At 40.6% G+C, this 143,956-nt stretch overlaps 2 protein-coding genes, 1 long non-coding RNA gene, 1 other non-coding gene and 1 pseudogene across 11 annotated transcripts in view; all 5 read right to left on the bottom strand.

Annotated features, from left to right (window-relative positions):
• The window catches only part of TRAF1 (TNF receptor associated factor 1), a 21,584-nt gene extending 7,787 nt beyond the window's left edge, over positions 1-13,797 (bottom strand). For 2 of the 8 annotated variants that reach the window (XM_057720377.1, XM_057720383.1), the window contains exons 1-5: positions 13,208-13,345; positions 12,209-12,263; positions 10,618-11,381; positions 8,584-8,668; positions 13-78 (exon numbers count right to left, since the gene is read on the bottom strand). In XM_057720377.1, the coding sequence (XP_057576360.1) occupies positions 13-78; positions 8,584-8,668; positions 10,618-10,757 (291 nt within the window). In that variant the 5' untranslated portion in view covers positions 10,758-11,381; positions 12,209-12,263; positions 13,208-13,345. The other 6 variants (XM_057720378.1, XM_057720379.1, XM_057720384.1 and 3 more) reach the window with 6 other exon arrangements.
• A 20,424-nt stretch (positions 13,798-34,221) lies between these two features.
• On the bottom strand, positions 34,222-125,748 carry LOC130846158 (complement C5-like). The gene is made up of 41 exons (XM_057724211.1): positions 125,684-125,748; positions 121,451-121,643; positions 118,244-118,406; positions 113,931-114,001; positions 112,601-112,692; positions 110,239-110,321; positions 107,820-107,910; positions 105,958-106,072; positions 104,236-104,362; positions 102,027-102,142; positions 100,264-100,449; positions 98,827-99,030; positions 97,349-97,558; positions 97,079-97,228; positions 95,892-96,021; positions 94,848-94,910; positions 93,561-93,758; positions 91,293-91,383; positions 88,991-89,064; positions 87,942-88,081; positions 84,128-84,355; positions 81,749-81,809; positions 75,553-75,642; positions 68,915-69,127; positions 68,372-68,447; positions 65,205-65,364; positions 63,531-63,626; positions 62,023-62,194; positions 60,028-60,233; positions 58,483-58,635; positions 57,592-57,657; positions 56,259-56,340; positions 49,590-49,638; positions 45,437-45,539; positions 44,997-45,071; positions 44,775-44,880; positions 43,589-43,672; positions 42,300-42,389; positions 40,049-40,132; positions 35,289-35,427; positions 34,222-34,732 (listed from the first exon to the last, which is right to left on the bottom strand). Exons 1-41 carry the CDS (start codon positions 125,746-125,748, stop codon positions 34,594-34,596), a joined length of 5,034 nt encoding a protein of 1,677 aa, XP_057580194.1. The 3' UTR covers positions 34,222-34,593.
• LOC130847492 (U2 spliceosomal RNA) lies at positions 65,989-66,102 on the bottom strand (annotated as a pseudogene).
• LOC130847122 (U6 spliceosomal RNA) lies at positions 122,297-122,403 on the bottom strand. Its single transcript, XR_009051914.1, has one exon. It is a non-coding gene; the product is annotated as a U6 spliceosomal RNA (small nuclear RNA).
• A 10,650-nt stretch (positions 125,749-136,398) lies between the features above and the next one.
• On the bottom strand, positions 136,399-143,203 carry LOC130846695 (uncharacterized). The gene is made up of 4 exons (XR_009051608.1): positions 143,126-143,203; positions 141,084-141,157; positions 139,262-139,385; positions 136,399-136,659 (listed from the first exon to the last, which is right to left on the bottom strand). It is a non-coding gene; the product is annotated as an uncharacterized LOC130846695 (long non-coding RNA).
• Positions 143,204-143,956: the final 753 nt, after the last annotated feature.

The raw sequence follows: 143,956 nt of genomic DNA, 5'->3' as shown, positions 1-143,956 counted from the left end.
TCAGATACTTACCTTGAAGCAGCAGCCAACGCCTGCAAAGGGACACCCGACTCCAGCCTCAGCCACCTCGGGGTGATCCTGGAAATGAGAACCATGCCACTGGATGTTCTGGGGGGCCCAGCGGCACTGGGGCTCTCTGCAGAGCACCAGCGTCCACCAGGCATGAGCTGGGCTGGGCCACAAAACTTTGCACATGCTGTTCCTTCTGCCTGGCTGACCTCTTTCCACCCTTCGAGCTTCAGCCCTTCTGTGACCCTCCTTCAAAACAAGATGAGGGCCCCCCCCCGTGATTCTGGGAAGCGCTGCCACCTCTCCTGCTGAGACATGTTCCACTCAGTCCTGTAATGATCACTCACTCTTTGGTTGCCCCCACTGGTCTGGGGGGCTCTATGAGGGTCCCAAACAAGCAATTTGACAATACTGTTAACCTATACATAGGTCTGAGGAGTTTACAAAATGCTTTCATAGTCATCATTCTTCCTAGGGCCACTAACAATGCTTGGGGATGGCAGGGTTGGTTTTTTGTTCCCATCTGATTGATGAAGAAACTGAGGCTCACAGAGGGGAAGGGATTTGCTCAAGGAGGAACAGCTAGGAAGCTGCACAGCTCCAGGGCTCTTCCCACCCCATATTTCTCTCTCTTATCAAGAGTAAGCCCAGGGGAGACTTTACCAAAACATATGCCTGGAAAGGGCTAATATCCAGGCCACATAAAGAACTCTTACAATTCAATAATAAGACAAAAAACCTAATACAAAATGGGTAAAATACTGAACAGATACTTCACAAAAGGAGATCTACCAATGACAAGCCTAGGTAAAGATGTTCAACATCACCAGTCATCAGAGAAATGCAAACTGTAATGAAATGCCATTGTCCACTCACTAAATGGCTAACTTACGAAGAACGAAAATATTGAGTTTTGGTGAGGATGTGGAGGCACTGAAGCACTCATGCTAGTGGGAACACAAAATGGCACAGCTGCCTTGGGAAAAATCTATGGAAGTATCTCATAAAATTAAGTCATGCTTATAAAGTAACTTACTTATAGACAGTGCTTATCAAGGTATCAGACAACCCACACATTCCACTCCTAGGAATTTACCCAAGAGAGACTGAAAATATGTCTATGTGTATGTGACTGTTCACGGCAGCTTTACTCGTAACAGGCCCACGCTGGCAGCCATCCCGGTATCCATCAACTGTGGATGCAGGCACAAAGCCTGGTATTTCCACATGCTAGGACTCCACTCAGCAGTTAGAGGGACTACGTTACTAACAAGTGTATAACATGGAGGGACCTCGAAACGTGCTACATGAAAAGAGTCAAACACAAAAGACTACATACTAGGATTCTATTCTTATGAGATTCTAGAGAAGGCAAAACTATAGTTTTGACAGAAACTACAGACAGAAAATAGATCAGTGGCTTCCTGTGCTGCAGCTGGGGCTGACTAAGCAAGGGCACGAGCCTTTTCTGGTGCAGAAATATTTACCCTCTTGACGGCAGGTCACATGATTGTATACATTTACTGGCATTCATCAAACTGTCCACTTAAAATGAGTGGATTTTATTACACGTAAATAATATCTTGATTTTTCCAAGAGCTTTGTTGTTGCTTTTAAGAATAATCTTACAGGGTGACGTGAAGGGAGATTTGGATGAAAGGAGGAGAGGACAGAGGTCTTTGGGGCTGAGCAAATCCAAAGCCACACTAGTTATTATTCTCTAAAAGTAAAATAAGCAAGAACCGTGGGCTTAATGAGTACAGTTGGTTTGGGACACAGAGCACAGCCCAGCAAAGGCTCCCCCCCACCCCCCCACACACACTTTGCCCCACTGCCCTGGGCTTCAAGCACAAGCTGTTCCCAACAAAGAACAGAAAACAGATGTTTTACTTGGGGTGGGGCAGCCTTGGCAGGGGGACTGGGCTGGCTTTGGAAGGGCCCTGTGATGCAGCCTCTTCCAGCAGGTAGCTTCCCAACATGAGGGAAAGATGGAGGTCCTGAGGCTGGTGAGGACCTGGTGAATGCACGAGGGGTGATCTCTCAGGCCCTGAAACTCCCTACAAGCCCATGATTCAAATCCTCTGTGGTTCTAAGGGTATACGCTTGAAGTGAGAGTCGGAGGCAGGTAACAAGGTGAAAGTGATAAAACTAACCACGGGATTCCAGAATTGCCCACATGAGAGGGGCACGTGTTCCTTCGGCAGCTAAGCTGTGTGGTGGTGTGTCTGTGTGGTGAAAGCCGGCGCAGGCTGGAAAGTGCTACATGGGTGGAGCCGGCATCCTTATTACCACGTACTATGGGAGTAGGCTGGGACCAGCTTCTCATGGCTGGCAGAGCAGGGGCAGGGGTGACTTGGGAGGCCATTGGTGGCCAGCCAGGTGGCCCAGAGTCCCACCATCAGTCACTCAGTCTCTTATTCCTTGGGGTGCTTACAGGGGTTAAGGGGGTGGGCTCTGGAGTCAGCCTGTTGGGATGCAAAGCCCGTCTCTGTCACTTCACACCCTAGCTGTGTGGCCCTGGGAGAGTTATTAACTTTTTCATGTCTCAGTTTCCCAATCTGCAAAATGGGGATAATAAGAGAATAACCTTATAGAGTTATGGTAAGGATTAAATCCCATAATACATGTAAATTCTGCTATGAGTGACCTATTGTGCTATAACAAAATTCCACAGACTTAATGGCTTAAAACAACCCACGTTTATAATATTATCTTATAGTTCTGGAGATCAGAAGTCCTAACATCGAGGTGTCAGCACGGTTGTATTCCTTCTGGAGGCCCGAGGGGAACACCTGTTTTCTCGTCTTTTCCAGCTTCTAGAGGCTGCCCGCATTCCTTGGCTCGTGGTCCCTCCCTTCACATTCAAAGCCAGCAGCAGAGCATCTTCCAATCTCTCTCTGATTTTGATTCTCTTGTCTCCCTCTTTTGAGGACCCTTGAGGATGACAATGGGCTCACCAAATAAGCCAGGGTCATCTCCCCATCACAAGATCCTTAACTTAATCACCTATGCAAAGCCCCTTTTGCCATTGTTATGGGCTTAGTGTCTCCCACCCCAAATTCATATGTGGAAGTCCTAGCCCCCCTGAACATGACTGTATTTGGAGACAGGGTCTTTAAAGAGATAATTAAGTTAAAATGAGGTCATTAGGGTGAGCCCTATTCCCATATGACTGGCATCCTTATGAGAAGAGAAAATTAGGACACAGACATCCAGACAGAAGATGATGGGAAGATGCTGGGAGAAGAAGGCGTCTACAAGCCAAGGAGAGGGGCCTCAAACGAAACCCACCCTGCCTAGAGCTTCTTGCCTCCAGAACTGAGAAACTAAATTTCTGTCGTTCCCGCCACCCAGTCTGTGGTACTTTGTCATGGCAGCCCAAGCAGACTATTGCAGCCACGGAAGGTAATATTCACAGGTTGCGGGGATTAACACGCGGACATCTCTGGGGAGCATCATTCTGCCTGACGCAGCGCTCAATAAATGTCAGCCATGATTAGTAGTAGTAGTACTGCTATTAGCATAATTATTCCTATGGGTTAAGCGCTGCCCTTAGGACATCTTTTTCCTTTTGCTAATGGCTGCCACATACACGCATCTCATTTAATCCTCACATCTCAAACTCAATAACTGATTCTGTAAAACGCTATTTTCCCATTGCATTTCCTCGGGGGCGGGCAGAGGTGAGGAACGGCTCTAAATGCCTTTGTATTTATATAGGACCAAAGCATTTTTGCAAGTTACCTCATAGGATCCCTGCAACAATCCTTTGAGGCAGGTAGGGTGGGATTAGTTTCACCTTAACACAGGGTGGGAAACTGGGCGAGCAGCTTGCTCTGGGTCACATCGAGCTTGTACATGTGAGGAGCCAACCGAATCCGGGTCTTCTGTCCCCCAGTTATGAGCCCTTCAGGGCTTGCTGCTTTCTCTAGGCCTGTGTGAGCTCGGCCTCATCGGATCCCCCAGGGCCACGAGGAGGAAGGGGTCGGGGCTTTGAGTTTCTGCCTCTCCCGTGGAGGTGAGGAAGCTGAAGCTCAGGGATGGCTGGTGACTTGCAGGAGGCGATACAAGTTTGGGGCTAAGCTGTGGTAGAGGCCAGGGGCCTGGAATCCACATCCAGGGTCCTTCCTCCCCACCAGGAGTCCTCACCTTGACCAAAGAGTAGCCTCATCTGAAGGCTGGGGACTGAGGGGACCGGAGATGGAACAGGCTGGGGTCGCAGAGGAAGAACGGGGCATCTGTCCTGGGCCAAGCCTGTGTCTGTCTGGTGCCACAAGCGGCCCCTGTGTGAATGGCCTCACTGCTTGCAAACTGCTAAAAATAAAATTCACAGTGGAATTTCCTCTGAGGAGGAGACAGAGAAAACAAAATCTCAGCCCTGAGGGAACACTTGTCCTTCTGTCCACATCCGAGAAGTCCGGGGGTATGTGGTGTTCCCAGCTGCCCTGCTTACCCAGGCCCTTTGTGATGGGGGGAGCAGAGGGCTCATCCAAGGGCCCCCACTTGGGAAGCTGGGGGCCTCCAAGAATGGGAGTGTTAAGAGGGTGCTGGGAGCATGAGAGCTGCCTCCGTGAAACCACTGCACAGAACAGAGGATCTGCAACGTGCCAGCACTGCCCACGCTGCTGCGCTGGGCACAGAGGCTGGCCGAGGTCTTGGATGCCTGGAGGGGCCATTTTTGCTTGGGTCTCAGCTAGTGCTGAGGGAGAGGCACTCGAGGGTGAAGGGCGGACTTGGTCCGCCCGCCAGTTCCTACACTCCTCTGTACCTGAGTCAGTTTTCTTTCTGGCAACCTCTGCTTGGCTCAACTGCCACCTCCTCCAGGAAGTCCTGCCTGATTCTCCTAGTTGAAACTAGTCTTGCCCATTCCTGTTTCCACAGCATTTGGTGGATTCCAGCACTTAAGGCTGACTGTGTATTTAAACCTGTGTAAAACATTTGGGGGTGCTCCACCCTCTGGAGGCAGCAGAGAGAAAATGCCAAGCAGCCTGGGGGGCAGGAGTGGCAGCCTGGTTCTGCCCCCCTTTGCTGTATGACTGGTGCAGGCACACCTCTTCACTGAACCTCGATATATTACCCATTGGTGATATAGGGGTATCACCACCGTCCATGACACAGGATGTCACGGGATCAGTGAGGTTACAGATGCAATTGTCGAGCTCAGAAGTGTAAGGAGGTTCATTTCCAGGCATCGCATTTCAAAGGACACAGATATGCACAGAGGCTGAGGACAGACTCAAGGGGGACGTGGTCAGCATGCTTCCAGACTCAGACCGCCTCAGGGGACAGGAGGCTGACTGACTTGCCTTTTGTGCCCCAAGGGAGACAGACTTCTGCTCAGTACAAACAAAGGGGGAAATGGTACAGTAGTTAGTTCCCTATGGTGGAAGTGGTGGTTTCATGCAGTAATGAGCTCCCCGTCACTGGAAGCACACAAAGCCACTGGCAGGAATCCAGTACGGAACAGAAATTGGACTAGACAGCTTGATCTCCTATTGTTTTCTGATTCTAGAATAATTTAAGGCACTCTTGTAAGCCACTGGCAGCAGATGGTAGCTTGCTTTTGACCTTCCTGAGTGGCCTCAGAGGAAAGGGAGTGAAACAACTCCATTCACAGGATCTTGGGCAGACAGAACTGACTGCTATTTCCCAGCCACTGGGCTGTCCCCTACTGCATTATCACTTCTGTAGGAGGGTCATTCCAGGCAAGAACCAAGCCTCTAACCAGGTCAACAGTAATCCTTTAATATCTGCTTCTTATATGAGCCCATCGGTCTAGGGCTCTGAGCACTTCTTAGAGAGATTAATCTAATGAGTCAGAGGAGGAGGGCACACTGCTAGGCAGATGGCGTGGACGGTGTTGCCAGAATGGGCACCTCGGGGCTTAGCTCAGCTGGTCTCTGGCCCGGCCCTTCTACCCCACCTTCGCTTCCCAGGTTTCCCCAGATGCACACACTTCAGAATCACCACGTATGCAAAGTGTTGATTTATAATCAGCTGTTTTCCTTTGGTCAAAAGTCCCCCCAAAGTTCCCACTGGGTCAGGAGCTGTTGGAGTCCCTGGTCTTTCCACTTGTGGCTTTGTGCAGGTGTCAGGCCACTGGCTCACCCCGCCTCCCAGCCTTCCACTGGGCATGCACCCCCTCCCACTCTGTGGCCTGTTCCAGTGCCTGTAATTCCATCATGAGAGTCACTTTATTTGGTTTAAGGCAGCAAGTTTCAAACTGCGCTCTGCAGGGCCCTGGGAATCCCCAGAGTCTTTGAGGGGCTGGGACAGGAGAGAGAAGTGGGGTAACCAAAAGGACAGGGTTCCAGGCTCCCCTTCAATCAGAACACTTCTACTTTCATCTGATTTCACATTAACAGAGATGAAAAAAATTAAGACTACTGGATTAAGAGATATTAAAATATCTCTTCTTGGGACTTCCCTGGTGGTGCAGTGATTAAGAATCCACCTGCCAATGCAGGGGTCACGGGTTTGAGCCCTGGTCTGGGAAGATCCCACATGCCGCGGAGCAACTAAGCCTGTGTGCCACAACTACTGAGTCCCCGTGCTTAGAGCTTGAGCTTGGCCATAAGAGAAGCCATCATAATGAGAAGCAATGAAGAGTAGCCCCTGCTCGCCCCAGCTAGAGAAAGCCTGTGCGCAGCCACAAAGACCCAATGCAGCCAAAAAAATAAACCAGAAAAAAAACCCTCTTCTTTATGTTATCTAAAATGTGTACAGTAAATCTATATTTGTTAAGAGGCAAGAGTAAAACGAGTCAAAAACAACAGTTCTGATGCCTTCAGGCAGGCAGGTGCCTGGGAAAGCATCTAGCCCATCCCTCGCTTTCGAGGGTGGAGCACAGCAGTCCACAGAGCACACAAATGCCCGCATCTTAGGGAGACTTGGGAAGTTACTCGGTGGGTGTTACTCCTACTGGCTCTTACCACACTGTGGAGTATGAAGTTCTGGGGAAATGCGCTGGATCCTTACCATTATTCCCTTAAGGACCTGCAGGGGAGAGGGCTGCTGATGAGAAGACAGGAAAGCCCTCAAAACCAGCTCCGGGTAGGACAGAGGCCGACCCAGAGAATCTGCTTCTCTGCTCTGGCCTCCCGCTGTGGGAGAGGCCAGAGCAGAGAAGGGTGAAGGAGGCATGGAGACCTGCCTGTCTCTGGTTCCACAGCGGGAGGGAGAGCCACTGACTGGCAATGGGACATAGCAGGTGCTGGAAAGGCCCTGCACAGTCAACCCAGCATCTTCATTTTACAGGTGGAGACAAAGGAGTCATCTCAGCCACGCACTGAATTACAGAGCCATCCTCGGACACCAGGCTCCTGGCCCCTGGGCCACGGTTCAAAGGTGGAGCTTCGGCTGAAAGGAGCCAGGCGCCTCACAATGTGGACAGTGCGAGTGGCCGAGTTGGTAAGACCCTGGTCACTAGGGAGCTTTCCAATGAGACTCCCCAGTGGGGGTGTCGGGGCCCCACAGGTAAGAGGAGGGGGTTAGAGTTAGAGCAGGGATTCTTAAAGCTTTGGATTCATGGGCCAATGCCAGTTGGTTTGCTTTTTAAATTAGGAGATTAACATAAAAATTGTCATTTAAAAATTTTACCAAATAAAGGCTTTACCCCCAATTCTATCATCTATCACGATCATTTCCTTTATACAAAGACACGTATAGGAAAGGCATCATCTCAGAGTAAAGGTTGATTCTATAAATGGAAAGAATTTAGTTGAATAAGAAAAACTCATGACAATTTCCTTTTTTTTTTTTTTTAAATCATTTTTATCATGAACCGGTAGGAATGGACCAGTGCTAGTCAGCACATGGGAACCTCTGGGCTGGACAGATATAATCTGTGAGGGTCCTTCCAGCTCAGAAGGGCTGGAGTTCTAAACTGGTGCCTGAAGGTGTCTCTTTGGCCCCTCACACTTCCAAAGATGCATCTTATTCCTGGAAGCACGGCTTGACAGAGCCGAAGTGAGCTGAGGATGGCCTGTCCCTGTCTGAGAGTAAACAGGGCCAGAAAGAACTGTCTAGATCAAGAGTTGGCAAACTTTTTCTGTCAAGAACCAGACAGTGACTTTGTGGGGCTGTGAGGCCTCTGTGGCAACTGTTCACCTCTGCCGTCTGAGGGCAAAAGCAGCCACACACAAGACACGTACACAGTTGTGGCTATGAACCCATACGACTTCACTTAGGGACCTGGAAGCCTGAATTCCATATACTTTTCACGTGTCACAAAACCTCATTCTCCTTTTGATTTTTAGAAAACTTTTAAGCATAAAAACCATTCTTTGCTCTTGAATAGGTGGCAGCTCTGGTCTGGTGACAGGCTGTGGTGTGTGGACCCCTGTCTAGACGCTGCTCTCACCCTGAATCTGTCACGGGTTTGGCCAGGTGGCTTGGGGCAAGTTGTTTCCCCACCATGAACATCAGTCTCCTCACTGCGGACAAAACGAATTCAGTCTAGACACAGGACAAGGAAGGAGGCATCTGGCGGGGACGGGCGGGCAGATTACTTGGCCGCATCCCCGGCCAACGGAGACAACGGACAGTCAGTCTTTCCCCGTGGTGCCAACTTACCTGCTCCTGAGACAGAAGGCTTCCTGGGCTTTCAGACAAGGTGTTGTCCCCTTTGCATTTGGAACAGATTCGATCGTCACCATTCCTGGGGACACATGAGCAAACGCCACTGAGCGAGGCATTCACGACTCCATGACACCAACCTCCATCCCCAGAGCTCCAAAAGCCCAGGCCTTGCCCAGCGTGGCAGCAGATACCAATGAGCACACAGCTCCACAATCCCAGACCCACCATTCCCAAGCCAACGTCGTCCCGTAGTCTGCAGCGAGCGTCTCTGGCAGGCACACCTGAGCTGAAGCGACTAGAGGCTGTTACGGCCCCTACGCATCCCACTTAGTGTGCATATTTATGTTTGATGACAGAAATATTCATTGCTTGATTATAAGGTGCATCCCCGATCTCTGCTGGAAGAATAACACAGTAATGCGCTGACTTGCTTTTCTAAAAGCTGAAAAACTTCTGCATTCCAAAATACACCGGACCGCAGGGGTTCAGGTGAGGGATTGTAGATGTGTGGCTATCTTTGTTCTTCTCAGCTTCCTCTGTTTTATTGTGGTATCTTATTTTTAGTAATTACAGATGACCATGGCCTCTCAGAATAAAAAGGGGCCCCCGAGAACACCGAGGCTGAGGTTCTTACCCAGGAGTGGGTACCATACTCTGAATGGGGTGACACACGGGCCTACGCGCTTCAGCAAAGCTCCCAGGTGACCTGATCCCCAGTGAGAGCCACTGGTCAGGCCCATCTTACAAGGGAGGAGGAAGAGGCCTTGGAGGATGCACAGATCGACTAAGGCAGAGGAGGCAGGAGTGGGGGTGGGCAGAGCTCTTCAGGCCTCAGGCCTGGATCCCTTCCCCACCTCTGCCAGGTTTTGGAAGAACGAGGAAGGAAGCCAACAGACCCACTCCAAAAGCCTGAGATGAACCCAGGATGGTACAACCAGTCAAGCTTTGCTCTCCCCCCGCCACCTGCCCTTTCCATCGCCACCACCTCTCCCCTCCTTCTCTCAGCCTCCTCCTTTGCGAAAGCATTTGAACTTCTCAAGCTTGGCTGAGAAGTTTCCCATCTTCTTAAACTGTAAAGTCCCAAACAAAGGTCATGCTGGGGGTGCATGGCAGTTTATGAATATATTTTCCAGGAAACTGACCTGGGGCAAACTGACCTCATCTGTCCATTAGGCCTCACTGTCCTCATCTGTAAAATAGGGTAATAACAGTATCTACCTTTCCAAGGCTCTTCTGAAGACACAAGGAAAGAGTGCTTGGCACACAGTCGGTACACAATAGTTGCTTAAGGTGGGATACTGATGATCATATTGATGTCACACCTCTCTGAGTTATTTATATTTTACATATAAATATACACATTAATATACAATATATGATGTATACTATATATGTATATTTTATACATATGCAAAATGTGTATATTATATATAAAGATATTTATATACAAATATATACACATTTTATATATTATATATACATACATAAATATATAACACACGAATATATTACACATTTTTGTCCCCTTTAAAAGCATTCCCAGTAAACATCTGAGGTGATGGGTGATATTGTGGAAGAAGATATGTTTGTACAGCAGTTCATCATTGACCAGGGAGTTTATAGTCATTATTACAAGAGTCGTTTAGAATGTTATTGATAGAGCCTTGCAGCAATCCTGGGAGGTAGAAAATCACTTTACAGGCATTCTACAGAGAAGGAGGCCGAGGCTTCGAGACATCAAGCAATTTGCACAGGCCACACAGTAAGCAGCCCAGCTGGGCCCAGAGGCTCTCCCCCCACCCTGGACGGCCTTCTGCTAAGGAAGCTGACGTCTCTCTGTGGCTACTTCTCCTTCCACCAACAGTCAGACGGGGCAGTGTCGGGCACCACAAGGAACAGGTGTGGAAGCCGAGGCCAGAGAGGTGAAGCCACCTGCCCAAAGTCATGGTTCCTGTCACCCTTGCTTCCCATGAGGGGTCCCTCCCTGGCACCTCCTTCCCACCCACCCTTTCTCCTCCGACCCCTCACCTCATGTTCTCAGAGAGACAGATGGCGCAGCAGAGGGGCCTGGGCTCTGGTGGGTCCTGGCAGACGGTGGGGGGGCACCCGAAGGGGAACTCGTTCTCATCGGGGGCCGGGTGGGGGCTGCTGGCTGAGCCAGAGGCCATCCCGGGGTCCCAGGCTGGCTGGTGGGCGGGGACCTGTTCCGGCTCCTCTGGGGAGGGGACCAGCCCCGTGGAGTCTGTGCTGGGAGAAGAGGTAAGTTCTGGCCGGGACACCCTCTCTGATGAGCAGAGTCTGATGACTTTATCTTCTCGCTGGCTTGTGTGGTTCAACGTCACAGCTGAGTCACAGAAGGGATGAGACAGGAATTACCCTTTGTGGCGAAAAAAATCCCCTGGATGGTGACTGCAGGCTCTAGGAGTGTCCAGTCATTCTTTCAAGCGAGAGGGAGGAGGAGAGCAAGTCAGAGAGAAAAAAGAACCGTGTCACGAACTTTCAGCAACCACAGTTAGAGTTTCCCCTGTCGGAGGACCTCAGGCTGCCGCTGGCTTCCTCCACCTCCTCCCTGGGGGACGGGGCAGAGCCTGCCTCAGTTGGCAACTTGTCTGTGTTCCCTGGGACCTCTGAGCGGCCTCGGATTCTAGGTGGGGGTGTTCACCGCTCCAGTGGAAATCCCCAGGGTTCTGGAGGCAGGTCCAAAAATGCAAGTTCCATGCCTATTAGCTCTGCCCTGTCCAGAGTATCTTAGGTAAAAGTCACTTCCTCATAGCAGGTCTCGGTTACCCCATCTGTTAAAAAAAAAAAAAAAGAAAGAAAGAAAGAAATTGCAACAGGGTGTCTCCAAGCCTTCTCTGGGCTCTAAAATTCTAGGACCCCATGGCCAAGGCAACCAGAGGCAGCAGGGAGGCCTCTGATGGCCCAGCCCTAACTGTGGCATTCTTCATCAGTATGGTGACGACACCCGGCCCTCCCCTCCTTTGAAGTTCAAGGCCTCAGGACCATGGACTGCTCAGGGCCCTACCCCCATGGCCCCACTCAGGAAGTCATAAGTGGCCACAGACTTGGGATCAGGCGCCACCACTTCCTGGCCCTGAGGAAAACAAAGGTCTAAATAAATACAAGGTCACATGGAGTTGGTCTCAGCAGCCAAGTGGGATGCAGATCCACGGCTGTGTGGGCAGCTTGGCTCCTGGCCATCTACTGTGCCCCGGGCAACATTTTCCTTCCTGTTCCTTAGAGCAACCTGTTGGGAATTCTGCACGCCCATAAAGGCACAGAGGAGCAAGATGCCTGGTCCGAAGTAGCACAGCACCTGGTGGTAGAGCACACTGAGCACCAGGTCTGTGGGACTCCAAGCTCTGTGTTCTTCCTCACATTCAAGAGAGGTGAAAACAAGGCAGCATGGTGGAGCCTACAGAGCCCAGGATGGAGGTCAGAGCTACGAGCCTCTGTTTTCTCATCTATCAAATGGAAAAGATGATCCCTCCACATCTTTCTATTCTGTTGGGCTGTTTCTAGGGGTTTTGCAAACTTTCATAGTCGTTTCAAATCACAGGCTTTGAGGTCTGACTTTGAGGTCCCAGATTTGAGTTGGGATCCTGAGTCCATCACTTACTAGCTGTGTGTCCTGGGGCAAGGTCAGTAACTTCTCTGCACCTCAGTTTCTGCATCTGCAAAATGGGGTTAATATTAATACCTACTTCACCTGACTCTTGTAATAACTAAATGAGATCGTGGGTGGATGGCCCAAGTGAAGTGCTCAAAAGGCTCTGATATTGAAGATGGCCACAGCCCTTCCAGCTCCTCAAGATTAGGAAAAAAGATTTCTCTCTCCATCCATGTTCTTGGGTCCCTTTCTCTCTTCTCCTTTCTCTCCCCTCTGTCTTCAATGCCTCCCAGCTCCTTCCTATCAGCATCAAAGTACGTGAAGCTACTCTAATAATTAAAAGTGAAAAGTAACAGGTACTTTCAGTGCCGTGTTAAGTGCTTTTACAGGCACCATCTCATCTAATTTTCACCTGAACCCTATGAGGCAGATATTGTCATCCCCATTTTACAGATGAGGGAACTGAGGCACCAGGAGTGACTTGGCCAAGGACTCCCCCATAGTGAGTGGGGACTTCGTAAATGAGCCTGTGTTCTACCCACACATGGTGCTTTAAAACGGTCTTCGCCTTCTTTCCACATCCCTCTCCAGCATCTACACTTTCTCCTACAAAGCCCAGGAACTTTTAACAGAACTTCTAGAAAATACTGTCTACACTCCGCTTCCTCACTCCAATCTCCATGGAACCACCTCCCCAAGGTTCTCGATATTTAGGTTGCCAAATGCCCAGGTCTATCCAACCAGCCCGGAGGCCGGCACCTGACACACCGCTTGGCGCCTCCTTTCCAATCCCCTTCCTTGCTATGGCTTCCCGCACCCCTTCCGTGCCCCCTCCCGCCCCCCCGATTCTCTGGCTGCTCCTCCTCATCTCCTTGACTTCCTTCTCTTCCATTCTTAACCTCCATCAGCCCCATCTCCATGGCCCCACCCGTGGGGCCCAAAGACGCGGAGTCTCTGCGCTGCGCACCCTCCATCTCCCCAGCTTTCCACCTATCCTTTCGGGCGCACCTGGGCCAGACCCCACTTTCGCTGGGAGTCCCCGTGGGCCGCCCAGGTTGGGGCTGGGCTCCCAGCTCTGCGATCCCACTGCTTCCCGCAGCCGGAACACAGTCCACCCCCGCCCCTCCTCCCCAGCTCAGTGATGCGGGATGACCTGTCCGTGTCCCCCAGCCCCGTTCGTGCGCCCCCCGAGAGCAGGCGACTGCCGTCTCGCCACCGCCACATCTCCAGATGCGTGCGCAGCGCTGGGAGCGGAGCGGAGCCTGCGACTATTCAAGGACGAGCGACCGCACGGCTCCCGAAGGGCGGGGGCAGCGAGACCGGGGCTGGGGGCAGGACCGGGGGCAGGACCGGGGGCAGGGCTCTGCAGCCGGGATTCCAGGTCCCGGAGGCGCGCGGGGAGGCCCGCACTTGGGGAGCCCCCGCCCCAGAGCGCGGGAGCCGGGCCTGCCCCGGGCGGGGAGCGCGGGGGCGGGGGCCGGGAGCCTCCGCAGTCCGGGGGCGGGTGGGGGGGGCGGGGTGCAGTGCAACCAACCTCGGCGCTGCCGCCGCCTCCCAGCGGCCCGGCGGGAGCTTCCGGTGGCGCGCGGACTTGGCCCGGGCGGCGGAAGCCGGGGAGGGCAGGCCGGGGGCGGGTTCCTGCAGCCCGAGCGGCCTCGGGAGGAGGCCCCGGGGGCGGGGCGAGCACTTCCCTGATGGAGAAACTGAGGCCCGGGGCGGGATCCACGGCGTCGCAGGCTCTGTTCTCCCACCGAAGACTGACCTGCTCCCCTTCCTCTTCTCCCCTGGCGAGCTGCTGGCACACGCGTGAGACTCAGTACAGTGTTCGCCGAATAAATGAATACAGACCTGGGACTTGAACCCCCACCCGGTCCCCTGCCTGCCTGCAGTCCGGCGTGGGGTGGGGCAAGCAGCAGCAAAACCCGAGTCTTATCCCTCTTAGATTCCTACAAAGATCCTAGTACAGCGTCAGGCTCGTCCAAGCTTATTGGGTTGGAGCAATCAGCAAGGAGATGTACAACGCGGTTCCTGTTCCGAAGGCACCACACTTACACAAAACTGTTTTTTTTGTGTGTGTTTTCAGGAACCGTTTCTGATTTTGTCTACTAAACACACACACACACACACACACACACACACACAGCCACTTATTCCCAATGAGTTTTGTGTATATCAATCAAAATAGTTATGGTACTTAGCGCTGGAATACAATTTTTGTTTAAAAGACAACCTTTATTTTGCGAATATGATAAAGGCTGCTTCTGCATCAAGACCTATCATCTGCAGGACTGTTAGCTGAGGAAGGAGTGAGCCTGCCTGCTTTGTTTTGTTTTGTTTTGTTTTGTTTTGTTTTTGTTACTCAGAGGCACCCATTACATTCTCCACGTAGTATGATCCCCCCCACCTTTAAATATTTATTTATTTGGCTGCACTGGGTCTTACTTGTGGCACATGGGATCTTTAGTTGCAGCATATGGGATCTAGTTCCCTGACCAGGGATGGAACTCCAGGCCCCCTGCATTGGGAGCCCCTGGAGTCTTAGCCATTGGACCACCAGGGAAGTCCCGGGGTACCACTTTTTGTCTTGACACCCAGCTGGAGTTGAGAACTGTGTTTTACTTCTTTGCTTTTTATTTGTTTTTAACCTGGGATGTATTTAAGCCTCTCACTTACCAGGGGCAGAACTCCTAGCTTCTGCTGAGGAGCTGATGCTGCAGGACAGAGTCCTCCTGGAGAAAGGAGGGCCTCCGGTGCTACCCTCATGGGAGGTACCTGCCTGCAGATAAGTAGCAGGTCTCAGGGGCCTCCAAGACAGGCAATCTGTGGGACATTGCAAGAGGTGGCCTCTGTGGTCACTTTCAATTCTAAGAGAAAAGGATTTAGAGCTTTGAGTCTCTGATTTAAAAACTCTTTGATTCTCAGTGCAATCCGTGAAGGATTTGGGGCCTCTAAAAAGCCATTCTCTGGTCCCACCTCTCTCCCACCCACCCCTTCCTCTCTGCCCCGAGCCAGTGTAAGTGAGCAGGCAACCCGACCTTATTCTCTTCATGTGCCACATCCTGTTTTCAGATTAATGAGCTCATCTGGTGGAAATTTACCAAGGGAAATAGTTTAATTTTGGAAAGTACCAAAAATTTATCTGTAGTCACTCAACTTATTTTAGGGGGCTCTTGAAATAGAGGGGGCATCACCAGAGGACCTCTGAGTGCTCAGGGAGTGGCAAGGCTGCAGAAATTGAAAGCAGAGCCCAATGAGGCTGAACCTGACTCAGAAAGGAATTGAAACCCTTTGGAGACAACTCATCTCTACCCAGAAGAAAAAAATTTCTTTTCCAAAAATAAGTTTAAGAAGAAAAGTAGTCCATCTGGCTAAGGCCTAAGATCTGGTGGTATGAACCTGGGGCCATGATTGGGGAACAAGAAAGCACACACAGGGAAGTAGGGAATATTTGTGCCTCAGTGGTCCCTCTCACATCCATAATCTGCTCTGCTTGTTTTAAGAGGCACCGAAAGGTTTCCATTGTCCAGTATTGCCCCAGTCCTTCAGGGACAAAAGGATGTCAGGCTGTCAGGCTCTTGATGTTGAAGTCACCTCCTAGCCTTGTAGCCTTTTGAACTTGTGCCTCCTGCAAGGAGCTAAGGACTGAGCGGCTAGGAGGACTCTGGAAAATTAAAGTTTGGTGAGCCACTCTGCATTGAAGGTGGTAGAGCATTTGTGACAAGCCTCCTAAGTGTCTGACTGCCTCCTGGCCTGCCCTGTTTCCTAGAGGAGACATTTTTCATCCCTTCTAAGATGCAGAATAGAAAAATGGTGAAAACTGACAAGGTGCTGACAGTTGAGTACTGGAATGAAAGGAGTTGTGTCTTCCTTCACTCTGCCCCCATCTGAAATCTGTAGTGATGTTTTGGAGGATATATTCATATTTTGGAATGAGTACTGGACTAGGAGCCAGGATACTTGTGTTCTTTTTTTTCTCCCTGCCACTAAAGCAGTTGGGGGGTGGGGGGTAGATAAATAAATGAATGCTTAAGCAATAATTCAAGAAATAATAGTCCATAGTTTTTTTCATTTTTGATTTTTTTTGCTTTTAAGTTCAGTGGAAAATGACCTTAAAGATCATAGAATACATAAGGTTTTTTTCAAAATTTGTATTAGCTCTGGGACTGTGTCTTTGAATGCTTCTTCACATAGAGCCCAAACATACAAACCAGCTAGAAGCAGGAATTTTCTGTTAAGTGGAGCAGGCAGCTTGGAGCCTGTGCACTGGGCTTCTCTCCTTCCCATCCTGACCTCTAGGCTCTAGGGACATGGTTAAAAAATCGTGGACCTAATGAGATGCTCCCAGGTCCCAGAGGAGGAAACTGGAATTCTCTCCTAGGCTGGCTTGCCTCAACCATTCAACCTTTTCTCCAACAGCTGTGCCTTTCCATGTGTTATATTCCAGGTGGGCATCAGAGGAGGGAGAGGTCACATTGGCCTGGGTCATTAGCCCTGCAGGGGCAGTGGGGGCAGGACCAGATTGGAGCCTAAGCATCTAGAGGATTGAGGTTAGTGGTTGTGGTAAAAATAACAGTGACAGGGCTTCCTAGGTGGTGCAGTGGTTAAGAATCCACCTGCCAATGCAGGGAACATGGGTTCGAGCCCTGCTCCAGGAAGATCCCACATGCTGCGGAGCAACTAAGCCCGTGAGCCACAACTATTGAGGCCATGTGCTGCAACTACTGAAGCCCATGCGCCTAGAGCCTGTGCTCTGCAACAAGAGAAGCCACGGCAATGAGGAGCCCGTGCACCACAACGAAGAGTAGCCCCCAATCACCGCAACTAAAAGAAAGCCCACGCACAGCAAAAAAAAAAAAAAAAGACCCAACACAGCCAATAAAATAAATAAATTAAAAATAACAGTGACAATAATAGTGGCTACACTTCATTTAATATCAGCCACTGTGACACTGCTCTAATCTAAGCACATCTCATACCTTGTTCCATTTACTAAGATCACCAAGAAGTGAGAAAACGATTTTCTGCTTTCTGAAAGCCAGGCCCCGGATCATAGCAGTAAATGAGACAGACCAAGCTCCTGGTCTCATGACAGCTGCCTCCTAGGTGGGAATGCACCCATTGAGTGTATTTAGGCAGCCAATGCCAGCCATTTGGGCTGCTTCTGTTTGTCAATAATCCTTAAAACGTGGAGCCCAGAATGGGCTGCTACTTCCTCTACTCATAAATACCAGACGTTCCTCGTTTTGCCCCTATGTTCCTTCTTTTCATTGCCAGCTGCTGGTTTTGTCCCTGTCATACTCATGACTTGTGTTTAGTAAAAACAAATAGTGAACAGCTTTCCTGCTAGCATCACCTAAATCTCCTCTGAAAACGTCTGATCTCTGCACCAGGAAATTTAATTACATAGATGATTACAGGTTATCAGTCACCTCGTAGATTAGAAGACCATTTTGTCTTGGGTTCCTCAACCCAAATTCCACACAGCTGATAACCACAAAGGAACACACCAAGTGATCTTGTAAGAACTATGGCCTATAGTAAACATTCTCCACTTCGGCGTGATGCTTTATAGTGTCCTGAGTTTCCTTCTGTTAATCTCCATCTGGTTCTTACTATACTTATTATAACTGTCAATTTATGAAGTGTGCCTGTTTACAGCTTTTTTTTCCTGCCCCGCTAGGCTATGTGAATTACATGAATATGAGGAATTAAATGAATTGAAGGTGTTAAAGTACAGCTGGGTCTGATGTCTTCATTGTTCTCTCTCCTGACTTAGCACAGAGGAGGTGGCCAATAGACATTTGTTCAGTGAATGACTAATACTCAAGACACGATCTATAATCATTTTTACTTAAGGTAATGACCATTAATGATGATTTCACCATCATCACAAAATGCTTATTAAGTATCTTTGGTCTGGCCCTTTTCAGGGTGTCGTGAATGTAGAAATAGCATTCTAATGGAAATTTGAAAAGAAATCCGGGGTTCTTTTTTGAAGGGAGTTTCTATGTCTGGTGATTTTCCCCTATCTCAACAGATTTCCAGATTTTAAGGAAAGAAACAAAGCACCTCAGAGGTTCTCTGAATTGCAGACACTAGAGCTGTCCCTAGGGGTTTTCCAATTATTTGTGGGACTGGCTGCTTTGAAAGTGCCATGGGGATTTCACTTTGTGATGAGGGTACCAATGATACTCACAGGGATGGTAACGTGGTCCAGGCAGAGAGCTTGGCAGATGGATCCTTTGATAAAGAGAAACTCTTAAGAGGCCAATAATGAGGAAGGCAGACAACTTTGGGTCAATACTAGTCAACCTGCTGATTTTCTTTGCCATCTCTGGTCACTCCTGTGCCTTGTTCTAAAAGTTTGGTTTTGCTGCCAACTTTCACGAACTCTGGCAATAAAGACTCTTCTGAAGGTGTGTGCCTGGACCTCCAAGGCCTTTTGCGGGGCTACGGAATTATTGCTCTTCCTTCACACTTAGCTTTGTGATGTTGTTTTCCCGGGCTTTTTGCTGGAGCAGAACAAGAATAACTCAAAGTTCTAGCCCCAAAGCATTTGACATCTGCCTGAGGAGGAATGCAGCCTGGGGGTCTTCCTCTCACTCTGTCCTGAGGACTCAGCCTGAGAGAGAAAAATCAGTGAGTGAGCAGAGCTCTGACTCAAGAGTCAGGAGCTCTGCCTCTGACATTGACAGTCAGCACTGTGGGGAAAGTCCATCCCATCCTTGGGCCTCCTTTTTCCCATCTGTAAAGTGGGAGAATAACCTCAGAGCAATGCTTAGCGAAAATTCTTTAACCATTCAAACCCTGGTGCTGGGGAAAGGGTACAACTCTCCCACCTGTTGAGGGGCTGCTCTCCTCAGGTGGACCAGGAACCCCTATAATGGATGCTGGAAGCTTCCACTAGATGCCTGGTCTTTTTGGACTCCAGACATTTTTTTTTTTTCTTCAAAAGAAAGCAATGTGAAAAACCTCCTCTGATGGATTTCTTTCAGAGCCCAAGCCAGATGAATTCCCAGCACAAGCCAAGACTTGGAAGCAAGAATGTGAGGCAGGGAGTAAGAGGCTAAGAACCAGGGCTGTAGCCCTTGTTCCCTCAAAGAATACCCAAACTGGGGGCTGGGGTTGTGAATGTGAGGTTGGTGTTTACTCATGGCTTCTGAGCTTCTTGTCTAAAAAAGAGGAAACGGGGGCTCAGATTGGGGAAAGAGCTTGCATAGTAAGTCAGAGGTCCAGAGGCATCTTCCTCTACGTTCTGGTGACTTTCATCCCCAGATGTCTCAATAATACCCTTGCCCTTTTTTGTTCCTGCATTCATTTCTCCTTGGATATCTTTCCACAAGACTGAGTTTCCTGAGGGCCAGGGAGCAGGGTGTATTCATCTTTGTAGGCCCCTTGTGCCCAGCCTACATCTCGCATACTAGTAAATACCTATTAAGAGATACTGATTTACCATCTTAAGAGGATCCAGGAATATTAGGAAAATATTCATCCTACCTTTCACATCTGGTTCCCAAGATGTACTTAACAAATACATTTTTAGCTTCAACCGTGAGTCTATTTTCTCATTTTTAGAAGAACCATGGTGTAAACATGTAGCAACATTTTCTAGGGAAATCATTGCCTTAATCATTTTGGAGCTAGAATGCGGGAATTTTTAAAATGTGAAATCAAACACACAAGAAAAGCTAGTCTGTCTGGCTGCCATCCTTGGTTGCTATCTTCTGTAACCAGCATCCAGATACACAGTCGGAGAGCTTTGGGGGAGGGCCTACAGTGCTCTCCAGCCCCTCTGATTGCTGAAACCGGAGCTGCCTGGGGCGGCCAGGGCCCTGGCACTGGCTCCTGCCTGGTCCTGCTTCTTCGTTCACAGAGAACGTGTCTGCACATGAACCCTCCCAAGCCACCTTGGAGTCCCTCCAAGGACAGGCCTGGAGCCCGGCCAGGAGGGAGGGTACTCCTGAAAAGGACACATCTCTGGGAAGCAGAGACCATGGCATACAGGCACACACATGCAGTGCTTGCAGGATGGCCAGATCTTCCAGGGTTTCAAGAGAAACTGGAAATCTGGATTTTTATGTGTAATGTCTTGATTTTTAGAACGCTCCAAAAAAACAAACCCTGACCAAATAAGCGTCCCCACAAACCGTGCCTGAGGGCCATGATTTGCAACCTCTGGTAGAGCCTGGCATGTCACACACGTGACCTAAGCAGGTGAGCTAATGTCTTTCATGTAGCACACACCATATGTGCTTATCCAGCTGCAGACCTTGAGAGTACCCGATAGAGACCAGTCATCGAACATTTACACACACTTGCTTTCTCCTAGGATGTCCTTTTAATATTTTCACTTTCCAGCTAAGGAGACTGAGTGTCAGGGATCTCCAGGGTCATGTAGCTGGTGGGTGGCTGGACTCACATCCCAGGCTGCCTGGCCGCAAAGCCAGCATTTGCCCCGCACTCACCTCCAGGATGCCTGCACTCTGAACGGAAATGTCTGCTACTCTGTGTCTCTCAGTAAACTCAGCTCCATGAGTTCAGGGGCTGTGTTTTACTTGCTGTTGCATCCCCATCACCTAACAGAATATAGAAGGTGCTCAATAAATACCTGTGGGATTGCCCACAAGCACACAAACATGCGTAAAGTTGTAAACACACACAGTCACGTTAACTCCACCCCAAGAACTGCCCAGGAACACCCCAACACTCACACGCCCACAGGCACACGCCCACCCTCATCTCCCACCTCCCATGGCAACTCAAGCCAGGCCTCCCCAGCTCCCCCTGCCAGCCTTGCCCAAAGCCTTCACAAATTGTTTCCTGGAAATCTTGAGGCGACTGTGGTGTTCTTTTCCCCTAACTCAGGAGACAACTCAGCAGTTTTGTTTTTCAAAGTCTGGGACTCATAAACCTGGAATCCTTTCTTCGTTTTTTCCACTAGAATTTTCCTTGGCGGGATGCCTTTCCCCCCAGGCCGTGGCCAGAAGGTCACACTCGGAGCGCCCTCTGCTGGGCACTGTCCTCCGGACCCAGTAGGCAGTTGCAGAGGAGGCAGGTGGGGCCTGTTCAGATACAACTGCTCTCCAGATGGGGAGACAGAGTCAGGCGGTGGTACTGGGGAGGGGTTGGGGGTGTGGACTCACTCCAAGTATGTGCCAATGTGTGCGACTACTCAGTGGTTTTGTGATTTTTTTTTTTTCAATTGTTGAAGATAATAAAAGAAGAAATAGCTCCCAGAGCTCAGATGGCAGAGAAAGGCCCTCTGTTCTCCCCAGGGCCTCTGTGGGGGGCAGACGGTAGAGGTTTGGGAACTTTGTCAGATTCAACTTCATCCTTGAATCCCCACCACATTTAGTCAGCGAGGAAACTGAGACACAGAGAGAGGCTGGGGGAGTATTTACTGAGCATCTGCTGTGTGCCAGCTATGCTCACAAGCTCTCATTTAATCTTCACAGCAACCTTGTGAGATAGATGGTTTTGTTTCCGTTTTACAGATAAAGATATAGAAGCCGGGCGAGGTCTCAAGATCAGAAAAGAAGGGGAGAGCTGGGATTGAATCCAAACCTGCTGTTTTCTTGGCTTCGCTGCCTCCTGGATTTTTCCCATTTGGCTCCAATGGGCCCAGGGCGGGGTCTTTGTGGCTGGGCTCATCAAGGCAAGGTTTCCATGGTCCTCCTGCTCAGAGAGGGAAGCCCTTCTCCTCAGCCCCTTCCAGAGGGCAGTGTTGGAGACCCTGGGGAGATGGGTCGAATGGCCCCATCAGGCTTGAAGCTGAGGGTCCCAGTGTTTGGAGGAGGGTCCTGGCAGCTGTGCCAAGGCCCCCTAACAAACAGTAAAAACAGGATTGGATGTCTTTATAAACTGAACTTGTGAGAGGTTCCAAAGGGCAAGGGTTTTCTTGGAAAAGAAAGCAGGTCTTGGAAGGGTTTTGTTTTGTTTTTCTTCTTAATGGGGCCCTGGTTAATGACTCAAGGAAATGAAGAACACATTTCACTGAGAATTAGTCACTGCCCTCCTCAGTCCTCCATCCTGCTGCCCTTTCCAAAACTTCGCACTTCCTGCAGGAAAAAATTCACCCCCGCCCCCGGTTCTATTCATCTTTGGTCTGGCTTGGCCTTATCTTCTACGTGTCTCATTGAAATAAGCCCCCCAGGGTCTCTGTACACACCTCCCTCTTCCCATGCTGGCATTTGCTCTCATTATTCCCTCTCTCTGAAAAGACTCCACTTCAGCTTGTCCAGATCTTAGCCATTCTTCAAGACCCAGCTCAGAAGTTGCCGTCTCCACGGAGCCTTCTCCTCGGTGCCCAACAGGAACCATCCTGCCTTGTGCTAATAGATGCAGGTGCTTGTCTCCCTGATAGACTGAGACCCTTGAGAAACAGTGTAGGATTCACCTTGGATCCCCCAATACGGGCACACAAGCATGTGTGTGTATGCACACCTTTTATACCACCTGGCAGCAGGTTGCTATAGAAAGATCCCTGAGACCCTCTGCTCGATCATTAGGAGATTAGGATTGAATGAAGAATGGATGTGCTTCCCCCTTCTCAAGCCAAGAGAAAGAAACGTCATGGAGTCTACTTAGAGAGTGTAATATACGTCTACAGTGGTTTGAAATGGGGGGATGTGGAGGACTTTCATCTGATAGCCACCAGAGAAATCGAAAGGATGAGAGATGGGTGTTATCTTAGACAAATAAGGCAAGGAAGAGATGGCACTGCTTAGATCAGCCTGAACTCCTAAAGCTGGTTTGCGCAAAGGATGCTGTTCCCATGGACTTGAAGTGGGCCATGTACTGGAAGAATTGATGCGAAGTCCTCTTTGGTCTGTCCAACAAGTGGACAAACTGAAGGTACCACTGGATTCCTAGGGCTGCAGAAGGGGTGGCCAATGGGATACAAGGTAGTGTGATGCTTGTGTAAGGATGAGAGGTCCTCAGAGCTTGGGAGGAGTGTCTGAAAATTCCATGGATGTGCCCACACAAAAGTCAGCTTTAAAGCCATCTTATGACAGTGCTGTCAAGTAAGAGCTCTCCTGCTACCCTTTAGTCTCCTCTCCTCACTACCAACCCCTTAGCCCTGGACAGGTCAGAGGTCACAGCAAACTGGGGAGGGCAGTCTGGGGAAAGAGAGGCAGCTGTCCATGACCCCATTCCAAGGAATAGGGGTCCCACCTGCAGCAAGCCCTGATTGGGAGAAAGATTGAACTTCAAGTTTGGATTTTGCTTTTGTATGGGACTGATTTATTTCTTTTTTTCTCTCTTTTTTTCTACCCTCATGTCCTTTGTATGGGACTGATATATAAATAGAATTTATTTGGTGACTGAAGTGATCACAGGAGTTTTTATGTCCTGAGAATGATCAGAAAAGTCATAGGATGCTTGAGGTTTCATCAAAGGTCAGAAAAAGGGCTTCTCTCCCTTTTCTCTGAAGAAAATTTTAGAGGGGGTTGGGAGACAAAGTAAAGTTGATTGATGATTACATATTTCAAGTCTTATTTACTCAATGTATTGATTATATTTGCTGTTGTAAAATGGGTTGTCATCATCCATCCTATTTTCCTAATTGGTGGTGTTTTCTTCTATCACAATTAAGTGCCTGTGCTCCCCTCAGCTAAAGCCACTTCACCATCACCTGAACGTTCAGCTGTACTTCAGGCTTCAGATCCCTGCCTTGTGGGGATTTGAAGGAGCCTCACATCCACAGGTCGTGGGACTCAATATCCATGTGTCTTTACTGCTAATTCCTGTCTGTCAATCAAATTCTTCACTTGGCTGGCGTCCCTCAAGTGTCTGTGTTCTCCTCTCTGTGCGTCTTTGTCTCTGCATCCAAATTTCCCTCTTCTTATAAGGATACCAGTCACATTAGAGTAAGGACCCACCCTACTTCAGTTTGACCTCACCTTATGTTGACTAATTATACCTGCAACCACCCTATTTCCAAATAAGGTCACATTCTGAGATGCTGGGGATAGGAGTTCAACATATCTTTTAGGGGGAACACAGTTTAACTCTTAACATCTTCCTTTCTCATTTTCCTAAATTTGCATCTTCTCCTGCTTTCCCCAGCTGTACAAATGTCACCTGCAGCAGCTTGAGCCAAGAATCCATGAGTAAACCTTGAGCCCTCTGCCTTCATCACCCCATCCTAATTCCTCTAGCAAACTCTTTCAGCCCTACCTCCAAAAATACCCCAAATCCACCCAGTCTCTTCATCTCCATTTCTACCATTCTAGTTCAAGCTACTATCACTTCCTGCCAAGACAGCTGCAATAACTCCCCACTGGTCTCCCTGCCCCTTTCTCATCTGTAATGTGGTGTCACCTGCCTTGCTTAGCACTCTCGGTTGAATCAGATACAAACATCTCACCCATGCTTATGCAATCCTATTGGTCTGGCCCTTCCCACTCCTCTGACTGCATTTCCCATCACTTGCTTTCTTTGATCCAGCTGTATCAGTCTGCTTGCCGTCCCCTGGACCACTGACCTCGCTTCTGGAATGCTCTCCTCTGGGCCTTCGCAGGGCTGCCCCTTCTTGCCTGATCATCTCAGCTTAAATGTCGTCTAGTGACAGCAGTCACCCATTTAGTCTCAGCTGCAGATCTTTATTTTAATTCCCTGAAGAGAATTTAGTAAATATTTTTCTCATTTATGTAGATATTTATTGTTGTTCTCCCCAGAATCCCTAGGAGAGCAGGGACCTTGTTTATCGTGATTACACCATCTAGAACTGTGTCTGGCACATAGAAGGAACTCAATAAATATTTACTGAATAAATCATTAATCCTGCACAGAAGATCTTTGTGTATGAACTTCACCCCACACCCCCCACACCCCCACTCTTGGGAATTTATATAAATAATCCATCAGGAGGAGGATTACTGGATCGAGGGATATAAACTATTTTGGTTCTTGAAAGATATTGTCAAATAGGTTTGCAAAGATGTTAGGTCTGTTCTCACTTGGTAGCCAACCTTCTGAAGCCCCAGTGCCAAGGTGGTGATTTCTGGTATGTGGGGGAGGGAAGGAAGGTGGGGGGAGGGCATGTGCTAGAAATGGCAGGGGGGTGGGGGGCAAGTCAGAGCAGCTGCCTCTGATGAGTCAGGGTCTTCAGCAGCAGCAGCAGCAGTGATCAACCAATCAGCAGGGCCCTCAGCCAGCTTCTGTCTGGAGGGGCCACAGCCTGGCCTTGCAGGCCTGCCTGGGGCAGACAGGGCCTTCTGTTGCATGGACTTGGGTCTGGCTGTAGAAGCCAAGGTGGGCAGAAGCTTGCAGTGTCCCTGCTCTTCAGCACAGTGAGGCCATCCTGGAGGCAGGATTGGGAAGTGGTGAGGGGGTGGGAAGCTGAGGATACAGAGTGGAGCTTGGACCCAGTGCTGGAGGCCCCTTTGCGGAGGCTATTTCTGGACTGAAGCTTTCCTGCTTAGGACACGGAACACTGGGCGATAGAAGTACCTCTATACATAAACCAACAAGAACAGAGAACTGTCTCACGCACTTCCGCATGGAGCCAGACCCATGCAGCAGTGCCCTGCCCCCGTCTCGTAGAATCGCTGCAAGAGCTAAAGCAGCAGCTGTAGTAAGGTGTTCCAAATACAGCCCATGTTGGGCATCATCTTAGTCTGGGCTGTTATCAGTCCTCGCCCATATTCCTTGTGGGACTGTAAGCTTCCTGAGGGCAGAGGTCAAATTGGAGGCGGAATTAGTGCTAATGAGTCAGGCTGCCTGAGTTCTGGCTCCACCACTTACTGGCGGAGTGACTTGGGCAAGTCACTCAACCTCTCGTTCCTCAGTTTATTCCTCAGTACCAAACTCATGGGGTTGTTCTGTGGACTGATTGAGCTGATGAATGTAAAGAACATATCACAGTGCCTAACACATGGCCGTTGCTTGGTTAGTGAAAGGATTAATTGATGCCCAGACCTGCTTGGACCACATTCTACAAAGGCAATTTAGTTTGTCTGTTTGTTTTTAATTGGAGAAGAGTTGTTTTACAATGTTGTGTTAGTTTCTGCTGTACAGAGAAGTGAAATAAAGTTTCCTGTGCTATACAGAGGGTTCTCATTAGTTACCTATTTTATATATATTAGTGTATATATGTCAATCACAATCTCCCAATTCATCCCACTCCCCTTGGTGTCCACATGTTTGTTCTCTACATCTGTGTCTCTATTTCTGCCTTGCAAACCCATTCGTCTGTACCATTTTTCTAGATTCCACACATACAGGTTAATACACATTTGTTTTTCTCTTTCTGACTTATTTCATTCTGTATGGTAGTCTCTAGGTCCATCCGCGTCGCTACAAATAATTTAGTTTTCTTTTAGAACCTCCTACCTCCTCTTTTCTCTTAAGACCTCTTTCTCTTTGCTGCCCCATGTTTCTCTTGTCCCCAGAATTCCTCCGTCTTTTATGCAAACCATTTCTGAAAGGCCTTGTGCGCAATGACTCTCAACTAAAGTGTTGGCTATTAAAGGGTTGCTTCCCTTTAATATTTAATAATTCTTAACATGAGAATCCCTGACTTCATAGAACAATCTAGAGCCGTGTTATGTCCAAGAACCAGCATCATAGGCATCACCTGTGAGATGCAGAATCCCCAGCCACCCCAGAGCTACAGAATCAGAATCTGCATTTTCATAAGCTCTAAACCAAAACTTCTTAAATTTTAATATGCTTATGATTTTCCTGGAGATCTTTTTAGAGTATAGATTTCAGCACTCCAATTCTATAGTTTCTGATTCAGTAAGCCTGAGGTGGAGCCCGAGAATGTGCATTTCAGCACTCTGAGAAGCACTGCTCTAAGACTGCCAGCCTACAGAACCAAAAGAATGAAGCTCTAATAGAGAAATTTGAGGCCCTGGGAGAGATTGTTTTTTAAGATAGAGGACACTTTCCTAATCTTTTAAAAAAGCACACCAGGCAGTCTCTGCCTGTGGTATCTTAGCACAAAGATGCTTTTCATTATCAATGCCATTTCCATATTTGTTCAAATTCTACAGCTTAAAAGTTCTTTCACTTGTTTGATCTAATTTCATCCTGCAACAACCGTGTACAGTTGGGCCGGGAGAAATGACCACCTCGTTTCCAAACAGGGAGCTGTGGGAGTTAGAGATCACAGCCAGCTGGCCGCCGCGGACTGTGCTCCCTGAGTGGGCACATAGGTCTTGTTTCTAATCCTTATAACCCTTCAAGGCTGCTCATCCTACTGTCACTGGGTAGAGGGGCAAACCGAGAGTCTGGCAAGCTTCAGGAACTTTCCCAAGGTCCCTAATCCGGGCAGGTCTTACTTCTTCCCCTTGTCACTTTCCTATAGTAACCACTCTTTTCTCTGTGTCTGTCTCTTACACACACACACACACACACACAATGCAGTCAAAGCGAGAGGCCGTTGTAATTTCCACACGCAGCATTTCATCATTATTGAACAGGCCACAATTTGGCCTTTGCCTTGGAGGTGAGAGGAGGCAGCAAGAGGAGGATGAATGACTACCACTCCTGCCCCAAGGTCCCCGCAGACACAGGAAATCTCCTCTCTGCTTTCTCCTACCCTGGGCATATCTCCTTTCTCTTTCTCTGTTCTCAGAGAATTAGAGTTTAGTCCTGACTCTCATTTCCTAAAGATTCTTTATTCGGAAAAAATTTATTATGCCATATAATTCTTTCCTCAGCTCTGATTTCCTTGTCTTAGCTTCAAACTCCCTTTCCACCCACCCCTGACAATGCCAAAACATACACACACACACACACACGCACACACACACACACACGTGCACAACTCCAGCCAAACAAAAATCACTCTTTCCAGGACAGTTGTGATTTCTCTCATCTCATCTGCTAGCAATGTCATCCCTGGACCCCACCCCCGTGCTCTAGTCTCTACCCACCCACCCCTAGGCCCAGCTGGCAGGAGCAGAAACCAGGCACTAATATGGGGAAGAGGAGTTTGGCGCTCTGGTTCCAGCCCTGATTCCCACATGGGACCCTTGGAGAGTCCCTGCTCTTTCCTGGCCTGTTTCCTCATCTGTGAAATGGGGAGAGTTTGATTAGATGTTCTCTAGGGAATCTTTAACTTCAGTACTCTATGATTCCATGTAGGAGGCCCACAAAGGAAAAAACTCAACTGGCAAATTAGAGTCCTTTAAGGGAGGGAGGGAGGGAGGAGGACCTGTCAATTCAGAGTTGTACAAATTGTGTTGTATCCATGTGGGAGATGATTTCAGGACACATTTTGCAAATCTACGAAGTTTATCTCTGATGCCACCTTTCTTCACTTTTCTACGCCAATGCCAATGTTCCCACTGCCCCAGTACCCTGTCCCCAGAGCCCTCATCTGCCTCACTCTACCTCATCTGTGGTCCTAGCACAGGGACAACTTAGCATCCAATGAACACACTCATGGCTGAGGCCCAGGGAAGCAGAGACTTTGCCAGGATTACACAATGACCATGTTACTACCCTTCCCGTGTGTGAGAAGGTGGTCAGCTCAGAGGCTAGACGCATGGTCCCCGGAGCCCAAAGGATGCACATTTGAGTTGTGGCCCTACCACTTGTGAAGGTATGAGACCTGTGGCAAGTTACTCAGCCTCCTGGGGCCTCAGCTGCTTCCTTCCTAGAGTAAGGACGATGATAATTGGCACAGGAGGGACAGGGTACTCCACGAAATGCAAGCAGCGTGATGCCAGGCAAGGACTTTGTTGAGTTCATCACTTGCCATGTGCCAGGGCTGTATTACTAACAACTGCAGGTTACTTTCATCCTGCCAGGGCCTGTACTCATCACGCCACGTGCATCACCTGTGTTATCTCATTTGCATCTCAGAAATCCTCTGAAGTGGGAATTATTTTCAGATGTGAAAACGGAGGTGCGGAAGGAAAGCAGATGTTTTCCTCTCTATCAATGGCCTCTCCGAGTTGCAGGGACCCTGGACGTCATCAGGACCCACCTCCTACCTGGAGTGCTCCTGCGACATTCCTGGACGGTGGTGGTGATGGGGAACCTGGTCCCTCCTAGAGGGCCAGGTCTACCTTTGAATGGCTCTGGCTCTAAGGAAATGCTTCTTTGCAGGAAGCCCACGTCGATCTCCCTGTAACCTCCCCTCAACTGCGTGGTGGAAAGAACAGTGAGCTCAGAGTCAGAGGCCTTGGGCTTGTGTCCCAGCCCGTGCCCTGAGTAGCACTGTGACCACTGGAAGCCGCTCCTCTTGGCCTGTTTTCCCAGGTGAAAATGAAGGAATTGGATGAGGTAAGCTCTAGGTCCTGCCTGATTTGGACATTTTAGGATTATATAAGTCATGATGGTGTGCGTAATACACCACATATCTGATTATAATGATGGAAACAATGAAGGAGTGGACACCATGTTCCAAGGAACAGATCGATTTCTGCCAGCATGTCTGTCAGGGTGGGGACCCTGCCAGCTGAGAAGAATCCAGAAGGTTCTTAGAAGTGGAGTTCTCATCTTTAAACAAAATCTCGTCCCTCCCTCTCTCCCTCTTTCCCTCCCCTCTCCTCCTACCTCCTACCCGCTACCCTCTCTCCTTCATTTTTTCCTTTCTTCCTCCTAACTTCTTTTCTTTCTGATTCAGAGGCAGAAAGGGGTTTTGTAATCTCCAAAGTTAAAGAGTGTGCCCCGGGTGACATATTTCTCACACCACATTAAACCCAAAGAATCAGTCTGATTTCAGGGGCAGGGAAAAAATCTAGGATGCAGGTTTTCCTTTTTGTATCTCTGAGAACCTCTCAGATTTGGCTGTTAAATTCCCAGCTCTGAGAGGGAGGTTTTTAGTCTCCAGGTCAATGTGTGGACTTGCAAGGGGCCTCTGAAATAGTATGCAAATTTGTGCAGCGTCCACATGTGCTTTTTTTTTTTTTTTTTGTGGCACCTCATGGCATGCAGGATCTTAGTTCCCGGACCAGGGATTGAACCCACGCCTCCTGCAGTGGAAGCGCAGTCTTAACCACTGGGCTGGCAGGGAAGTCCCACGTATGCATTTTCTAGGAAGAAGGGTCTATGAAAGGGAAGAGCAGCCCTTGACAGCTGGGAGCTAGACTGGGAGCTGAGCCTTGGTGTCCCTTGGAGATGGTCTGATTCTCACAGCCAGGCTGTGGTGTTCTCCAGGTCTGATGTCACAGAACATCAGTATCAGACAAAATGGATCAAGACCAAAAAAAAAAAAAAAGCTCCACAATCATGTTTGAGCAGAGACTAAAATCAGAATATAATCTGAAATGCAAGAATGACCAAATATGGGAATGTAAATTGATATAGCCACTATGGAGGACAGTATGAAGCTTCCTTGAAAAACTAAAAATAGAGTTACCATATGACCTAGTAATCCCACTACTGGGCATATACCCAGAGAACACCATAATTCAAAAAGACACATGCACTCCAATGTTCATTGCAGCACTATTTACAATAGCCAGGACATGGAAGCAACCTAAATGTCCATCAACAGATGAATGGATAAAGAAGGTGTGGTACATATATACAATGGAATATTATTCAGCTGTAAAAAGGAATGAAATTGGGACATTTGTAGAGACATGGATGGACCTAGAGACTGTCATACAGAGTGAAGTGAGTCAGAAAGAGAAAAACAAATATATATTAGCACATATACACGGAATATAGAAAAATGGTACAAATTAACTGGTTTTCAAGGCAGAAATAGAGCCAGATGTAGAGAACATACACATGGACACCAAGTGGGGAAAGTGGCGGCGGGGGGGGGGGGGGCGGTTGGGGTGGGATGAATTGGGAGATTGGGATTGCCATATATACATTACTAATAAGAAAAAATATATCAAATTGTACACTTTAAATATATGCAGTTTATTGTATGTTGATTGTATCTTAATAAAAGTTCTTAGAGAGAGAAAAAAAAAGAATGACCAAATATCCCCCTTTTCTGGCTCATGTGAGTGATTGCTTCTTCTTTTCCTCCCAGTTAGATAAGAATTCATACACTCGATCACAGGATTACCCCTGCTTCCTGACAGCATCCATCCCAGAGCAAAGCCCATTTCCCTGAACCCTCCCCAAATAATCCATCACAAGCCCAAATCCTATAACAAGTTCTTTCTAACATCTTTTGACTGAGACGCTCCATAAACTCAGCTTTGTTTAAATACCTTCAGCTTATGTCGGCTTTACTGCAGTAACCTCTTAACCGGTCTATTTGTACCCTTGCCTCACTTGCAGTGGAGCAGTGGCATAACCCTTCTAACAGGTAAGACCGACCACGTCACTGCTCTGCTCCAAACCTTGCAACTGCTTCCCTTTCCCTCTGAGTGAAACCAGCACCCCTTTCATGACCTGCACAATCTTGTCCTTGTGACCACCTACTTCGCCTCTGCTCAGCCTGCACCTGCTGCACCAGCTGCCCTGCCCGTCCCAGAACACAGCAGGCATGCTCCTGCTTTCAGCTTGGGCACTAGGTGCTCCCCCTGCCTGGAACACTCATCCCCCGGGTCACCACATGGGTCACTTTCACTACCTTCAAATCTTTGCTCGAGTCTCACTTCTCCCTGAAGCTCACCCTGACCCGATCACTCTGTTAAGGTGTACCCCTTTCTCCACCACTCCCAATCTCCCTTATGCTGCTCTGCTTTTTCTTTTCCCCATAGCTCTCATCTCCTGCTAAGGCTCAAGGTCAGTCTCCCTAATTACTGACTTTACTGCATGCCTGCTCCTGCTGGAATCTAAGTTCCACAAGGGCAAGGATCTAGGTTCCAAGCTCCTAGAACTGGTCCTGACCTGCAATGACCAATCAGTACATATTTGCTGGATGTTGCTGAATAAATTAGCATCACAGGGGCTGGAAAGTAAAACCGAGCATGGCTTTGGCTTAGAATCCCTCAGTGAGAAATAAGGAGTCAGGCTGCCTGCTTTAAGCTTGGCTGGTTGTCAATTCCGCATATTTTCTTAAGACAGAGTTTCCTAAACGTCAAGTATGTACATGCCAACCTCATGATTTTTGCCCTAAGAACAACCTATAATTTTATTTACTTAAAAACTTTTCCCTAAGTAGACTTTTTAACAAATACATATATTTTCAAAGAAGATTTTATATCATGGCTTTGATGTGCTAGTTGTGTATATTTTCTAACACACGTTGAAATAAGCATATAGGTATTTACCACCTAAATTGTCTTGCTTACCCCCAGTGGAAACCTGCCTTATGCTTTTTCCTTCAACCAGAAAGACTCTCCTGCCCCTCTCTACCTACCTGAGTCCTCCAGGAAGCCTCTGGAAGTTCCTCCAACTCACGTACTCATTCACTTTTCTGAGCTCCCTTCACATTTACAGGAAGAAATACGTGCCTAACACTCAGATGTTTACATGCCATGGAGTCTTGTTTTCTGTTTCACAACATACATAAGATTATAAACTTTCTTCTTGGCGCTCTAGATGAAAGAGGTATTAGAGTGTTCAACCCCCTTGTATCACAGGCCATAAGATGAAGAGGCTTGTCCCAAATCCCTGCCAGGGGCAGAGCCACTCTAGAACCTGGGTCTTCTGATGCCCCACACTCAGTGGGGAATCCACAAACATTTGTTGAGTCCCTGGAAGGTGTCTGGCATTGTGCCAGGCACAGGAGACAGAGGTGAAGAGAGAGGACCCAGACCTTGCCCACACGGAGTGTCCATTAGAGCCAGCATGCTACACACCAAACAACTGTATGAGAGTAAGGAAATAATTGCAAATGCCTTGGAAGAGAAGTGCGGGGTTGAGGAGGGGCCCCAGCTGTGAGGAGGGTCATGAAACCCTCACTAAGGAAGTATATTTAAGTACTTAGGAGTTTGCTGAAGAGGAGCTGGTGGATTTCTCAGGGAGCCAGGCTCACTCACAAAGGCCTGCTTTGATGTTTGGAAGCTCAGCTTCATTGTGGGTTAATTAGGCAGCTGTGGCCGAGCTATTTGGAACAGTGCTCAGGGAGAAGGCAACCCCGTGGCTCAGAGATGCTGGTGCCTCGGGGATGCTGCCATGGTCCTACCCACCCTGCCTTCAGCAAGAAGGTGACAGGAGGCACTTCAGGCCTGCTCTGGAGGGGCCCTTCACCCCTCGCTGGCAGAGAGTTTGGGCATATTGGATACATTGCTCGTTTTTGCCAAGGGAGTGCCTGCAATGTGAGTTTTGACATTAACAAAAATAAATCCTTAGTTGCTGGAAATGGAAAATCTTAGTTTAACTTACAAGGCACACTGCAAGGCCTTGTGTAGTTTCGCCTAACTGGTAAGGTACAGATTTTTCAAAAAGGGAATGCATTTTGGTCACTGTTACCGTTTCATCCAGAGTTTATGCTTCCTTGTGATATTTTCAGTGGGGCTGGTTAAACTATATCTAAGAAACTCCACCTGCATCCTGCCTTGGTTTTAGGAAATTAAACCCGACAAGCAATGGGACAGGGCAGCGGCGAGGAACAGCGATATATTTAGCCTGCGCGTGAGCCTTGGGGTTTGGTCTCCCCCTCTGCCCCTTACTAGGCTGGGAAAATTGCTTCCCTTTTCTGAGCCTCAAAGTCCTCATCTGTAAATGAGGCTAATAATAATTCCTGTACCTCGTGAGATTCTGGAGACATTCAATGGGAACGTATGTGAGGACTCTTCCATAAGATCTAAAGTGCTGCAAAATGTCGCAAGTCCTCATTTATAAACCCCCAACAGGGGCTCAGAGACCTGGCTAGGGCTCCCGAACCCCACTAGGTTTCTCTTCACCAGGTTGCTGCGCTGGGGCCTGCCTTCCAGGAGAGCAAGTTCCAGGGGAAATGAGTATGTGCTGGTGGGGTGGGGAGGGGAGTAGAGGGACCCCCAGGAGGGTAAGGAGAGGCCAATGGGAGGGGAGGGGCAACGGTAAGTCTCCTACCTTCTCAGGTTGCTGAGGGCTCTGAGGTGAGGCCTTCTCAGGTCTCCCGGGCTGCTTTCTCCACCTCTCTCAATTTGCCTGTCTTTGTGTGGTTGAAGCTGACCTAGCATAAAATAACACGCTTTTTCGCACATTTTGAAAGTAAAGTCAGGCTTTAATGATCGGTTTTCTGTTCCTTGGTATTTTCTTTCAAGCAAAGGCCATGTTTTTGTAAGATACTACATTTCAATGGGGCTATTCTTTCGTCCCCAGCAAACATTCCTCAGTGGTAGGTTTTAGGAGGGCTCCAATTTATTGCTTCTGGTGTCCAATAACCTTGGAACGAGTGTCTGTCTCCATGCCCCCCAAGGCCATGTTATTTCAGAGAGTTACTGCTCTTAAAATCATTCTCTAATAAAAGCGAGTGTCCCTAATTCTAAGTAGAGTGAGCTTTCCAAATAAGACCAGCTGTGAATGTTGAAAAAAAAAGGAAGAAACTTCAATAAAAGGAGTCCATAGTGAATACTGGATGCAGCTGACCTTCTTTAGGAGTTTTCACAGCCGTTTAGAAAGATGTCTTCAGTAAACTCATCTAGATTTGCTAAAAATGCTTGGCATGACGGACACGTGGTGTCTGCAGGCCAGTATTCAATCCAGGTGGAGGAATCTAATGGGTAGATGTACCTGCCAAGAAATAATGCAAACGAAGCATTTGTGATGATGGCCACAGGTAGAGAAGAGCTGAGTTCAATTGAGCCCAGGCTGCTCAGGTGCCCAGGGGTCAGGGTGCCAGCCAAACGCTTCCGGACCGGCCTCTCCCTAGGAAGGCCCACAGAACCCTGGGGATCCTGAGCTGCATGGGGCTCCTGTGGTTAAAGGCAGGAACGGCACCTGTTTCAATGCCTGTTTTTAAAAAAACAAATAATAAAACGTGTATCCAAACACTGTCCTCTTTACAAACAGCACAGCCCGAGAGCTTATTGAGGGAGCAGATGTGATAAAGGGGAGCCCCCAGAATCATCATCAGATCCAGGCATTCAATTGGTTTATCCTCAGCGAGTCCTCAGATACCCTGGTGGTTTTGAAGAGTTCTTTGTTTTAAACTCACATTATTTCATTTATGTTACTAATGGTTTGTGGGTTAACAGCAGGGCATGGAAGAAACAGGTCATGTGTTTAAGAATAAATTGCACTCAGTTTTGGAGGGAAGATCAGAGACTCCAAAATATTGGTGACTTACTTGAAACGGAAATTGTATTTTATCTGCAGGGCCTCTTTACCCATAATTAAGTACTGTTTTCCTTTTTCCAGGTCAGCGTTAGCACAGGTTGTCTTCTTGATGAAGGTGATTTCAGAGTCTTTCTCAGCAGCAGCTTCTCCTAAGAGACACAGAAGTAAAGTTATCACATCCTTGCCACAATGTCACAATTATTTACTCTTTCGAGCATTCCAGTTCCTCATGGCTATTTATTATTCAGTGTCATTGTCTATCAATGGGCTAATGGCTATTGGAGAGCGGCAATGTCCGTGTGGTTAAGACTTCGGACTCTGGGCTCTCCAGACTAAACCCCAGCTCTGCCACTTTCTGGCTGTGTAAACCCAGACAAATGAGGCTCAGACCCCTTCATCCAAAAAACAGGCATCACAGAAAAACCTACCCTGCAGAACTATTGTGAGATTAAATGGGTTAATGTATGAAAAGTGCTGAGAACACAGTAAGCACTATATAAGTGCTTTTCATTATTACTCTTGTAGAACAAGGAATTAAAAGAACCTCTCTAGTAGCATAGACATATATATACTACCAACTGTAAAATAGATAGCCAGTGTGAAGTTGCTGTATAACAAAGGGAGATCAACTCAATGATGGGTGATGCCTCAGAGGGCGGGGATGGGGAGGGTGGGGGGGGTCGCGGGAGGGAGGGGATATGAGGATATGTGTATAAATACAGCTGATTGACTTTGGTGTACCTCATAAGCTGGTACAAGAGTGTAAAGCAATTATATTCCAATAAAGAGCTTAAAAAAATAAAAAATAAATAAAAGAACCTCTCTAGAGTTGAACAATATTAATCTCTGTATGTGATACAGGAAAATAAAAAAGGATTTGGTAGCTGGCAATGGGCAACTTTGTAGAAAAGTGCAAGACATGTGAAAGACTTGGAAATTTTAAGGAGGATAACTTGGGGATTCCCAAAGAACTCCTACGTAGCCAAGAAGCTGGCTCTCTGCCTGGAATGCATTCCTCCCCGTGTTGGCCTGTTGAATGTCTACTGGTCTTTAAATACACCTTCAATTCTCACAGTATCCAGTAAATATTCGCTGATGCTCTTTATCATAAGTAACTGTCTTTCCCTTATTCCCGTTATACTTGAATTTCTATCATAATGTTTCACTCCTCATGCCTGATTCCTCCACTAGGCTGGAAACTTCTTGAGGCCAGGATAGGGAATTCATTGCTATATATTCAGGACTGATATCCAGTTATTAAACTCTGGCAGAGTCATACTAATTATTAAATCCTGAAAAGCTTCTGAACCCGTTGCTAAGTAGCATATAAATAGTAACTGCATAAATGGTAAGCTTTTTAAAATTTTATTTATTTATTTATTTTTTTGCATAAATGGTAAACTTTAATAAGTAATATAAATTCTAGTGTACCCACCTTAGTTCAAGCTAACGCTCTTAGGCTTTCCCGGTGATTATTAATACATGACTTCCTGTTGTAGCAATATTTAAACAACTTTCCCAGCAAGTCAGTCCCTGTCATGGTAAGCAGTGTGGCTGTGGGGGCCTTATTATTTTTTAAAACCTTTGTTATGGGAAATTTCAGCATATTCAGAAGGGAGAATAATTAACTAACCTCAGTTTCAATAATCACTCATCTTTTTTTCATTTATATCCTCACCTACTCTAAGCATCCTGTGTTTTAGGAGAAACACCATAGTTGCCCTTGATTCTAAATAGTTTAGTTTTTATTTTGGTTTATTTTTAGTGAGCAGCAATTCTCGTGTAAGTGGTGTGTGGTATTTTGATATATCAGCTCAAAATCTACAAGGGTGAGTCAAAAATTATCTGCACTCCAGTTATATTAAAGCTTCTATAAATTCTGCAGCTAGAGTGCAGATAATTTTTGACTCACGTGTGTGTGTGTGTGTGTGTGTGTGTGTGTGTGTGTGTGTGTGTGTGTATTAAAAATGAACACCTGGAAGGAAGAGATAACAAAGTATGCAAAATTTTTTTAACATTTCCTTTTAACTATCATAAATATGAATCTTCTGAAGTGACAGGAGAACAAAGAAGAAATGATATTAATAAAGGACTGCAGTTTGGGAATCATCTGATGCTGCAGAAAATTCAGAACAGTCTGGAATGTCTTTTGATACTAGGCAAGAATTGATACAAAATAGGTAATTTGTATTTCTGGAATGAAAAGCACTTGATTATTTCAGTAAAAATAGGAATGGCTTATTGCTCATGATGTGAATGTTGGATGCAAAAAGTGCTTGAAAATTGGGTTGTGAAAAGATCAAAGTTCTAAATGCTTACCTATTTTGTCAGAATGGCAATTGTATTTCAAATAAAGAACACTTGCAATCATCAATGAGAAAAAAATAAAATAATATCACAAACAGCTTCATACAGTGAAACATTTGAAATAATAAAAATCAGAAAAAATGTGAGAGTGTTGATCAAGCAAAGAAAAATTTGGAAAGTATTATTAGAATTTTAAACTCTAATGTATGGTTAAAAACAAACAAACATTTTCAGATTTGAAACACTTGATAGCATTTCAAAAGAAAAAAGAAAACAATGTAAACATATTGCCACAATTTGGATTTATGGTCCTACTTATTGCAAAATTTGTATCTATTGAAATGAGAACACAGCTTTTTTGAAAAACACAAGGTCATAAAATAAAATTTCAATTATTATTGAGAAAATCAACTATTTAATATAAAATGTGTTTTGAATAACTTAAAATAAAAACAGAGACTTCGAAGATGGCTTAATGGGTTTTGTTGAACTCAAGGTACTGGAATGAACAATAGGACAACATATAAAATTGTTTGAGAAAAAAAGGTGTCAATGCGAAATATTTATATGGATCTTATTGGTGCAAAAGTAATACCAGGGAGAAGTCTGGGGCTTCAATAAAAATCTAGAAATTTCCAGCTATTTCAGTTTGGCACCAACTGAATCACCTATCAAGTGTCTCTGGATAATGCAATCAAAGACACATGCAAGCAAAAATCACTTTAAATATTGTTTTTGTAAATTTGATATTTACTACCACATATCTAATATACACTAGACAGAATTAAGTAATAGTGTGAAGACCTCAAAAAACCACAACAATAAAAATTGGAAAAATATTGGGATTTTGACAGGCAGCCAGTAGTGTTAGAACTGCAAAGGCAGTTTATAAATCATATCAAATCTGATAGGTTCACTCGGACAGATACAGAAGTAAACATTTAGAAAGTGAATGTATATACTTTTTAGTGATTTGCCTATGACATTCTAGCAATTATGTCAATACTATCTTTAGGTATTCAAGAAAAAAAATGTTTCAGCTTTAATAAGCTGACAGATGAATGATAAAACTGATCATATAAAAATAAGGAAAGGAAATACGAAAATGAAGCAAGAGCTGTTACAAAATGAAGAATGATATGCCATTTGATATAAAACAAAACAAAATATCAATTTAAGAGAATGGCTAATTGTATGAAAATGTTTTTGTTTTTAGTGACAGAAACAAAAAGTATAATGACCTTTTAAGTTTTGTAAAGCTTGTGAATTCTGAAACTTTGTCAATGATGTTTGTAAAACTCCGAGGGTTGAAGGGGAATAAAAATTAAGAAAATTATGAAAATTAAATATGATATTTCAGTAAATTTTTTTATAATGTAGCTGATAATAGAGATATATTAAATACATGAAAATGTTAGATGGTATCATAAAGACTAGAAACATCTGAATGTGATTACTGCTGGTTCAGCAGAAACTGAGAAAGGGCGCAGTACCATGCATGATACTGTTGCTATTAGGAGAAAGTACTTATTGAGGCTATGGGTCATGTAATGACTATCAATTCAATAGAAATATAATTGGAAAAATTTGATGTGGTTCCTTGTCGTCAAATCAAAGCTCAAACAGGGGCCCCCTAAAGTGAGTCAAGCAAAATAACACTGACAATTTCTAAAAACAAAAACAAAAAAACAAACAAAAAACCAACCGATCAAACAAAACCCCCCCCACTTATTTGGAATTAAACTTGATTTAATGAATCATTTGTGTTACTATTCACATCATTTGACAAGCAGTTTCAAATATTTGTAGCTCGTTTACTTAGAGAATAAAAGGAAACATTTAAAAATGTTTTATGTGTTATTTTACATATGAGTTCATTTTATTGTATGGGTTACTAAAGGTCATTTATGCTATCAAAACTAACATGGCATCTAAGTCAAGGCTTTGCACTTCATAGATGCTCCTAACTGGTTTCCCTGTTTCAACTCTTACTCCTTCCAATAGAAGCCAGAATGAGTTTTAAAACCATAACTCAGAAAATGTTTCTTGCCAACCTAAAACCATTTATTACCCTCCCTTTGAACTTCTGGAATAAAATCCAAATTTCTTACCATGCCATATAAACCCCTGTATGACCCAGCCCCTGCCCATCTTGTTCCCTCTACTCTCCCCTTTAAGAATGGCTAACTTCCAATATCATCTCCTAAAAGATGCCATCTGTTATCACTCCAAAGAAATTTCCCCCATTAATTCTGCAACTGTTTCAACTATAATGCTTATGACTTATAATTGTCCATTTCCCTTTTTAAAAAATGTGTCTCCTCAAACAGAATATAAACTTCATGAAGGCAGGAACTCTGGCTGTGTTATTTACGGTGTAACCTCTGTGTCTAATTATAACGCCTGCCACATAGAAAGGACTAAATATTTGTTGAATGAAAGGATGAATGAATGAATTCTTACCCGCTTTGTAGATATCCAGGAGGGTTGCGGTGTACTTAACAAAAGCATTTTCTTCAGTGATGGCTATGATCTTAACTTTATATGCTGGTGAAAAGAACACACATACACAATAATTCATGCTTATTACCTCTAATGCTGTGTCCAATAGAAGCCAGAGTGTGTCAAACAAATGAGAAATGAAGCATGGCCAGCTCTTACAAGCACCTGGAGGTAAATCTCATTTCTTCCGAGAAGCCTCCCCAAATACGCCCAGTGCGATTCCACTGGTCATGACTCCAATGACTCATTCTACTCAGAATCACCAGCTCTGGCCAAGGTTACAGAACAGGCTGACTAGGATAAGAGCAATACTAAATGAAAAGACAGAGCACATAAAACAAACGAAACAAGCCTTAGATGTAAAGTTCAGATTCTGATCCTTTGCGATGAGGGGAGTCGTGCCCACAGGGCACTTGGAGGAGCCCCTTCCTTCTCTGCACACGCACAGAGGGGTTGTCTGTCGCTCATCCTGGCCTGCCATGTGAGCCTCCATTCCTCGGATACCTCCATTGGCTTCGATCTTTGGATTTTTGAAAGGACTCTTTTTTCGGACTTGTCTTTGCTTGGATTGGCAGTTTTCAGACATGAGACATTCTCAATTTTCTCTCCATTCAGGCATCAGTGTTTAGTCCATGGTGTGTTTGACCTCAGTTCTGAAATGAACATCTCTTCTATGTGGCCTGAGAAAAAATCCTCTTATTTTTGCTTTGGATGGGGTTGAAGTCAACGACCTAAAAGTGTTTGTCTGTTTCTGAGATCCCAGCTAGCTAGCAAGACATAGAGAAGAATGAATGAACTCACTGTGGCAGAACCAAAGGCTGTGTAAATTAGTGGCTTAAAATGAAGAATGTCCTAAATTTCAGATTCTTAAGTATTTATGGTGGATATGGACAATGTACCTACTGTGAGCACAGGTGGAGAGAGGGGATTATTTAATTTTGTTTCTATTCTATTATTCCAGCATTAACCTGCAGCTCCAAAAAAGTCAGCTAAGTTTCTTTCTTGAACATAATAAACTAAATCCAGATTGCATTTAAAATTAAAATTTCTTATATTTAAGAGTTAAAATAGTTCTATTATGGAAGGAAGAAATAATTTGGTTCTTCTAAATTTTAGAAAAAATTGTTAAAACGATACAGTATTCTCTCCAAGTTTCAATGTATTTTAAAAGTTGTAGTGGGTCTCGGCTGAGTTAGGCAACTTTTTAGCATTTTTTTAAAACTCAAGATGATTTTGAAGGAAAGAAAGGACATGAACCATACAAAATTAATTCTTATGGCTGTATTTCCATTAAGAGAATTCAGTATGATCTATTGGAAATAATACTGGAGACCAGGATGCATCTTAGTTCTACTACTTACTTTCTGTGTGACTTAGAGCAAATTACTTAGTCTCCCAGACCCCCAGTTTCTTCATTGGTAAAATAAGGGTAATCCTCTGTTACCTCCATGGGGGCTTATGGGATACCAATGAGAAACCATATAGGAAAGCAGTTGCTAAACACAAAATGCTACACGAACAGCACTGTACTTATTTTTTATTTATAAATAACCCTCTACCAATTTTCAAGAAAAGATTTGAAATAGTGTACAGTCTACTCACTCTCTCAAACTATGGATAGAAAATAAAGGATCTAATTCTATAAGGAACTTGAGACAAGACCACAATTGAACTTGGGCATTTCATTTAGCTCTGAGGTCCGGACAACCAGAAGGAGATGCTCCTTTTGATATAGAGAGTCTCAAACATGGGTTGCAATTGTGCATGTATTAAAAATTATTTAGTACTGATATTTTTACCTCATCTTTGGAGGGATTTTGGAAAACACCCAGACCCCCAAACTGCCTTTGCCTTTGTTTCTGCTTGATCAACTGGAAGAATGCTGTACTGAAATCTTATACCTCTGTGGCTTCTCAAATGTTCTCTTTGAGTATGTTTTAGCACCTTTAATTCAATGGGGTCTATTGGAATAAAGTGTCTTGGCTGCATGTATACCTCACTCCCATCATTTTTAATGAAAATCATATTTCTTTCCTGAAGGATAAATAACTTTGTATGTTAATGCTGAAAATTGATGGCATTTTCCTTCAAGGGAGCATGTGGAATGTTGTATCTATATAATCCCTGTGTAAAGTTGTAGATCTTCCTAACTGATCATGTTTTCATAAAATGTCATGTTTAATGGAACTATATATTGAACTTTTGAACTTACCATAAGCAATCTCTGGTTTACATGCTGTTTCTTTTCTAGTATTTGCAGAGATTGTCAGATCCAATTCTGCCTCCATTTGTCCACAGTCAGCTGGATTTTGTGCAAAACAGTATGTTAGGTTTAATGTAAGGAACAGACACCTTTGGGAGTAAACACAGTTCTTTCTCATCAACCCTGAGACAATCTAATATAATCTTACAAATACCAGATTCCTAAGACCTGTCCATTTTCTCTACTTCCATAAAGTGAAACAGTATGTAAAGTAAAACAAACAGACAAACAAACAAAAACAAAATCTTGAACACGAGACTTATTCTTAGAATGGGTAGTCACTCCACATTCAGTTCTTTAGAAATATATATGCTTCATTGAAGAAAAGACGAAATTTTCCCATTTTGAGTATAATCAAAAGTCCCTTGGGGACTTCCCTGATGGCACAGTGGTTAAGAATCTGCCTGCCAATGCAGGGGACATGGGTTCGAGCCCTGGGCCAGGAGGATCCCACGTGCCACAGAGCGACTAAGACCATGAGCCACAACTACTGAGCCTGCGCTCTGGAGCCTGCGAGCCAGAACTACTGAGCCTGTGTGCTGCAGCTACGGAAGCCCGCATGTTCTAGGGCCCGTGCTCCACAACAAGAGAAGCCACCACAATGAGAAGCCCTCGCACCACAACAGAGTAGCCCCCGCTCTCCACAACTAGAGAAAGCCCAGGAAGTAACAAAGACCCAATCCCAGCCAAAAGTTTAAAAAAAAAAAAAAGAGTCCCTTGACGGAACCAAATTGATCAGTTGCTTGATTTATAGCTATAAGATGGAGCAATAATGACCTAAGAAACAAGTATATTTTAAGGATTTTGAAAAACAAAACAAAACCAACACCAACCCAGACCCTCAGGGTTGTTGATTATTGGTGAGTTCTGGGTCGGCCTGCCCGCAGCAATGAAGACCCAACGCAGCCAGAAATAAATACATCTTAAAAATTAAAAATAATTAAAAAATAAAAAGACCAGGTGGAAAGTAAGACTTTCACATCATGTTATCCTTCTGATATCCAATAACCACCTGGATGGCGTTGCTCCATCACTGTACAGTAGGAGTTATTGGGTTGCTCTGGAGCTGTGGAGGAGTAGCTTTACCGTGCTCAAGGAACGAGCTTTCAATCAGATGAGATGACACCTCTACTCTGAGAAAGGAGAGTTTGTCAAACAGCTTCCCCCAGATTAGCCCCAGACTATGAGTGGTTGCTTTTCAACAAGCACGCAGTCTAAACACATTAAACAAAGTTTACCTTCGACACATTTGCATGTTACTCCTTCACAGACTTTCTGAAGTTTGGTATGAGATACACTATAAAACATGGTGCACTGTTTATCTGTGGCAACGAAAGTGCAGTTAGAAGAGGTGGCTGGATGAACGCACAACAATTTACCCATCAAATGAGTCTCTCCCACGGGGCCTTGGAGACCACCTGTTCCAAACCTTCTTTTTGCAGCTGAGTCCCAAGGAAGTTAAATTATGAACTGCCTGTCCTAACATGGGCCCCTCTACCCTCAAAATATTCTCTTTCTGTGCTTGACATTTTACTCTTCAATATTCATTTCTTATAATGAAAACATTTGGTGCTTCAATGATGAGAGGAAATAAATTATGTTACATGAGAGTCTATTGGAAGAATTGTAATTGGTAATTATTTATGCTGGAGAAGAAAAGAAACTACATATTTATATAGTTTCTTTTTTCTTTTCTGTCACTCAAGCAGAAGAGAGGTTACGTTCTATATGATTTCAAAAGTAAAACTAGATTGAATGGGTCTCAGAGTTTGGTTCACTTTAAGAATTTTGTAACAAGTAGAACTGTCCGAAGTGAAGTCTTCTCTCTTGTGAACCAAAGGGCTCTCCAATCACTTAATATTCTCAGAAGTGGCTGAATGATTGAATGTGGGGGTCATTCATTCAACATTTATCGATACACATTATGTACCTGACACTGTGTTAGAGACTGGGGTACAAGGATGGAAACATTTTGTCTGGGGTTGTGGAGAAAGACATGCAAATAAATAATAACAATGCAATGTGGCAACTGCTATAACAGAGCCCTCTGCAGAATGTGAGGAGAACATAGATGGACAAGAAGCTGATTTTAGGAGGACTAAAAAATAGTACATTAAATGGGCTTCTCTAAAAAAGAGAGATGCAATGAAAACTAAAAGTGAACACCAAAGATAAACTTAAGGCAAAGAATTTAAGTTGGGAGCAGTCTAATCCAGTTATTCTAAACATAAAGAAACTGAGGACCAGAGAGGTGAAATGATTTGTTCAATGTTAATGCAGTGGTTGTTAGTCCAAGTGGGGAATGTTTGTGAGGAGCGAGTCCTGAGGGAAGCAATACATAAAATCTGCAGGCCTCTACTGCATTGCTACAGGTTCTGTGATGAATACAAAGCAGTCCTCTGAAGAAAGTTTAGAGTTGATTACCTGGTCTGTGGTACTCGTACACGGTGAAGGTAGCTGGACTCAGAAACCCAACCTGAAAAAGTTCAACTATCCGGAATCGAACACAAAGGAACTCATCAGAAGGGATCTGTTTGACAAATTCAAGGTTTAAGAAAATTATGGGAGAGGAGAGACTCACAATGTTTTAGGCTGCAAATTTTGAAGAGTAATAATAAATGAAGAATGTTGAGAGGTGGAACTTACTGAATTCAGTTGCAGAATAACATGTCCATCTTTGATTTCATAATCAGTTAATAGTTGATCCACCCCTTCCACAAGCTAAGGGAACAAAGAGAAAAGCTCAAATTTAATTTCACGACCTTTTTGTTTAAATGCATTCACCCAGTGATGGAATGTTAGGTCATGGGGTTGTAACCCACTATTTAAAGACACTGCAGAGCAGCTCCTCCTCTTGAAAAAGTCTGAACATGTCATCACATGCACTCACATTTTCAGACCATGCAAGTATATGTCCTTATTCACTTTGAAAAATAAAAACTTAGGTAGATTGTTGGTTTGAAAAGAATATTCTAGGTAATTCTATGAAAGTGACATATTAGAATGAATGGAAATAGCTTGGTTTGTAAAATAATGCAATAAATAAAAGCAAGTATCTATAACAATATTTAAAAGAAAACATTTACAGCTTTTAAGTCTTCTGGGTTTGCGTTGACTCCAGTGGGCAAAGATATATCCATCACTGCATGAGAGGACCCAGAGGATGATTCTCCACTGCTGACCTTGTAGCTAAAACAAATTAGAGATTAGGAAAAAAATAAATGGGTAAGATTCTTTAAGAAAAGACCCTGTTCCTTGGTAGGCTTTAACTTTCTAATCTGAGTCTCCAATTATTTGCTTCTTTACGATGTATATGCTGCAATTTCTGAATTTTAGAGACGCGAGAGACCTCAGAGTCATCTATTCCAACTCTTTATTCACTTGACCGGTAATCTCAATGGACCACCATTCTGGAGTTGGAAGAGATTATAAAAGCCATTCAGTCCAAGCTCCTAATTAGCTAGTTGAGGAAACTGAGGATGAGATTAAGGTATTTGTTCAAGATGACATGGCTAGTTCACCTCAGAGCTGTATAAGTCTCTTGATTCTCATCCTAGTTCTTTTTCTAGTGGAGAATATTCAAAGAAGAAAATTAATTGTATATTGGAAAGAGACTCAATAAGCATGCTCAGGAAAAGACTGGAAGGAAACACACTAAAATGTTAGCAGTTACTTTCTCTGGATGATGAGGTTATAAGTGATTATCTCTTTTCCATGATTTTCTCTATTTTCTAAAATTTTCATAGTAGATATTTTATTTAAAAAATGTTTCAAGGACTATCCTTTGTCTAGGAATTGTGCTTGCAGGAAAGCTGAGGAGAAAGGCAAAGGGGATAAAATGGGAGATTTGGTTTATCTTGTTTTTGTTTTTCTGGTATGAGAGAAAAGAATATTGAAGTGGGGAATTAGGAAATTTGGGTTTTATCCCAGTTCTGCTGAGGGATTTCCACAAATTATTTTTCCTTTCTAGAGCTCATTTTCTTATTTGTAAAATTAACTCCGAAGAAGTATAAACTCATGTTTTAAATTTATCTTTATAATCCCAAGGCTTCATTTTGAGAGGCAGAGAGGCCTGTTGCTACAATTAACCAGTGTTAGAATACTTAAAAAAGGAGCAGGCTGGTGGGGTGGGGACTGGACTGGAGTGTGGGTCTGCAAAGGTTGAGTTTTAGATTCTAGTCTCATCTTAAGATGTGGTCTCCCACATCTTAGCTGGACATTTGAGAGTAGAGTTTGGGAGAGCAGTCAGAATTAAAGGAAGAGCCTGGGGAGACAGCTTCATAAAGGGGAAAATGAACTGATCTCACCCAAAGGAATAAGTATAAGTGAAATGGGAGGTATTATTTGAATTAGTGAAGTGGCGAAGGACCTTTTTTCTGCAATCATATCTTATCGAGCATACATAAAGCAGACCCTGTTAGAAGGTTTAGATGTCATATTTGCCATAAAAATTTAAATATTATAAAATTTCTGGCTTATAAAAATTTAACCCCATTCTTCACCAAATTAACAATTTAGAACAAAATATAAGGCAACCTGGAACTGAAATATGACATCCAGCATCTCCCCGATTGGATGGGTGAGTGTCACTAGAAGCAGAGAACGCTGGCTCACAGATGCAAATACTCTGTCAACAGGATGGAAAAGGGCCTCCTGAGTGGAAAGTGTCTATGAAAAGTTGCTGGAGCCTTGATGACTGGTTGCCATGGTGACTGTTTCAACGGTGGAACAGAAACCTTCCTTTTAAGAAGCCCTTTGCCTGCTGCCAAAGACAGCAATCTTTCCCAAAGGCATTTTGTTCCAAGAGAAGGACAGAAATGAAATCCTTTTTTCTTTTCTTATGAATACAACAGAGAAGTTGTAAAAAGCTAAATACACAAAAGAGACCCTCTGAACGTAGAAATTGTGTGCTGGCATTTTTTTAATCAGGAGAGAGTATATTTGCAGGCAAAGAACTTCTCACATGAATAAGTACTACACAGTTACATTTGGAATTTATCCAACCTAACTTTAGCATCACAGAACCAAAAACATGTTCCACCTGGTTTTTTGAACATTCTGTTCCCAGTTTATAAAAACCAAAGGATAGAATACTCAATGTTACATCTCTGTTGCTTTCTTTTGTATATTAACAATCTGGAACTAGGCCTCCTGTCAATGAATTCAAATGAATAAGTTTTTGATGAGAGCCTTTTAATGTATAGCAGAGTTGTGGAACTACTCGAAAGCACTTTGGGATCGGATAGTCCAATATGCTGGCTTTACAGAAGAGGCCTGGAGAAGCAAGCTGATTTGCTGAAGATCACATGAGTACTTCATGGCAGAGGCTGCCCCACAGGTGTCTAGCTTCACTACCAGAGAGCCCTTGCGCCCACTCGGGGTGTCTCCCTATAGGTCCCACACATTGATTCTACCTTTGCCCAGAACAAGTTTGCGCATACCTCCCTATGACAGGTGCTATGGGTTTAAACAGTGATTACACCCTGTGCCCCAGAAGAGAGGTACCCAAGAGTGGGAATGGCAGGAAGGAAGCTGCCTGGGAAAGGGTGACCTTAACAGGACCTTAGGGAGTGTGGAAGGGTGTGTGAGGGGGAACAGAGGGCAGAGACTGGACAAGGAAGGGATTTTGAGTGGGCTAGCTAATAAAGGAATCCTGAGAAGAGAGTGATTGGGCCAGAGACCACAGATGAGGCTGAGAAATGCTGGGAAGGAGGTGGTGAGAAACAGTGTGCTATTCCTTAAGGTCAGTGGTCTCAGGTTACTCCAACTGAAGGAGGTGGTTTAGAAACTGGACTGGGCATCAGGGTCTGGGGTTTGAGGCCCTAGCTCTGCCTCTAACTCTGTGAGAATTTGGCTGGTTACTTCACCTCTTGGGGCCTCACTTTCTTTATTTCTAAAATAAGGGGATTACTATATCATTCCTAAAATCCTTTTCACCTCCAATCTATGACACAACTCTATGGAATTTCTAAGTTAGCCATGCTGAGTGCTTTGCATCATATGTGGTTGTAAGTAAAAACAGCAAAATACCAGCCAACTGTTGTTGAGAATAGGAAGATTTAAGGAAATAGAACAGAACACGAGGTACTAAGGAGTGGTAGAAAGAAGGAAGAAGTTCTAGTCCTGGCTCTGCCACTAACTGATTCTCTCTGGGTGATCACTAAGGTATATACCCTATTTTCAAAAACCTATATTTTCATAAACATTTTAGGATGATGACTTGGTAAGCAGAATAATGGCCCCCCAAATGTCCGTCTCTTAATTCCCTGAACCTGTGAATTTGTTACCTTCCATAGCAAAAGGGACTTGCAGGTGTGCTTAGGGTAAGGATCTTGATTATCTGGGGGAGCCCAATGTAATCACAGGGGTCTTTATAGGGGAAAGAAACCAGAGAGTCAGAGAAGGAGGTATGATGATGGAAGCAGGGGTCTGAGTCAGAAAGAGATACTGGAAGATGCTGTGCTGCTGGCTTTGAAGATGGAGGGAGGGGCCATATATCAAGGAAAGCAAATGCCTCAAATCTGGAAAAGGCAAGGACCTGGATTCTCCCCTAGCACCTCCAGAAGGAATGTGGTCCCAATAACACCTTGATTTTAGCACTTCTGACCTCCAGAATTATACAATAATGTATTTGGGTTAAGTCATTACATCTATGGTAAATTGTTGCTAGCAACAGTAGGAAAATAAGACAGTGGACAATTCAGGCTTTAGAGTTAGTCTGCTAAAGGTTCAGCATCTGTAGTTCTCATCCCTGGCTACCATTGGAAGAATCTCCAGGCGTGAGGCCGGACAGAGTTTTGCATAGTTCTAAAATCTCTCCAGCTGAATTCAGTGTGCAACCTGATTTGAGAACCATTGGCTGGCTGATAATGGCCAGGGATTTTGCTGGGTGAACATGCTTTTCCTAAGTAAAAGAGTGGGATCTGCTTCTGAGAAAATCTTTTGCTCTTTCTTTTCCTAATACTTATATATCACATCTCTACCTTTCTGGACAACAAATTCATGTTTTAGTGTTTGGATGAGAAAAAGGCCAAAAATGGGAGGGAAAGCTATGAGCAAAACCAAGCTGTTATGTACAGTAAGTAGCTATTTAAGAATACCTGCTATGCTCCACATTAAATAAGTGAACAATTTTGCATCTTCCAGACACTCTTATCATTCAAAAAGGTTGAGAAAAATAATGCTTGGGCAGAAGTGAGACCTTGGCATCTACTCTCCCCTTGGTGGAAACGGGCTCACCTGGCACACGCCACTATGCGCTTGTATTCCGAGCTGCTGTAGCTGGAGGCTGGCACACACAACAAACAAACAAGCAAATAAACAAAAATAAGAGCAAACCGTCTTTAGCTGTTTTGCAACATGTCAGAACAGAGTCATTAATGAGCAGGTCTCTGAACACACTTAAACATGGTTTGTGATTTGGAAGTTGGCACTTTTGATGATTTTAATGGGGATTTGTGGCCACTGACAATCCCACGAAGTCTTGACCTCATTAGAACAGTTCTCTAGGAGAAAAAGATGGCGGCGAAGTAGAGAGACGTGGAGTGCATCCCTCTCCACAGATGCATTGGGAATGCACGGAAGGACACAGTCATTCCCACAGAGAACCAGCTGAACACCAGCAGACGGCCTCGGACACCGGAAAGGGCTGCGGAGAACCTGACATAGCCGACTGAATATTCGTCTAATCCAATACTTGGACATTAGTCTGAGGCTTGGACAGTCTTCTATAAACACCTCTATCACCAGGACAAGCAACCCCAAAAGCTTGGACAACCATGAGGAAACAAAGAAACACCATGCAGGCAAAGGAGCAGGAAAAAAACCCACAAGACCAAATAAATGAGGAGGAAATAGGAAAAATGCCTGAAAAAGAATTTAGAGTAATGATAGTAAAAATGATACAAAATCTCGATAACAAATTAGAGAAAGTACAAGAAACAGTTCATAAGAACTCAGAAAAACAAACAGCAATGGATAACAAAATAACTGAAATTAAAAATACTCTAGATGCTCTAACCAGCAGAATGACTGAGGCAGAAGAACGAATAAGTGAGTTGGAAGATAGAATGGAAGAAATAAACGCCACAGAGCAGGAAAAAGATAAAAAAATAAAAAGACTAGAAGACAGCCTCAGAGACCTCAGTGATAACCTTAAACGTACCAACATTCGAATTATAGGCATCCCAGAAGAAGAAGAAAACAAGAAAGGGTCTGTGAAAATATTTGAAGAGGTTCTAGTGGAAAACTTCCCCAACATGGGAAAGGAAATAATTCACCAAGTCCAAGAAGCACAGAGAGTCCCATACAGAATAAACCCAAGGAGAAATACACCAAGACACATATTAATCAAACTAACAACAATTCAACACAAAGAAAAAATATTAAAAGCAGCAAGAGAAAAGCAACAAACAACATATAAGGGAAAACCCATCAGGATAACAGCTGACCTTTCTACAGAAACTCTGCAGGCCAGAAGGGAATGGCAGGATATCCTGAAAGTCCTGAAAGAGAGAAACCTACAGCCAAGAATACTTTACCCAGCAAGAATCTCATTCAGATTTGAGGGAGAAATCAAAAGCTTTCCAGACAAGCAAAAGTTAAGAGAATTCAGCACCACCAAACCAGCCTTACAACAAGTGCTAAAGGAACTTCTCTAAGTAGGAAACACAAGAAAAGGAAAACACCTACAAATACAAACCCAAAACAATTAAGAAAATGGTCATTGGAACACACATGTCAATAATCACTTTAAATGTCAATGGATTAAATGCTCCAACCAAAAGACACAGACTGGCTGAATGGATACAAAAACAAGACCCTTCTATATGCTGCCTACAAGAAACCCACCTCAGACCAAGGGATACATATAGACTGAAAGTGAAGGGATGGAAAAAGATATTCCATGCAAATGGAAGTCAAAAGAAAGCTGGAGTAGCAATACTCATATCAGACAAATTAGACTTGAAAGTAAAGACTATTAAAAGAGACAAGGAAGGGCACTACATAATGATCAAGGGATCCATCCAAGAAGAACATATCACAATGGTAAATATCTATGCCCCCAATATAGGAGCACCTCAATACATAAGGCAAATGCTAACAGCTATAAAAGGGGACATCGACAGTAACACAATTATAGTGGGAGACTTGAACACCCCACTTACATCAATGGACAGATCATCCAAACAGAAAATAAATAAAGACACACAAGCTTTAAATGACACATTAGACCATCTCGACTTAATTGATATTTATAGGACATTCCATCCAAAAACGACAGACTACACTTTCTTCTCAAGTGCACACGGAACATTTTCCAGGATAGATCACATCTTGGGTCACAAATCAAACCTCAGCAAATTCAAGAAAATTGAAATCATATCAAGCATCTTCTCAGACCACAACGCCATGAGACTAGATATCAATTACAGGAAAAAAACTGCAAAAAATACAAACACATGGAGGCTAAACAATTCACTCTTAAACAACCAAGGAATCACTACAGAAATCAAAGAGGAAATCAAAAAGTATCTAGAAACAAATGACAACGAAAACACAACAACCCAAAACCTATGGGACGCAGCAAAAGCAGTTCTAAGAGGGAAGTTTATAGCAATACAGTCCTACCTTAAGAAACAAGAAAATGATCGAATAAACAACCTAACCTTACACCTCAAACAACTAGAGAAAGAAGAACAAAGAAACCCCAAAGTGAGCAGAAGGAAAGAAATCGTAAAGATCAGAGCAGAAATAAATGAAAAAGAAAGGAAAGAAACCATAAGAAAAATAAATAAAACTAAAAGCTGGTTCTTTGAGAAGATTAACAAAATTGATAAACCATTAGCCAGACTCATCAAGAAAAAAAGGGAGAAGATGCAAATCAACAGAATTAGAAATGAAAAAGGAGAAGTCACAACGGACACCTCAGAAATACAAAACATCATGAGAGACTACTACAAGCAACTATATGCCAATCAATTGGATAACCTGGAAGAAATGGATACATTCTTAGAAAAATACAATCTTCCAAGACTGAACCAGGAAGAAATAGAAACCATGAACAGACCAATCACAAGTACAGAAATTGAGGCAGTGATTAAAAATCTCCCAACACACAAAAGCCCAGGACCAGATGGATTCACAGGCGAATTCTATCAAACATTTCGAGAAGAGTTAACACCTATCCTTCTCAAACTCTTCCAAAATATTGCAGAAGGCGGAGCACTCCCAAACTCATTCTATGAGGCTACCATCACCCTGATACCAAAACCAGGCAAAGATGTCACAACAAAAGAAAACTACAGACCAATATCACTGATGAATATAGATGCAAAAATCCTCAACAAAATACTAGCTAACAGACTGCAACAGCACATTAAAAAAATCATACACCACGATCAAGTGGGGTTTATCCCTGGGATGCAAGGATTCTTCAATATACGCAAATCAATCAACGTGATACATCATATCAACAAATTGAAGGATAAAAACCATATGATCATTTCAATAGATGCAGAAAAAGCTTTTGACAAAGTTCAACATCCATTTATGATAAAAGCTCTCCAGAAAATGGGCATAGAAGGAAATTACCTCAACATCATAAAAGCCATATATGACAAACCAAAAGCCAACATTGTTCTCAATGGAGAAAAACTGGAAGAATTCCCTCTAAGAACAGGAACAAGACAAGGGTGTCCACTCTCACCACTGTTATTCAACATAGTTTTGGAAGTGTTAGCCACAGCAATCAGAGAAGAAAAAGAAATTAAAGGAATCCAAATTGGAAAAGAAGAAGTAAAATTATCACTCTTTGCAGATGACATGATACTATATATAGAAAACCCTAAAGACTCTACCAGAAAACTGCTAGCACTCATTGATGAGTTTAGTAAAGTAGCAGGATACAAAATTAATGCACAGAAATCTCTTGCATTCCTATACACTAACAACGGAAGAGCAGAAAGAGAAATTAAGGAAACTCTCCCATTCACCATTGCAACCAAAAGAATAAAATACCTAGGAATAAACCTGCCTAAGGAGGCAAAAGATCTGTATGCAGAAAACTTTAAGACGTTGATGAAAGAAATCAAAGATGACATAAACAGATGGAGGGATATACCATGTTCCTGGATTGGAAGAATCAACATCGTGAAAATGACTGTACTACCCAAAGCAATTTACAGATTTAATGCAATCCCGATCAGATTGCCAATGGCATTTTTCACAGAACTAGAGCAAGAAATCTTACGATTTGTATGGAAACGCAAAAGACCCCGAATAGCCAAAGCAATCTTGAGAAGGAAAAATGGAGTTGGTGGAATCAGGCTTCCTGACTTCAAACTATACTACAAGGCCATAGTGATCAAGACAGTATGGTACTGGCACAAAAATAGAAAGGAAGATCAATGGAACAGAATAGAGAACTCAGAAGTAAGCCCAAACACATATGGGCACCTTATCTTTGACAAAGGAGGCACGAGTATACAATGGAAAAAAGACAGCCTCTTCAATAAGTGGTGCTGGGAAAATTGGACAGCAACATGTAAAAGAATGAAATTAGAACACTTCCTAACACCATACACAAAAATAAACTCCAAATGGATTAAAGACCTACATATAAGGCCAGATACTATCAAACTCCTAGAGGAAAACATAGGCAGAACACTCTTTGACATACATCAAAGCAACATCCTTTTTGACCCACCTCCTAGAATCATGGAAATAAAATCAAGAATAAACGAATGGGACCTCACGAAACTTAAAAGCTTTTGCACAGCAAAGGAAACCATAAACAAGACTAAAAGGCAACCTTCAGAATGGGAAAAAATAATTGCCTATGAAACAACGGACAAAGGATTAACCTCCAAAATATACAAGCAGCTCATGCAGCTTCATACCAAAAAAGCAAATAACCCAATCCACAAATGGGCAGAAGACCTAAATAGACATTTCTCCAAAGAAGACATACAGATGGCCAACAAACACATGAAAAGATGCTCAACATCACTCATCATCAGAGAAATGCAAGTCAAAGCCACAATGAGGTATCACCTCACACCAATCAGAATGGCCATCATCACAAAGTCTGGAAACAACAAATGTTGGAGAGGGTGTGGAGAAAAGGGAACTCTCCTGCACTGTTGGTGGGACTGTAAGTTGGTACAGCCACTATGGAAAACAATTTGGAGGTTCCTTAAAAAACTACAAATAGAACTACCATATGATCCAGTCATCCCACTCCTGGGCATATACCCAAAGAAAACCATAATCCCAAAAGAAACTTGTACCATAATGTTTATTGCAGCACTCTTTACAATAGCCAGGACATGGAAGCAACCTAAATGCCCATCAACAAATGAATGGATACAGAAGATGTGGCATATATATACAATGGAATATTACTCAGCTATAAAAAGGGATGAGATGGAGCTATATGTAATGAGGTGGATAGAACTACAATCTGTCATACAGAGTGAAGTAAGTCAGAAAGAGAAAGAAAAATATTGTATGCTAACTCACATATACGGAATCTAAAAATGGTACTGATGAACTCAGTGACAAGAACAGGGAAGCAGATACAGGGAATGGACTGGAGAACTCGAGGTATGGGAGGGGGCGGGGGGTGAAGGGGAAACTGAGAAGAAGCGGGAGAGTAGTACAGACATATATATACTACCAACTGTAAAATAGTCAGTGGGAAGTTGTTGTATAACAAAGGGAGTCCAACTCGAGGATGGAAGATGCCTTAGAGGACTGGGGCAGGGAGGGTGGGGGGGAATCGAGGTGGGGGCGTCAAGGAAGGGAGGGAATATGGGGATATGTGTATAAAAACAGTTGATTGAACCTGGTGTACCCCCCAAAAAAATAAAATAAAATAATAAAATAAAAAAAAAAAAAAAAAAAGAACAGTTCTCTGCTCTCCAAAAACTTTTAATTTAAGGAAGGAGTCATCTAAGATAAATATGTGTTTGGTAACGTGTCTGGGGGAGGTAGCAGGGGGAAAGAGCCTGGATTTGTTGGTTGTTGGAAATTTACTGCAGGAACAGACCTTTGAGCCACAAACAGAAGCTATCAGGGCAAAGGAACAGCACACACCCTGATCCCAGGGCCACGGGTAAAGGAGAACTGGGGTGTACAAGTGGCCTTGCTTCTGGACTGCGAGGGAAGAAGCAACCCATCAGAAGAGGGATGTGAGGGTCACAAGTAGAAAAAAAGACAGGTACATTAAGAAAGAATCATAAGTCCTGGAGAGACCAAGTTGAAGATAGAGGCAGAGAAATGTGTATTTGAAAGATTCCCTGGGATGCAGAAAGGGTAAGGGATGGAAGCCCAACAGAGTGATGAGAGAAATTCAGGGCCCAGGAATGGAAGGCTGACGCAAAAGTAACAGAAATTCAAGATTCTGAAATTAGACCCTTCTGTGGCTTTACAGCTGGGTACATTCTTGATGTGGACCATTTTTAAAAGTCTTTATTGAATTTGTTACAATATTGCTTCTGTTTTATGTTTTGGTTTTTTGGCTATGAGGCATGTGGGATCTTAGTTCCCCAACCAGGGATCAAACCCGCACCCCTTGCATTGGAGGGTGAGGTCTTAACCACTGGACCGGCAGGGAAGTCCCACAGCTAGTTACATTCTTTAAAGCAATTTTTAGTCAAAACAATTTCTGGATCAATAGTGGATACATTTAGCTTAGATATTGTTATTTAATATCAATTCCCAACTATTATTGAGTTACCTCTATTATAATAAATGGCAGTTATGTTTATTCAGATGTCAACTTGTTAAAGAATTTGAATAAGAATTTCTTTTTTTTTTTGATTTAGCATGTTTTTCCTAATTAGGAAAGCTCTTTGGCATTCTTCATGCTTAGCCAAAATTATAGTGTAAATCATGCTGTTTTACCTTCAATTTCCTGGGTTTCAATTTTCAAATGGAAGCTGCAAATTTCCTCAGAGGTACTGGTTTTGTGAACCACGGTTTTTACCTGTTTTGGGACAAGTAAACAAGAAGATTCTGTTTAAAATGGGGAGTGGAAAAGGTATTATGGTGGTGCTGTGGCTGGGAATGCGATGCTTGAAGTATTTTCACTACCCAGTGCAAATGGTGTACATTAAAGACCCATTTTCCCAGCAACTGGACTTTCAGCAAACTCCACAACTTGAAACATAGCTGAGAAGCCCAAAGTAAGCAAAGAACGATCTCTGTCCAGGCAGAAGCTTGGTCCAAATCCCACACAGTCAAATCTGAGCACCTCAACCTACAGGAAAGTTTTTAAGACTTTCAACCTTGTGCCTGTACACTCTAATTTTACACAGAACACCACAAGGTCATGAAGCATGGTTTTCTCCAGGCCACAAACCACTGTGGTAACAACAAATTATAGGTGTGTGCGTAAGAGCAGGGGTGCTGCCAGAAGTAGGTATAGTGAGAGCCACCAGAAGTGACAGAAAAGTGGACCATCCACCTCTCCACCCTCATGCAATCTTTTTTTTTTTTTTTTTGACACACGGGCTTAGCTGCTCCGCGGCATGTGGGATCTTCCTGGAGCTGGGATCGAACCCGTGACCTCTGCATTGGCAGGTGGATTCTCAACCACTGCGCCACCTAGGAAGCCCCATCATGCAATCTTATGAACAGTCTTTGAACGAATAAATGTATTAAAAATGAGCACACAATTAACTAATCAATAGAATGTTAATTTATGCTCAGAATACATAGTTTATTTTATTTTAGGCATTTGGCAGTTATAAGTTTTTGTAAGCTGTTCATGTGTGTCCATGTGGTCTCTGGTTAAAAATAGAAGAAACTTAAGCCCTTATATATATACATCAATCCCCAACAATGCTGAATAAATGAGGTGAGACTATGTTACTAACCACAGCATCCATGTATATATACGTGTGAGTTTATACATACATACACGTCACATGTGTGTGTATATATATACACATAAAAATTATTTGTCTCTCTATAATTATATATATATATAATTTCCACAAATACAAAGACTACATACATATAAAGATTAATAAAGCCATTTTCAAAAAGAAATTGTGGGGACAGCTACCAAGGTAGCTAGAAAGAATGATAAATGACTCTTACCTTAGTCATGGTTACCCAAGCTCAGATTTCTGTAGCTTTGTGGCAAAGTCCCTAACTTTCTTTTATATTATTTAGTACAAGCTGACACACAACCCCAAACCCCAAATAAATCGGCTCTCCCTGAAATACTCACATGCACTGTAGCCAAGCCATTGTTTTCTCCGCTACTTAGGACAATGAGGTCATCATTGAGAGGCACCTGGAAATATTTTTGCATTCAGTATTATTTCTCATGCTTATTTACTTTGCACAAACACAGATTTGTAGGCTGTGGACAGTAAGAACTATTTCCAGTTATTTGTATGTTTAAATATAACTTAAAATAATCTAAAATGTGGTAATTAGGAAAATATATATTAGCACCTGTATACCAACTACTGTCGATACAGAACGTAGTTATTTCAACGTGTCTTTTTCTTTGGGAAATTTTCATCAGCCATCAAGGTTTTCATCTTTAAAAATCTGGTGGCAGCAATGGACATGGGGCAGGTTGTGGGGAGACCTGCGGACCATTTCCAATTTGGCCACAGTCTGCATGTGTGACCAGGGTCAGTTGGAACCACTGGTAGATTCCCAAATGTGTCTTCTCTCTTACTCTGCTGCCAAACCTTTGTGTGTGCTGTTCTCTATATCTGGAATGTTCTTCCCTTTTCTTCACCTGGCTAACTCCTTCTGATTCTTCCAGATTTAACCTGCCCACCTGGATGCATTTGACAAACTCCTCCTAGCTCTCAGCCTGGCTTAGGAGGCTTCCCTCCCATCCTTCCATGTTCCTTGCAAAGATCTTATTTTTTACTGTTTGTTTAAATGACTGTCTCCTCTACAGTATGAGGGTTCTGTGTGCTTTACTTTTAGATCCCAGTGCCCAGGACAGAGCAGGCACCCCTGCTTAGCACATAGTGGGTAATTATCCTCATTGTATGTTTAAGGAGTGAATGGTTACATTTTTAAAAGAAGGATGTAACAGGTGACTTCAAAGGTCCAATCCAGTTGTTAAATATTCTAAAAAAAATCCTTTCTTTACCTCTACTGGTCTCCCAAGGAAATTCTTCTCTGTCATCTTATAATGGTAGAGGTCACCTTTATGCTTGTAAGAAACTTTGATATCCATATTCAACTGGAGTTTTTTAACCAGGAGTGAATACTCTGTCAGTCCTTCGATGGCATTAATTGTATCCTATCAACAATCAGCAAGGCATAAAAATAAGTTTGCTTATTTATGTACTCCCCGTTTACAAATACCCTTTCTTATGAGAAAGTGAATCAGCACTGCCTGGAGATGAAACTCTAGCTGACTGAGTGTAACTGGTTAAGGGTCCCCGGGTGGAGGTGGAAGGAAGATCTCTCCCTCCCCCAGTAAGGATGCTGCTGTTAGCAGGGACGGCAAGGCAGTGTGGCCTCACATCCGGGTTCTCCACGTGTCCTGAGCACGTGACCTCAGGCAAGTCGCTCTTTGCAGAATGCCTCCAACTCCTCGCATGACTGTGTATCTCTTTCCCATCCTTAAGTCTCAACTTAAATATTCCCAGTGTGAAGCCATAAAGAAGCTCTCCCTCCTCATTATTCTGTTTTAATGATCTTCCCTTCTGCCCTTTAGAGCATTCATCTCAATTGGTAATATTTTTATGTAGAGTTTATCATTGGCCTCCCCCACTGCAATGTAAGATTCATGGGGGCAAGTAGTATATCTTTCTTGACATCCATTACATTTAGTAGGTACACACATGGTAGCTATTCAGCAAGTATTTTTTGAAGGAATAAATGGATGAACTTAATTTTTCTGGATCTCATCTTCATCTACAAAATTAGGAAATGTGGCTGGATCAGAGACAGCAAATCCATGGCTACCCTCTCTGCCCATGTCCACACAGCCAGTGCTAATCAGCGTGGCCCTCTTTTCTCCAAGCCTCCAGTGGTACCCATTATGAAACCGTTTGCCTCCCTGGACTAAATGATCATTAATGTCACCCTGAAGGATCTCTCTAGCTCTAAATTCTATATACATATACACATACACTCCATCATTGTCCAAGCATCCAGGGAACAGGGAAGATGCTAACATTTGAGATAAACTTGACTGTAGATGTACACTATACAACTACATATAGTTATAATGTAAAATGACATACTCAAATGAGTTTACATTGGTAGATAGATAAATATGCTAATCATCAGTATTCCTCTCACTTTTTATTTAGTTTTGTGGAAGGGAACATCAGTACCCTTGTTTGCATGGAGGCCACTGTCTCTTACATAGGATTTAATATAATTGTCGATAACCCTCCTAGCCTTTCATGGTAATTAAGGATCATAAAGGAAGTACTGGGCTTAGAGTCAGGAGAGGTGAGTTCTGATTTTGGCTCTGCCACTAACTCCCTGAATGAACTTCCTGGGGCTGACTTCCTCCTCTGTATAAAAGGCTGTCAATGCAGATATCTATTAGGGTCCTTGATTCTAGTCATTTACTCATATCTTTGGTGTGCTCATTTAATGAAGGCGTGTGGAATGTGTGGTGCGGGAGGCACTAAAAATATCTCCAGGAGGATGGAACAAGAGAGAGAAACATTACCTGGGTCGAATAAAAGCCACCTCCATACCTCTGCTCTTCTGATAGCCATTTGATGATTGGATTAACATAATTCATGTCTTTCAAGCTCAGACTGGTAAGTAAGGCATAGGCTGTGATTTCCACCATACGTGCTGTACCAGTATTAGGTGCAGAACTGTCTTTCTGTTGAAGATCATCTTTCCAAAAACGATAAATGGGTGGATTACCTGAACATCAACAAATCACACTGGTAAATATGATGGAAAGTGTGAATTTGGCATAACAATTCGAGCAGGTTTCTAGAAGTTTCTTCTGGTAGTGGTCCTCTGGTTTCCAAAAGTTTCTTACTCTTCTGTAAGAAGAACTTTCTCAAGGTGACCAATACAAACAAGATCCCTTAATACACGGCTGTTTTAACCTATAATGGAAAATAATCTAAAAAAGAATATATATATATTGAATATAGGATATTGAATATAGTTCCTTGTGCTATACAGTAGGACCTTGTTGTTTATCCATTCTATATATAATAACTTGCATCTGCTAACCCCAACTACCCACTCCATCCCTCCCACATCACCTCCCCCGCCAATATTTTGATGTATCTGTTTACAACTCAATTACCTAATTTGCATGACTTTGGACAAAATGTTTTCCCTCACTCTTGGAGGCTGTATTTGTAATGAAAGTTTTGGTTTTTAAAGATACTTCCAGCACAAACATTATTTGAATTAAGTTCCCTTCTAGCTCTTAAATTCTATGATTTTATGATTCATTTCTTATAATACCCAAGACATTTCTTTTGTGTTATTTAAAAAGTATTATATGAGTGGTTTTGAGGTATATGTTAAGATTCAGTCATTTTAAAAAGATGACAAAAGTCAAATCTTGTAGATGGTGATAAACCTTATGTAAGAGTTATTAAACTTTTAGAAAACCTCAGTCAGGAGAGGGCTCAGAAGTGCCCAGCCATGCTGGTGCTGGTCTAGGCACTTTGGCCAATGACCACTGCTCCTCTCTGTTTCTTTACTCTTGACCCATAGGAAGCAATATCTTTACTCTTCAAAATGAAATATGTACTTTGTAGTCAACCTGGTACAATACAAGCCAGGTCATGCCATCTTCTGGGGCTCACACTGGCCCCCGTAGCAACTTGATGCAAATGAGACTCAGGCACTCCTTGCTCCGGGTAGGAGCCAATCCAAACCAGGGTGCATGGCTTGGCGAGCAGAGCACAGGGTGGATTTCAGCCTTAATTCGCCCACTTGCTTTGGTGCTTTGTACATTGCACAGCTGTATACAGGAATCCTGCACAGCTCCGGTAACGACCTCCAAGGGCCTACATGGCACTCCCTCCCCCTTTCTTTCCCTGACATCACTTCTTACCCTCATCTCACTCCTCTCCAGACATACTGGCCTCCTTGCCTTTCTTGGAGCACCAGGCATGATCCTAACTCAGGCATTTGCAAAGCTGTTTCTCCACCAGGAAACACCCTTCCAGAGAGCCACTGGCTTGTCTCCTCACCTCCTTCAGGTCTTGACTCAAATACCATCTTATCAGTGAGCCTTAAGCCTGATCACCCTGTTTAAAATTACAACCCACCCCCTCGCCCTGTCTCCCTTCCCTGCTTCATTTTTCTTCATATCAGTCTTCACTAACTGATTCAGTATATAAAATGTTTTAGCTTTTTATCGTGTTTGTCTCTCCCTAACGAGAATGTAAGTTTCATGAAGGCCTGGATTGTTTTTTTTTTTTTCATCTGTTGTTTTATCTCCAGAGCCTAGAACAGTGCCTGGTGCATAGGAGGTATTCAATACACATTTGTTGAATTAAGGAATGAATAAATACGTGCTGAATGAGTGACTAAATAAATTACATTGTATTGTGATGATTTGTTCCTTGAGGGGAGGGATTGTGTCTAACTCCACTTTGCATGCTGCCGCCCCTTCCCCAAATTAGCAGATGCTACATGTTTAGTAGACGCTTGCCGAATACCTGTCAGGAACAAGTCATACCTTTAACCAAAGCTTCCTTCTTCAGGGCTGAGACAATCGGACGAAGCCGTGGGTGTGCTTTATCTCCCAGGGAAAGAGCATAAGCAGCAATGGCCAGTGTTAAAGTACTCCGGGCTGAGAGGGTATTTTCAAGCAGAAAGGCGTCAGCTTTAGTTACAGCTGTGCTGACTTTCTGGAGACAAGAGCAGAAGATACCTAAGTTTCTTTGTCAAGCATTGACTTATCAACTGGTGGGAACTACCCCCACGTTGCACCGCCCTGGGGCAGGCAAGATGAAGGGTGGAAAGAGAAATGACCTAATAGAGATGGATGGTATCTCCCTGAAGCAAATCCTTCTGGGAGAAGGAGCAGAGTGTAACCTGGAAAGTGAAAAATGAGATTGTCCAAATTGGGTTAAGTTTTTGCTTCTGAACCCTCCCTTTCTCAGCAGAGGATTTTCCACTGAGTTTCTGCTTCCCATGTCAGATGTGGCCTCCAGGAAGAAGACACACCAAGTATAGACATGGCTTTCTCCATTCCCCCCAGCATAGCTGAAACAGATTCACATTTTCAAAAGGAGTTTTACTAACTAAAACCATCAGCAGCAGAAAAAAGAACCAAGCTGTCAAGGTACTTTTTGATCCTAAGGATTCCTGGGAAAACAGTCTCTATGACGTTGTCCTGAGACAACTACAATAGTTATTTTGGAGAAGTGGACGAGGAGGCAGCATGGTGTGACACTGCTGACACCTTGCCAGGCACCTTCTTTCCCAGCACCACCTGTCTCTCACTCACGCACCACCAGGCACTGCCAACCGCTCCTTGTTGATTATTTTGTCTCGCTGAATACACACACACACATACACACACACACACAAAACAACTCTCTTGAACTAAACTGAAAAATTATTTTGTATTGTGGTTCGAGTCCTAGCAATCCCCTTGGGTTTTTCCATCTTGGTTCTGTCTGCCGGTTTGAAGGACATGTCTAATTTACTTCCTGGATCAGGGTCTCATTTCTATTAAGCTTTGGAATTGTCTATGTTGATTCACTTAAGTGGATCCTCTCCTTTCTCCCTTCAGCTTCCGAGCTAATGAAACAGCACAACCCAAGGCAGCACACGTGGTACGAGGTTCCCGCCGCAGTTCTCTGGTACGGAGTACTTCAGCACTCTGTGTTCCAGGTTATAGAACAGTCACGTACACGGCATAAGATTTAGCCGAGCTAAGAGTAGGAAGCCGGGGACATGGGGTTGTTTTCTCATCACAGTCAGAAGTTATCTGTTCTAATCAAAGCTCTACCATTCAGTAGCCTGTGACACGGGACAATTAAATGCACTTTTCCTACAGGCCTCAGTTTTCTAAACTGTCAACGAGTGGGTTGGGCTAGATGTTCTCTAGTATCTATCATAGTTCTGAAATCCTTAACTTCTGGAGTTAAAGTTATTTTCAAGCCCCCCCCAACCCCAGTCCCCCCAAGAATATGGTACAGAAAAAGACCTTGGGTGTTGACGAAAGAAAACTCTTACCTCCAGAGGGCATATATCAAAGGCCTTTCTGATTCCAATCACAGCAAAGGCTGTAAGATATAAGGTCTTCTCTCGGGCTTCAATAGGCAAGGTACCCTAAAAATAAGCAGTGTTTAAAAAGGAGAGTGAACTGGTGTCTTTAAAGTGAAATGACCTGGCTCTAATCTCCACTTTGGGCCTATTCTTCCTCTCTCCCTTGTGAAAGTTCACCCTATCCTTCAAGACCCTGTTAACATGCCACCTCCTCTGCGAAGCACTCTTCTGCCTCTGTTCTCCCACATTTTCTCCTCTTAGGGCAGTGATGCTCCAATGCAATGCTTCTAAGACCTTCCAGAAGTGACCTTTACTTTCCTCTCCAGCTTTATTTTGTGCCACTCACCCCCTAGACTTCTCGGCTCCAGCTCTTTGAACGAACAACCCTCTCTCTACTTCAAGATAATGCCTGTTAGGCATGCTGTTTGCTCCCCAGGAACACTTTGCCTGCCTCCCTCCTACCTAGCTCCCAGAAACCTGGTCAACTCATTTCCTCAACTCCCTCAATCTAGGTTAGCGCTCCCGCTTTCGAAGAAACTGTATTTCCCTTTTCTTAACATGAGTCACACACTTGAAATCACTTAATGTCTGGCTTCTCTGCGAGACTGTAACCTCCATGGCCTCAGTGACCACACCTGTTTTGTTCATTGTTATGTCCCTACCAGGTAGCACTTTGTACACATTCAACACATATTTATTGAATAAATAAATGAACACACACACTTACATATTGATTAGAGTTATTAGTATTTATATCCCACTTTCCCTATCAGTGTGTGAGCTCCTCTGTGACAGGGATACTCTCTGGTACATCCTTCCCACTCTTCCTCCCACATGTGCCCCAAATAGGCCCTTGCATGTTTTAGGTGCTCAGTGAATGGCTGTTGAATGGATACGAATAGATGGATGGATGGGTGGGATCTTAAAAAAAAATTGTAGTATTTTACTCTTCAAATAGCACCTAGATGATGTCAGTTGCCCCCATTTCTTGTGGGAGTCCTAATTGGTCATAATTATGGGACCCCTGTCGCCAGGCAGGCCACTTGTGTCTGATATGAAAGGGATTGGTTTGGGGCAGGCAAAATAAATAAATAAATAAAAGCTGTTGGATCCTAAAAAATACATTCTAGGAATAGAAGATGTTGTAGCAGTATTTTGGAGAGATTTTGTAATTCAAGCATTTAAGTGGATTCCAATCTCAAACAACACTTTGTTGTATTTTTTAATAAACTGACTCTAATCCCCTTTCTAACAGAGTATAAATAGGATCCCTTCCATCTTTCACAACAACATCTTGCAGTCTTGACTTATAAGAAGGCTCTGAAGTTCAAGTGCAGATTGCATACCAAGTGCACGTGGACAAATTAGCACATTTTACCCTGAGATCACTAGCACTTGTGCCCTGTGACCCACTAATGCCTGTTACACCAGATGTCCAAGGTCTCACTCTTCTGAACTTTCCTGAATTGTCTGAAGAGCAGAATGAGAAGACCTTTCAAATTCTTTGCCTGTACGCAAGAGAAGTTTCTTGCAGGATTGCATATATTTTCCCCTCTCTTTTTCATTCTTCTAAAACGGATGAGAACACAATTCAAACTTGTAAATAACACTATTGCTCACCTGTGCATTTGGTTTCCTTACCTGTAATTTTATTGGTTGATAGTTGGAATTTTCCTTGAATGATCCATTTTCTAGTTGACAATTCTCGACCAGCCACAATAAAGAATTACAAATTGAATTTTGGTTCTGATCTACATATTTACTTACTTGTCCAAGTACTCTTAAAGCAAAAGCTGTTAACCTTTGAGACAAAATCAGATAAATAAACATTTAGACATCGAATCCCTTTTGGCTTTCAACTTGAAGTATGTTTTAGCTCATACTGTGTTTATTTTTTTTAAAGGTTTTTTTTAAATTAATTTATTTTATTGGCTGTGTTGGTCTTTTTTGCTGTGCGTGGGCTTTCTTTTTAGTTGCAGTGAGTGGGGGCTACTCTTCGTTGTGGAGCACAGGCTCTAGGCGTGTGGGCTTCAGTAGTTGCAGCACATGGGCTCAATAGTTGTGGCTCACAGGCTCTAAAGCGCAGGCTCAATAGTTGTGGCGCATGGGCTTAGTTGCTCTGTGGCATGTGGGATCTTCCTGGAGCAGGGATCAAACCCGTGTCCCCTGCATTGGCAGGTGGATTCTCAACCACTGAGCCACCTAGGAAGCCTGTGTTTATTCTTGAAAAGAAGATAACATTTTAAAACACACAATTCCAAAGTAGGTTGTTACCATTCACAAGGGCAGGGAAGATTTCAGGAAGATCTCCAAAAACAATCAAATGTGAGCCGCACATCTTCTGTGACTGCAACATTGTTAGCCTGCACACAAGCTGAAAATTGATGCCCAATGATAAAAAAATTATTCTCTAAAGTTAAAGACAATAGTGTCAAAACAAATAGTTTTGTGTTGTAGCACTGACTCATGAACATGAGATATGAAGGAGCAAAATCATAAAATTCTACACTTGATCTTAGCCAAAAGGCCAGGAAGCGATATAAAATTCTAGATTATACAATTTGTACAAGCTATCTGATCTAAACTGCCCTCCGAGGTCTGAATTCCCTTCCCCAGCATCCATGGGAGTGTTCATCTTGCTTACCCTTGAGCCATGCAATTGACGCAGAACTCACCACCTCCCAAGGAAGTGTTAATTATTATGATTACTTAGTCAAAAAGCAAGTTCAGTCTCTACTAGTGTCTCTCAAAGAGTATCAGAGGGGATCCACTTTATGACCCCATGTGTCCCTTATGCCTTGTTTCCTCCCCTCCGATTCCTTCACTCAGCAGCCAAGGAGGCAGAAGCCCTTGAGACTCAGGCTACTTGACTGTCTCCCTCACTTTAAAATTTTGTTTTTCTTTTCATTTTTTAAAGGAATATTATTCTTTGTACTTTTTGTATGTTCCCTATATTTCTAAAAAAAAAAAAGGTTTTTTTGGAAAGTATTCAGGTATTGGCCATTTTCTTCTATGTGTGTGTGTGTATATATATATACATATATATATCCCAAGGAACTCATGGAGTTGGGTCTAGGGTGGTTGGGTCCAAGCATTTCTATGTTTCTGGCTGAACATTATCCACTCAGTCTTGCCCAGAATCTTGAGAGGCTCTGGGGATTTCCTGAGAGGCTATTGCATCTTCTCAAGGGAATTTCTGTTTTCCAGGCGCTTAGTTTCCAGCTCCTGCTGTGGTGGTTTCCAGTCTGCATTGACTCCCACTCCCTGCATTCTGGGTGTTATCTCTGGCTGCCATTCTCCAGGAGCCTGTGTGTCTTTTAAAATGTGCCACCCATGCAGGGTCAGCTCCACTTCTAAGGTACAATCTGTTAAACTTGGTGACTGATTAGATATAGAGCCAAAAGGAAAGGGAGGAGTCAAACTTGGTCAGCAGAGGACAAAATACAGAGTATTGCTGTGCACTGATTAGGGAACAGAGGAAGCAAAGAGTGAATTTGGCCTGGAGTATGTTTGAAGGGCTTTTGGCTCCCAGGCCCCTATACATGTGGATCTGGAACTTAGGAAAGAGGATAGGCCTTGAGGCGTTGATTCGAGAATCATCTGCACAGGAATTATGGAAGTCATGGGCAAAGATGAGACTGCACAAGGAGAGCGTCTAGAAAATAAGGGTCAAGGATAAAATCCTGGGGACTCTCAATAGTTAAAGGGCATAATCTAAAAGACAATTATTCTAGATTGTAAACCCCTTAAAAGTGTTTCATATAGTAGAACCTACAAAGCACCTGTCACAGTGTCTTTAGTAAATATTTTGTCAAAACATGACAGTATTTTTTGAAAATAAGTTGCCATATGGATTTATTAATTCAGACTGTCTTTCCCTCAAATAATCAGAATTTTGAAAGTTATTATGCTTCATTGATTAAGTACTTATTGAGCACCCACTATATGCCAGGTATATACCAGGCACTAGGAATGCTTGAAACTGCCCAGGTAGAGCTTACATTCTAGTGGTGAGACAGACAATAAGTGTGATAAGTAAGAATGCTGGCAATAAATTCTAAAGAGTAAAGGAAAGCTGGGGAGAAGAACATGAAGTGTTGGGATGGGAATGGGGTGCAATTTTAGATAGAATGATCGACAGAGGCCTCATTGAGAAGGTGACTTTTGGTAAAGACTTGAAGGAGGTAGGAGAGTCAGCCATGCAGATACCTCAGGAAGAGGGGGAAGAGGGAGTAGTCAGTGCAAAGGCCCTGAGGTGGAAGCACGGCTGGCATGTTTGAGGAACAGCAAGAAGGCCAATGGGGCTCGAGTGGAGTGAAAGAGAGTAGTAGGGGATGTGGTTGGAGAGGTGAGGTGGGGCTAGGCCATGTAGGGACTTGTAGATCACAATAAGAAGTTTGGTTTTTTACCCTGGGTAAGATGGGAAGCTCCTGAATGGTTCTGTGGGGCGTGACCTAACATGTTTTAACAGAGTCCCTCTGGCTGTTGTGTTGAGTATAGACTGAAGAGGGGCAATGAAGCTGAAGGACCAGAGGGGGCTAGTGTCATAATCCAGGTAAGAGATGAGAATGGCTTGGACCAGGGTGGTACGTTGGGGTTAGTGAGAAGTAGTCAAGTTTAGGATATATTTTGGAGGTGCGGCCAAAAGTATTTGCTAGATCAGATGTGGCTTGTAAGAGAAAGAGGACAGTGAAAAATGACTGCGCTTTTTAGCCTGAGTAATAAGATAAATGGAGTTTCTGTTAAGGTTGTTATTCTTTAGTTATTTAACTACTATATGAAAATGCAAGCCAAAATTTTCCACTTACCAAGTGCTAGCAATTCCACCCTTCCACATGCTATAGGAATAGTCAGCATTTCTGAAGGACATGATGCTCACCATCCCTAAGAGGCACCAGGAAAAGAACACAGTGCTTCAGTGACCCCCATTTCCACTCAAAGAGCGCTTTATTAGCCCCTGGGAATGGTAAACTTCCTTTGGGGTTGGGCAGCGAGCACATGCTCTGTGGCCAACATTGAACTTCTCAAAGGAAGTATATGAATCGCTTGAATTGGGAATTATCAAGTAGAACATTCTGAGCTCATTCAAGAAGGAAGGAAGTGCTCTGTAGAGTTTGGAATGCAGGTGTCTTGTCTCTCATCCAGGCATTTTAGTAAGTTAAGCCAAAACGCTCCAGCAAACAGTATTTATTTGTGTAATAGAGTCCACCTCATGATTTTTTTTTCTGGCTGAAGTGCTTTTACAGCTAAGCTTTTGTATAATTCATAACTTAAATATTAGTTTAATTAAACTATTAGTTTAAAAATCACAAGATTTTAATGTACAACATATGAAACAATTTTTTTCTTACCTTCTTTTAATTTTTTCCTCAAGTTCTGTTTTTGAGTTAATGAGTTAGCAGGAAAAATGTTCCAATTATTTCCTGCTTCCAGGTAGTGAAAAACATAGAATACTGGGACAAGGCTCATCAGTTCCGCCTCTGCATTCCCTTTGGGGAGGTGGGTAAGGATATCAATGCCTTCCTGACTCAGAACTGCAGACATGACCTCCCCTAAAAGCAGTCCTGAAACAAACAAGCACACACACACAAATCAAAATAGATACAATCAAGTTTTTGAACTTCTGAGTAACAGTATATTTTAAATGGAGATAAAAGCAGCCATCTCTATGCTTTCCTTTTTTATCTAGGCAGTTGAATTACTTCTCAGAACTGGAGAAAGGAAAAAAAAATTGATTAGAAAGATGTATTTAAAAGAAACACCAAAAGCAGGCTTAAATGTACCACTGTAATATGGGGGTAAGGTGGTGTAATACAGTGGGCATATTACAGCACAGAGGACAGCAAACTAGTTGTCATTCAACCTGATAGCTTTAGATATTGTAAACCCTATGAATCAGTCGCTTCCACAAAGCAAAGCAGAGTCTGAATTGTGAACACTGAGTGCTCTGAAGGCTTTGTCTGTAACTCATCATGAGACCCTGGGAAAACCACTTTCTTATGTTTCTTAGCCTCTGTTATTATATATCCAACAACAGAGCTGGACATGATTAAAAAGATCCTTTCCAGTATTAACATTCTGTGATTCCAAGGTTTTATCTGAGATAAAAATGTAGTCAGGGAGAGAAAAAGATGGCGGCGAAGTAGAGAGACGTGGAGTGCATCCCTCTCCACAGATGCATTGGGAATGCACGGAAGGACGCAGTCATTCCCACAGAGAACCAGCTGAACACCAGCAGACGGCCTCGGACACCGGAAAGGGCTGCGGAGAACCTGACATAGCCGACTGAATATTCGTCTAATCCAATACTTGGACATTAGTCTGAGGCTTGGACAGTCTTCTATAAACACCTCTATCACCAGGACAAGCAACCCCAAAAGCTTGGACAACCATGAGGAAACAAAGAAACACCATGCAGGCAAAGGAGCAGGAAAAAAACCCACAAGACCAAATAAATGAGGAGGAAATAGGAAAAATGCCTGAAAAAGAATTTAGAGTAATGATAGTAAAAATGATACAAAATCTCGATAACAAATTAGAGAAAGTACAAGAAACAGTTCATAAGAACTCAGAAAAACAAACAGCAATGGATAACAAAATAACTGAAATTAAAAATACTCTAGATGCTCTAACCAGCAGAATGACTGAGGCAGAAGAACGAATAAGTGAGTTGGAAGATAGAATGGAAGAAATAAACGCCACAGAGCAGGAAAAAGATAAAAAAATAAAAAGACTAGAAGACAGCCTCAGAGACCTCAGTGATAACCTTAAACGTACCAACATTCGAATTATAGGCATACCAGAAGAAGAAGAAAACAAGAAAGGGTCTGAGAAAATATTTGAAGAGGTTATAGTGGAAAACTTCCCCAACATGGGAAAGGAAATAATTCACCAAGTCCAAGAAGCACAGAGAGTCCCATACAGAATAAACCCAAGGAGAAATACACCAAGACACATATTAATCAAACTAACGACAATTCAACACAAAGAAAAAATATTAAAAGCAGCAAGGGAAAAGCAACAAACAACATATAAGGGAAAACCCATCAGGATAACAGCTGACCTTTCTACAGAAACTCTGCAGGCCAGAAGGGAATGGCAGGATATACTGAAAGTCCTGAAAGAGAGAAACCTACAGCCAAGAATACTTTACCCAGCAAGAATCTCATTCAGATTTGAGGGAGAAATCAAAAGCTTTCCAGACAAGCAAAAGTTAAGAGAATTCAGCACCACCAAACCAGCCTTACAACAAGTGCTAAAGGAACTTCTCTAAGTAGGAAACACAAGAAAAGGAAAACACCTACAAATACAAACCCAAAACAATTAAGAAAATGGTCATTGGAACACACATGTCAATAATCACTTTAAATGTCAATGGATTAAATGCTCCAACCAAAAGACACAGACTGGCTGAATGGATACAAAAACAAGACCCTTCTATATGCTGCCTACAAGAAACCCACTTCAGACCAAGGGATACGTATAGACTGAAAGTGAAGGGATGGAAAAAGATATTCCATGCAAATGGAAGTCAAAAGAAAGCTGGAGTAGCAATACTCATATCAGACAAATTAAACTTGAAAGTAAAGACTATTAAAAGAGACAAGGAAGGGCACTACATAATGATCAAGGGATCCATCCAAGAAGAACATATCACAATGGTAAATATCTATGCCCCCAATATAGGAGCACCTCAATACATAAGGCAAATGCTAACAGCTATAAAAGGGGACATCGACAGTAACACAATTATAGTGGGAGACTTGAACACCCCACTTACATCAATGGACAGATCATCCAAACAGAAAATAAATAAAGACACACAAGCTTTAAATGACACATTAGACCATCTCGACTTAATTGATATTTATAGGACATTCCATCCAAAAACAACAGACTACACTTTCTTCTCAAGTGCACACGGAACATTTTCCAGGATAGATCACATCTTGGGTCACAAATCAAACCTCAGCAAATTCAAGAAAATTGAAATCATATCAAGCATCTTCTCAGACCACAACGCCATGAGACTAGATATCAATTACAGGAAAAAAACTGCAAAAAATACAAACACATGGAGGCTAAACAATTCACTATTAAACAACCAAGGAATCACTACAGAAATCAAAGAGGAAATCAAAAAGTATCTAGAAACAAATGACAACGAAAACACAACAACCCAAAACCTATGGGACGCAGCAAAAGCAGTTCTAAGAGGGAAGTTTATAGCAATACAGTCCTACCTTAAGAAACAAGAAAAATATCGAATAAACAACCTAACCTTACACCTCAAACAACTAGAGAAAGAAGAACAAAGAAACCCCAAAGTGAGCAGAAGGAAAGAAATCGTAAAGATCAGAGCAGAAATAAATGAAAAAGAAAGGAAAGAAACCATAAGAAAAATAAATAAAACTAAAAGCTGGTTCTTTGAGAAGATTAACAAAATTGATAAACCATTAGCCAGACTCATCAAGAAAAAAAGGGAGAAGATGCAAATCAACAGAATTAGAAATGAAAAAGGAGAAGTCACAACGGACACCTCAGAAATACAAAACATCATGAGAGACTACTACAAGCAACTATATGCCAATCAATTGGATAACCTGGAAGAAATGGATACATTCTTAGAAAAATACAATCTTCCAAGACTGAACCAGGAAGAAATAGAAACCATGAACAGACCAATCACAAGTACAGAAATTGAGGCAGTGATTAAAAATCTCCCAACACACAAAAGCCCAGGACCAGATGGATTCACAGGCGAATTCTATCAAACATTTCGAGAAGAGTTAACACCTATCCTTCTCAAACTCTTCCAAAATATTGCAGAAGGCGGAGCACTCCCAAACTCATTCTATGAGGCTACCATCACCCTGATACCAAAACCAGGCAAAGATGTCACAAAAAAAGAAAACTACAGACCAATATCACTGATGAATATAGATGCAAAAATCCTCAACAAAATACTAGCTAACAGACTGCAACAGCACATTAAAAAAATCATACACCACGATCAAGTGGGGTTTATCCCTGGGATGCAAGGATTCTTCAATATACGCAAATCAATCAACGTGATACATCATATCAACAAATTGAAGGATAAAAACCATATGATCATTTCAATAGATGCAGAAAAAGCTTTTGACAAAGTTCAACATCCATTTATGATAAAAGCTCTCCAGAAAATGGGCATAGAAGGAAATTACCTCAACATCATAAAAGCCATATATGACAAACCAAAAGCCAACATTGTTCTCAATGGAGAAAAACTGGAAGAATTCCCTCTAAGAACAGGAACAAGACAAGGGTGTCCACTCTCACCACTGTTATTCAACATAGTTTTGGAAGTGTTAGCCACAGCAATCAGAGAAGAAAAAGAAATTAAAGGAATCCAAATTGGAAAAGAAGAAGTAAAATTATCACTCTTTGCAGATGACATGATACTATATATAGAAAACCCTAAAGACTCTACCAGAAAACTGCTAGCACTCATTGATGAGTTTAGTAAAGTAGCAGGATACAAAATTAATGCACAGAAATCTCTTGCATTCCTATACACTAACAACGGAAGAGCAGAAAGAGAAATTAAGGAAACTCTCCCATTCACCATTGCAACCAAAAGAATCAAATACCTAGGAATAAACCTGCCTAAGGAGGCAAAAGATCTGTATGCAGAAAACTTTAAGACATTGATGAAAGAAATCAAAGATGACATAAACAGATGGAGGGATATACCATGTTCCTGGATTGGAAGAATCAACATCGTGAAAATGACTGTACTACCCAAAGCAATTTACAGATTTAATGCAATCCCGATCAGATTACCAATGGCATTTTTCACAGAACTAGAGCAAGAAATCTTACGATTTGTATGGAAACGCAAAAGACCCCGAATAGCCAAAGCAATCTTGAGAAGGAAAAACGGAGTTGGTGGAATCAGGCTTCCTGACTTCAAACTATACTACAAGGCCATAGTGATCAAGACAGTATGGTACTGGCACAAAAATAGAAAGGAAGATCAATGGAACAGAATAGAGAACTCAGAAGTAAGCCCAAACACATATGGGCACCTTATCTTTGACAAAGGAGGCACGAGTATACCATGGAAAAAAGACAGCCTCTTCAATAAGTGGTGCTGGGAAAATTGGACAGCAACATGTAAAAGAATGAAATTAGAACACTTCCTAACACCATACACAAAAATAAACTCCAAATGGATTAAAGACCTACATATAAGGCCAGATACTATCAAACTCCTAGAGGAAAACATAGGCAGAACACTCTTTGACATACATCAAAGCAACATCCTTTTTGACCCACCTCCTAGAATCATGGAAATAAAATCAAGAATAAACAAATGGGACCTCATGAAACTTAAAAGCTTTTGCACAGCAAAAGAAACCATAAACAAGACTAAAAGGCAACCCTCAGAATGGGAAAAAATAATTGCCTATGAAACAACGGACAAAGGATTAACCTCCAAAATATACAAGCAGCTCATGCAGCTTCATACCAAAAAAGCAAATAACCCAATCCACAAATGGGCAGAAGACCTAAATAGACATTTCTCCAAAGAAGACATACAGATGGCCAACAAACACATGAAAAGATGCTCAACATCACTCATCATCAGAGAAATGCAAGTCAAAGCCACAATGAGGTATCACCTCACACCAATCAGAATGGCCATCATCACAAAGTCTGGAAACAACAAATGTTGGAGAGGGTGTGGAGAAAAGGGAACTCTCCTGCACTGTTGGTGGGACTGTAAGTTGGTACAGCCACTATGGAAAACAATTTGGAGGTTCCTTAAAAAACTACAAATAGAACTACCATATGATCCAGTCATCCCACTCCTGGGCATATACCCAAAGAAAACCATAATCCCAAAAGAAACTTGTACCATAATGTTTATTGCAGCACTCTTTACAATAGCCAGGACATGGAAGCAACCTAAATGCCCATCAACAAATGAATGGATACAGAAGATGTGGCATATATATACAATGGAATATTACTCAGCTATAAAAAGGGATGAGATGGAGCTATATGTAATGAGGTGGATAGAACTACAATCTGTCATACAGAGTGAAGTAAGTCAGAAAGAGAAAGAAAAATATTGTATGCTAACTCACATATACGGAATCTAAAAATGGTACTGATGAACTCAGTGACAAGAACAGGGAAGCAGATACAGGGAATGGACTGGAGAACTCGAGGTATGGGAGGGGGCGGGGGGTGAAGGGGAAACTGAGAAGAAGCGGGAGAGTAGTACAGACATATATATACTACCAACTGTAAAATAGTCAGTGGGAAGTTGTTGTATAACAAAGGGAGTCCAACTCGAGGATGGAAGATGCCTTAGAGGACTGGGGCAGGGAGGGTGGGGGGGAATCGAGGGGGGGGCGTCAAGGAAGGGAGGGAATATGGGGATATGTGTATAAAAACAGTTGATTGAACCTGGTGTACCCCCCAAAAAAAAAAAAAAAAAAAAATGTAGTCAGGACAGTCTATTATTTTGATGATATGTCATTGAATTTTTAAAGGCTGGAGATGAGGGATAAAACCCACTAAGGACACCACTTCTGCAAATGTACTGGTACTCTAGCGGAGCAGAGCTGCTTTCTTGGGGCCATTTGCAGGTCATAAAGCCTTCTCTGGAACAGGACTGGTCACTAGGATCATAAGAAGTCCTTTAAATCTGGATGCAACTGCACTTTCTTTTTAGAGAAGTCTTTGGGCCAGTAACAGCCCCCACCCTCCATCATGGGAGCAGGAACCTCCATTCAGATCAGGCCACTGGAAGAAGAGAGTCGGAAGAGTGGTTGGGGCTTTGAAGATGGGAGTAGGGATAGGGTACTCCCAGAGGTCCCCTATTGTATATGCAACTGAGTAGAGAAGAGGAGACACAGGATAATTATGAGAATATTTGATTTTTGTTTGAAACACAAAGTGAAATAAGAAATAAAAATGGCACTTATTAATTTACCTTTTACACTCACAATCCTTTTGACTTTTGTTTTGGGGACCATATCCAATGGTATCCTGTATGGGAACTCCTTTCGTCTACTAATGGTGCCTGAAATTTAAAAGAAAATTATTAGATTTGCGCAGTTCTTGAGGGAAGACTATTTGCAGATTATTTATAATATACCTACTTTCAGGGAATTTTTAAAAAAAATAATAGTCTCTTTTATAATAACAATATTAAAATTTAAAAGGGAAGTTAAAAATAATCAAGGATTTTTATCAAACCCTAGGCTTATATAATCTTATTAAATAAAGCATTAAAGTTGACTGTAAGCTTCCTGGTCATCACATGATGATGTTATAAACATATAGGTTATATAAATCTTATTCATCAGTAAAAGGGAGCATGCTGTTTTGTCCAAAGAGAGAAAATTGTTCTCGGAACTGAAATCTAAAAATAACTAACATGTAATCCCTTAGTCAAGGAAATGTGAAGAGTAGCTCCATTGGGAAGCATGCCCTGAAATCCCTTCTACCTTCTCCTTTCCCTCTAACTTAGACACTTTCTCTCTCTGCACAATGAGAGTTTACTCATGCCTGTATCAGAGAGTTTTCTACTATAATCATTGGTTTATTTCATTAAAAAAAGATAGTATTTATCGTTCTACTGATAGGATACCAAGCACACCGCTAAGCTCTTTGAGTGCATTGTTACATTGCATCCTCACAGCAAGCCTATGCCCTGGGTCTATTATTATTATTTTAATTTCATAGATGAGGAAACTGAGGCTTAGAAAGCAAATTGCTCAAGGTCACAGAGCTAGCACAGATGAAACTGCATCAGAACTCAGGAAGCTTTACTGCAGAGCCCATGGTAGTCACCACAAAGAGCCTCTTCCTCCCATTGTCTTGCTAAGAAAGTTCTTTGAGGGCAGGAAACATCTTTTATTGAATGCTGTAGCCCCAAGCACTTAGTCCCTGGCACATGTTAGACAATTAAAATAAAAAAAAAGTGACATTTTGCAATCGAATGGCCAAACCATATGGCTTTGCAGAAGAGACAGGAATGTTCCTCTTCTCTCTTCATCAGCCTTTGATAAATGCTGAGGATAAAATATTAAAATAAAACTCAGTGAAAACATTTGAGAGCTTTGCCATGTGGATGAAAGAGCACTGAGTTCAGAAGGTACTTACTCTAGATGTGACACTGGGCAAGACACAATCTCTCCATGCCTCAGTTTGCTTATCAGTTAAATAGAGGTGACAGTATTTTCCTCAAAGGGTTTTTGTGAAGGTAAAAATAATATAGACAAAGAGCCTGGCAACAAGTTTGTGCTTAATATACAGTACTTATGAGAGTAGATTGTTTGAGATTATCTAAATTAGATCCTCCACCATTTTTTTCTAGTGATACCTGCCCTTGACTATTTCAAGTCTTGTTCTCAACTCTTCTGCCAGATGGAAAAGGTACAGATGAGAAAGCTAAAACTAAAAGAAGTCAATTTTACTCCTTGTCAGAGATCATAAAAAAAGACCCATCAAGGCATCACTTATAAAGGTAGATGCCAGAGAGATCAAAACATTTAAAAGTTAAATCTGTAAAACTAATAGGATAAAATACACAATAATGTCTTTGCCAACTAAAATATAAAACCATGAAATGAAATTATAATGAATTTGACTATATTAGAATAAAAGATTCCTGTTCAAAACCCACTAAGGTCCACCATTGCTCAAAAGAGCATGCAGGAGACAAAATCAACCAGGAATAGACCAGAAAACCCAAGTGAAAAATAGAAAAAAAGTGCAAAAGATAGGAATTGGCAATTCACGGAATGGAAGCCCAAATGGCCGGCAAGCATATGAAGAAATGTTTAGGAATCACTGTAATCAGGAAAATCCAAATTAAAACAATAATGAGATGTCACTTCATAGCCCTCAAAAATGGCACATTTTAGAGAGGCGAGTAATACCAAGTTTGGTTGAGGATGTGGGATGAGGAAAATCCTTATGCAGGGCTGGCAGAGGCACAAATAGCACAGCCATTCTGAAGAGCAATGTGACAGAAGTAAATGGTATTCAGTATATGTGTGCCTTTGACCCAGTAGTTCAGCTCCAAGAAACAGTCCAGATAAGGGCTCACACAGGTTTGTAACGGGGTATGAACAAGAACATTCATCGCAGCATTGTTGATGGTAGTGGGGGATCTGTCACGAGGGGGTGAATAAGAAAAGAGTAGTGGAACTGAAACCTAGCAGAAGCCTGCCAGGCCCCCCAAGTACAAAAATGGGCAGTTAATGATAGGAAGTTAGTCATGGACTCCATGTCTGATGCACATTCCTGAGCTGTTTTACAGATACTACAGCTGCCACCAGAGGAGGAAAAGCTAACTGCATGATGCCCAGAACGTAGCCATGACATAAGCTGCCCCATCTTGAGCAGTACTGAATCTATGGCTAGCACAGTTTCAAGAACTGGCCTCAAGAGAATGGGATTGGACTTCCTAGGTGGCGCAGTGGTAAAGAATCCACCTGCCAATGCAGGGGACATGGGTTTGAGCCCTGCCTTGGGAAGATTCCACATGCCACGGAGCAACTAAGCCCGTGAGCCACAACTATTGAGCCTGTGCTCTAGAGCCCGTGAGCCACAACTACTGAGCCCATGTGCCGCAACTATTGAAGCCCATGCGCCTAGGGCCTGTGCTCCACAACAAGAGAAGCCACTACAATGAGGAGCCTGCACACCACAATGAAGAGTAGCCCCTGCTCTCAGCAACTAGAGAAAGGCCATGTGCAGCAACGAAGACCTAGCACAGCCAATAAATAAAATAAATAAATAAATTTATTAAAAAAAAGAGAGGATGGGATTAACATTGTTGCTCACAATAAACTGTATCTTTGTGGGCATCAAAATAACTGTAGCTTGCTCTGCCGGTACAAGTAAGCAGGCAACTAAAATTGTCAGCAAAGATGCTACAGACCCATGGGGGCATCTTCCACTCTGAGAATATGGTGATACGGTGCCCTAGGTCAGCAGGAAGAAGCTACAGAAGACGGACCTTCGCCCCTGATCCCATAGAAATAGAATGATGTTTGACAGTGGGGAACTGAGAGCAGCTCTTTTGCCCCTTTCCTGTTTGCCCATTTCTGTCCCCCTCTAACTTTAAAAGAACCTAATGATAAGAAGGAGATCACTAGGCAGTTTAACCTAACTCCTGACTTACACTCTCCTGAGTGCACACCACGCCCTGCAGGTTGATTCTTTTTCTAGACAAAAAGAAGCAAGAATGAAGAATCAAGCAATTAAAGAATGACTACTTCTACAGGGAACTCTGCTCAATATTCTGTAATAACCTAAATGGGAAAAGAATTTGAAAAAGAATAGATAACATGTATATGTATAACCAAATCACTTTGCTGAACACCCGAAACTAACACAACATTGTTAATCAACTCTACTCCAATATAAAATTAAAAATTAAAAAAAAAAAAAAAAAAAAGAATGACTAGCCCTCTACCCCCAACAGCCCCTTTAGCAATCCTGCAGGAAAATCACTTAGGCAAGATAACATCTGAAGAGTCAGCCAGTCCACACACAATGGAGAATGATGCAGAATTCAACCTCCTGCTTCCAAGATTCACTGAGATTCTCCCCTCTTCTTTAAAAACTGTCATGGCTGAGCAGAATCTTTGGAGTTTGTCTTGGGACATGAGTCTACCTTCTCCCCAGATTGCCGGCTCTTCTGACGAAAGCATCTTTCCTTTCTATTGACATTTTGCCTCTCAAATTATTGCCTTTTGAGTGGCAAGCAGCAGAACCTGAGTTCAGTAACAGAATATACTCTGAAATACTGTGTAAGAAGCAGTGAATTAAATGTATGTATAGCAATAGAAATATATGCTTAAAATAGAGTATTGTGTTTAAAAACTTAGGAACTAGATCAAGATCTATAGCACATACCTTTTATATGTTAAAAAAACATACCCAAAACAACCTCCCTACTCAAAGACATAGATCAAGCATATTTGAGTGGGGGCATTTGAAGGAAGGGAAATGGGAGTGGGGGTCAGGAATGAGAAGAGAAAATAAAACATGAGAAGGGCCTACCCAGACCAATGATGACGATGTGCTGAGAACTGAGGAAAGTGAGGAGCTGAACTCTCTGTATCCAAGATATGAGAAGAGCTTGTCAGGCAGAGAAAGCAGGAACCAAAGCCTAGGGCTAGTCATGTGTATTGAGTTTCTGTGTTTAGTCTCATTTTAAGCTAATGTCACATAATTTTAATTACTGCTACTTTACAGCTTGTTCTGATACCTCTTTCTCCCTCACTGATATTTTTCTCAGATTTCCTCGAACGTTATTGTCTGTTTACTTTTCCAAATACTTTTTTTTAGCTTTTTAAAAACACTCTATAAAGTATCATAGTGGTATAGCAATTCCAATATATACAGATTGGAAGTATTTAATAAAATCTCTGAAATAAACTGGACATAATTAGTTGTCTTCTTTACCCTATTTAGTACGCTGGAAAGTAACAAAGCTGCCTGAATCTAAGTTGTCTAAAATAAGGGGAAAAAGTCATATGACAAGACTGGAAAGAGGCATAGATTCTTTTTTTTTTAACCAAGATTTTTGAGGGAGATATCTATTCCCAGATAAAAGATCATTGCCATCTTGTGGCCCTGATGTTCACACCTAGGATGGGTAAGACAGGGCTGTTTTGGAAAGCTGTATGGAATAATGTTAGCATAGGAGGCATCAGGGTGAACAAAGCAAGCAGTGGCTCTGAGATGTGATATAACTGCCTGAGGCCAAAACCTCAGAACTTCTCACATCCCTCCCCATAGATTCTTCACAGGCTGGGAGGAGGTCTGTATGAAGATAAAATTAGAGAAAAAAAGTTTGCATGAAGTCATCCTTATTCAGTTCATGGGATTCAGCTGATTGGAAATGAAAATATTAATTCTTTGCTTTCCTGGAGGAAACAGCACTCTGAGTATAGTGGTCTTGATTTGTAAGGAAACTTTTTTTTCCATTTATTTATCATCAAAAGAAAGGAAAAATGACAATGCAACAATAAGGTAAATTTCAACCCTTTAGTAAGAACTACAGCGGTCTGTCTTTTTTTGGTGAAAAGAATTGTTAACTGAGAACATTCTAAATTTCATAAATACATATGTATTTAGGCCTTGATTAAGTGCTCAATTGTTTGCACCATTCTAACTTTGAGAGGATTCAGAATATCTCAATTAGAGGAAAAGCAAGGAAACAGGAACAATGAGGAATGGCTTTGTTAAGTAATTAATCAGCATTATTGTGTTTTCAAATAATGCATGTCAAATAAGAATGTAAATGACTTTTTCTTAGGCGTTCTTTGGATTCATGGTTCTATAAGAAAATATTATAAATTATTATTGTGATGGATAGAATGGTAAAATGACTAATATATAAGGGAAGTCATGCAATTATTACTATTTCAATGCTTTGCATTTAAAACTAATGGGGTTACTTTGGAAATTCCCTGGCAGTCCATCGTTAGGACGCCGTACTTTCACTGCATGGGTTCGATCCCTGGTGGGGAAATAAGATCCTGCAAGCTGTGCGGTGAGGCAAACAGAAACAAAACCAAAACAAAACCTAATATAACAGGGAAGAACCAAATCTGACTACATGTTGAATCTGTTTCTTTTACTTTAACCTTTGCTTTCCACTACTTTTGTTCACTGAAAGAATACTATCTGTACATAATGGCCTGCCTCAGGGAACCCTGCCCCTCTGCCTGAATGTTAAACCAAAGTGCCTTTGTTCAGGGAAGCACCCGGACCCTGTCCACCTGTGGATGGCTGCAAGAAAGAAGAAATTAACACATCCCCTTCCTGAGGTTGGCCATTCCAGTGAACATTTGCAAAACTTATGTCCTTTTTACTTTACTTCCTCATCTCCTCCTCCTCTCTGTTCTATAAAAGAAACTGGCAACCAAACCCCGATAAGATGGTCTTTTGGAGACTCTAATCTGCCATCTTCTCGGTCTGCCTATAATCTGTTCTAAACCCATCCAGACTATAATATAATACATGCTGTCAAAAAAGGCAGTGAACTAAGAAGTGGATACTTCTGATTCTAGACAATTAACATTTTTAAAAAATAGTGTTTCAGGTTACACATCTCCCTAGAGCAAAAGACAACATATAAAATACAAACTCATTTTGCCTACCGTAGATACCCTTTGGGTCCAGGGTAACACCAGCATAACTTTCCCTTTTGACACCTTCTGGCTAAAATAAGGCAAAAAACATTCAGTTAAGAACATAATTAAGTTTATATGACCTGAATGCTTGAATCAACTTGACTACTTTTCCAATTAAAAAATCCTTTTTTCTTTTTTTTGAGGAGGCAAAGTATGTTTAAATACTTGTATGCATACATCCAGGAATAAGATATTCTGGCTATTTGCATGAGAATCAGAGCAAACACTTACATAGAAGTTATCAGAAGCCAGGTAATTGATCTAAGTGCTTTTTTTTCCCCCTCCAGATCTTTATTGGAATATAATTGGTTTACACTGTTGTGCTAGTGTCTGCTGTACAACAAAGTGAATTAGCTATATTTATACATATACCCCCATATCCCCTCCCACTTGAGCTTCCCTCCCACCCTCCCTATCCCACCCCTCTAGGTCATCACCAATCATGGAGTTGATCTCCCTATGTTGCATAGTTGCTTCCCACTAGCTATTTTACATTCGGTAGTGTATATATATGTCAACGCTACTCTCACTTTGTCTCAGCTTCTTCTTTCCCACCTCCCCGTGTCCTCAAGTCTTTTCTCTACATCTGTGTCTTTATTCTTCCTCTGCCACTGAGTTCATCAGTTCCATTTTTTTAGATTCCATATATATGAGTTAGCATACAGTATTTGTTTTTCTCTTTCTGACTTCTTTCACTCTTATGACAGACTTTAGGTCCATACAAATAACTCAATTTCATTCCTTTTTATGGCTGAGTAATATTCCATTGTATATATGTGCCACATCTTCTTTATCCATTCATCTGTTGATGGACATTTAGGTTGTGTCCATTTCCTGGCTATTGTAAATAGTGCTGCAATGAACATTGGGGTGCATGTATCTTTTTGAATTATGATTTTCTCAGGATACATGCCCAGTAGTGGGATTGCTGGGTCATATGGTAGCTCTATTTTTAGTTTTTTAAGGAATCTCCATACTGTTTTCCATAGTGGCTGTATCACATTACATTCTCACCAACAGTGCAGGAGGGTTCCCTTTTCTCCACACTCTCCCCAGCATTTATTGTTCCTAGATTTTTTTGATGATGGCCATTCTGGCTGGTGTGAAGTGATACCTCATCGTGGCTTTGACTTGCATTTCTCTAATGATTAGTGATGTTGAGCATCTTTTCATGTGTTTGTGCCATCTGTATGTCTTCTTTGGAGAAATGTCTACTTAGGTCTTCTGCCCATTTTTGGATAGGGTTGTTTGTATTTTTGATATTGAGCTGCATGAGCTGCTTGTATATTTTGGAGATTAACTCTTTGTCCATCGCTTCGTTTGCAAATATTTTCTCCCATTCTAAGGGTTGTCTTTTCGTCTCATTTATGGTTTCTTTTGCTGTGTGATCTAAGTGTTTTGTATGTATTAGCTCCTTTAACCTCAAAAATACTCTATGGAGTAAGTGCTATTATTACTCCCATGTGACATATGAGGAAACTGACACCCAGAGAGATCAAGGAACTTATCCAATGTCACACTACTAAGAAGTAGTGGAGCCAGGATGCAAACTCAGGCAGTGTGGATCCAGAATCTGTGCATGCAACCACCACGCAAAGATGTATAGAAAATAGAATGAGTCTTGCACAAAATAGGTCAATACATGTTTACTGAAGTGAATTTCATGGCTGAAAACAGAACTCAGAGAATGAAGACCTAAGAAGATCCAGTTCTGTCATTAAGATTCTTGCCAAGAATCTTAATCTTAATGAGATAACATGAAAACACTCAACAGACTGTGTGGGTAAACAGTACTCACGAAAGGATAGTTTTCTTCCTTTTTTTGGCCTGTTTACTCATTTACAAAATGGATAATTTTCTAGACTATAAATTCTAAACTATAAATGCATGGGTCCTGTCTTACTTATTTCTGTAGCTCCAGTACTTAGCATAATGTCTGGCACAGATTTCAAAACATTTGCTGAAAGTGCTGGGGGAAAAGTACTCCAGAAAACTATGTACCAAAATGTTAAAATTGGATATCTTTGGTTGTAGGGGTTATTGGTGATTTTAGTTTTCTTCTCCTTGGTTTTTCAGTATTCCATGCTTTCTACAATAAGCAAGTATCATTATTTTATTTAAATTTTAAAAACATAATTTCAGACTTAAAAGTTATAAGAATAGCCCAAAAATATCTGAGATAACCTCTACCCAGATTCCCCCAAATGTTAACATTTCATGTTTGTGTCATCATTTTCTCTCTCTGTGTCTCTTTCTGAATCACTTAAGCATGAGCTGCTGCTAACTTTTTTTTCAGAAAGAAAGAAGTGTTTTTGAAAGAATTTTTAAAAAGCATATTTTTCTTACCACCACTCGTAATGTTTTTATTAAGATTTCGTTTCCAACAGAAGTATCCAGTGAGAAGCTGATGTTGTGGAGGCCTATTTCCAGAGGAAGCACACTGAAGGTCACGAACTGGCTGGAGGAGCCCTCTATTGTCTGGGGCAGACATTTGAAAGATCTTTTCCCCTGAGGGTCAATGCTTGGGCTTCCTGACGAACAGATTCCCTCCACAGGAGACATTTTAACACAGGCCTGAAATATCACCAGTGAACAATTATTTCAAAACACTTCATGATGAGGAAAGCACGCCTTGACTGTGTTCATCTGGACACAAATTCTTGCCTGGTACTTGTTAAATAACCCCTTAGATTCTAGGGCTGTAGGGAAAGTCATTTCAGATTTTATAAAACATACATACCAGTTGCCTTACAGCTTAGCAATGTGACAGGATGTCTAGAAAGCTCAGCACTGGCTCAGAAACATCTAACCTTCCTTAGACCTACTAAATCAGGTACAATACTACTGAAGTTCTTTGTTCATGCTGTCATGATAGCATACGTTATACCATCTCTTTACGTGTTTATATTTTAGACAGTGGGAGCCCAGGCTCAGGCACACTGTGTGTCTTATTCATCTTTGTATCTTATAGCTCAGTCTTTCATATTCAATAAATGGTTTTATGAGAGACTGGAAACTCCATGTCTTGGCACTCAAGGCCCTGCCTAATATGTCCCCGACTAACTTTTCCAATCTTGCCTCATTAACTTCCCACTTGTACCCCATTATACAGCTAGACTCTGGCTCCGGAAAGACCTACGTTCAGATCTTAGCTCTCCACCTTCCTGTGTGACAAGAGCACATTGCATGACCCTCCATTTCTTCATCTTTGTAACAGGGATAATAAGGATACCTACTGACTTCTGGCTCAAATAGTGAATATTTTTCATCTCTTCTCCAAAATCTAGTGAATTGACAGAACTATACCCAAAATAATAAATCCATAAGATCCAGAGTATATCAGGCAGATGAACAAGAAAGAGTATCAACATTCAACAACTAATTTTGAGGAATTTTTCAAAAATGGCAAGTTCCTTTTCCCTCTTAACTACTTTCTTGGAAAACAAAACAACCAGAGTGGGTGAGGCAGGAGTTAAAGAGGCCTTTTGAGTCACCTGAGGCCAATGATTCCCCCAGGAGAGCTGGGGTAGGGTAGGTAAGGATAAGTACAGAAGAGTCATTTGATAAAATTCAACATGAATGCATTATAAAAACTTTTAGCAAATTGAGATAGAAAGGAAAATTTGAAACTGATATTAAATATATATATAAAAAAAACCCCAAAAAACAAAAAAACAAATAACCCCCAAAACAAAAACTTCAGCAGTGGTTCTGCTTTCAGAAAGAGCCAAGTAGCTCCTACTGAATAACTCTTCCACAAATAATAACTATAGGCTCTAGACAAAATATGTGTTAAAAAAAAAAAACTACCTGAAGGCACTAGAGATTGGAAGAGGAGGTGACATTCAGAAGAAAGGAAGGACGCTGGATGAGGGTCCTGTTTTTTTTTACAGTTTTAACCTGAGGGCAGTCACCATTAGTCCCTTGAGGAGAAGTTAAACCTCCGGTAGAACCTGCCATCTCATTGGCTTGAAGAACCAGGGGACAGAGTATGGTGCAGCCACCACAGCGGAAAAGTGAAGGAACTCCAAGTTCAGTGTATAAATTTAGCTCAAACCTGGCCAACCCTTGACCTATGCACAGCACAGACTCCAAGCACCCCAGTTAAGGCTAAAAGAACCGAACTGAGATTTCAGAGTTTGAGATTGATTCAGCCAACCGCCTGCTAAAACACACAAACCAAGATGAAAGCTCTTCAGAGGACCGTAATAGAATCCAGAGTCTTTATAACATTTCATTAACAAAGTCCAAGGGTCAATGCAAAGTCACTAGATGTAAAGGGAGAGGAAAGTGTGATCTCTACTGAAGAAGAAAGGTAATTAATCGGTAATTAACCCGAGATATCGCAGATGTTCTTGTTTCCTGTTTTGATATGATGAGTAATGCACTGATAATTTAAAAATTAAATAAAATATGGCAGTACCATGAGATGTGTGACACTTAAAACACTGTCTAGTTATAATTATGTCATTGCAATTTGTGGTGCTCTGAGCACCACATATGGTCTATGTCACAACTACTCAACTCTGCCATGGATAATACCTACACAAATGAGTATGGCTTTAAACTTTATTTATGGACACTGAAATTTGAATTTCATATCATTTTCGTGTGCCATGAAATATTTTTCTTCTACTCCCCACCCCCAGCCTTTTAGAAATGTGAACAATGTTCTTAGCTTATAGGCTATAAAAGAGGAAGGAGCAGGCCAGTTTTGGCCCATGGGCCATAGATTGCTGACCCCTGATCTAGTACGTAAAGCAAAAGAACAAAAAGATGTAAAATATTTAATATTGTAGGCAGGTCAGTTTCCCTTACAGTAATTTATAAATTCAGGATAATACCTATCAAAGCCCAAATACATTTTTAACTAAATCAGTGAGCAATTATTTGACACTTAGGGTCTTATAATCATAAAATTTAAAAATAATTCAATTTCAATGTATGTGCACATTTTTGTTCCATCAAAGTATAAAAGAGTAATCGACAGAAAACATTCAAGCATAAAACATACAATATTAGGAGAGTGGAATGGAAATATGAGCTCACAGATGAGAGGAATGGTATATAGTCTGTTGTGAACAAGACCTTGTTTGGGTATTTTTAAATGAATTGCTATGGTATTTAGATTCTGCTGTATACCTTTAAAAGTTTGATATAATGGTTTTATTTTTAAAATATCAATGCTTAACTATTCCTAAAGTTATAGATTTGCATATTTTTTTGAATTTACAATGAAACATTTTAAACGCCAATTTAAAACTGTGCCAATGGTGTACTTAGTTTTTCCAAAAGAATTTAGCAAGGTGTAAGCGAAATTTTTGGAGACCACTGAAATACTCATGTCTAAGTATAAAACTAGAGCTTTTTTAAAAAAATAGAGTCAGATTTTCAGACTGCATTGAGTTCCTATGTAAAGTTTTGTGATTGTGCTTTTCAAGTGAAATAAGTCAACCTAATGTATAACTCTGTTTAGAAGTGTGTTGGCAGAAAGAAGACAAATGGTGGGTCTGGCCATGGTTGGAGTTTTTCATGGAGTGTACCCCAGAGCAAAAGAGGATCAAGGGAGTTGACATGTTTTTAATCAGTGAGGTTATAAAGATGGCTTTTGAATTCTAACCTGAACAAGGAGCAAAGTAAAGACTTTAGCATAAGAAGACTAAGGAAGAGTAAAAAAGTAGTGGAGTCAATGAATTGGAGTTTCAATGATGCTATAGAACTGTAGCTACAAAGTAACAAGGTTAATGAGTCAAAGGATAGGTAGGAGGTTGTGTTCAGCTGGTGAGATGTTTGAAATAAAATTTTCTGAGGGGAAGGCAAGATCTGCAAAGTGAAGAGTGTGAATAGCTTAAACGGAGGGAAGAAAAGAGTTGTTAGAGGCAAGGAGGTCAGGGACCTCAAAGCCCAGGTTGATGAGTGAACCAAACATGAGCTCATCTTTCTCCCAGCCTCCACAGCACATTGACTATCCTGAGGACTTGTACTTTTCACTGAATTGGAGTTGTATGAATAGTTATCTTAACTTTTCTTCTTCCCTTCACTGAGTTGAGGTTTTTTTTGGTGTGTGTGTACGTGATAATTCCGTTCATAGAATTCTCAGAAAATCAGGGATATCTTCATTTTTTCCATTTATTTGAACCTACCATAAATACTCACTTACCAGAATTCTAGATGTCCTATAGTTGTAAACAGTTCCACTCAACTGGATCTGTTCCCCTCGTACAACAGAATATGGTATATTCATTTCCAGGAAGACATTTTTGAACACCGTAGCCTTGAGAGTATCAGCAACACATATACCTTCAGCCCAAAGTAAAAGCAAGTTGAAGCATATTAGGGAATTCCCATAGTGCCTTATTAGTACTAAAATGTTTCAGATTTGCTTTGCTTCAAAGAAAAAAATGAATGTTAGGTCATGTTTTTCTCTGCCCTATCACTCCATGTCCTTGAATTTTCTACTCATTGATTTTTTTAAATTGAGTTATAATTGATGTACATTATATTAGCTTCAGGCATACAATATAATGATTCAATATTTGTATACATTGTGAAATGATCACCACAATAAGTCTAGTTAACATCCACCACCACACATATTACAAATTTTTTTTCTTGTGGTGAGAGCATTTAAGATCCATTCTTTTATTGTTGATCTTTATTCAATAATTATTGGCAAATAACAGAAAACTTCATTTGTCCAACAAATATTTAATTCTATTTAAGGCATGAGAATGTTTATTAACTAAAGCACCAAATCTCTTTTTTAGATATTCATTATTAGTTCCATTTAATGGGCATAAAATTTTGATTGTGGAAACCAAGATTTATAAGAACAAAAAATAGCAAGCAAACAAACAAGGCAAGCCTGAAGTTGTTTATAAAGTGTCACCACAAAAGGGCATTAGTTCAGGAAAGAAATCATGTATTTGTCTCTAACTCTACTCAATCTTCTAGTCACCGAGGAAAAACAAAGGAAAATGGGGACTTCATATCAGTATTTATAAAATGATGGCTAATAAAAGAACAAAAGAGAAAATTGATATAGTCCAAGATGTGGGCATATCTAAGTCTCTTTGTAATACATTAAAAATAGATTTTAATAAATGACACCACTTAAGTCCTGGGTAAACTAAAAAGATAATAACAAAAAACTGCGTTTTGCCAAATCAAATCACTCCTTACATGAGTGTATAACTTCAATTTGCTTACCGCTATTTGAAATGCCAACACCTTGAATTTCCCAGGTAGTTAGAGAATCAGGTAGCACAAACTGCAACTGGTTTCTGAAAGTTAAAATGTTGATATTCAAACACAGCAGAACATTGATTAACCCAAATTGACAGCTCGCATTAACAGAATTTTTGCTTCATACTACTTTAGAAGAAAGAAAAAAATCACAACAGAACAAAATCACATCAGGTATTAAAGAAAAATCAAGCAAGAGAAATATATTCAGTAACTCTTATACTCATTTCATGTTTTTAGATATTTAACTTGTATGATGAGAATTCAAATTCAGAAGGATGCCTTTGAAACATTGCAAATTCAACACATACGATTCAGAGAAAAAATGATGCTTATTGTGTAGTATGTTCTAAAATAGGGAAGCAAAATACTAACGCATCTTAACATTGCTCATAACAAAGCTGACAAAACTAAAAATTTATGACTAAGATCAAGCTTATACTCATTCAACAAACAGCTATTGTGTACCAACTGTGCATCAAGCATAGTACTAAATACTGAGTACATAGCACTCATAGATATACTCCTGCTCTCAAGCAGTTCACAGTCTAGTGGAAGAAATAATTCAGCATATAAATTGCAATTCACTGTAATAACCATACCAATAAAACTTTAAAAATGTTCAGAGGCAGCGTGCATTGATTCAATATATTTATGAGGGTGAGTCAAAAATTATCCGCACCCTGGCTAAATTAAAACTTCTGTTGGCCACACTGTCTTATCAGCGCTTTCCGTTCAAGGCTACTGTCTCCCCAGTCACTGCTGTGCAGATGTGAACGTGTTACATCATTTCATTTGCAACTGCAGTGTGAGCAAAAATGGATGCCCCACTTGTGATTTGCATGGAAGAAGAGTAGTGTGCAGTGATTCGTTTTTTGTGATCTGAGGGTGTACCTGGTGCCGTTATTTATCGAAGACTTTGTGAGCAGTATGGAGAAAGTGCTTTGTCACAAAGAAGTGTATATGAATGGATAGAGAAGTTCAAGGAAGGTCACACAAGTGTTAGCCATCAAGAAGGAGCCAGATGCCCGTCCTCGTCCACAGATTAAAAGCAGAGGACTGCTATCCAAGGGCGTTGTGATCTTGCATGACAATGCACGTCTGCACACTTCTGCCCATATTGTCAACACTCTGCAAAAACTTCGTTTTGAGTTGTTAAAGCATCCTCCCTATAGTCCTGATCTTGCTCCATTGAACCTTCACCTGTTTGGTCCTCTGAAAGCAGCCCTATGAGGACAAAGATTCACTTCTGATGAAGAAGTGAAGACAGAGGTGCATTCGTGGCTCTCAGCTCAGCCTAAAACATTTTTTAATGAGGGAATACAAAAGCTTGTTGACAGATGGACAAAGTGTATTGAAAAGCAAGGAGATTATGTTGAAAAATGATGTTTGTCTTTTCTAGAATTTAATTAAAATAAATTCTACAGCCAGAGTGCAGATAATTTTGCCTCACCCTCATTTTTAGTGCCTCTACAAGCCAGATCCTATGCCAGGTCCTGGATATAAAAGTAATCTGAGTTTAGTCCTTGCCCTGGAAGTATTTACATTTTAATGTGGAAGACAGTCAGGTAAACAGGACATTATTGTACTATGTGATATGTGCAACAGGGTTCATTGAGGGGATAATATATCCAATCACTGGGTGGGGAACAGTGATGGAAAGGTTTATGAGGGGAAACACTAGCCAACGGGCAATGTCAGATGAAGTGGACAACACTGTGGAGGAGGAATCAGGTGGGACAAGGGTAGAGGCCGGGAGACCTATTAGAAGTCGGATGTCAGGCCCTGAACTCACTGTCTTGACTGCTCCATGGAAAGTCTGACTCCCCACCCTGGCCAGCCTGAGGAAGGATGACACTCAGGGAAGGGGCTCCGTTTTCAGTGCCTGGTACAGAGTAGGCATTTCATAAACATGTATTGAGTAAAGGACTTTAACAAGAGAAGAGGCTTTCTCCCTATTAATCAATATTTGTTTTGTAATTACAGATATTTCAGGAAGAAAACAGCTGCATCATACAGTGTAAAGCACACAGTTGTGGTCAGTAAAGGCTAACTGAAACTTTCACAAGACTTAATCATGTCCTGGAACCAATTATTAGAGCAAATCACACATTAAAAACAAAAAAAGGAAAATAAAATTTGACCCAACGGTGGTATCATCTTAATTCTTAAATAAACTATTGGGAAATGAGTAGTTTCCAGATTTTTGGTCATAATTTTTGCATTTTCCCATATTTTTCAGAGGAATGTCAAAGAAATATAATACCTTCGGGAGACATGATGAACTTCCCACAACCAGCTTTCTGGAAAATAGCTCCTTATTTCTGGTTTGGTTATTGGTAGAAGAGTCTTTACATCTAGGGGAAAAAGAACAACATAAATTCTCCTTAGAGCTGAATTTTAAAATATGGACATAAATCAATAGCTTAAGCATTTTCTGAAAGGTCAATGAAACATTTTATTTAGTGATTTCAAAACAGAACAATAAAGGCCTTAGGATTTCTCCACTAGTAGCACTGACAAAATGAATAAAGCATAAAAATATCTTTAATAATTTGTTTTCTAAATTGCTAAATGTTTTGTGTTCCAGAAATTATACAAGATACTAATTAGTCTATAAAGTTCTTCATATTTAAAAAGTTGCAATAATTGCTTTTATATTATAAAATTGGGAGGTTTATATGATTCTCTGCCTTACCCCAGAGATTTATTTATATTTCCTTTAATAAAAATGGACAGAATGGGGACTTCCTAGGTGGCGCAGCGGGTAAGAATCCGCCTGCCAATGCAGGAGACACGGGTTCGATCCCTGCCCCAGGAAGATACCACATGCTGTGGAGCAACTAAGCCCGTGCACCACAACTATTGAGCCTGTGCTCTAGAGTCCATGAGCCACAGCTATTGAGCCTATGTGCCGCAACTACTGAAGCCCACGCGCCTGGAGCCCATGCTCTGCAACAAGAGAGGCCACTGCAACGAGAAGCCCGTGCACCACAAGGAAGAGTAGCCCCCGCTCGCAGCAACTGGAGAAAGCCCGTGCGCAGAAACGAAGACCCAACACAGCCAATAAAATAAATAAATAAATAAATAAATAAATAAATAAATAAATAAATAAATGGACAGAATGTCTGCTTCTGTCCAAGATGCACTGATAGAGACTGGAGTTACCTCTCTGCCTTAAAAAAACTAGAAAACCAGACACAACAGCTTTCAGATATCAGTGCATAAGTGAGCCAGGACAGTGATTCCTGAGAGAAGGGAGACAGATTAGGTGAACCCCCAAATCATCCAGGTTTACTGTCTGGAGGCAGTTTACAGGCTTCAGAGCAGGGAGAGAAACCCATACAGACCCTGGCAGAGTTGCAACACCATGCATGGGAGTTTGGGAGTCCAAGCTGTCTAAAATAAGGGACAGAGAGGAGGGAGCTGCAGAGGCTGAATTCCAGGCAGCTGATGCCAACCCAGATGACTAGAGTTGCAAAACTGGACATGAAAAACAGGTATGTACTAGGTCAGGGGTCCCCAGCCCCCCGGCCGCAGACCAGTACAGGTCTGGGACCTGTTAGGAGCTGTGACACACAGCAGGAGGTGAGCGGTGGCCAAGCGAGCAAGCGAACCTCCATCTGCCGCTCCCCTTCACTCTCATTACCACCTGGACGACCCCGATCCCGCCCCGCTCCGTGAAAAAACTGTCTTCCACAAAACTGGTCCCTAGTGCCAAAAAGGTTGGGGACCGCTGTACTAGATTGTTCATAAAAAATACTGCTTGTAATAAGCAAAAATCTAAAAACAATCTAAATGTATCAATATCTAATAACCTAATAAAATAACCTAAATGTATCAATATCTAATAAATGGCCACAAGAATTTATTTCTGCAGAAATATATCCACTCAGAATGATGACATTTAAAACATACTGTTAAGCCAAACAATCAGACAAACAGGATCTGTTACTCTGTTTTTGTTTGTTTTGGCTGTATACATTTTGAACTGAAAATCCTAAACGTTCTGAAAATATGTTACTGAGAGTTGTATAAATTCTGAAAATGTATACTGTGGTTGAAATTGAAATAAGATTTCAACTTTTATGTAAGTACATTTAACCTTATGCTACATTTAGAAATCTTTTGCTATATTTGGTCTGTATAGGTATAAACAGAATTTTTAATGGTTGTAATATCACAGAAGCATGGAATTTTAAAACTCAAAGGCATATTAGAGATCATCTGGCCCAAGTTTCTTGCTTTAAAAATGAGGAGATTGAGGCTCAGAGACGATAAATAATCATTCACGTTTATAGAATGAGTCAGCTTCAAACTTGCCTGGGACTTGACTATTGACTAGTGCACTTTGCTCTATACTTATATATACCTCTTCTGATTCCCAAAAATCACAACAAAAAAATTTTTAAGGGTATTTACAAGTTATCTTTTCTACCTTCTATTTTAAATAGAGCATGAAAATCACCTTTTTTTTGCAGCATAAAATTACATCAAATTCCCCATATTTTCCAATAGAAAATGTCAAACTTACGTAGCCTTCCCAATTGGATAGGTTTGTGAGACTCATTAGCACGGAACTGGGTCGCAATGGCACAACAGTCCTTGAAAACTTTAATGCATCTTGGGCCTATCGTAATCCGAGCGGCTCGCTGCTCACAGTTTTCATCATCATTACGATGGGCTCCATCATAACAGCATTTCTTTATCATTGCATGTTTGTATTTAGCAGCTGAAATGGTAATAATTCAAGTTCCCTAGATTATGCGTAGAGTCAAAACACTCAGGCTTAGAAGGGCTCTTGAAGGATGCCTGGTTTCTGCAGACACGGGACCCCTGCCCCACACCAGCCATGGCTAGTTGATTGTCCAGCCTCCCTTTGGAACTCCCGTAGGAATGGGAAGAATGTGGCCTCATAAGGGAGTTCATTCTGATTCGCACTGAATGGTTAAAGGCTTCCTACAACTAAGCTAAGTGCTGACTTTTGGAACTGGCACCTTGGATTCAGCACCCTTTGAATAAAATAAGTTAATTAGCGGAGAAGCTTGCAAATATCTGAAGATATCATCACTCTACAAGTATGTTCTTTTTCAAGCTAAACAGCCTATTTTTTTCAAACGTTTCTTGTGGTTTGTTCTTTCAAACATTTCTTCACCAGTGGCATCTTTGTTCGTCATGTGCTTAATCAGTGTCTCTCTTTTCATATCATTAAAACTTAGAATGAAGGTTAGAATTAAAGTGACTCATATACAAATGGAAAGTATTATTGTATTACTATAAACATTATTAGTTGAGCTCAGGTCGCTGACTCTTGGTTCAAAGTTCTTTCTATTGTAACATTGCCAATTATCATATCTCCATTTAAATAATACTGAAAAATAATTTCTATTGGGCTTATGCGCCCCCCCCCCCGCAAATAATCCAAAATACTCTTAACTGTTAAATGTATGCAAGAAGAGATAGACTTCTAGGTATATCTCAAAGTTAATTAAATCATGGATTTTGTTAGAACAAAATGGAAGAATACGATTTTAATTACTAGATGAAGTTTGCAGAGAGGAAATATTTGTGACAAATAAAAGTTAATCTTTTATATTTTAGAGATTGAAATAACAAAGACATTTCCTTCAGATTAAGGTTATGGCAAATGAACTGTTGGATTTATTTGGATTAATCTTTCCAAGGGAAGTGAACTAGATATCTGTACACATCTTTCTTTTCACCCATTCTATCTGAATTAGGAGAAATCAGATAATGCTTAGTTTTCTCCAGGATGACATGATCATAACCTTTTGACAATCACATGAAACTTTTAGAGTACCTTCTTGCTCTATCTTCTTTCGAAGCATTCTTTTTGGCCTAAGAATTTCTTTACAAGGTTCATCTGTTTTAAAAAGATAAAGAAAAAGAAGACAAAAAAGAAGATAAAAATCTCAAAAAAAAAAAGAAATTCCATGAAATTAACTTTTTAAAACATTCGTGTCACTCATTCAACAAATATTGAGAGCCTGCTTTTGACTAGGCACTGCGCATTACACGTCTCCATATGACTTGTTTTTAGAGGGGCTCACAATCTATTGTCACACAGTTTGACTTCTTTGAACTTGGTTTTGAATCCTGCAAACTTTTTGATCCACTGATTACAGAGAGATATCTAAGCCTTTAGAGTGAGCCAAGTTTTTGTTAGGTATGTCCTTTTAATGATTTTTTTGTGCTTATATCATTACAAATAATAATATCAAGCATAATTATGAACAATTTTAAAACCACAGAAAGAAGATGATTAAGATGTGGTCCTTGCCCTTAAAGAGCTCCCAGTGAAGTGACTGAGACATGACTTGTAACTAAGTGTAAGAATGTACAATGGTGCGCTGCTGTTAAATTACTTATAGATAGATCTAGTTCCTATAGTAGTCTCCCTATTAAAGGAGAAGGGAATGATCAATTCTATGTGGAGAAAAGGCCACATAGAGGAAATGATTCTTCCACTAGCTTCTTCAGGCTAATGAAAAGGAAAGCAGTCCTAATAAGGAAAGGTCCAAAAATTGAAAATAGCTTAGTACCACTCATAACTGCTCTTGGTTCTGTATGATTTAAACCTAAGGTTATGTAGAGTGGGATCAGAAACAGCTGGAAAGAGCTGGGGAGATCATGGAACACCTTGAATATTACAGTAAAGAATTTGTACTTTATCTTGAAGGTTAATGAAAACTTTTATACAGAGGACTAACCTAGTCATGTCATTGTAAGATCAGTATAGAGAATATTCTGGAAGAGGGACAAAAATGAGGTTTGGGAGGCAAACAGTCCGTGTGAATTTCAATAATCAATTTGAAGAATAAACAAAAAGTGCTGAGTGTTTTACCACTTTCTTGGGAATTGTCCGCATTTGCATTGGTGAGGAAGGTGAGTCCAGCCAGGTGGAATACTTCTGCATTGTTGCGGCCACCACCGGCCCCACAGCCTAGGTCACTCTTCTCTAAAGTTTGAAATACCTGTCCAGAGGTAGTTAGTTAATTTAATAATTCTTAGGAATTAACCAAAGGCAAAATGGTGAGCCTATTCAGATGTGGAAATCATTACTCTGAAAAACTAAAAGTATAAGTTGTTATATGGTTCTAACAAACCTGTGAAATGCACAGGCCACTCATTTATCAAACGGCCAAAGACTGAATTTCCCAACTTCATTCCTTTAGTTTGTCCTTTTGTATTAAAAAATACATACCTACTCAAAATTAAATCAAGAACTAAGTCTTAAACTTTGATAAGATGATTCTTTGAAGTTAATCCATGCTGTTTTGTACATAGAATACATACTGCAGTCAATATAATGTCCAAAAAAGAATAAAGGAGTGAATGTATGAATACATGAATTAATAAGCTAATTTTTAAGTCGTTAAAAGAAAAAAGCACAATCTCTCGTATTTTGGGGAAGAGGGCTCTAGGTTCTAAGTGGGTGAGAACTTGTCTGGGGGGGGGCTTATTCCAGTATTAATTTTGACCCCAGATGTTTTTTCCTTTCTGAATGTTTTTAACTTAATAGTTTCTCGGTTCTTTCTTCTTTCTTCAAAGAAATTCAAGCCTAGAAAATAGTAGCAGAGCTTAGGGGAGATATATGGGAACTTAGAGAAGTGAAGCATTTTCAATTCTTCTGGGCCACAGATTTCAATGAGTAAAAAAAGGAAACAAAACCCAAAAAACCCCTAGAGGTTGTCTATTCATTCTTTTCTGGTGCTGCTACCATAAAGCCCCCTATTCCCAATCTCTAAACCCTCCCAATCAATGGCACTTTGGTCCCATGAATGTAATTGCTATCATGGTCATATGTTTTTAAAGTGCTTAACTCCATACTTGGAAAAGCAAAAAGGGATAGACCCTGGCTTTAGAGACTAATGTGAGAATGGCTTACCTTCCTAAGAGCCATTGTTTTGAGTAGATTATAGAAAAGCAGATCTAGTCTTAATTCTACCCCCCACAACCTACCCTAGTGGCCACACTTTGTGAAGCACTGCATAGGGCCACCCCAGTAACCAAGGCCATGCACTACTTAACTTTTTCCAGGGGCTTCTTGGCTGTCCTTTGCACCCTATACATAGCACTGTCCACTGCTGTTAAAGCCACCCAGGAATTCAACTCAGTTTCCATATTCAGAGATACACGTTGGCCAGGGGAATATGTATTTGTACTTGGAGACAGATGAACCTATAAGGTCATTTGAAAAAGAAAATATCATTTGTATGACACAAAACTTCACAGATAGCTGTGTTTACAGCCCCTTTATTCAGAAGAAAGTTTGATTCTAACATATAATTTGTGGCTTACCTGGAGCTGGTTGCCACATTTTTCTTCAATATTTAACCAGACTGAGTCGGACACTAATTCTGCAGTCTGCTCTCCTGTAACGATGTAATAGACCAGGAGACGAGCTGAAGGAACCATGTTCTGTGTCACTGGAATGTTTATACTTTGATAAGCTGAATCTGAAAGTTTATCCCTTGTGCCAAAATGAACGATTTTGCCCTTGGATATAATCTAAAAATAAACAGCAGCGGCAACATAATTACAAAAACATAACCTTTGCTTCAGGATGGAGGTTGCAGCTGGAGTAGAAATTATGTTAAAGAAAAAGAAAGTTAACATTGTATGGGCCTACTATGTGCCAGGAACTTTACATTTAATTAATTCCTTCAGTTCCCATAATAGCCAGAAGGATAGGAATACTGTCTCCATTGTGCAGGATAAAGGGACTGAAGTTCAGGAATTAACTAAATGTCACACTGATTTCATTTCAAAACCACCTACCTACGAATTCAGAGAGCTGAAGTTTGACCTCAAATCTGTTTAAAGTCATCACACTGTCATTAATATCTCCTTGTTTAGTTGATTAAAAAATATAGATGAGTAAGTGGAGTGCATCTTATTTTTCCCTAATTTCTGGCTTTAAGTTTTAAAGCCAGAGAGTAGGTTCTAAATTGGAGGTATAGGTTAAAAAAAAGCCCTAAAAATCATACTCAAAGATCCCTTAAATTGTCCTTAGAGAACAGGACTGTATATGTGGTTTTGGTACATAATCCCTAAATAGGTCCCCTAATTATTCATCAGTCAATATGATCTATGGTCTTCATTTATTTTTAAATTTCTTCTTCAAAACTATTGAAAAAAATCATCATCACCTGTTTGGCCTCATCGTCAGAGTAATTGATTCCATTTCTTTGGTAATTGTCAGGAAGCCGTTAACATTTTTGCACATTCTTTCCTAGCTTTCACTGACAGCCTTGACTGACACCTCTGTTTAATATGTGATGTGATAGGGATGTTACTGGAGCAGGTACAATATGACTCAACCTTTAAGAGCAGGATTTGAGTCCCCCCTTTATTCCAACGAAATGCACACATTTTAAATGGGGCTAGGTATGTAATCTTTGGCCGTGAAGTAGAGCAGAGGTAATGTGAGAATTTCATCAGGCTTTCTCTGTGGAGGAATCAGGCTCTCTTTGGTGAAAGGCATATAACACAAAGAGTCAGAGATTCCCAGTTCTAATCACAAGCTTCCTCTTCCGAGCTAAGTGACTGTGGTGAGTCTTTAAGCTCTTTGCCCCTCAGTTTCCTCACCTGTGAAATAGTTATGAAAATCATGCCCTGTCTCAAAGGCTTTTGAAAAACTGATTATCAAATTAGATGATGTTCTTGAAAGTGCTTTGTAAGAACATATGTAAGGGATCATTCTAACACTTTTCTATCAGGAAAGGAAAATCAGGTGGGGGAATAGATAGATGTAAATCTATCATTATTATACTTACCAAGTAATTATAGTGAGTTATTTTGTGAATATATGGACTTCTGGGGGTAACAACAATACTCAGATGTTCTCCCACAAGCAAAGGTTTATAGTTTTCAGTCCAGTCAATATAAAGGTAACTTTGGCTGAGAGATGAATATGCTATCGCTTGGTAATCTTCGCTGGCCTGATTTTCTTCTGGAAGATCTGGGTCCTCGGTCCTGACCTGAAAAGGAAAAAAGTAAAAAAAAAAAATATGTGGACTGTGATGTAATGTTTTCTGTGAAGCATACCTTTTAAATTCCTTTCTTTGTTTTATAATTTTCTAAAATTCACAACATCAAATGCTAAAGAAAAAGAAATCCCTTACTCCAATATGTCTGTTCAGCTGCGGTATCAAGTACCTTTACAAAGGCTATGGATAATAATTGGGATAATATGGGACTGTGGGCGATGGTGGGAAAGCCTTGTGAAGTGAAGAGAGAAAGACGCTCATGGAACAAATACTGGCACCCCAAAAGGAGTTGGGGACTCCTTTTCCCATGGGTTGGACGGGTAGCAGTGGGGAGGTCCTGAGGACTGGGGACAGGAGTCGTGAATGGACATCACACAGACTCTCTGGCCCATTTTCATTGTGAAGTCGTGGCACAGAGAAGGGCATACAAACAGAGTAGGGAAGAAGTGATATGGCAGCAATGTCGGCCTTCGACAGCAGAAGGGTTAATAGCTCCTGCTCTGGAGTGAGACATGCATTGGTTTGCATCCGAGTGCCATCATTTATTAAGTTTGGATAAGTAAGTTATTTAACCATAAGAGAGGTTAAAAGCCTCTGTTTCCTCAGCTGAAACATGACAAAGATAACATTCTCTGACTCAGAGAGCTGATTACATGGGTATTAAATGTGTTCTACGTAAAGCTCTTAGCACGATGCTTAGCACTTCATAAGCGCTCGGTAGATGATAGAGAATCTATGCATGCTGGGGTATTATTAACTTATTCATTTATTATTTGGGATCGGGAACCTAAATATTATTTGCTGGGAGAGAAGACTATTAAATGAGCTCTAAGGTAGAGCCCATACAGCTAGAAAAAAGAGAGGCTTCCACATTTGACCTGAAAAGAGATAAAAAGTTGGAGGGTGGGAAAGAGAGAATGTTTTTATCACTGATTTCCACTGCTATACCTGTTTTGATGCTTCTAGAGTCTAATAGTCTTATTCATATAAGAGAAAATAATTCATCCCAAATTAAAAATTGATAGATTTATCTTCCTCAAGGCCCACTCAATGAATTTAAAGATTGCCTCTGGTGCTTTTCTCTTTTTTTTTTGTATGCAAAATTGTGGAACTGTTCTCTGGACTCATGGATAAAATCTGCCGCATTTGTTCTGCGCATTGGCCAAAACACACATTCAAAAGTACACATTGTCCCAGAAAATTTAACAGGAGAATTCAGCTCACTTTAAACGCCAGCACCGTCACTTCAGATGGGAGATTCACCACAAACGAAGCTACTCCATCACTGGAACGTGTTACACTTTGCTTTGACTCCAAGTCGGATGTCTCTTGGTTTACATCAAGCGTTTGTGCACTCAGGGTCACTGGAACCCCTCCTACCAAATGGTCAAGTGAATCCTTAACTTGCACCTGTTTGTCAGAACAGTCCAAATTCATTTCAACAGCTCATCACTTCTTTCGAAGCATAACAATTCTGAAATAATCTTCCTTCCTCCTCACCAAGGTATAAACTATTCGTATTCAATTCAGTGAAGAGAACATGTTCTCAGCTTATACATAGAAAAGTTTAATCTTATTTAGTTAAATCATTCTTGAATGGATTCCCCTGTATATCAAGAAGACTCAGAATATAAATATCCTCATATTAGGTCTGCCAAGCAGATGTGATAAGGTCTTCTGCTATTTAATCTCTGTGTTTCTTCAATTGGTTGAGAACTGGGTAAAGGAGGAAATGAGGCAATCACTTCTGGGAATGATTCTCTTGGATATGAGAAAAAATAAATGCATCTTTTTTTTTCTCCTTAAACTCTACCTCTCATTGCCATGCATATGGTCATATAAAATTTCCACAAAGGTATGAGCATATTTTATATTGTTTATTTTTATATGTGATATGAAATATATAAAATATATTTTAAAACAGTAAATATATTGTGACATATTTTGTGATCTTTTATTGTATATTATATTAATATAATTTATATTATAAATTACCATATGCATTGTATAGTAATGTTATAAATTATTAAATATGTTGTATATGTACTAAGAAGTTATAAGTATGTCCAAAGCTTGCTTGCAGTCTGGTAAATCTTTTTCTCCTAAAAGCCAGTGACCTACAGAAAGTAATAAATAACCCATTTTAATTATCCTAGAGTTGATTTTTAAAAGCAACACATCTTCAAAGGATAAAAAAATTCTACTCTAGGTTTCTAAAGGATAGGGAATAAAAATTTCCATTTTATAAATATAATAGAATATATATTATATGTAATAAAGCATGTTTTATATTATATATAAGATATAGAATAATAGTCTACAATAAAATATAATTAAAAGGTCAAATGAATGTTTTAACTCCATACTATCAGCATTTTAAAAAGGAAAAGTGGAAGAAGGAGGGAAAGTATTGCAAAGGAGGGGAAAAAAGCAAAAAAAACATAGAGAAAAGAGTCAGGGAGAGACAGAAAGTGCCGAGATAGAAAGGATGGAGAACAATACAGAGAGATGAGATCAGAGTTATGTACAAAGAGAATGCAGAGGAATGCACACTCAGAGACACACAGGAAGTAACAAACGGTGAGAGAAAGGGGTTTATTTTCAAGGAATGATATCTCTGTCTTAAGACTTTTTTACAGAACATGTTGCCAAATAATTTTAAATGTTCGTATAGACTTATGGGGTTTTATTTACATACCGTTTAATGTAGTGCTCATTTAGGGACTGCCTAACACAGGCTATCTTACTAGAGACCGATACTGCCCTAAGGGTTGATATCATTCCCAAGGCTGAAGCTGGCCTGCAGTTTCCCACCGCTGACCACACTGACCACCTTTTCCTTGGGCAGATTTCACACACAGAATGTGTTCCCTTTGTGATTCGCCTCTCCATAATCCTTCCTTCGTGTGCCACCCCCATATTTTTAGAAAAAGATAACCACATTCAGCAGTTTCCTCCCTCTCCTCCCCCCCGCCCCCGCCATCTACCTTGACAGAATAAGGAATCCCAGGCTTCACAAAAAGGGGAGTAGCAACCAAATTCAGTTTGTAGGGAGAAAGGACATATTTGATGCCAGGAATTTCTGCCTCTTCAGAAAATCCACCTAAAGAAATGACAAGGATTATGTTGACCTTTTTTCAGGAGTGACCTGACCCGTGTGGGGAGATATTTTGTCTCCATGTGTCTCCAGAGACCTACTCATTCATTCATTCACTACATTCCTGTACGCATTCATTTACTAGCAGCAGGTAGCATATGGGTCTTGGTTCACAGGGGCAGTACAGAGAAGAGTCTCAGTTCTTCTAAGGAGTTTCCAGAGCCTTATGCACAGGGCTTGTGTGCAGAGATGGCTCTTGTGGAAGTACAGCAATTGGATTGGACTAAGGAGGAATTAAAGGAAGGGACACCACTTTTCATTTGTGGCCTGAGTTTCAGTTAAATATATATAAGGCATTAAGGAGAGAAGAAAGAGTAGGCCAGAGACTAAGCCTACTGGGCATTCACCTTTAGAGAGCAGGAATATGGTGAGAAGTAGAGAAGACATAAAAAGAGAGCTTGACTTAGAGACAACCCAGAGGGTCTGCTGGCAAGACCCCAATAGTGTTACCCTTTAGCGAAAACTTAAGCTAAATTATTAATAATATACAAAGCTCTAATATCCCCAATCTCCTTTCCAGTATTACATCCCTAATACCCCTACATATATATCCTATACTTCAGCCAATGGAATAATCTGCTATTCTCAAAAAAAGATCAAGCTTCACCTCCCACCCTTAGTATGTCTCCTCTGTGAAGGCTGCCCCACTTCACCATGCCTATCATCTCTGCCTCAAAACCCTACTTATCTTTCAAGACAAGACCAATCATCTTTGGGACACTGTTCTTGATTGCTCAACAATCATCTAGGAGCTCATCTTCTTCTGAAGGTCAGTAGCATTAAGTACTTTGCTTAGAGAATATATGGAATTCCTTCTCGTAACAGAGTTCTTTGTTTACTTGTCTTATAGCTGATGCTTGTTTGTAAGCCACTAGAGTACTGGGTTTATGCATCATTAATCTTTGTAAGCCTGCATATTTAGCAGCACTCTTTGCATATCTAATTAATATTGCTTAAACTAAGTTTATTTGAAATAAATTGAGAAAAATAAAAGTAAGAAAGAAACATTAAAACAATGTCAAAAACATAGCCAGGGCAGCGAGTATAAAGTCATTATCATTCTCCTGCATCTTTTGAACATCTGATGTATACAAAGTGCTTAATAACTCGATATTACCTCTATTCTTCATTCTGCTACCCTAGAAAGACAAATTTAAAGAGGCGAAGGGGACGTAAGAATCATCTGGTCTAACAGTCATTTTACTGAAAAAAAAAAATGGGCTTAGTGTGGTTAAATTAGTTGTTCAAGGACGGCTGGGGGTTCAATATGCACCTGAAAATATAATGTACATTAGTAATCAAGACATATCAGAAGTAAGACAAAGTAACCCAACTTGGAGTAAAAATAAATACCTATGAAAACCATTGAGGAGAAGGAGGAGAAGCAGAGGAAGAGGAAAAGGGAGGAGCAGGAGGAGAAAATGAAGGAGGAAAGGGTGAAGGGAAAGGGGGTGGACAAGGAGGAGGAGGAAGAAGAGGTGCTGTGTTAAGTGCTTTGCATACATTGACTCTTTGATCCTCACCATAACGCTATGAAGTATATACTACTATTGGATCCGTTTTAGAAACATTACCTTTAGTTTTAGATAGAATCACTGACTATTACAGAATAAAAGGGCTTCGGATGCCCTTTGTTCAACTCCATCATTGTACAGCTAAGGGGACGAAAATCATGAAAGCAGTAATAACCTTCATCTGCATGGTACTTTATCAAACACTTTTACACACATAATGTCTTTGATTTTGATTCTTACCGGGTGAGAAAATTGGGGTGCCAGATGTTCAACCCAGATAAGCTGCAGACCCACTTGGAATATCAAATGGGCAGGTGTTATCCATTCTTGCCATTGAGGCAATAGAGACCCAATGACTAGGGGGTGGCAGAGCTGTACTCTAATCCATTTTATTTTTTAATGATGTAAAAAAATAAAATTTAACTATGAAAGGAAGGAAACTGTGAAAGAACTGTAGAAATTATTCATACCTTGAATATGCTGTCTAAATAGTTCCCAAGAGAAAGTTAAAAAACAACAACTTACCTGTAGACTCTATGACTGTCACACCTATATAAAGGTACTTGTTGTTTAAATCTTCTAGACCGCCATAGGACAATTCTTTAATTGCTGTTTCAGAGTTAAATGTGACTTCAGCAATTCCATTTATCAACTTTTTAAAGGGGGGGAAATAAAAGAGTTAGTTAGAGAAGAATTTATAAAGAAAAAATGAACAAAATGTGGCTTTACTAGCCTCTCAATCAAAAACAAATGTCAGAGGAATGCTTTATTGGCGCACACAAGTGAGTAACTGAGTCCACAGTCAAGCCCAGAATGTTATTTTCTAATCTATTTGTTTAGAATTATAGACACGGAAGAGTCTTAAACATCATTTTGTTCCACAGGTCTTTTCTGTACTAGCTGGCAAAGATGACTTCTTCCAATCACTGAGTCACCACCATTTTTCTAGGCCTCTCAGCTTACTTGTGCTCTTAACTGAGAGTTTATGGGGTTTTATGATATTTACTTTGTACTTTGCTGCTTACATGTTGAAACACTAAAAACACACAATAGGTAATGGGACATGGGGTTAAGTCATATGATATTATTTAATTATTAACCATAACAGTGAAATAGATTTTTGCCTTGTTTTTTCTTCTGAAATTGAGTACTTTGAGGCCAGGGATTTTTGTCTTATGTAGCTCTAAATCTCAGTGTCTAACATAGAATGTTGCATTAAAAAGAAGCATTTAATTTATATCTCAGAGAAATAAAACTGTCTTTTGAAAGCGCAAAGGCTAAATAACTGATGATACAAACTACGTGAATATGCAGCAGTGAGCAAAATGACATGAGCCCTTACCATCCACAGTATAATGTAAAGAACACTGAACCAGAGAAAAGGGGACCAGGGCTCTACTCTGAGCTCCAGCAACCGCTAGCCCTTAACCACGGACCAATAACTTTCCAGTGAGTTCATTGTTAATTCATTCACTTAAAAAATTTTTATAGAGCACCTACTTTTTGCCGGGAACCAGGCTGGCTCTGGGCATATAATAGTAATGATTTAGACTCACAAAGAGTTTTGTGTAGAGAATGATAGAGAAGTAAATAAACCACTACAATAAGAAGGGTTTCTCAACCTCAGCACTGCTGACATTTTGGACAAGATAATTTTTTGTTGTGGGGCACTGCTCTGAAGGAGTTTCACAGCATCCTTGGCCTCACCCAGTAAGTGCCCATATGATCCTCTTCCCCAGCTGTGACAACCACAAATGTCTCTGGACATTACCAAGTGTCCCTTTGGAGGTAAAAATCAACCTTGGTTGAGAACCACTCCAATGAAATGTGAAACGTGCTCCACTGAGAGCAACTTGAGGCCTGAGGGAGCAGAAAGTGTGTTGATGTTGAGACAAAGAATGAGGAGGACTTATCCAGGCAAAGAAGAGGCAGGAGGGGACAAAGGGAAAGAGCATTCCCAAGCAGAAGGAGCAGCTCTGCAAAGACCTGGAGGTGAGAGAGACTAGGGTAAGTTTGAGAAACTGGCCTGACCAGCGCAAGGGAGAAGAAAAGGAGAGATGGGCTGGCGAGGGGGACTGATGCTAAGGAAAGTGAATTTTATCCTAAAGATAGTGAGAAACCAACAAAGGATATTTAAGCTTCAATTTCCACACCTATATAAAATGAGAGATTGGACTAGGTGACTTTGAAGTCACTTTCCATCTCTAGCATTCATGATAGATCTTTAGGTACAAGGGAACCTCTTACCATTGTGCTTTGCATTGCTTTTTGCATCATTTCTTTTTGATTCTCTTTTAAGTCTTCTCTTATTCCGAAAGAGATATAAACATCAGCCTCGCTGACGACTTTATTATAAAAATATCTGTCAAACAATCATACCATAAAATTATTTTGCTAACATGGTTAAAATAATAAAATTTGGATAAAATATAACAATTTAAAATTACGTAAAGCACTTGATATACTTTAAAGTGCCTTCCATCCACTATTACATTTCATCCTTATAAAGCTACAATAATAAAGACAAAGTACAGATTTTTATTACTATGCGCTAGATGAAAAAAACTGATCTTGAGGAGATCAAAAGAGTTAGGTCTGGATTCCTTTCTTACAGGACACATCACTTCCACGATGATTTTGATACCAGTGGAGAGCTGTTCTTTATTTTCTTTTACGTCTTTAAAAACAGCATGTCCAATCTCACGGTTATATAAGTTCTTTTTTAAAATTCCAACTTCATATTTCCTTTTTTAGTTTAGAATTAAAGTAATTAATAAAGAAAACTTTCTGCATAGCAAGGACTATATAGCAAGAGCTAACTTTCCTTATTCATAGTTTGAACAAAAAAAGTGAGTCCCTCCATTAAAAAAAGTCAATTTCTACAATTCTCGGTCAAGTGAGACTTTATGCTGATTTAGATTAAGTGACAAAGACTCTATATGAGGAATAGATGCTAGTAAGAAAGGCAGTATAGAGTCGCATTTGAGGGCATGGATTCTGGAACAAGACAGCCATGTGACTTACTAGCTGTATGATCTTGGGCAGATTATTTAACATTTATGTACCTCTGTTTTTCCATTTGTAGTATGGGGATAGTGATAGTATTTACCTCATAGAGTTTTTGTAAAGATTAAATGAGCTAATAGATACAGAGTGCTTTGAAAAGTGCCTGACATGTATAGCTATATAAATTGGTTATTGTTATTAATAACTACACTATATTGTCATTTTTAAATGACCGAAGCTTTTGTGGTAGATTGCTTGCAAAAATAAGCCTAATTCTCCACCTCCCCATGTATCTACCACCTTTGCAGCTCCTTGGGTGCACAGGGTGTGAAGGGAGTCTATTTCCTTCGGGCTGGTCTTATAATTTGCTTTGGACGAAAGAATGTGGTAGAAGTGATGGTGTAGTAGTCCCAAAATGTAAGATGAGAAACACGTATGGCCCAATCATTCTTGTAGCTTCAATCAACTGCTAGCCAACTGCCAGGCATGTGAGTAAGACCTCCTTTGACCAGCCAGCCGCCAGCTGACCTGCCAACTGACTGCAGGCACATGGGCGAGCCCCACTGACATCAGCCTGGCCCACATCAGCAGAACTGCCCAGCTGACTCACAAGTGGTTGTGGTTTTAAGGCATTGGGTCTTGGAGTAGTTACGCAGCATTAGCTGGCTGATTAAGCCACTAAAAAATGACAAGGAGTGAAGGTTTCATATCTCAGTCCCAATATCCTAAGTCATGCTGGTTCCTAAACATACACATTAAACTTAAATCTTTAGGATTTCTTTTTTAAAACTGGTGAATAACCAACAAAGCTAAAATCAGTATCAGCTAAAATCAGTATGAGCAAACAAACTATAGGCACGATGTCTTCTCAATCAGTCAGTTTCAAAGTCATTGCAGACATTGCCACTAAATCACAGACTTCAGCGATATATAAATGTATCAACTCAACACATTGTACACCTTAAACCTGCACAATGTTATATGTCAATTATATCTCAATAAAACTGGGGAGAAAAATCACAGATCTCACTCTGGGCAACTATCACCAGAGGTGGCACTCAGCTTAGCTGGATAATCTAAAAAACAAACAAAAACTTTCTTACCTTGCTTTTATAGTAATTTTAAAATTAGTAAAGTCCTTATAACCAATGAAATTATTTTCCGGTTCTATTGAGATAGAAAAATGTGGCATCACTGAAAATAAAGACAAAGAGGTAATTAACATTACCACTTAAATTAGAGTGGCCTTTAAAGCATAGCAACCAACTGTATTTCTGCTATAGTTGGATAAGCTGTGACATCAACACAACATCCACCTTGTCATCATTCTCATCGACAACAACAACATCTTTGGGGAGCCTCCCATTCTACCAATCAGAGATCAATCCATCCTCTGCGTCCTGGAAGCACTTTGCTTATACTTTGATTTCGGCACTTAGTATAGGCAATCGATTATTTCCTCCACTAGAGTATGGGCTCCTTGAAACAAAAAAGACTATTCTCTGCTTATCTTTGTGTGTCTCCCCATCTCACCCTTCTCATGAGTCACAAATATAGTATGTGCTCAACAAATGTTTATTAAATTGAAAACGGAAAAAGAAATTCCTTTCTTATTTAACATTTCCCTTTTTTTGTCTAGTAGATAAAATCCATCCAGTCTCCAAATTCCAACATAAAACTCTCACTTTAGTCAAGAAAAAGGAGCTTCCAATTAGCTACAAGAAAGAATCTTCATGCAAAATTAAAAATTAGGTCAGAAAGGAAGGAGGGTGTTTTCCTATCTCTTTGGTATTTTGATTGCCCAAGAGAAAACAATTTTGCCTGTCAAAATGGCACTGTTTTCTCTTTATACTAATTCAGACTGTGTACCGAGGCTTACAGATTCTATTAAACTGCACAACAGTTAATAGAAAATTGGGTGATTCTTTGACCTTGATTTTGTAGACAAAGACTGACACACGAGAATAAGTGAAATGGTTGGCTTCAGATATGGCTTATGTGTTTTCTAGATGGTGAAAAACAGAAGTAAAAGAGCAGTACAATTTGTTGCTCTGGGCTGCATTCCTATGTTATTAAAGATCAAGGCAGATGTAGTCTCTCCAGAATATGAAGTAGAGGAAAATATTTCATATTTTCCTTTCATCCAGTACCTACTTACCATGTAGCCTGCACACTCCTACCAACAGGGATATACCAGTGGACAAGACAGACAGAAATCCTACTCTTAATGAGCTCACAGTCAAGCAGGGAAGACTGGCACAAGCAAAGAATTATACAAACACCTGAGCAGTAGACGACGGTAATGAAAACTGATGTAAACAAGTACAGGGAATTCTTCCCAGGAAAGAGAATTTAGGGAAAACTTTGCTGAATAAATGGCTTTTCAACTGAGACTTGAAAGGTGAGTAGGAGTTGACTAGGCAAGAGTGAGGGGGGGTGTTGCAGGCAGATGGGACATCATATGCAAAGTCACCATTCCTGGAGTGGTTGGTATACATGAGGCTGAAGAGGAGGTGGGAATGAGGAGATATTGGGGACTTTTCAATAGTGAAATAACATGACAAAGTTTGCATTTCGAGATTATTTTGGCTAATACCAAGCAAGAATAGCTTTGAAACAGAGAGAGCATTTGGAAGGGGTAGTTGCAGAAGTCCAGGAGGGAGCCTGGTGATAAAACCGATGGGTGGCTGCAGATAATAAGAGGTGGATGAATTTTAGATATCTACATGAAGCAGCAAAAACACTTGGAAGAAGGGGGATCACTTAGGTTTATATGTTATTTAGAGCCTATAATCTTTAAAGTTGAGTTTCATTATAATAAATTTGCTTTGTCACTGTTTGTTAATTGTTAAAATTCGTGTGTTTTTTCGCCACATATTATGAGTCTCCTGGGGGAATAAAAGAATGACTGCAAGTAAAAACAAGTTGAATTTGATATCAGAACACACAAATTACTCTAGTAAATAACTACAAGAAACGAAAAGATTAAGCTATTATGTTAATTATTAGTCCATTAATATGATTGGTTTCAAAATAAGAATATTATAAATTTTTGGATCAATGTATTAGGGATTTGTGAGCCAGAAGGAAAATAGCACTGGACTAGGGGTAAGGAAATCCAAATGTTCTTGTTCTGTCACTAATTAGTTGAAATGAATTGAGTAAATCATCTATTAGTCTTACCAGTTTCTGCTCACCTCAACTCTGATTAAGTTTCTCCTAAAATCATAATTCAGGAAAGGACCTTAACTAGTAAAATTCCTCAGGGGACTAGGCCTCTTGGCGGTCTATGTCCAGAGAGATTGGTGTGCTTGTTCAAGGTTGAGAAGAGCAACTAGAAGTAGAGCCTGGGCATTCGGACAACCCCCACTCCTCCCACCCCCTTGGCCAGTACTTCTAACCATACCAGCGAGTGTCCTCATCTTCATCTGGGAGTGATTTTTGCATTAAGTTCATTCATGAAAAGAATTATTGCAAAAATACCAACTCTTTATAGGTAAACTTTTAATTGTCAGAAATTACCATATTCTTTAATTTCAAAATATGTGGTTCCAGTTGTTGAAAAGTCTTCTTTATATTTAGCTTGAATTTTCCACACACCATATCTATGGAAGCAAAATACTTAAAATTACAGAAATCATCAAATGTTTTTAGTTCACCCAAAGAAAATCTAATCAATTTCCGTTTTAAAGAGGGAGAGGTAAGTATAGATGTATATAGCATATGTAAATTTTTCTTGGCAACAGATTTTAAAGCAATAAACAAATACTTGAGCATTTTCAGGATAATAGAGATTGGTTAGTAATTAGTTTTCATACATTGTGATTTTTTTTCAGGTATTTTTATCTCAATATAATAGCTTGATTTGAAGAGCTTATGATACTTGAGAATTTACTAATCCTGGGGCTTAATTATACTAACATAATACTAAAATCCACCCCGTGGTAGAAAATCCATAACAATGTCTCTAGAAACATATAATACAGGTCAAGCCTAACCAGATGATAAAATTCACACTTCACATAAATGAAATTATTGTTGGGGACAAAATATAGTTTGTTTAAAGAGGAAAATGACCTGAATTTAATTAACAACCTTCATTCAAAAATATTAACTGAGGGACTTCTCTGGCAGTCCAGTGGTTAAGACTTCACCTTCCAATGAAGAGGGTGAGGGTTTAATCCCTGGTCCGGGACCTAAGATCCCACATACCTCATGGTCAAGGAAACAAAACATAAAACAGAAGCAATACTGTAACCAAAACATAAAACAGAAGCAATACTGCAACGAATTCAACAAAGACTTTAAAAATGGTCCACATCATAAAAAAATCTTAAAAAAAAATATTGACTGAGAACTGGATTAAGCGTGGGAGATAAAAGATGAATAAGATCCTGTCTTTCCCGGAGTTACTAGTCCATGGGAGTTCAAATTCCCACTTTTGTGTCTAGTAGCAGATTGGACTTGCGCAAATTACTTAGATTCAATTGTGAAATGGGAAAAATAAAATCTACCTTGCGTATTGGTTATGCAATGTTAATATTAATTAATATTAATAAAGCTTAATATTATGGTTATTGTCATTAATACAAAGAACACTTATGAAGTGCCTGTTATGTTGCGGTTCTAGTGATACAAAAGTGACCAATATGGACAAGACCCCTGTCCTCAAGGAGTTTACAGTCTAATGGGGAATAAAAGGCAAGTAAATTAATAAATAATTACTTACAAAATTGAGATGTGCCATGAAGAAAATAAACAAGAGAGTAAAATGAAGAGAGGGACTACATTAGATCAGGCATCCAGGGGATAGCCTCTTTGAAAAGGGAGCATTTACCCTGTGTCCTAAAGAATGAAAGGAAGCCAGCCTTGTGAATAGCAAGGTGAAGCACATTCTAAGCAGAGGGGACAGCATGTGCAAAGGTACTGGGGTAGGAAAGTATGGGTCATGGGAAGCTACCATGGCTGACATAATCTGTCATGGAGCAAATGGCATAAGCTGAAGTTGAAGAAATGATCATAGTTATAAAATAATTGGATCAATTCTGTGCTATAGAGCATGTAATATTTTCAAGGAAGTATCCAATTTTAAAATCATCCAAGTTATTTTAATCCCTCAATTTCATCCAAATTTCAAGAAAACCTTCACTATGGTGAATTAACAGTGAACTCTCTTCTAGAGGACAGAGCAAAAATGACCATAAAATGATTTTGCTTTAAAGTGATATTGTAGTCATTTTATAGGTGTACTTATCTTATTTATCCTTCCCTAAGTTCCTTGGAGGAAGGGACTGTGGATGCTTTATTTCTATTTTGAATTTCTCATTCCCATTGTACTTTGCATATACCAGGAATGTGTTCACTAAATTTTTATCACATTGGGTTCTGTTTAAACATTTTCTTAATCCTTTAGCATGAGGCCAAATGGAGGAAATGACTCTCATAAGACCCTCCCTCTTGAAATCTGTCTTCTGGTAGTCTGCGCAGTAAAGACTACAGAGGACCCATATTTTTATCACTCTTAGAGTTAGGCATGGGACAACACCAGCCTTTTAGACTCAAGTCTGTTAGATTCCTTGAAGGGTGGAGGATTGATGGTTTTGATGGGGGTGGGGGGGGCTGGGGACTCTTTTCTGTCTGTTACAAATTTGAATTTCTATAGGTAAAGAGGATTGGTGAGAAGTGTTGGGAGTAGCTTCTTTGTTTTGCCAGAACCTGAGCCTAGCGTCTCATCAGACTTGAAAAGCGTTTGCACATCCTCATTTCCTTCACCCCTACTCTTTGTTAATGCCAGGTGGCTCCATTGGGCTGGCTATCTACCCCACAACCGAAAGTTCCAGATGCGGTTTTTAGAGAAAACTTTATTAACAAATCTTTAAAATACTTAGGATTCGATGGAATCTTGAAGTCAGGAAAAGAGATGATTCCAGTATAATCATTTTCTTCTACCATGTCAATTTGTGATCCTTCAGGATCCTTTGAATAAAAACAAACAACTTCAAGTTACATAAATCACATTCTAAAAATTAACTGATTATATTGTCTTTGATCTACGAAATATTTACTAAAAAAATCCATGTCTTCAAATTAAATATGAAGGAGGAAAATCTTTTAAATGTTGTGAAATACAAGTACTGTTCATTTAAGCCATTTCCCTCCCTCTTTGTGAACTCTCTTCCATCTCCTGCCTCAGGGGAAAAAAGAAAAAAGTAAATCAGTGTCCAGGGTATCCTAGTCTCAATTACCTAGAAGAGATTCTACTGTCTATTGTATGACTGGAAAAAAAAAAAAAAGAAGTATAACACAAACTGATGTTATAATGAATCAAATATGAACTTACACGCTTAATAAATACCTGAATCTACATTTTGTATGTGTTCATTTGAAGCTTTCCAAAGCAAATATGCTGTAAAATGCATTTATTAGCTAGACATTTTATAAGTTTACAGTCTGTGTCAATATTTATCAACCACAATCTTGAAACACTCTGACGCTTCTCAAGTAACTTATTATAAAATAGTCAGATGTTAAAGTTTGTGAAAGTTTTATGATTTTTGTAAGTTATAAAGGATTCAAGTTTATTCCTATACAATCCTCTTTTTCATTTATTCTGTTAAGGTTTTTGGTTTTTTTGGCTCTTTGAGTAGGAGGAAATGTGCTGCAACATGTAGTGAAGGACTGTTACTGGTACACCTATTATTAATAGGTGAGCAGTTATTTCCCTACGAAAATGTGTAGGGTTGTGACATGAACTGGGAAGACCATGGGAGTTTATTGCCCACGTGCATATCATCTGTTATGTATGTCGGGACTGATGAAAGGCTGATAATGGCTGATCTTTATCTCATGGGTTAGCACTATTTTTCATGTTACTAAACTCTAAACTGCTCAAGAGTGTTGTACAAATCAAAAATCTTATACATAATAGACATTCAATTAATTCTTAGTGATTGACCGGTGTTCTCCAAGAAATAAATCATGAAGGATATGCTTAAATAATTTAGTTCAGAATCATAAGTTGTTGAGATTTTATTTTCATGAAGTTGTTACATATTGTAGAAGCATAAACCTACAATGCTATGCTCACAGAAGGGGTTCAATAACCGTTTCCTGAACGTTGAATGAGTTAGTACGGTGTGAGGGCAGGATAATGGAACAAAGCATTTTGTCCTGAAGATGAGTTAAACTATTATTTAAATAAATAACATACTTACTATGAAAGTTAAGACAGTTTCTCTTCTGGCTGGCTTCAAGTCCTCATTCAGTGAATAAACTCTAACCTTTACTGTAAGAATAATTGATATCATCAAAAACTTTGCTAAGCACAGCATTTTGATTTTTTACAATAATCACCCTTAAAAGAGTTGAGCCTCATTTTAAAAGTTCAGTACACAGTCATACATGAAAAACCATATTTAAAAGAAAGAAAAAGTTAGTTTGTAGACATATGCATTACTAAAGATTTTTTTCTTTCAAAGAGAATCCTTTTGGATTCCTTTAAAGAGCTACTTCTAGTGAATTTAAAGTACAGTTCACTTTAGTAAAATATATGTACATACACCTTTTGGGGAACAAATATATAGTGCAAAATTAGTTATATCTGTAATTAGGCCATTGTTTTTACAGAATTTCATAGTAGCAAAATAGTGATGTCTACCATATGGTTACATGGGAGTACAATAAATCGTCTCATAATAGAGTTGAGGATTTTAATGGAAAATTAAGCAGTTTGTTTCAGACATTACATACTCTTATGACAAGGCCCCAAATTGTCTATTATTTTTACTAAAGATAGTTTTGAAATCTATGGTTTTGTTATATTTATTGAGCCAGATCCTATAATTGTTCTCTCATTGTTAAAAGCATAATGGCAGGGGCTCAATAACAATTAGTTCTCTTCCACTTCTTTCTGTCAGTTAATAGATTCCCATCTTTTAAACAAATGCTTCTATTTAGCTTTTAACTCATAGCTGCTTGAGACATGCTGATCTAGTTCCTTCCAATGACATAATTTCTCTAGGGTTTTACTGATGCTCAAATCATTTCATGGCCAAAACTTTAACCACAAAATAAAATTGAACTGATACCATGAACCTTTTTAAAGGGTCAGTATTATGCAAAGCTCTACATAAGAAACCACATATTAAGCTCTCTAAAATTGGTTTCACTAAGACCATAAGAGCAAAGCAAAATGCTCAGTAAATCCCTCCACTCTGCTGTTTCCTCACCCCTGTCTCCCACCTCACCTCGAGTCCTCCCTTCTGCCTTATAAACATCCCTGGTCCAGACCTGAGCATCACTGGGATGCTGCCAAAGACAGTATGCCACAAAAGCTAAAGAGTTCAGGCCCTAGAGTTCAAAACTTTGGTTTCACTCCTGCCTCTGCACTTTCTAATGTGACCCAAAGCAGGATACTTAATTCCTCTACACTTTAGTTCCTGCATCTGTAAAATAGGATTGCTAATATCTGCTTCACAGTATGCGAGACTAAATGAGACAAAGCTTTTGCATAACCTGGCACATAATAACTGATCAATAAATATTTATTATTTTTATTTTATATTATTTCTATGGCTACTACTTGTCCACTTTCTAACCCAGTTTGTGTTAGTTTAGAAAATTAATCTTGTCTTCATAGCAATGGTGTATCAAAGGGAAGACCAATAAATTTTTTTTGTACCAAGATATAGCTTATTAATTTTAAAATATATATTGAATGCCTTCTAGATGCAGACACTTTGCTAGGCACAGAGATATGCTGGTGACAAATCAGACGTGGAATTCCTCTAATGGAGTGGAAGAGAGAGGCAAACACAAGATGGCACAAGTAAATGTAAAATTCCAGGGATGGGAAGCGCTACAAAAGACACTCCCTGGCTTTCTGAGTGTGAAAGAGGGAGCTTCGAAGTAGAGAGGGCTGCCCTCTATGGGATGGCACGTAAGGGCTGAGTAGGAGTTAAGAAGGCAATGAAAGGGCATGAAGGTACCAGGAAGAGGTACACAGGCTTTATTGTGGATGGGAAAATGGTGTGAGAAAGCAACTGAAAAGAGGTCAATTTGGCTGGTGTCCATAGATGAGGGGGAGCATGGTGAGTGATGAGGCTGGAGGGGAAGGCAGGACACTGGCTGTGTGAAATTGAAGGATTTTGGTCAGTAATCTGAAGTCCTTTATCCTATAAAGGCTTGAAGATTTAAGCCTCTATCCTAAAGATGCTTATATGAAAAATCCCTCAATAATCTTCAGATTGAATACATGGATTGAAACATTAGAGCTACAAAGAGCAAGATGTAATCAATTTTTAAAAGCATTGCTTCTCAGTAATTCTTTTTCTTCTGTGTAAATAAGGCTTTGTGCTATTCCACAGATTAAATGATCATGGAAAATATTTTCCTAGTGCTTACTCTGTGGTAGGCAGTGTTTTAAGTGCTTGACACATATGAATTCACTTAACTCTCACAACAACTCTATGAGGTAAGTTCTGTTATTATCTCCATTATACAGATGAGGAAAATAGGGCTCAGAAAGATTAACTCACACAGGATCACAGAGCTAATAAAAGCCCAAGCCAGACAATTTGTTTCCAGAGTTTGCTTTTAAACACTACCTCTCACTAATGGGTCAATATTTAGAGGAAATTTCTCTAGTTTTCCTCTATGATTAGAATAGACACGGATACCATATTTCCTTACAGTAAAGTTCTGATAGAGAAATAACAAATGAGTCTATTCTTAAGAAAAGCCTTGATAGCTAAGAAAGGTCCCAAGCTCTGGGTATCAGACTACTTGTTGGACAAAGATGAGGACGCTAAATTAGTAGGTAGTGTCAACAGGACCCAATTAATGAAGCATCTTCTAACATAGGAGGAGGATAAGGGTGAGGATGTATTTTTTTCTGGGTATGATGTGTAAAATGGGCCCAAGCTTTATGGGCAGAGACTGTCTCCATATACACCAAGTCATCTTCTTGGAGTCAAGAGAGTACCATTCTGGCAATGATATTCTGTCCAAGCTGAAAGCAATACCCCACCCTCTCTAGGCCTTTCCTTTCTGAGCTGATCATAACAGGAGCTCCTGCTGAAAAGGTAATGGTGCAGGCCCATTCTACCCCATACTATCATTAACCTCAACCAACATGCAGCAAGTAGGTACTACCTGAAAGGTTTTCAGCAAAAATGGCTGGTCCTTCCTCTCTTCCTCTTTCCTTTACCAATAATGTCATTATTGAAACTCCATAACCTCCTCCTTCCACATACAGTTGTCGCATAATTCCATCTCTGATATGCTCAAAAGGTAATTTTGGCAACAAGGAGCGATGGAGGAATCGAAGATTTTGCAGACGTGTGAATGTATGTGGGCAGTATTCACACTTTTCTGTGTTTTATTTTTGATCCATTGGGAATAAATCCAGTCATTTGTCAATCACAGTTTTGACTGGCTATCCTGCCCTTTCCCCCTCTAACAGATAAACCAGGAATACGAAACAATGTTCTAATAGGAACTTTCTTTAGGTAGATCCCCTTAGAAAATTAATATCCATATATTTCCATATATTGTGATTTAATTTATTTTTTTGCTGAAACATCTGATTCTCTAGGGTTTGATTTGTTGAATTTGAGGATTAGCTCCAAAGTAATAGAACTTTTTTTATGATCATTGCTTTATAATTAATTATTTTTATATATTTCCCTACTTTATAAAAATTAGTTTCCCATTGCCAAAATTATGTTTGCAGTTACATCTTATACCTGTTTAACAATAAGACCTAATACTACATTTTACAAATCTTAAGTAGCTTTTTTTCTGCATAGGAATAACTGATGGGGTAGATAATATAATTGCTGATTTTTGTGATTTCCATATGAATTTAAGATTTATATTTAAAATCAAATTTAAATTTAAAATTAAATTCCATTTGTTTATTTAACAATTTCCATATGAATTTAAAATTAAAATGATATTTATAAGTGTAAAAATCACTGCGGATTGAGACTCTTTTGAGCAAGTTGGAAACCTCTCTCCACTTAAATTCAAGTGTTGAAAAGCTCTACAGTGGTGTTGGCCTGTAATTTTCTTTTTTTGTGGTATCTTTGTCTGGTTTTGGTATCAAGGTGATGGTGGCCTCATAGAATGAGTTTGGAAATGTTCACACTACTATATTTAAAATAGATAACCACCAAGGACCTACTGTATAGCACAGGGACCTCTGCTCAATATTCTGTAATAACCTAAATGGGGAAAGAATTTGAAAAAGAATAGATATATGTATATGTATAACTGAATCACTTTGCTATATACTTAAAACTAAGACAACAGTGTAAATCAACTATACTCTAATATAAAATAAAAATTAAAAGTAGAAAGAAATAAATAACTCTTCTCTACATCCAAAGTTCAATTTAAATAAATGCTATCATCATTTACCCAGTTGCTCAAGCTTGGGAAAAAAAAAAACTTTACAGTATAGTGTCAGTCCCCACCCTACTCGCCAACCCCCCCCACCCCGAGAAAGAAGCATCTTATACTCTACCTGACTGGTGTGGAGTATAAACAGGTTTGTCTGTATGAATGAAGAGGAATCCATTTTCATAGGTTATTGGCATTTTTTTTGATCTTGAAAAATGCTTTGATACGACATCCAAATACACATGTGAAACTGGATCTTGTCCTCTAGGCAATTGTTTGGGTTGTATCTGTAAAGGACGATTTTGATGGAAAAGAGTATAATAATTTTAAGGTTATAAAACATGTTATTTAAAAAGCAGTATTGCAGCCAAAGTAGTAAGTAAATCTTGCCCAAAGCCCTTCAATATCAAATGTCATAATCAGGTAAGCAATTAAAAATCTTTTTGGTTCTATGCTTCCCAAATTTTATATGCATTTAGTAAAACTACTACTAAAGGTGCTCTTTTAACAAACTTTCACTTCATCAGCTCGCATGATTAGCCCATGTCCTCCATCCCCTTGGTGCAGCATCCTGACTGGTGCTCAGGACACTTTGTATTATATCTGCAACCTTGTGCTCCCACAGGTTGAGCAGTATGCTTTCCAATTTGTCTGTGTGATTGTAATGATCCATGTTACATTGCATGATATGCACATTACTATATTGAAAGTAATAGAAGAAGGCTTCCCTGGTGGCGCAGAGGTTAAGAATCCACCTGCCAATCAGGGCACACAGATTCGAGCCCTGGTCCAGGAAGATCCCACATGCCGAGGAGCAACTAAGCCCATGCACCACAACTACTGAGCCTGTACTCTAGAGCCAGTGAACCACAACCACTGAGCCTGCATGCCACAAGTATTGATGCCTGTGTGCCTAGAACCCAGGCTCCACAGCAAGAGAAGCCACCTCAATGATAAGCCTACGCATCACAATAAGAGTAGCCCCCACTCGCCACAACTAGAGAAAGCCTGTGCACAGCAACGAAGACCCAACACAGCCAAAAATAAATAAATAAATTTGTATATACATATAGAAAAATATATATATATAAAGTAAGTAATAGAAGAAAGAAAAGTGTTTCTATGAAAACAGACTTTGAAAATATGAGGTAAAAATTACCCGCTAAACCCAACCATGTTGAATTAGATATGTGAGAGTACTCTATAAGTTTGGAAAACAGTAAAAATCTATAGAGATTCTGCACTCATATTGTTTTGCAAGTATCTACATTCTTTCTCTACTTTAAGGAAATAGAAACTGCAGAAAAAATGATTCGTTAAAGGTGTGACACACTATAAATAAGATTTGCTGCACCAACCAGTGGACACAAGAAAAGACCTTGGCCCAACATCATAAGATTGGCAAATAAAGATACATTGTAAAGTTAAGATAAAGTTAAATGTTTAAGATATGCATCAACTTTTATGATTTCCCCACTCTACTTTTCCAATTAGCCCTCTGAGTTAGCACTGTTCAGCAGAGCTTTCTATGAAGAGGGAAATGTCCTATATCTGTGCTGTTCAGTACAGTGCTACCAGTTACCTGTGGCTATTTAAGCACTTGGAAGGTGGCTGGCATGAATGATGAACTGAATTTTTTATTTTAGTTACATTTGATTGATTTAAATTTAAAACTATCAGCTTTTATGTGGCTAATGGCATCAGATAAGTGTCTACTTTTGGGAAATGAATTTTATTTCTTAATGAACCTAATAAGTGGAAGTGTTTGTTAAGAGGTTAGAGCATTTACTATCAAGAACATTAATCAAAGAATTCCTACATCTGGTTAGAATGTATTTAAATCAGTGTTTCTCAAACTTGAGTAATATACAGACCCATTTTAAAGGATAAATGTTTCTGGAGGACTCTCAGAGTTGATTTTTTATTATTTGTAATATAATAAAAATTATTTTTAGCATAATGTTACTTAAATATGTACAAACCTAAAAGTAAGTATAATATTCTAGTGCTTATGACTTTTATATAATTATAAAATCAAAACAAATTTGTAAAATACATTCAAAATTGTGAATATAAACATAATTTTAATTTTAAGTTCTTTCTAAAATTTCAAATTTTAATTTCTTTTCAAAGAACTCACTTTAAAGAAACAGTGGTCTAAATAAACCTCAGAGGTCTTTTCAAGTCTAGTAGTCTTTGATTTTTTGGTTCTTTATTTTTGAATTTATATCAGAATTTAAAGCAATATTTTTTACTCGGGTAAATAAACAGTAAGTATGAAAGTTATTGTTAGTCATTAGAATTTTTAATAAGAAATGAGTTATATTACTAATAAGAAAAAATATCAAATTGTACACTTTAAATATACGCAATTTATTGTATGTCAGTGTATCTCAAAAAAAATTCTTAAAGGAAAAAAAAAAAGAAATGAGTTAGACATCCTTGGTGGTGCAGTAGTTAAGAATCCGCCTGCCAATGCAGGGGTCGCTGGTTCCATCCCTGTTCTGGGAAGATCCCACATGCCACAGAGCAACTAAGCCATGTGCCACAACTACTGAGCCTGCACTCTAGAGTCTGAGAGCCACAACTGAAGCCCTCGGGCCTAGAGCCTGTGCTTCGCAACAAGAGAAGACACTGCAGTGAGAAGCTCACACACCTCAACCAAGAGTAGACTCCCGCTCACCACAACTAAAGAAAGCCCCACTCACAGCAACAAAGACCCAATGCAGCCAAATAAATAAATAAACGTTAACAAAAAAAAAAGAGTACAAGTGCTTCTCAACCAAACTATACTATAATATCTTAACAGAAGGAAAAATTATTTGATACAAGTTGTTCTTTTTATTAACTATAGTTATAAATGAGAGCTATTCACTTCAGTAATCAATAATTTTATTAGTTTTGGAACCTGTAATCGTAGGATATTGGAGTTTAAACAAACAAATATTCAATAGCATCCATGGATTTTGTAGGCAATGTTGCATGACAGATCAAGATGCATGTTCATATCTCTCTGTTTCTTTGCAATAATAATTTTTGCAGTAAACAAGTACTTTCAATTCATTTCCAAATATGTTCACATTAGGACAAACTGTATTTTCCAATAAAAATGTTAAAGCTTTCATACATTGCTCAAAAAATCAGATACAACTCTCCTATTTAGAATTTTCTTTTCACCAATATCATCATAAGTGACTGACATCATTTAATAATCACACAGTGGTAGAGTGGTATAAATGATCAAATCTCTACGTTATCAATATTCAAACTTGGTAGACATTTTACTGAGAATATTCTGTATGTATAAAGAAACTGAAGGATAAATACATACCGTTAAAAATGCAGAGTTTTGGAATTTATTTACGGCTGATAAAGTAACATGGCCTGAAGAGTAAGTAAACTTTTTGTCAGGATAACTTTTGATAGAGATTGTTGCATCAAATTCTTCAGTGTATCCATAAACTTGAATTACAATATTTTCAGATGTTCCAACACGGAATACTTTTGGTGCTGAAATGACATACCTGTTGAAATAGGGAAAGAGAAGGATCAGTATATTTACATGACATTTTTTTGTTATAACTCTGAATTTTTTTTAATCTCACTTGAGAGATTCAATTTAAAATAGGCACGGGCTTCCTAGGTGGTGTAGTGGTTGGGAGTCTGCCTGCCAATGCAGGGGACACAGGTTCGATCCCTGCTCCAGGAAGATCCCACATGCCACCGAGCAACTAAGCCCGTGTGCCAAAAATAAAAAAATAAAAAAAACAAACAAACAAAAAAAATAGGCACATTTTCTCAACTTAAAATTATATTTTTTTGGGGGGGGTGTCAAGGGAGGGAGGGAATACGGGGATATGTGTATAAAAACAGATGATTGAACTTGGTGTACCCCCCAAAAAATAATAAATAAGTTAAATTAATTAAAAAATAAATAAATAAAATTATATTTTTAAATCAACATTTATTTGTGATCTATGATCATTTCAGCACAGTTTCCAAGAAGAAATAGCTTAAAATTAAGACTTGAGAAATAGAGCTGAAGATTTAGTTAACATTTAGAAAAGTAATAATAGCACCTTCCCTGAGCTACTGCAGCAAAGGAAGACTTTTTTTTAAAAATAAATTTATTTATCTATTTATTTTTTATTTATTGGCTGCATTGGGTCTTCGTTGCAAAAACACGGAACCCTTCACGAATTTGCGTGTCATCCTTGCACAGGGGCCATGCTAGTCTTCTCTGTATCATTCCAGTTTTAGTATATGTGCTGCCGAAGTGAGCACAGGAAGACTTTTAATGATAAAGAGGGTCACTATTTTTGCCCAATGAAGAAAAAAGCAAGGAAGGTACCAGACATTGAATTCTAGCTCTGCCATCTGCTGGCTGCGTGACCAGGGGAGAGTCATTAACCCTCTCTGAGAGTTAAATAATTTCCCTGTGAAAATATCACCTTCTGTACCAGGGTGCTAAGGATGAAATGAGAATACCTATCTGAAAGCACCTAGCACGCTTAGCAGTCAATAAATGTTATGATTCATTAAGTTCACTGAATTAGTTGAAAGGAAGTAATCTTAGAACTATTGTGTTATCCCAGTGAGTGAATAAAGGAAAAGAATAGAATAACAGTGAGCTGGGGAATGCATTTAGAAATCAAACTAGTAATGGAAGTCCTTGAAGAACAAATTATAACAATCAAACAACAATAATGATAATAACATTAATTGAGAGACTGTATTAGGGCTTTACATATAACTCTTTTAATATTTACAACAGGCCAATGATGTAGACACCATTATTACTCCAATTTTACAAGTGATGAAAGGTTAATTTGACCAAGGTCACATGGCTTGTAAGTGAATGAGGCAGGTCTTTATATTCAGGCCTCACTCTCTCTTATGTGTGTAATTGAGGTCAAGGTTACAAACTATGCTTGCAACCATGGGCTGTTTCCTCAGTTTTATTTTTTATGTGATTTATGAAGAATGGACAGGAGTCAGTGTAAGTTTTTGAAAGAGAAATCTTAAAATGTGTGAATTTTTGTTGCTTTATTAAGAGAAAACTTACAAATATAAACTAGGTTATTAATTACATATCACGAAAGTATCAAATTGGAATAGTGAGCGCTACATATGCTATTAATAGAAAAAGAAGTGTGTTTCAACCCAAAAGGTGATTGCATAATTCAACTGGCCTAACAGGCCTGAAGGGCACCAGCCAGCCCAGCTGGCAGAATTATTGCAGGCTCCCGACAACACTATGACATTTAAAAAGTCTTTTCAAATCAGCAAGTCTTTAGTAACAATGAAATTAATTTGGAAGCAATTAAATATTTTAAAGCAACTGGCAATTCTCCTACATGACAACTAATTTGGAACCATTCACAGGAAAACTGTAAAAGAAGGGGGAAGAATCTCCAGATTTCCAACCATCTTCTCGATTCCCCATGTGCCTACCCAGGAACAGCAGAAAATGAGAAACATTCAGCTTTGATGATAAGAAGGTACATTTACTGAAACCTTACTCAGTGTTACGCACTACTTTAAGCTATATATATATATATACACACATATATATGTATATACATGCTCACTGTGTTGTGACAACCACCCTATGAGAAAAATATTACTCTGACTTTACAGAGGAGTAAACTGACAATTAACTTGCTCAAGGTCACACAGCTATTAAATTATAGAATTAGGAATTGAACCAAGCAGCCTCTTTCCTTGATTAACACTTTCAAATGCTAGACTAAACTGAATTTATCAGGAGTTTTGCAAGAGAAATTTAGGGGGGGGGAAGCTATTTTAATTTTGGTATTATTAGAAGTTTTATATTTTTCAGTTTAGTATTGTTTTAACTTTTTAAAATTAATTTATCTATTGATCGAGTGATTGTCTGCGTTGCGTCTTCGTTGCTGTGCACGGGCCATCTCTAGTTGCAGCAAGTGGGGACTACTCTTCTTTTGGTGCGTGGGCTTCTCATTGCAGTGGCTTCTCTTGTTGCAGAGCACAGGCTCTAGGTGCGCCGGCTTCAGTAGTTACGGCACACGGGCTCAATAGTTGTGGCTCGTGGGCTGTAGAGCACAGGCTCAGTAGTTGTGGCGCACAGGCTTAGCTGCTCCACGGCATGTGGAATCTTCCCGGCCCAGGGATCGAACCCATGTCCCCTGCATTGGCAAGCGGATTCTTAACCACTGCACCACCAGGGAAGTCCTGTTTTATTTTTGATTGTCTATGTAGTGGTTGTGGTGAAATACAAAATAATTCATGTTTACAAGTCACCTCCTTAGAGAACCTATCCTGCCTACACTTTAAAATAGTGCCCCTTCATTTCCTTATCCTCTTACTCTCCTTTATTTTATTTTCTTCATGGTACCAATAACTACCTGACTTTATTTATTTATTCATTCACTCATTGGTTCATTCATTGATTGACGTTTTCTTCTCTCACTTGAATGCAAGCTCTATATCATCTACTGTATCCTCAGTGCCTGTCATATGGTAGGTGCTTGAAAAATTTTTGTTGAATCAATCAATTAAATTTATTGATTTCTGCATTATGTAAATGGCACGCTCTCACTTTTTCCGAGAAAGAGAGAAAATGCTTATTAAGGGCCAGTAAAGTGTAGTACAAAAAAACCCAGGTTCTAGTCCTAGTTCTACCACTAATTTGAAATCATTTAATCCAATCTCTCTGAACCTCAGTAGGCTGTCTTTCAAGAAGGAATAAAAAAGAAAACTATCCAGGAAATGGGGTGATTGTGGCTATGTGAGAAAATCAGATTGGGGTGAGAATGCTATAGATTTATGACCTCCTAAGCATACATTTATATTTATAATATATTTTACATATTTACAAGTATACATATATAACAAAATGGAAAAAAAATTGAAGCAGTAAAGAGGAGTCCTTAATACAAGTCCTACTTCTGTTTCTCTTAGATGTGTGACCTTTGGCAAGTTACTTCCTCTGTCTGGATTTATCCTTACAGGAAAGGAGTAGGTTTGATTAGATACTTTCCAGTTACATTTCAGTACTGAAATGTTATTTCTAGATATGAGATCGATATTTTAAAGACTTAGTTTAAAATACACATTATTTCAATAATAACACTAAAATTTGTGAAGCATTAGCTCACAAATTTGGAAGTAATTACAACAATAGATTTTCAAACCACAGGTTTAGAATTGAATCCCAAGTAACCCTTGCTTTACTATGTACAGTTCATGGAAAATACAAAGAAAACTCTGAACCAAATAGAAATAAGCCACAAACACCAAGAAAGTTTATTATCTTGAGTTTCGTTTGTGCTGTTCTGAAGAGGAATTTGAATAATCACTTACGTAAATTTTTATAAATAGCAATCCCCTAAAACTGCTGTGTTGTTAGCCACTCATCAAATCAAAACGCTACATGACTTTCTTATTCAGTGGTGAGACTATCCACTTAGTGTTCCCAGAAGTAGAAGGTTATTTACAAATTAACACAGTCTGTTGAATTTACTTTTTCACTGATCACGTTAGTAAGATGCATTGAAAAATGAAGATAGGTTCTTTTACTTACGTTTGTTCCTGTCCCCAACTTTCCCCCAGGAAGATTAAAAAACAAAATATGCCCCACAAGCCCATGCTGGAGGTAGTAGTAAACCATGGATATAACCCCTGTGAAGTTGATCTCCTTTTAAATAAACCGAGATTGAAGAACTTAGGTAAGTTGGTTTACTGGTTAATTATTAATGTAAGAAGAGGGACTTCTAAGAAGGAAAAGTAAAATTGGAACTGAAACACCCTTTAATGCCCAGCTATAAAATTAGGAGGTTTTTTTTTTTAATTGGGAGATATTTTATAGACTTGTCCCTAGAGAATTTATTTTGATTAATATAAATAAAAGGATAACGTAAGAGTTTGGCATTGCCATGAATGGCTCAAAGTTACAAATCAGTAAGTTGCATTGTCTTTGGCCTTTAGTTTCTTGACCAGGCAATTGCTCTGATGTTTTATCATCTGTGAGCATGCCTCTGGAGACACTCTGATACTGATGGAGACCCACCTGGATTTAGTTTCACACTGATGCGATTTGATTTTATTTTTTTTAAGAACTTTTATTGAGGTATAATTGACATATGATAAACTGTGTATATTTAAAGTGTACAATTTGATATTTTTTTTCTTATTAGTAATGTATATATGGCAATCCCAATCTCCCAATTCATCCCACCTTGAGGCGATTTTAGAATGGGCCCGGTTTAGAGAAGGCTTAAAAGCTGTCTTTTTAGAGAAGACCTGAATGGTAGTGTCATTGGCAGAAAGGAAGGAAGGAGGAAGAAGAAGAGGAAGGAGGAAGAGGAAGACAGACCTGCAAAGGAAGTCTATGGAATAATTCCTGGTCTGTCCCAGGCGAGAGAAGAAGCTGAATGTTAGGTAGAGAAAAGACTGTGACTGGCAATGAAAACATCATGCTGGGGATACTGCATCATTCTCCAGGGAATAAATGACCAATCAAATACTTTAGTTTTTATTGGGAATGGATATCCTGCAATATCTATTAATTTATATACCACGAATTCAAAATTTGCATTCTTACAGGCACAGAATATCTTTCTTTCCTTTTTTTAAATCTCTTTATTGGAGTATAATTGCTTTACACTGTTATGCCAGTTTCTGCTGTACAACAAAGTGAATCCGCTGTATTTATACATATATCCCCATATCCCCTCCCTCATGAGCCTCCCTCCCACCCTCCCCATCCCACCCCTCTAAGTCATCACCCATCATCGAGTTGATCTCCCTGTGCAGAATATTTCTTTTCTAAAAAATAAACTTACGTTATACTTTTCAGTGAGGTCTTAAATTATTTTAATATAAGAACTCAAGAAAAACAAAGCTTCCTATGACAAATGAGTTTAGTAATTCATTTGTAATGAAATAAAAATTTTATCTTTAAAATTTTTATGATGCTTTATGCTTACTAGAAAATTTTTATTTACTACCTTCCTTTTACTAGTACTCATTTCTAGCCTAATGTATAATAAGTACTCTGTTTTAAAGTAGTAAAACAGATTTCGCTAAACATTTTACTATAATCCAGATGTTTTATGGTCACTTTGGCAATCCTTCTTTTAATCAATAAGGTTCTATTTTAATCACACTTTCATATTGAGTTCATTGGAAAAAAGGCATACAAAGGAAAATTTGATATATAAATTTCACTAACGGCACCTCTTACATATGTTATTAAAATGGCAAAAGTCTGCCACTATTGTCTGACCTATTTGTTTCAGAAGGAAATCTGTAAAATAATTAAACTGGGTTGCGAAAGATGGGTCAAGTTAAAACAAACAAAGTACTTTTGCCATCATTTTCGGGAAAAGATATTTAGGAGAAAGCGAGAACACTTAAATTATCATAGATAATATTTGAAGTGAAGGAAATTTATTTGCTTGTATTATGGAGTCAATATTGATAAGTAATATCAATCACTAACCATCGGCATGTTTCTCTGATAGAAAACATTTTAAAAACGATGGATCTCAAAGTTTCTCAATAGAACTGAAGTTCAGCAGCTTACAGACTCTCAATTGTCTTTAACTAAATTTTTTTCATCTGTCTTCTAAACTTGGCTCAAAGATGGAGTCTTCTTTACATTTTAAAATGTTGGCCTTTGGAGGAGTCTTTGGTTTTTATACAGATACTCCATCTCTAAAAGAGGAGAACGCAGGTCTGGAGGCAACTTTGGTGGTCACCTGACCTTCCTGCTAACGCTACCTCTATTCGACCCTCAGGATCAAGCCGACTTGACTTCACTTAGTTCACAAGGCCCTCCTTGATCTGGGTCCTGCTTGATCCTCCAGCCTCAAATGCTCCTCTTCTTCACTGCAGCCAAGTAGCTGAATTACTTAATATTCTCTGATGTCATCGTGACATGAAAGTCCCCCAAGCAGGGTGATAAACAGTCAGCCCAATACTATTACTATTATCCGTAACATATTTATACCTTCAATTTTGTGTGTCCCTGGAAACATGGGTGATATATGGGTTACTGCTGCTGGCACTGCAGAATGCACCTCACTCAGAATCTACTTAAGTGCTCGCCCATAACACCAGTGAGAAAGGGAATCTTGGAGTACAAACTACATCCAGCTATGGAACCTTATAAGTAAATGCCTCTCATTAGTTACTTGTCTTCCTAAATATTTAAGTGAATTTAAAAAGACATTTAGCTACAAAAAGTTTATTGAAACAAAGTCTTACAGGGAAGCCCAATGTGTAAGCCAGTTACAATAGAGGTGCTCCAGGTGAACAGAGTGGGCGGCCCTGCTCTCTGCCCGTGTGCACCCCCAGGTGGCCTTGAGGAGGCTCCATAGGAACCCTGGGCTCCCTGGACACATGGTTTAAAAACAATTAACTGAAAGCACCAAACAACCTCTTCTAGGTGTTCTTGTTTCATTCGGTCCATTCCATATTTCCCTCTTCCAATATCCCCAAGTCCAGCTTGAAATTAGTTTTCAGTTGATTAGGCCAAAGGAGAAACCAGCCTCTTTTTTCCTTGGGTCCAAGATCCATTGCTTTAGCTGCATATTAAAATTCCTCTCTCAAGTGACTTGGACTATCAACAACACGCCTTTTAAAAGCCCTCTTTTTCTTCACAATCTTATACCTGTACCCCACATCTAAGACCCTGATATCCCAACATCGAATCAGGAATTCACCACAGACTGCAGGAAACTTGGTTAGAGGGTAACGGGAAAATAGATGCTCTAGGTATACACCTCAGAAAACTTTCACACATCTCCCTAAGACACTAGTATAGGAATGCTCTTTGTAGTGTTATTTGTAATAGCAAAAATTTGGCAGCAACCCAAAACAACAGAAAAACAGTAAATACATTACTGTATATTCATACCATGGAATGCAATGTTGGCTGGTAAAACCAACCTGCAGTGTTGGCTGGTAAAACCAACAAAAACATAATAACATTTATATTTATACAAGTTTAAAAACATACACAGCAATGTCATTATCTATGGACATTTATACCAGTCATAATGGCATAAACATATGATTGTGAAAGATAAATACTATACCAGTATAGTAGTTATGTCTGCCAAGGGAAGGAGAAATTTGGAATAGGAAAGAGGTATATGCATCCAATCTATCCATTACCTTTTATTTTAAAGATTTTAAAGGAACATGTGAAGCCAGTATGGCAATATCTTACAAATAATTCAGTAAAGTTTAGTGGTAGTTACACGGGTGTTTGATAGGTCAGTCGCTGTACTTTTCTAAAAGTCTGAAATATTTCATTGAAAAAAAAGTATGGTCTGCAGTGAGGCAGACTTGAATTCAAATCCTGGCTCTGTTTAACTAGCTATGTGATTTGGGGCAACTTAAAACTCAAAACTTGAGCCTCAGTTTTGTCATGTATAAAATCAAAACAATAATGCCTCATAGTCCTGATGGGAGAATGAAATGACATATATAGAAAGCTCTTAGCACACAGCATGCACCTGAAAATGGTAGCTATTATTTACTATTGATTTAAGACATAGTCATGACCTTGTACTCAAAAAAAAAAAAAAAATGTGCATAGGATCATACCAATCTGTATTTAATACAGCTCTCTCCTCCTGGCAGCAGCCAGGCAGAAAACAACACCAACAGTCTCATGACTCTCGGGATGAGACAATCTCTTTATCCTTGAGCCCAGCAGAATTTTGTCCCCATTTCCTTTCTGGTTTGTTTGTTGGCTATCAATTAAAGGTCAGAGATTAGATGACTGACCTGTTAAAAGTCTGTCTAATTGCTACCTCCTGAGAGTTTGACATTCTAACTTAGTTAGTGAAAGAGCACAAAAAGCCTCCCATGGGCCAGAATCCTTTCTAGAAGGCGCCCGATTTTTTTCCTCTTGTTTATGGCATTGGTTGCCATTAGCAGATCATGTGTACCCTCCTAGTTTTGTCTCATAAGCTGTAAAAGAGTCTCCTCTCTCTGTAACAAAAGATATTGCCTGAAGCATTTTTTTTTTTACTTTTGGGAATAAATTTAGTGACTAAGAAAAAAGGCCATAAATGTTAATTCACCATCTCAACAAGACCTACAAACTCCATGGCATTTTACCAGGTGCTGTGTGAGATTCAGACATGGAGAACATGTTCTTAACCTTTAAAGAGCTCATCCAAATAATGACAACACAATAGCTACCAATTATTAGCTCCCTGTCACAGGTATTGTAATAATTAACATACATAAACTGTCTCTAACCTTCACAACCACTCTGAAAGGTGTTAGGACCTCAGGTGATCACTAAATAAACTGAGGTCCAGAGAAATATAGTGATTAGCTTCAGGGAGCACATCTAGTAACTTGCAGAGGTGGGGATTTGTTTGTGTTGAGATTGGTAGGAAAAAGAAGGGAGAGATACGAAGCCCTGCTGAAGTCTTACTTTCTCTTTGATACTGTCTCCAGCTATTTTGTCTGTGATTGATTCTCTGTTTTCTAAACTCTAAGAATTTATAGCCTGGTACATACATTTTGATTCTTATTTAGATACCACTGTAAATTCAAAGTTACAAGTTGGGAATAGGCATGGCATAAGTGAAGCACTACTCTGACTTATGTCTGGGTCTCCCTTCCCCATAGAGTGCCGGTTGAGACTGACTGGAGAGGCAACCAGGCAGATGGCAGACTGGGGAGTTGACCTGAAAAGGCTAGATGAGGGAAGAGCCAAGAAAAACTGGATAAGCCATGTCTTAAGGAACACAGTGGTTCAGATCCAAGGGTGGATGATTTTGTGTTTAAGTCCCAAATGGTAACTGAAGAAAGAGAAAGAAGAAAGCTATTGCTCAAACTATTCTTGTAAGTTACCAGAGTAGTGGGTTGGAATAGCAATAGCACATCCCAAAAGGCCACTGCAGATTCTTAACTAAGTAATGGAATAGGGGAGGATTTCTGAGAGAGAATGGGAGGAAATAGAAAATAATAAGGCCCAAAGAAAAAAACAAGTGTTTGCAATGGAATGCAGTTAAGCACACTTCTTCAGAGGAAGCAAAAAGAGATAAAATAAAAGAAGGTGCCCACTCTCCCTTTATCTCTTGGTTTCATAACCTCAGTGAAGCTAATTTTTTTTTATAAGCTAGACCTTCTGAAGAATGAAACTCAGCCCATTAACCCCCTCTTTGCTTTACTGTCCCACACGTTTTCAGACAATCTTACTTCTTGTTCAACATAAGCTCTCTTATTTAATTCTAATGCCTGAGATGCATCCATACTCACCCACTCATCCAATGGCTGGATGTGGCAGCCAGTCTCCAAGATGGCCCCCAACGTCCTTACCTCCCTGGTGTTCATGGCCTTGTGTGGTCCCCTCCCATACTGCATCGGGGTTGGCCCATTTGACCAATAGAATCCTGCAAATGCAGAGGTGTGGGACTTCTGAGGGTAGGTCATACAAGACATTGCCCATCCCACCTTGCTCTCTCTTGGACTTCCTGCTCTGGGGGAGATCAGCCCCCATGTAGTAAGGACACTCAAGAAACCTATGGAGAGGCCCATGTGGGAAGGCACTGAGGCCTCCTGCTGAGAGCCACGTGAGTGAGCCACTGTGGAGGTAAATCCCCCAGCCTCAGTCATACCTTCTGGTGACAATAGCCCCAGCTAACAACTTGAATGCAAACTCTTGAGAGAACCCGAACCCAAGCCAAAATACCCAGCTAAGCCATTCCTACTGGGCAATTGCACATGTGTTGGTAGTGAATGCAGGAGGTTTCATGTGAGTTGCATTTTTAGAAAAACAGCTATTCTAGTGTACAAGTTAACTATTGCTATGTAATCAATTACCCCAAAACTTAGGGGCTTAAAATTAACAATTATCTTCACAGTTTTATTGGGCAAGAATTCAGGAATGGCTTAGCTGGGTAATTTTGGCATAGGTTCTCTCATGTGTTTGCAATCAGTTGCTGGCTGAGGCTGCAGTCACCTAAAGGCTTGACTGGGGCTGGAGGATTTACCTCCATGGTGGCTTGCTCACAGGTCTCTGAGCAGGAGGCCTCAGTTCCTTTCCATAAAATAGATAAGCAACAAGGATATACTGTATAGCGCAGGGAATTATACCCATTATCTTGTAATAACCTATAATGGAGTATAATCTCCAAAAATACTGAATCACTATGCTGTACACCCGAAAATAACACAATATTTTAAATCAACTATACTTCAATAAACAAACAAACAAACTTTAATTTGCAAGTGCACTTAGAGTTCTTGAAGAACAGTGGGCTCAGAGGCCTGCTTGGAGCGCCACCTGCTGGTAGCAACTTAATAGCGTCCCAAGAAGGATGGAATATTTGATGCTGAGGGCCAGTGCTAACCCATGATACCTTTCCAAGGTAAACCCCCACTTCTTATTTTATGTCTCTTCTGAGAACTACCTTCTTCACTTCCTGGAGATAACAACACCTGCCTTGGATTCTTCATGGAAATGCTTAAATGTGATATCCCTGAGCACTGAAAATCATGTAAACATGTAAGGCGTTCATATGATCATTCTAGCATCTTATCTCTCCTGCTTTACCAACTCCTTTCTTTCTTCCTGCAAACATGCAAAAGTCTCCATTAACAGAAAAAAAAGGCAAATATCAAAAAAAACTTTTCAATAGATTTTCCCACCAAATAACTGCTAAAGGCTTAGTCTGCCCCCAACTTTATATAATTTTCGATTCCCCCATTTATCCATAGACCCTTTCAGAATGCTTTCTGGATATCTCCATGGAAGTTAGATAAGAAATAAATGAAATGGCTAACCAGAAGCAGAGACCACTTGATAATAGTGATTTGGTATTTCCCCATTTTATAGACAAAGAAACTGATGATCAGAAAAGGTTAAAAGAATGGAGGGAAGGAGGGAAGGAAGGAAGGAAAGAAGGAAGAAAGGGCTGCCCAGAATCACATAGAAAGAAGTAGCCAGGGCCATCTATAAAATTTGAGGATCCTGATGCAAGATGAAAATGTAGAGCAGCTTATTCATAAAGCAAGAAAAAAGTGCTGTTAAAGGTATTAAAATATAAAACCTTTTCCTTTCTTCTATGGTCTCTCCCTCAACTTGCCCATGGTGTTTTTTTAAATTTGTTATTTAATATCATTCTAAGTAAAGAAAAATTAAAAATTTAAATTAATGGCATGAATTTTGCCATTCATCTTTATATTGTGCAATGCTAGTTATTTTTGGTTTTTTGGCCACGCCACACAGTGTGTGGGATCTTAGTTCCCCCACCAGGGATCAAACCTGCGCCCCCTGCATTGGAAACACGGAATTGTAACCACTGGACTGCCAGAGAAGTCCCTGTGCAATGCAAGTTTTAAATGCAAATATGAACATTTAAGTCATATGTAGAATCACCAGAATCACACAATTTGTATTTCATAGCTCATGAATACATCTATATTTCATTCCTATCAAAATGGTGGAAATGCTGCACAAAATTAACTCTGCTGTTTTCCCTTTCTTTTCTTTTATCTTGTTATGTGTGTATTCTACCAACACTCTAGACTTTTGCTTACTAATAAATAGGAATAGACTGAAAGGAAAGGGAACTATTGGTTACCCTGTCTTTCCCTTTCCTTCTATGTCATTGTATTTAATGTAAGTGGTTGGCTCATACGTGGTAGCGACAGGAACAAGAAAGAATGTGATGAGGTTCCTCAGTCATCTGTGTTTCTTTGAACGCCACTGTCATCTTCATGCATTCAAAACAAGTTCTGGTTCCAGTGGTAAATATGGCCTCTAGGGGTGTTAGCACCCCTGTTTGCTCAGTCATAGACACAATGCACTCACTTGGTACTCACTTTGAGTCTCATTAAACTTCTGCACATTGTGGGTCCACTGGAATCCTGTGTCCATGGAGTGCTGTGAATGCTCTTTCGGGAGGGGGTGGTAAGGGATGGTGGGCACATGTATCGCACACATCTCCCCTAACTCACATGCATGCTCCATCGTCCAGGCAGACTTAGCTCATAAAACACAAAATTATTAAAGTTATTCATAATGTCAAGAGAGCAACGACAGAGCACTAAATTGTGGAGCCCTGCAGAGTGCCAGGCCCTGGGCTGCTGCATAAGCTGCACACCCACAAAGCTGGCTCTGGAGTAGCTAAGCCAGGAGAGAACTCGAATCTGACCCCAGGGGCAAGTGCCTTAACACATCACATGGAATCTCCTCAAATGACACAGGGCAAGGCATTGGCAGAGTGACAGAGAATGCCAAGGAGATGAGACTGTTTTAAGAGGCTATGTAACAGGCAACATTGAACTGCTGGCCTTGACTCTAGAAGGGTTAGAGAAGTTCCTGAAGACAGAGAAGGACTGAGGATTAGGATAATGGGAAAGGGTAAAGGGATTAAAATCTGGTGGAGAATGATGAGGCTGTAGAAGTGCTTGGAAGGAGATGGTTATCAGAAGGATAGAACAGCTCAGTTACTTTCAGCGGACATACAGATTGTCAGGGCTTATGACCTAAAAGCAGGTCAGTTCCCAAGGGTGGGACAGACAATGTCCTAATCTCTAGATGCTTAGGGAGCATTCACTTTGGCAGCCAGTGTCTATAGGGTACTTTCAAAAAGGGACAAGACCGGAGAGGCAGCCAGTATCAGGAGTCCAACAAAACGATGTTATAAGAGGTAGGGCATGGACTTCCCTGGTAGTCCAGTGGCTAAGACTCTGTGCTCCCAGTGCAGGGGGCCTGGGTTCAAACCCTGGTCAGAAACTAGATCCCTGCATGCTGCAGCTAAGACCTGGTATAGCCAAATAAATAAATATTAAAAATAAAAAAGGTAGGGCAATCCTGGGATGTATTCCGCAGAAGGTCAGGCAGGAGGTCAAAACAAGGAGGCCTATTTGCAAACAGGTAGGATCTAGCTATAAGGGTGAGGCCAGGGGACAGCCAAGTGGAGGCAGGGGCCCTGATCAAGAAACAGACCAGGAGAGACATTGTCCATGGGTATGGGGATTTTTGTTGCAGATGATGAGAAAGTTCTAGGTATAAATGGTGGTGATGGTTACATAACATTGTGAATATAGTGTGAATGTGAATGCCACTGAGTTGCACACATGTGAATAATTAGAATGATAAGCATTATGTTATGTGTATTTTACTATAATTTAAAAAAAAACACCTCTGGAAAAAAAAAAAAAAGAAAGAAATAGAGTAGGGTATTAGGTTTACTAGACCAGGGAGAAGCCAGATATTCTAAGATTAGAATTAAGGTATATATACCTTGGGGTACATATATGGGGAGAGGGTGGGGGCTCTTAAAGACTTTTTTCTCCTCCTGTCTCAGAGGAGGAGGCAAAACAGGTTGAGATCGACACCTCTGGCAGCCTCTTCACTTCCCTGGGCAGGTTTCCTCATCTGAGCAGCTACTGTGCCAGGTCCTGGAGATAGACTCTGGGGCTGAGACCACAGGGATTCGGGCAAGGTAGAAGGTGAATTCTGCCATGTGAGGGGGGCCCCTCCCGTTGAGCCTAGGCCCAGGCCATGGCTAAGGGGCCCCTCAAGTGCTGTAAGGCCCTGGTTTAGGCAGGGAATTGCCTCTCGGAATGCCCTCAACGCCCTTGGAATGCCAGCCCAGGCACCATGTGGGACCTAGCTTTCAAGTGTGCTTAGAAAGAAGGTCCTCATTGGCATCCCAGCCCTCCTGCCTCCTCTTGAGTCAAGTCCTCGATCTTTGTGATTGGCAGACTGCATCCAGCCATCTTTGGCTTGGGGATGAGGGATGCAGTGGAGAGTGAGGGAATGGTGGGGGGTTAGGTGCTGGGATGAGAGGGGGTTCAGTTGTCTTTAGGGATAGAGAGAGATAAGGATGGCTCAACCAGATGGAGAAGCTTGGCGATTGGGATGAGCTCTAAAGGGAGAAGGAAAAGAAGTGAGAGAGTGAAATTTAGGTGCTTCTGCAGTTGTTCATTCAACAAATGTTCACTGAGCACCTAAAATGTTCCAGACACTAAGCTAGAGGTGGGGTAGCAATGAGGAACTAGATGGGGCACTCAAGGAAGACAGACTATCAAACAAGCAGTTATACCAACCTGTAATGAGTATTATGATAGGGGAACAAGGCAGGGCCAGTGAAGACAAATGAGTTTATATTAATTAGAATTAGGTGTTGCTAGGGGGTGGGGGTGGGTGGGATGAAGTGGGAGATTGGGATTGCCATATATACATTACTACTAAGAAAAAAATATCAAATTGTACACTTTAAATATATGCAGTTTATTGTATGTCAATTGCATCTCAATAAAAGTTCTTAAACAAAAAAAAAGAATTAGGTATTGCTGTGTATAATAAACAACTAAAATAATTTTTGCCTAAATGAGATAAACATTTATTTCTCTCACAAATAAAAGAAGGCCAAGGCTGGAATGGCAGCTCCACATGTCATCAAAAGCAGGGGCTATTATCATTTTGTTCCACCATTCTAGCTTTCATCTTCAGGGTTACCTCATGGTCCAAGATGGCTGCTGGAGCTCCAACCATCATTTCTGAGTTGAGAGCTGCAAAAAAGAAGCCAAAAAAGAGACCCATTTCTGTTGAATCAACTTTCTTTTGAGGAGCCTTCCTGGAAGTCCCATACAATTTACATTTCTTTGGAGACTTGGGACTTGGCTATACCCAAATTGAAGAAAAACTGGGCAGCAATGTGGCCAGCTAAAATTCAGGTTTTGATATTAAGGAGGAAAGAAATAACTAATTCTGGGTTAGCTAGTAGTCTCTGACAGTGTTTTCATCTTTTGCATTTGATATTCAGGAATATTGAGGATTGAATGCTCAGAAGTATGTTGAATTCCAGCAGAACTACTGAAGATTATTATTTTTGGAAATATAGAGTATGACCTTCTAAGAGAAGGCAGAATTCATAAAGAAATATATTTAAATATTTCAGTTTAAGACCTTGATTTTAGGGGAAAAAAAGTGAAATTTTCTGCCAACATGTACTAAACAAATTAGTCTCTTAGAGGAAGTATTTAGAAGAATATAATTTATGAAATACACTTATTTTGTCATCCTCTACATTTGTATTTATTTCAAAATTCATTTTTAAGTTGTTTTCTTTTTTTATTTTTTAAATATCTTTATTTATTTTGGCTGCGTTGGGTCTTCATTGTTGCACACGGGCTTTCTCTAGTTGTGAGTGGGGGGCTACCCTTCGTTGTGGTGCATGGGCTTCTCAGTGTGGTGGCTTCTCTTGTTGTGGAGCACAGGCTCTAGGTGTGTGGACTTCAGTAGTTGCAGCACGTGGGCTCAGTAGTTGCGGCTCACAGGCTCTAGAGCGCAGGCTCAGCAGTTGTGGCGCATGGGCTTAGTTGCTCCGCAGCAAGTGGAATCTTCCCGGACCAGGGCTCAAACCCGTGTCCTCTGCACTGGCAGGCAGATTCTTAACCACTGCGCCACCAGGGAAGTCCTCAAGTTGTTTTCACATCCATAATCTTATTTGGGTTTTTACAACTCTCAACATGGTGGCTAAGATAAATGTTGAATTCAGAGAAGTCAAGGGACTTGCTCAGGACCACACAGCCAAATATCAGAGATTCCTGAGCTAGAATCCAAATCACGCATTTCTTTGACAGATATTTAGTGTACGCCAGGTGCTGAGGAAGCGAACACAGTCACTGCTTTCAGGCAGCTTCAGAATGTAGGCTCAGGAATCAGACTGCTATTAGCTGATGGCCTCAGGCAAATTAATTAATCACTTTGTGCCTCAGATTCCTTATCTATAAAGGGGGAGCAAATCAAATACCTACTTCATAGGGTTGTGGTGAGAATTAGATAAATTAATTCTTGTAAAAAGTTTAGGACAGAATCTGACCTTAAGTAAGTCCTCAGTAAATGTTAGATATTATTAGTGAGACAGACATTAAGTAAATCAGCATAGTTATGAGTTTGTAATGATAAACTTGAGATAAATAATTGGAAGGAAAGTAACTTCTATCAGAGCTTGGGCTTGGGGCCCATGGAAATTTCTCTTAGAAAATGGCTCTAAGTGGAGCTCGGAGAAAATATACTGGTGTTAACTATATGAGCATTCCAGACTGGAATTTAGAATTTTAATTCCTGAATTCCTGGATTACACATTCATTTTTAATACACTGCAATATTTCTTTCTATTAATTTTTACTGGAGTATAGTTGCTTTACCATGTTGTGTTAGTTTCTGCTATACAGCAAAGCGAATCAGTTATACATATACATATATCCCCTCTGTTTTAGATTTCCTTCCCATTTAGGTCACCACAGGGCACTGAGTAGAGTTCCCTGTGCTATACAGTAGGTTCTCATTAGTTATCTGTTTTATGCATAGTAGTAGATATATGTCAATCCCAATCTCCCAATTCATCCCTCCACCCCCACCACACACACACACATTACCATTCTTAGCACAATTAACTTAAGAGTGGTTTGTTGGTCCAGAACATCTGGAACCAATTTTTTTTTTTTTAGTAAAAAGAACATGGGCTTAGAAATCAAAAGACAAAGGTTCTAGTTTTGGCTCTGCCATCAACTCACTGATGATTTTATCTGCCAACCTTCTTATTTTTACAGAGGAGCGGTCTTCTACTCCTTGCCCCAACATTAGCCTTTCTTTCTTTTTTGTATTGAGGTGAAATTCACTAACATAGAATTAACCATTTCTAAGTGAACAATTCAGTGGTATTTAGTACATTGACAATGTTCTGCAACCCCCACATTTATCTACTTCCAAAATATTTTCATTGCTCTAAAATAAAACCCCTTACCCAGTAAGTTGATATTCCCACACTTCTGCTGCACCCCACCGCTGGCAACCACCAGCCTGCTTTGAGTTTCCATGGATTTACCCAAGGAAGACTTTTCTCATTTCCCATCACTCCCAACAAAAAATATGAATATATTCTCTCCAAAACCTCCATTCAGCTTCCTTGGTGATACGTTAGTCACGTATAATTTGAGTCTTTTGTGTCTTCCCTCTCCCTCACCACCCAGGCCCTCCCTGACTTAATGCTTTTCCCACCCTAAGTGCTCAGGGCACACTGCATTAAAGGGAAGCAGATCGTGTGCAGGGGTTTTGCCATCAGATTTCTCAGCCATTGATTCTAGTGCCATACATTTACCTACTTACTCAAGTTCCCGCAGTTTTCATTTTGGAGACTGTCCCTTTCAATGGACTCTTGTAACATTGTTGTCTATAGCCAGGAAGTCATCTCTGTACACCTGCAACTGCAGCACATCGGCCACACACAGACCTGCGAGAGGCGACAGTGCACAGAAACGTAGTATAGAGCTCCCAGAGTGCTTTACCTTCTCTAAAATTCTTATATTTTCTTTACTTTGAGGAAAAGAAAAATATGATATCGAGTTTCCTTTTTCTTTCTCTCCTCTTGAAAATTCTACTTAGTGATGTTTATTTCCCTAATCAATTAATATTTTGAGAGCCTACCAGGGGCCAGCCTATGTTCTAGTCGAAGCAGATAACAACAGTAAACAAGACAGGCAAAATTTTCCCCCTAGTTGAGAAGACCTAAACAAATATGTGATGAGATTTCAGAAGGCTTTATTATGATTATTTGTAAAGTTAAAAAACAAACAAAAACAAACCTTTTTGCTGCAGAGAAATTCAAGCCTATACAAAAAGTAGAAAGAATGGTATAATGAACCCCCATACACCCATTGCCCAGCTTCTGCGATTATCAGTTTTGTTTATAGTCAGTTTTGTTTCCTCTATACCCACCTCACCTAGCACTCCCTGGATTATACTGAAGCAAATCCCAGCACCATGTTTATTTTACTTATAAATGTTTCAGTTTATATTTCTAAAACAATAACTTCCTTTTTTAAAACCCCACCCTCAAAAACAATGATAATTTTTTAATATCCCCAAATATCTTGTCAGTGTTCATATCTCCCCTAACAGTTCATGAACTTAAAAAACAAACAACAACAAAGAAAACAGAACAGAATATGCAGTAACTTCCATTGGCCCTAGACTAATTTCCTTTAAGGCACTATGGTAAAAATATCAATTATAGAACCTACAGCATACAGGTGTAGGTCTGAATGTTAGTTAATTCAAATTCAAAATGATTGATAAGCAAGGGAATGGTAGCAATGGTGCAACTGATTCATATGCACTTTTTTTCTAGCACTTTAAAATTTTTTGCTACCACATTACCCAGCTGAATGCAACAAACAAATGAGAAACACAGCACTGCGACATGATGCCCATTCACCTTACATTTTCCCTCTTGATTCAATTTGGCCATCAGCTGCCCCAGATAACTGTGCGTTTTGTTGTCTTCATAACTCAGCCACCTTAGCCCTGCCTCACATCACCTTCTGTCAGGCTAACTTTGCTTTTTTTCTTTTTAAAGATAAAGTACTGTGTTTACACTAATGTTTTTAATGATGAACTTAATATCTTTTTAACTTTACCAGACTGTTGCACTTTTGTTGCTGTTGTTAGTGTTCTGGTTACAAAGTTCCATAGTTTTTTTTTTTAGCAGTCTGTCCCAATTCCATTTTCCAATGTAGCAAGAAAGTCATTAACTGTTATGGAACCCATTTATTGGGTGAAGATATTGAGTTTTGAAAAATCAAATAAATATTAAAAATAATTTATAAATGGTACTGATTTGCACTGTTATCCATAACTTGGGGGAGAACTCAGTAGTGAGACCTGTTTTTATCCCCCACCTCAATCCCCCAGCAAATCAGAAAGGTTTCAGAAAAGTAGAAACTTGAAATTATTGCTCATGACATGACGGCCTATAAAAACATTACATGAACAAAATATGTTCAAATACCTAGATTTTTTTTTTATCCTAGGTTATGATGAGAGTCTAAAATAAATTATTGCCAAAGTTCTGGGTGAACTTTGACAATAATGTATTTGGCATAATAAACAAACTGTTCCCTAATTCAGTATATCAGTTCTCGCTGCTTACCTTTATTTGAAACATCAATGGCTTGAATTTCCCAGGTGGTTAGAAAATCAGGTAGTATCAACTCTAGCTGATACCTGATGGAAAATAAAATATTTCATAGCCATCAAACACAGGTGACCCTTGATTAACTTGGAACCAACTTATCATGATCTCCTATTAATTACAATGTTTGTGTTTTTCCCATATGGACTCTTTAGGCAAACCACAAAGAAACCACATTGTCAGTGCCCACAGGTGGTTGATGAGGTTAAGAAAAGAATAGAGGATGACAAGGGCTTCTTACATATTCAGACCAATTGCCTGTACATCTATTAGGTTGAAACATATGAAATTGCTGTTTGTGTAGATCAAGAATGTTTGGATCAGGCAGATACATACTGTTTGCCACAAACTTAATGTTTGTGTCCCCGCCCCCAAATTCATGTACTTTGAAATCTAATCCCCAATGTGCTGGTATTTGGAGGTGGGGTCTTTGGGAGGTGATTAGGTCATGAGTGAAACTCATGAATGAGATTAGTACCCTTATAAAAGAGGCACCAGGGAATTCCCTTGTCCCTCTGCCATGAGGGGTTACAGTGAAAGACAGCCATGTATGAACCGGAAAGCAGTCTCTCACCAGACACTGAATTTGCTGGTAACTTGACCTTGGGCTTCCCAGCCTCCAGGACTGTGAGAAATAGATTTCTATGTCTACAAACCAGCAGCCTACAATATGCTGTTATGGCCCACCAGTGAACTAAGACATTGTTCAATATACCCCCCATTTTTTGTTTTCATTGCCATGCATTGAAGGGACTATGATAAACTACCAAATAAAAATGAAATTATATTCAGTAAACCCTATTAAGAAAAATAGGGTATACAAAAACAATTGAAACAAAAGGAATTTTCATAGTACCAAAGTCCATTAGTTAGTTATCTTTTCGGTGGACATTTCCTAAGTGTCTATCACGTGCATAGTGCACTCCTAAGACCAAGCATGAGAATAAATAATAAAGGGTCTGTCTCGAAGGAATTCACTCAAGAAAAGGAGATAAATATGTAAACAAACACATTATCACAGAGGGTAATAAGGCCTTCAATATAAGCATGTACAAACTGCAATGAGAATGAAGAGAAGTAAGTATTTAATTCTTCGAGGGGCACTTTTTGGAGAACTCAGTGTATGAGTTGGGTTGTTAAATGTGAAAGGCAGTTTTCCAGGAGTGAGGTGGGGGGTGGGGGTCAAGAAAGAGGATTTCCAGGAAAGGATATAAAGACTGCAAAGAGCAGGTATTGCTGGCACAGAAAGTGCACAATAGGGTGATGGTGCCAAGGGCTGCTGGCAGATGAGCTGGAGCTGTTAGCAAGAGCTCTGATGACAGCATCTTAAGCCACATAGATTTTGCCTGGTAGGTCAAGGAGAAGTGGTTTTAGGTGGGTGGGGAAGTCGCATGATCAGACTTGCATTTTGATACAATCACATGGACAGCTGTGTGTGGAGGATGGATTGGAGTAGAGAAGTGGACAAGATTAGAGTCAGGGAGTGTAAAGGAGGCTGCTGTGCACCAGACAAGTCATAATAACCAAACAAAAACTGATTGTTTCCCAAGCCTACAGATCACCAGTGTTTTACACAGTGTGCTTATTATGTGAGGAAAATAGTGCCTCCTTTTATTTGTTATATAGATAAATAGCACTGGAAATATATACCTAAATGGATGACATATTGTTGGAGTGTTTGTTACAAAGCAATTTTCTAGGAAGACTGAAATAAGTATGTAGAAGTGCAAAGCTCAGATATCACCCCAAACTACATGCTCAGTAAAAGTTCAAGGTAAGTGAATTAGTGGTCTTCTGCAAAGATCACTAATTCTTCTGTTAATCCCGCAGAGAGCTGAGGGAAAAACCAACCTAATGACCAATCAAATTAACCTTGATCAAATGTCAGTCCTATCCTTAATTATCAAAGAAATGCTTGGAAGAATGACAGACCATTTATTTATCATATTTTAATATTTTAAAATTTTCCTAAGCAAAATAAAAATAAAGTCTTAGAATACCTTTTAGGAACATGATATATGTCCCATAGCCAGTTTTCTAAGAAAATTCTTCTTGCAGCTTTTGCGTATGACCTTAATACATCTAAATTAGAAATATAAAAAGACATGGTAAACATAGCATACAATAGAGCAATTTATTAAAGTAAATTTAACTTTTAATTAAAAATTTTAAGGAATTTGGCCAAACATTTAATTTTTGTGATATCAAAATAGAAAAAATAAAATTCTTGATTTAAGGTGTCTAAAATATATTAAGTATAAAGAGCAAGGTACAGAATGGTAATATCCCATAGGTATAAGACAAAATATATAGAGATATAGATACAGATATAGATATAAATTTGATGGGCAGAGAAAATTTCTGGAAGGATATAAAAAATATAAACAACTGCAATATCTTGGAAAGCAGGTGGGTAGTGGGGTCAGGAATTTTTACCTTATACTTCACACTATTACTTTTATAATGAAAACTAGTATAAATTTTTTAACAAATTTGTAAAGAAGAAGGATGTACCAAAGCAAATCAACAAAAGAAAAGATATAAACAACAAGAAATCATATTTAATAGAAAACATATGAGAACAGAAATAAGTACAAACTCAACAAACTTGAATGAGCTTAATACATACCATTAAAAGTTAGATATTCTCAACACAGGTAAAAAAACAACCAAAAAAAAACCTCATCTAGAAATGGATTTAAAAGGTATACACCACCACCAAACAATATAGAAAAATTAAAAATAAAATGGTAGAAAACCACATACCAGCCAAATACTGACATAAAGTAAGCTAGTAGTTAAATAGTAACCTCTGACAAAATAAAACTCAA

The sequence above is a fragment of the Hippopotamus amphibius genome, chromosome 2 (assembly GCF_030028045.1).
Source record: "Hippopotamus amphibius kiboko isolate mHipAmp2 chromosome 2, mHipAmp2.hap2, whole genome shotgun sequence".
In the NCBI taxonomy this organism is placed as follows: domain Eukaryota; kingdom Metazoa; phylum Chordata; class Mammalia; order Artiodactyla; family Hippopotamidae; genus Hippopotamus; species Hippopotamus amphibius.
The sequence above is the reverse complement of the archived record's forward strand: the minus strand, read 5'-3'. Positions and strand labels throughout refer to the sequence as shown.

What these genes read in the sequence shown, in the direction of transcription:
- LOC130846158 (XM_057724211.1), bottom strand. Translation starts at nt 125,748, where the DNA reads ATGGGCTTGTGGGGCATATTTTGTTTTTTAATCTTCCTGGGGGAAAGT. An exon ending in GGTGGAATTGCTAGCACTTG is followed by an intron (nt 65,365 to 68,371) that starts GTAAGTGGAAAA and finishes TTTGTCTCAAAG; the next exon opens with GTTAACAGCTTTTGCTTTAA. An exon ending in CCTGGATATCTACAAAGCGG is followed by an intron (nt 35,428 to 40,048) that starts GTAAGAATTCAT and finishes TGTGTCTCTTAG; the next exon opens with GAGAAGCTGCTGCTGAGAAA.